Here is a 144179-nt window from a genome sequence, read left to right as displayed (position 1 = left end):
CCTCGCCTTGGCGGAGGTTCCACAAGCCCCTTCTAAAGGACAGTCTTTCACTTTTAACCTTCTAGTTGGCTAGTACCTGATTTGCACCCACAAACTCTGTGTGTCCCAAACACAGGTAGGACCATCTTTCCTTGAAGATCAAGGGTTGTGAGGCTGGAGACAAACAGAATTATGTGACTCATTGAAGAATGGAGCTTCTGACTTGGTTGTGAGTACACATGTTTGTGTACGGGTGAGAGAAGAGGATGAGAATTGACCCTTTCTCTTGTTTTTACGTTTCTGAATCACAGAAATGGCCTCTGGAATCCCCTGGCAGCTGGCGGGCTTTGATTCAGCAAGCAATGAATTATATCCTCCAGTCGCGAGTAGAGTTACAAATATCTTCAAGATGTTCGGTGCTCCGGGAAAGGGCAGCCAATTCGTGCTGGCTCTGTGGGATGCCTCCTGTCTGCACAAGAATGCTGCACCTCTCCCTCCAGAAGGGAGGGAGGAGTGGGGAGAATAAGAGAGTGGGGAGCAGGCATGCTCCACAAGAAAAGAGCATGATTTAGGGACACAGCTAACCAGGGCCAAGTGTGGGGTAGGTAGGTAGGGAGAAGGCCCAGGGAGGAAGCATGGGCCTGGGCCAACTTTTCAGGTGAAATCCTCTTGAATTAGCGTTTGAGGAGTGGCTGTTTGATCCAGAGCACTAGGTGGACCTGATGTTGTTTGATGAAGGCTGGTTCATCTCAGATGCAAATATTTATCTTGTACCCCAACCTAGGAAGAGACAGCTAAGAAGCTGTAGTCACTAGGACAAGGCAAAAACATATGCAGGGGCAATTAATTAATTCACAAAGATTTATTGGGGTGTTTAAACATAGGATGTTCTTGAACACCAGTTTCAAGTTCTGCCATGTGAGGTTTTATCGTTGAGAACAACCTTGACCTGGGCTTCACTGCAGCCTTTCACTGCCTATTTCTGAAGCTGTTGCTTTGGTGGGGCTGCACAGGGATGCTCTTCCCATTAACCTGGGAACAACAGAGGCCAGAGATTGGTTTGTGTCCATCATAAGGGCACCTCTTGCTCAGCACTTTTCCTGGCTTCTTAACAAGGAACATGGAATACTTATTGGCCGGGTGTGGAAGGGGTCACGCTGAAGCAGAGATGAAACAAAGTGGTAATTCCCTTGGCAGCTGTCTTTGACTTATCTTGTTCTAATGGATCTGCTCACTCCCTGGGATTGTCTTTGCTTCTCACCCAAGTTTGGATCCTAGACTCCTAGTATGCCCTTGAAAAAGTAGCTCTCAGCTCTTGCATTATTTACTTATTTTTTTATGTATTTATTCATTTATGTGTGTACTAGAACATGTGTGTGTGTGTGTGTGTGAGTGTGTGTATATGCATGTGTGCCTGTGCCTGCCATGCATGTGTGTGGAGGTGAGCAGATAACTTGTGGGAATCAGTCTTTCCTTTTACGCCATGACTTAAGGACTGAACTCAGCCTCAGCTTTGCCAGTAAGTGCTTTCACCTCCTGAGCCTCCTGTCAGCTCAGCTCTTGTGTTTTGAACTCTTAAGCTAGAGTTGGAATCCTTGTTAGAATCCTGGAAAACATTCGATTGGTGTTTATTTTTAAGATGTTCCTGTCTTGTTATTCCAGTTCCTCCAGTTGGGCACACAGTGTAGAGGGTTAAAGCTAGATGTGCGATTGGGAAGGCAGCCAAAGTGAGAAGGGTGGCGATGATTAGGCCATCTCTGCTCCAACATTCTCTTTTCTCTGCGGAAAGAAACCCACCTCTCCTTTATTAGCAAGACAACAGCAAGACTTGTTAGCTTATTAGTGTCAACCAGAGTTCTTCCCTCTTAGGGAAGGGCATTTATGTATAGTTATGCTAATTATTTTTGTACAGCCCAGTATTGAGAAACCCTTCTCATAGTATAGCAATATTCTTTTTCCTTACAAAAAATTGGGTTTTATTTTGAGACATGTCTCATTCTGTATCCCAGGTTGGCCTTGAATTTATGATAATCTTTCACCTCAGACTCCTCTATGCTAGGATTATAGTCATAAGCCACTGTGCTTAGCATTCTTTCTCTTTGCATTTTAAATTAATGTAATAACTGTAATATTAATGGGATGTACTATGCAGGATAGTTTAACAACACACACACATATACATTTAATACATATGCACACACACATATATTCAGTGTATACACACATGCACATATAATATATGCAGTATGGTGTGTAGACAGAGTTTTCCTGTCCCAACTTCCTGCTCCCAAATAACAGGCAGCCTCTTCCCAATAACTAACTTGGAGACTTAATATAAATTATAAATGCTGGTCAATAGCTCAGGCTTGTTATTAACTGGCTCTTACAACTTATCCATTTCTATTAATCCATGGGTTGCCCCAAGGCTTGTGACTTTTATCTCCATTCCACTTTGTGTGTTTGACTTATTATGCATCGGCTGGCAATCTTTTGACTCTGCCCTTCCTCCTCCCATCATTCTCAGTTTGGTTCTCCCAAGTAACTTTATCCTGTTCAGCTATTGGCCAATCAGATTCTTTATTAAACCAACCACAGCAACAAATCCTTACAGTGTACAAATGGATTATTCCACAGCAATGGTGGCTTTTGGTTTTAAACCTAGGCTTCACACACATGCTGAGCAAGCCCTCTATCACTGAGTTCCAGTCCCAGTTCCACTGTATTTCCTGAGAGGATGTCTAGAGTCTGGCTTTCAAAGTGTTTTCATATTTGGTGATAAATATAAGTAGTTTTCATCATTTGAAATGATCAAAGTTCAATTGTAGATGCATGCAATAGAAAATTCAAACAGGAGCAGGGAGATGGCATGGTGAGTAAATGGCAGCTGTGCACAGGGAAGACCTGAGTTCGGGTCCCCAGCACCCACATAAAAACCAATAACAACTTCTAGCTATAATGCTTGCACAGGATACAGGTAGAGACTCCCTGGTGCACAGGAGACAGGTTCCCTGGTGCGCATGTGCCTGCCAGCCTAGCCAGTAGAGGAACTCCAGGTTCAGTGAGTGACCTTGTCTTAAAAAATAAGGAGGTGGGTAATAGAAGCTGACTCCCACACAGGCCCATCCACATGCATGCATGTGCTCATCTGCATACACAACACACACACACACACACACACACAGAACTAACACGGCATGAGCGGGACTTCTCCACAGTAGAGGTCCAGGGCAGGTGGCCCAGTGATCATCAGGAATAAACACCCAGAATAGGCCTGTCTTTTTGTTCTATTATTGGTACATTTTCTTATTCAAGATTAACTCATGGCCAAATATGATCCACATTATAAACACGAAGGACAAAAGAAACCATTCAAAATGCTTTCCTAGGAGCTCCACCCAATGACTTATGTGACCTTGTCCACAGGTATGTATAAAAACGACTGGGGAATATTAGCTTTATCTGGGGCATGTTGTTACCTTGACTAGCCTTGGATTTGATTAGTGCTGAAGAAAAAGAAAAACATGGGTTAGGGAGGTAAATATCAAGTTTCTGCCTTAGTTTCTGCTGTATAACTAAGTAAAACTAAGTCTCCATGCAAGACAAATCTCCACGGTAACTCACAGCCCCCCTGGTCCTCCTGGGCTGTTTGGAACTTCTTGGTGCCTGGAAGGTAGATGAGCTATCCTGTTTACCCCAGGGGACTCTGAAAGGTATGATGTCACTCTGGGGTTATGATGGAGAACATCTGGACCTGGTGATACCTGTCTTAAACATGGTCAACAACAACTTCTTCTTCTTCTTCTTCTTCTTCTTCTTCTTCTTCTTCTTCTTCTTCTTCTTCTTCTTCTTCTTCTTCTTCTTCTTCTTCTTCTTCTTCTTTTCTTCTTCTTCTTCTTCTTCTTCTTCTTCTTCTTCTTCTTCTTCTTCTCCTTCTCCTTCTCCTTCTCCTTCTCCTTCTTCTCCTCCTCCTCCTCCTCTTCCTCCTCCTCCTCCTCCTCTTTTCCTTCTTCTCTTTCTCCCTCTCCCTCTCCTCCCTCCCCCTCTCCCTCCTCCTCCTAATAAAAAAGAAGGTGGTACTGAGAGCTTTGGCTCATATCTTCCCAGACAGCTTGGGACCTAATGGGAACAGTGCTTCTGGCCATGTCTTTGTTGCAGTAGACACTCACCCTTTGCCAAACTTGTCTATTAGCTAACTTCCCCCGGTCACTGCTACCTGGTCCTCTAGGTGCTTGCCCTGCTCATTCTGCCTCTGAAGCCTCCTGAGAACTCTGAGCAGAGGTTTCTAACACAGCCACTTTTATGCTTCAGCCAATAAGTTTCTGTTGCTTGCAACCACAGGCCTCTGGCTGGTTGAAGCAAAATTCTCTGTATCAAAAACAGACACGATACTCGTGCCTCATGCTTCTGTTCTGGCCATCCCAACCCATCCTTACCTCATTCCACCTGGCTTCTTTCTACCAAAGCTATTTCTAAGCCATGTCTCTCTATCTTGTGTGTGTTGAAAATGATTATTTTTAACTCTTAATGTATCTCTAGTACATTTAATTTTGGGGGGTGGTACATTTCTGTTGAGGTTATTTTAATCTGGACATCTTGTTTTTACAAACCTTGCTCCTTTCTAAGTCTTAATTCAAGTCACTGAAGAGCAGGAGGCAAAATTCAAGCAACATTTTAATTATGAAATATTTCAAAGGTATAGAGAAGTGCAGGAGAAGGAATACCACATCACACTCATACATCACCATCTAGAGTTCGTTGTTGCTGCTCCCGACATTGAGAACGAGGTTGCAGGGTGACAGTGCCACTTTGAAGGATTCTTCAGTAAATTCAGATAAAGCACAGGCAAAGCCTGCTGCCTTAAAATGGAAGTCCCAAGCCAGGCGTGGTGGTGTACAGCTGTTACCCCACACTTAGAAGGTCAAAACAGCAAGACCAACAGTTCGATGACTGCCTCGGCCACATAGTATATTTAAATCTGTATCTTAAGGTGTTTTGCATGACACCTCTATCAGAGTACTAGGCTATATATTGAAATAACAAGACACCAGAAAAGGCCAAAGCATCCATTCATGTAATATTTTCCTAAAACAAAAACTTTTCCAAAATAAGTTAACTAAAACTGATTATGGCTAAATGCAAATAGATACATCTGGTGTCGTACTTTGAGAATTTTAAAAACTGTGTAGTCTTGTGTGGTAAAAGATTAAAAAGGCGTAGAAGAGTGCACACGAGTTTCAGGTACTGGTCAGAGCACAGAAAGGAAGGGACAAGGAAGAGATGGTGTGATGGGCTAGTGATTTATACTGAACTAGCTTTATAATGAACAGCTTTATACGTCTTTAGGGTTATAGGGGCCCCAGCAATACTGACAACCTGTGTTTAGGGTCACTGACTTGGGTCAAATCCAGTCTCTGGGCTGTGTGCTACCACAGGCATGTGTGTAAGATGCCTATCGGCTTTGTCATCTGTTTAATGGGAACGATAATCTCATGTATTTTATAGGATTTCTGTGTGGACTGAATTATGTTAGAAAAACCCGTTCTGCATGCTACAACAAACAAACAAACATCATCATCATCAACAACAACAAAACTGCCCAGTGCACACGAACAATCAGCTCCTGTCTTTTTTCCGAGCTCAGGAAGCAGAAATGGACAAGGGGAGGAACGGTGGTGGGCTAAAGAGCGAGAGGAAGCCAAGTCAGAGTTCTGTCCCCTACCAGCGCGCCAAGCATTATGGGAGAGAGTTGTCCTGTGACTGAGAAAGTACACACCAACCACGACGGGGAGTACAGCAGCTGAACGCATTCCTGGGAAAAAAAGCCAGTGCAGCACGTGTCCCGACTCGGTGGTAGGAGTTGGGAGTGGCTGCAGCTAGAGACCAAAAGGAGATAAATGCAAAAGGAAACAACCCCCTGCTCGTAGCCAGGTCTGCCTTGCCCACCCACCCGGGTCCTGGGGCTGCTCGGCTCCTGGTCTGCCGTTCACTGATGTCTCTTAGCCCTCTTCAGTTTGCTCAGGTTCTGGATGGTGCTCACTTCGTTTGGAACAATCTTTATCCACCCACCTCGTGGTTTCAGAAGAAATGCTATGGCTTAAACAACGGCGCCTCCTCCCCAATGCAGGTGCTAAAATTTAATGGCAAACCTGGAACTTTTAACAGCTGACGCCCTTCCAAGATGATTATGGGGCTTATGAAAGGGTCGGAGGGTTTGCTGGCTTTCTCTCACCTTTGTGCGGGGTGAAGGTCCCCTGATGCCAGTGTCCCGCTCGAACTTCCCAGATTCAGCAACTATAAGTTACCATAGAGTCTTAAATACTCAGCTGTCACAGCAGACAAGAGGCACACAAGTCATGGCAACCTTATCAGCTGCTGGCAGTCCACAGACACACAGCTTGTGATGGCGTGGGTGCAGGCTCTCAGAGGTCATGCTTTGCTTCCGGGGGAAGAGCAGAGGCTGGTCCAGGCACTCATCATCCTTTGCTCTGAACTCGGTGCTCATTCTGGCCTTTCCTGGTTCTCATCCCTCCGTATCCCAGGGGCTTCATTTTAAGTTTCTTACAGAATTCGAAATTTTCTCGTTCCTCTGCTCAAAAACACTTAGCAGCTCCCCTCTGTCCTTTGAATTAAAACCTTTTAAAAAGTGATTGTAATCTTGCCCCAATCCAGTTTTCTAGTCTTTCAATCTACTTTCTCTTCTGCCCAGTCCCACCCAGCGGATCCCAGTTTTGCTGCGCTCACCCCCACAGTTATTATTTCCTATCTTTTTTTTCCCTTTCAACATGCTACCCTCTCCATCCTCCTAAGTCCCATGTGTCCAATTTCCCCCATTCCTTAGTGGTGAACCTCAAATGCCATTTACTTTCTAGAACCTTCCTGGATCTACATTCCTTTCTCCCCAAGCTGGACATGACCAATTAATTTAAGAAATGATGACTGAACTTGGTAGGCACAAGGGGCTAACACTCACTCCCTCTGCTCTGTCAGCACCTCTCCAGTCAGGAAGGCAAGACATAAACCAGACACCCTAACCATGAGACCCATGAGACACCAGCCACGGCAACGGTGCTGCAGGAGGCTCTCGAGAAGCCCCCAAATCTCTGGACCCTAGCTTGTTTCTGATTCTCTTCTCTTCCCCACCCCTAGCCCTGCTCTGCACAGCTGGCGGCTGCTGTCACTGATGAATGTGACTGTGCTTTCCTGCTCAAGTCCTTCCAGAGCCTGTGGCTAAATCCAAGCAGCATCTGTGCTGTCCTAATTCCCAGAATCCTTTGCAACTATCCCCTGCCTACCTTACCTCACTACACTGATCTTTCCACTCCTCAACAAGGTCAAACATCTCCCTTCTTAAGCCTGCGAACCCACTTCCTCCTCGATGTCGAATGTCCTTTCTTGCCATCTAGGTTTGAGTTTAGATAACGCCTGCTTGGAGGAATGTTTGCTTGGCTCACGAGCCTAATCCACTCCCTGGATTGTCCTCTTAAATCTTGTCCTTTTGTGTTTTCCTGACTGGCTGTGGATCATCTATCTTTCCCTAATGGGAGCCTCCTGGGGCAGAGGCCTTGCTTCATGGCTCACAGTTGCAGCTCCAGTGCAGCTGCAGCAGGGCGCAGGGAGGTGCTTGGGGAATGTTTGTTTATGATTGAATGAATTGATGGCATGGGGGAGCGGAGGATTCCAAACGCAGGAAAGCGCATATCCAGCAAAGTGAGTGGAACGGAATGGAAGTGGGGGCTGGCCAGCCTGTCAGTTACAATCCCAAACTGTGACAAAACTTGCTTTATTGTTTAACTGGCTGCTTCAAGTTTCCGAGGGCAGGCACCCTGCCTGTTTGGTCACCGCTGTGTTTATAATGCTTCAGTCCATCGTGGGTTGTCAATAGCCATCTAGAGAGTGGATGAGAGGTCTAAGGGAGAGGAACTGGACACAGACTGCAAAGGTTCTGTGTGGCTCTTTGTGCAATTTTGAGTGTAGAGCAAATGAATTTGTATTCTGTCTTGTGAAAAGTGGAGAGTCAACAAAGGCTTTTCTTGGTGTGTGTTTACTTTATAAAAATATATGTATCTATTTTAGGTTTTATTTTTTATCTTGAAATATAGATTTTCTGGGAAGAAATTGCAGAGAAAGGTACAGTGACTTCCCCCAAGCCCTTTGCCCAGAGTCTTCTAATGCTAGTATTTTAGATTTACAATGTTGAAAACAAGGTATTTACATCACCACAATCCATAGAACATATCAGATCTCACCAATGGACATGTTCCAATCTCTGTACATGCTGTGCAGGAGTGTAGCTCCAGGCAGCTCTATGACATGCAGATGATGTATGGGTCATCAGTATCTCAAGATTTCCTCATCCTCACCAGGAGATGAAATGATGAAATTCCGAGAACCTAAACTGTATTCAGATTTAAGAAATAACATGAAGGTGAGCAGAGGGCTCAGGACACATCTTAGGAGCATCAACGTTTTGATCACTAAGATCTTGAACCCAGTGAGAGAAAGCTATCTTACTGGCAAATCGATGGTTATTGGGCTGTCTGAAGCATGGCGAAGCAGGTCAGGTAATAGAGGGAAAACAGCAGTTTAGGCAACCAGTAGAGTATATGCTTTTAAACTGCCTGCAACAAAGAGTAAGAACTTGGGTTAGGTGGTACAGGGTTGTCCACGACTCCAGAGCCTCCAAAGGTCAATTTTAGCTGTCAGTTTGACTGGATTAAGAACCATCAGTGGCATTTGTGTGGCACATCTGGGGGTGTGTCTGAGGGTGTTTCCAGAGAGGATTGACTGGGTGGGAGGGAGAGGGGGACTTCCGGATGTGGTGGCACGCCATTCCGCAGGCTGGGTTCCAGAGCTAACTGATGATGGAAAAAGGATACAGTCCACCGAATGCTGGCGTTCCCCCTTCTCTGCCTTTTGGTCCACTGATATTCAAGCCCCAGTGGGCTAAAAGCCACTCCTGCTGGCATATCTTCTCTCCCATGGTGGGCTGTGCCCTCAAATTCTGAGTCAAAATTAACCCCACCTTTCTTATGTTGCTTCTTGTCAGGTAATTGTTACAAAGAAGTATTAACACAGGCACAAATACATGGAAACTGCATGACTTGGGATGAGGGCTTGCCTATCCAAGGCGGTTTGAGAGAGTAAAAGTCTGTGAACAGAATGGAAGCTACTGAATGACCAGAGCAAGGTAGAGAGCAGAGGGCCTTGCCTGACCGATGGAGCAAGGTCCCACAGGGCAAAGTGTGGGTGGAAGGTCAAACCGGTTGGGTCAGGATGCAGAGAGATGGTGGTGGTTGCTAGGTACAGAACTGGGCATTGAGGACAGTTTCCTGGGAGGTAGGAGATTATTGCCGTGGAAAGAAAGGGTCTGTTGGGTTTCAAAGATGACTAAAGAATTCAGAGTTATTGTCTTTGTCTGCAGTACCTGTACCCACCTGACATATATATTTTCTGTGCTTTTTGTAAGCAATTTTTAAAATTAGAATGCATTGATTGTATATAAATCAATTGTATGGAAGCTCTGTTTTGATTAGTCTTTTCTAGAGTCTAAAGCCAACCTCTGTGTGTGGTCCTGCCAATTCTAAATTTAGAAGCCAGTTTGTCATCAGAGCTGAAGTCTACGCTAACAGTGAAGTATGTCCTTGTCTAACATGACAGTGACTTAAGCAGCTAAACCACCCACCCCTTGGAGACAGGTGCTGTATTATTCCTTTTGGTGGGTGACTGGCAAGTACTTCTGGTATACCCTTGTGTGTTTTCATAGATAAAAATAATACATAAGGGGTCACCACTTTCTTCATAGCTTTTACTCCTTATGTCAGGTACTATTTACAGAGTTCATTCATTAGCTTAGATCTCAAGTTTCAATTAGAGGGGAAAATATCCTTCACTGAATAAGGCTATGACTTTCAATGAACTCAGCAGACTCTATTTTAAAATTTATTGAGATTTAATTCACATACAGTAGAATACAGAGATCTTAAAGGTTAAGTTGGAAGACTTTGTTTTGTTATGAAGGATCTTGAAGGAGGCCACAAATTCAGATCCTCTTGCCTCAGGTACAGTAGGAAGCTGGCTAAGTTAGAAGCATTTTGACACTTGAAAATATATATGTAACTACTTCCCAAATAAGGCAGAACATGTCCATCACCCTAGAAGTCCCCTTGTACCTTTGCTATACATTAGTATTTCTGCTCTTGAGCTTCACATACAGGGACTCATGGAGTATGGTGGTTTGAATGAGAACGGCCCCTATAGGACCATATATTTGAATGTTTGGTCCTCAATTACTGGAACTGTTTGGGGAAAATCAGGAGGTATGTCCTTGTTGGAGGAGGTGTGTCACTGGGGGTGGGCTTTGAGGTTTCAAAAGCCCATGCCAGACTGGCTGCTTGTTCTCCCTCCCACTTTTCTTCCCTCCTACCTTCTGTCCCCTCCCTCTCCTTCCCACTATCCCTTACCCTTGGCCTGAGGTATCAGATATAAACTCTAGCTGCTGTTTCAGCACCATGCCTAACTGCCACAACATGGACTAAATAACCCTCTGAAACTTTAAGAAAATTCCAAATTAGATGCTTTCTTCTATAAGTTGCCTTGGCTAGAGCATTTTATCACATAGTAGAACAGTAACTAAGACAGTACTAAGGACTGGGGTATTGTCATGACAGGCCTGATCATGCTACTTGGTGGTAGAATGTAGACTTTAGGACTTTGGATTAGGAAAGTAGTTAAATGTCATACCCCCCCCTCTGTCTTTCTGTCTTTATCTCTCTCCCTCCCTCTCTCCGTCCCTGCATCCCTCTGTCCGTCCCTCCCTCCATCCATCTGTCTGTCCGTCCCTCCCTCCCTTTCTCTTTCTCTCTTTCTCTTCTGCTGCTCCTGTCCCCAGAGGCCAGTTCCCCCTTCCCTCTTTTTACATTCCCCTTCCACATGAACTCTGTTGCACGGCGTCTTTCTCTCACGTGCCACTTTTTTCTAAATTACAACGTTGGTTCCCTGACCGGGAAAGGTTTTCCTTGTGCTTCCTCCTTGCCGCAGGCAGTTTGAAGCATGGCAGGATCCTGGAGCCTGGTCCACATATGACAGCCTTGCTTCTCTGGATCGCTGGGTCCCTCTGTCCAAAACCAGCATGGTTGGTGAGGCCCTCCCTTTTTCTACTTCTGCTGTTTCCTGAGTGAGGTATTTTGTCTCTCGAGCATGATTTTTTTTTTTTTTTTTTTTTTTTGTCTTTTGACTTCATTAAGTCCTGGTACCAGGCAGCCACAGCTCTCTTGGGCTCAGAGCCCTCGGCCCCCACCCTTTGTGTGATGACTCACTTGGATCCTTGGGTCCTTTGCCGGCCGCTCCTTGAGTGACGACGACTCTCTGGGGCAGCTTGTGTTTTTCTTGTTCAGTTCTTGCTTGATCAAAAGTTTGTATCTCATTCTGCCTCACTCATGGGGAATAAGCCTACCAAAAATCTGCTTCCCAGCACTCTAGATCTTGAAACTTTACGGGGCCTTTGCAACATTCTGCCAGGGATCCTGCTGGATGGAAGGAGGGGTCACCCTTTCACCCTTTTACTCTTCCGCTCCCCCCAGTAAACCTCTTACACTAACTGTTGTGTGCAGTATGTTTGCTCAGTGACAGAGCTCATTTTAGGCTGGGACCCTACGCCCCTGCCCCACTCCTTTCCACTTGCAGCAAATCTGCTTTCTTGCTCACCGGAGGCTTCACCTTCTGTTCAATATTGGCATTTGGGTCTCCCCTAACCATTCCCCTGGATGTGAGGCTTCCTTTCTGGAGCACAGTCCTCTCCTGGCCTTCTGGCTTTTCTCGAAGTACTGGTAGCAGGTGACTGTGTCTCTCTTGGGCTCAGAGTCCTTGGTCCCTGCTTTGTAAGCCCGGGGGAACACAAATCAGCCCGTGCCATCTTGAGATGGACCTATCTGAATTCCTGGGACGCTAAGAATTGGAGACCCTTGGGTCTGTCTTCTCTGCCGCACTCTAGGGAACTGTGGCCATCATTTTCCCACTCACTGTCTAGTCAGTCATCGTTGCAGGACTATCAGCTGTTGACCAGAGCGCTAGGGGCACAGGGCTACCAAACACTCTGCGTGCTGAGAGCCAGCAGCACCCCAAAGAAGTCTGCCAGGTCCAAGCAGTGCCTAATGGTCCACAGAGCCTGGACAGTGAAGTGAAACTGCCAGCTACTCCAGGTCATGGGAAGCACCCCAGCTTTCTCAGGGTCCCCAAAGATGAATGACGCCCCCAGGTCAGCAGGAAGTAGTCTCGAGAACATGACGTCCTCATCCACACCTCACCTGCTACCCCTTTCTAACTCCTCTCCCTTTTAGAATAAATGAAAGGGGAGAAATGTCAGTATTCAGGCATCTGCACTGGCCTGCCCTTAGGGTCCTGACAGGAAATGATCCTCAGCTGCAGCCACTAAGAGCACCTGCTGTGTACATTCACTATGTTCCCTTTTAAGAAGGGGCCCTGACCACCTCCCCCCCCCTCTCTTATGCTGCTCCTGTTCTCAGAGACCGGTGTCCCCTCTCCTCCCCACCTTTTCCATTTACTTTCACCAATCAAACCTCCTCCCCCTGAGGCCTGTTGCATGGCACACCACTGTTTAAATTACAGCAATGGTATTTCATCCCAGCAATACACCCATAACCAAGACATAGAATGTATACTTTGGGGCCTATTTTTGCTCAATCTAGCATGTTTCCAATTTTAGCATGTTGTATATATCAGTTCTCAGTCCATTTTTTAGTAGTAAGTAGTATTCCATTTCAATAATGGTCCATAGTTTATCTATTTTCCTCTAAGTAATATTCAAGTTGTTTTATGTTTTGGTTTCTTATGACTGAATGAATCTTTCTGTACAAGTCTTCCTGTTCATTCCTATTAAGTAAGTCTCTAGATATAGTTCCTTCGGAACATGGGATGTACTCACTCATATTTGGTTTCTAGCCATAAATAAAGGACATTGAGACTATAATTCGTGATTCTAGAGAAGCTAAATAAGAAGGTGAACCCAAAGAAAAACATATAAGCATCCTCCTGAATATTAACCTTCATCAGGCGATGAAAGAAGACAGAGACAGAGACCAACATTGGAGCACTGGAATGAAGTCTCACGATCCGAAGGAGGAGCAGAAGGAGAGAGAGCACGAGCAAGGAACTCAGGACCGTGAGGGATGCACCCACACACTGAGGCAATGGGGATGTTCTATCGGGAACTCACCAAGGCCAGCTGGCCGGGGTCTGAAAAAGCATGGGACAAAACCGGACTCGCTGAACATAGCGGACAATGAGGACTACTGAGAACTGAAGAACAATGGCAATGGGTTTTTGATCCTATTGCACGTAATGGCTTTGTGGGAGCCTAGGTAGTTTGGATGCTCACCTTAATAGACCTGGATGGAGGTGGGTGGTCCTTGGACCTCCCACAGGGCAGGGAAACCTGATTGCTCTTTGGGCTGAGGAGGGAGGAAGACTTGATTGGGGGAGGGGGGGAATGGGAGGTGGTGGTGGGGAAGAGGCAGAAATCTTTAATAATTAAATTAATTAATTAATTAATAAAAATAAAAAAAAGAAATGTCTACTTTCCCAAAGTAGGTATCTGTTTTGTGATTTCATCCAGCGATGTGAGTTCCAGTTGCTCCCTATCCATTATCAGTCTTTTTTCTTATTTTAGATGTTCCAGTAGAATGGAGTGCCCTCATTGTGGATTTTCATTTGTGTTTTCTTTTTAAAATAAGAGATTTTTAAAAACAATCTTGATAATTGCATACACACACACACACACACACACACACACTGTATCTTGATCATATCCACCCCCAGTTCCTCCATGCCTCTCCTTTTGGATTCCGCTCAACAAGTCCTCCTCCCTTCTTCATGTTCTTTTCTTTTAAAAAACGACCCTTTGGCTCCAAAGAGTGCTCCCTGAGTGCTCTTGGATATGAGGTCATCCACATAAGCATAGGAAGCCTACAAGAAACCCTCCCTGCAAATAATAACTCTTTCCCCTAGCAGCCATCATGTCAATAGCTCCCCCGCTAGAGGGAGCACCCCATGGGTCTCCTCCCCAATCTATGCTGGAATGCTGATTGGCTTGATCATATGCAGGTCTTATGCAAGTAACCAAGCAGCATTTCTGAATTCTTTCCCCTCCTTTGGCTATTAAATTCTTTACCCTCCTCCTCCAGAAGATATTTCCTGAGCCTTGAGAGGGTTCACTTAGATGTCCCATCCAGGGCTGAGCACTCAATGCTTACTTATTCTTAGCAATTCATCCTGCTGTGAGTCTCTGCATTAATTGCTGTCCACTGCAAAAAGAAGCTTCTCTGACTAAGGCTGAGAGCAGCACTGATGTGTATAAGCAAATGTTGAGAAAGCAGGTCGACAACGTGCCAGTTTAGCAAAACAGCAGGAGTAGGTCTCCATTCACCTTCCCCCAGAGGCTATGATCTATGAGCCATGGGCTTTGGACCAGGCTTAAAGTATCAGACATGGCTTCCTCCTGTGGAGTAGGCAGGCCTCAGATGCAGTCAGGAAGTGGTTGGTTACCCTGTCATGCCACTACGATTGCACCAACAGTCATGTCTTGACTGGTACTGAATATGGTAGCATGCAGGATTCACAGCTGAGTATGACCATTGGTGGTTTGCTCTCCCAGGAGCCTGCATAGCACCTTCTTTTTTAAGCTGGCCAGTGGGGAGGAAGTTTCCAGGTCAGTTCCAGCTATGGAACTTCAGAATGTCTTCAGCAATAGGGTCTCACCCTTGAGTTATCGTGGGCAAACAAAAGTGATGGTAATGGCCTGTGTCTGGGGAGTCTCTGGAGCCCTTTTGCCCAACAGCTGGTAGGTGATATCCCACATCTGGCATTGAGATTTTCATTTAATAATCCATGTCTTCTGGGAGAATCATTGTCCACCCACTTTTACATTTTCTTCAAACTAATGATGTTGGGCATCTGCCAAGTGTTCCCTGGGCATTTGCTTATCCCTTTGGGAAAGTATCTTTTCAGGTCTTTTGACAACATTATAAAGTTGTGTGTCTATGAATTCTTTACTTTTAGATTTGTTAGATATAGTCTATGAAAATGTCTCACCCCAAAGTCTGACAGTCTGTGGCAGATCTGTTCATCAGCTTTTATTTCGACCTCGTGTATAGGGTGTTATACAGTTCAGGCTGATCTCAAAATGACTAGGCAGGTCTTGAATCTCCTGCTGCAGCTTCCAGAGTGCTGGCATGACAGGATGTGCTGCCATACTCTTCATCATCATACTGTTATCATTTGGCAAAGAGACATATTTAATTTTGATGACTGACTGTTTTTCCTTGATGAATGGTCTAATTTTTACACCAGAGGCTCTTTTCAGCCCCGGGATGGAGTAGAACAAGGAGCTCGAAAAGGACCGAAGATAATGGAATGCAATGGAATGGTGAGTTCACTTTCTAATAGTACAAGAGACCAGCAGCATGGCCACGCGAAGGCACAGGCTTACTCAGTGCCCATAAAACCATAGCGATCTGTTATCTTGCTCACACTTCCTTTTCCATCCTGTACCACTCTTTCTTAAAAGCATCCTTTCCCCTCCCCCATTGCTCTGAAGGGTTGTGAAAGGGCAGGAAGGGAAGATTGCAAAACTCAGATCTGACTCTCGCTACTTATTTGCGTTTCTAGAAAAATATTCTTGAGGCATGTTAGTCCACGGAGCAGGATGCCAGTCAGAGCTCTGTGTAGTGGGCTGGTCACATGAAAGCTGGATGCTGACAACCCATGAGGACTCAGAACCAACTCCCAAGTATCTATCGAAGGCATCAAGTCTTTTCACCCTGCAACTGGCTACTTTAAATATCCCCCATCTTTTTTAAAAAATAAATCAACGAATTTATTCAATGACTTTTTTCTAATTTAACTTTTTATTGATTCTGTGGTTTCACATCATGCATCTTGATTCCACTTATTTCTCCATCCCTTCGCATCCCCGCTCTGCCCTTGCAACCACACCCCCAAGATAAAACATAATAAAAACTAAAAGACAAGAAAAAAAAAATAAAAAGATCTTGTTATGGAAGCTGTAGAGTGTCACAGTGAGTCACACAGTATACCCTTTAGCCCATACGTCCTTATTTGTAAGTGTTCATTGCAAAGTCATTGGTCTGGTTTGAGGCCTCTGGTTTCTGCTACATTATCAATACTGGGCCCTCACTGGGACTCCTCTTGGATACCCTACTCTTGTCCTGTGTCATGGAGCTCCTGCAACTTCTGCTGGTGAGGGGGCGGGGCCAGCTCGTCCCTCTTGTAAATTCCTACCCCATCATATTTTAAAACATTTACACCAGCCGGGCGGTGGTGGCGCACGCCTTCAATCCCAGCACTCGGGAGGCAGAGGCAGGCGGATCTCTGTGAGTTCGAGGATAGCCTGGTCTACAAGAGCTAGTTCCGGGATGGGCACCAAAGCTATAGAGAAACCCTGTCTCGAAAAACCAAAAAAAAAAAAATTTGGACTGCTCTTCAGTATCGAGAGGGAGGGGGAGTGGACTAGGGGGAGGAGAAGTGGAGTGGGGATAGGGGGAGGGGAGCGGGGGGAGGGGGCAATATGTGGGAGGAGGGGGAGGGAAATGGGAAACGGGGAGCAGTTGGAAATTTTAAGTAAAAAAGAATAAAAAAAACCTTTAAACCATGAAAAAAATTTACACCTAGAAAATTTCACAGAATAAAAAAGGTTACAAAACACTATAAGCATATTTTCCCACAGACAGTCTCGCTTCTGTGATTGAAGTGATTTATTTTGTCAGAATGGAACGCAGTCTAAAGTAAAGGGCATCAACATTGCAATAACCCGTACAGTTTAAGTGTTTTCTTTTTTTCTGAATAATTTATGGGGACCTCTTTTCCTACCTTTGAGGAGCCCAAACAAGCTGTGGCCAGGAAAGTTCAGCTCCCTACAGAAACACACTTGAGAACATGACCTAGAAAGGCAGAAGTCAGAAAGACAAGATCCCCCCCCCCCATATTCTCCACCTTCCTACTCAGAGAAAACGAAGGAAGCAGAACACTGCTTTCTAAATTTGGTATATTTGGTAACCATGTATACCATACCATACCACACCACACCACTGAGCTGATGGCTCTGGATGCATGAGACCCAGGATTATCAAGCCAGGACAGGCTGCCACTGTTAACACTGGGATCAAGCAGATGGCCTATCTAGTCTGTTTCCGCATGCATAGACAATGCCATTTCTTCTAGATTGGGGAGGAAGACCACAAGGTTTCCTTCTAAAACAGACTTCAAAAGTCTAAAAGCTAAGACAGTTTTAGTTTTCGGTTTTTCTGACTTGATCTAGCCACTGGGAAAATTGCCAGTGCAAATATTCACATCTGGGCTCTGTCTCACCCCCTTGGGCCTTCAGAGCCTGTGAAGCTGAGGGCCTGACTGCCTAGCCTTGCCACCTGCTGGAGGGAGGAGCTAAAGGTGTGGGCGGGACACGGGCACCTTAAAGGTCTTTCTGAATGACGAGCTCAGCAAACAATGGGCGCTAAGGGAAAAGGTCCAGACTTTAGGCTTCAGCGTAGGACTGGCTCAGTTTTCTCTGTACAGCTGCGGAGAAGGAAAGGTGGGAGGTGGACAAGAAAGAAGATAAGAAGCTACGGACTGGTGTTATGTTACAAAGCTGCCGGGCAGATGTGGAGAAAGCCATCATATGCAATATGCCCAATGTAGACAGATAGGCGGCCTAGGGCCTTCATCTTCCTTAATCTCAGACTCTGAGAGAAAGCCTTTGTTTTAGACTGACCAGTCCCTCGCAGGCTAAGACTAGGGTGAACGTCAGCGCCTCAGCTGTTCGCTCTGAAAGAGAAGGGGAGCGTGGGGAACGTGGGAAACGACCTGGACTGAGCAACAGCGGTACACTTTCTATGCTCCTTTGCCCTCAGAATAAAGCACCTTACCCCCTAAGGGACAGGGGGAAGGTGGCACTGCCCCACCCAGACTCATGGTACCTTAAGCTGCATGAAGAGTAAAAGCCCAATGCTCCAGTTTTGTTTACAGACCACCAGGCCAATAGACTGGTGCCACATGACACCGGGAGCTATTTGAATGTAGATCTGTCCATTGCACGTAACCTGCACTTGAGACCGTGCGGAGGGAAGGCAAGCATTCCGCAGAGGCTGACTTGCTTAGGACCGAGCACTGCTTTTGTGTCTGTCCTTAAAAGGACCAAGGGTTTCTGTCTACGACCACAGCTGAGTCCATGGGGATGCTGGTGGATGCCCTGGGCGAATGCCTTATAGAGGCCAGAGAAGTGCCAGGGTGCTGTGCTTATGTTTACGAGGACTGAAAGCTAACGCTGACGGGATCCGATTCTCAGTGTAGAAAGGATGTGGCATTTAAGAAAGGACAAGGGAGCCGGGCGGTGGTGGCGCACGCCTTTAATCCCAGCACTCGGAAGGCAGAGGCAGGCGGATCTCTGTGAGTTCGAGACCAGCCTGATCTACAGAGGGAGTTCCAGGACAGGCTCCAAAACCACAGAGAAACCCTGTCTCGAAAAACCAAAAAAAAAAAAAAAAAAAAAAGAAAGGACAAGGGAAGGCGCTCTCTGAGTCTCCACCTAGACACATCTCATCTATTGCTAGTCTCCAAGTGAGCACTGGATGACCGGCTTTTTGAGTCAGCAAATGTGAGGATGAATGTGGGCCGTGGAGAAACAGGAAACGCCCTGCTACTTCCTGATTGAGGAAGCACTGCCAGATGTGGCCTCTACGGGTCATTTGAGGCTGGCCTACTAGTAGGTGCCTTAGGTCACTTCTAACGGCTAATTTTCAACGAATTCTTTTAATCTTTTGACACAACCTGGAAGCAGCAGAAGGAAAAATAGACCACAAAATACCTAAGCTGTCAGATTGATTCTTCATCTGCACATGTGTCCATGGCTCTAAACTTCTGGGCAATTTCTCCTTTCTTCACATTGCCAGGAATGTGTTTGCCCTAGATGCTCTCAGAGTCCCTGCTTGCCTCAGGGAGTCCGCCTGGACACCAGGCCCAAGATTTCCTCACCATGCCATGGCTCCTGTCAGCTTCATCTTCCTTCTCCACACCCCCTTTCCCTCCAGCTCTTTCTACCATCTACCTCATTAAATAATCGCTGGCTCTCCTGACCTCCTCCGAAGCTCGTTCATTGTGTTACTGGGGGCTAATTAAAAGAAAGATGCTTTCTTCTGGCCAAAAGGATGTGAGAATTAAAAGTAACAAAGCCACCAGCCTTGACCTGTGGAGCAGGGAGATAACTCAGTGTGCTTGTCCCACGGGTGTGAGAACCTGAGTTCAGATCCTCAGCACCCATGAGCAAGCCAGGTGTGGCTCTCACCTGTAATCCTAGGTAGATGATTGCAAATTTTGTTTTTCTTCAATTAACGAACCTATCTACAGTTTTGCTGATTTTTAAAATATTTTCCTTTATTTAGTTAAATCAACAGCTGCTCTGATCTTATTTTTCTTTGAGCTTTTTTTTTGATATGAGAATGTTTATTGTCTTAAAATCTGTTAGATTTGAATTTTTAAAAATTTAGGTATATGCATATGTACCTGTGTGAATGTATTCTACAGATGTGTCTGGAGAAACCGAAAGAGGACATGGAATCCTCTGGATCGGGAGCCACAGGTATTGTGAGCCACTGGACATGGGTGCTGGGAGCTGCACCTGCTCCCGAGCATTTTAACTCTTGTATGGTGTGAGAAGGTTCTTTTCTGGTGTGTCTAGCTGGTGTTCTAAATGCCTTGGGAGCCTAGGTGGACATTTCCATGAATTTGGGAAATTTTCTGCTATGGTTTGAGAAATGTCTGTTCATACAATATGACCACGTATTAAACTGGATTGTTGTTTATTTTTTGAGTTCCTTATATATAAAGAATATCAACCCTCTTGCAGAAAACCAGCTGGCTAGGATCTTCTATTTTGTGACTGGTGTCTTCACTCTGGTGATTTTTTCTTTTGCTGTTTAAAAGTTTTTAATTTGATTCAGTTCTAGTTTATCAAGTCTAATGATTTCCTGAGAAACTGAAGATCTGTCTAGGAAGTCATTACCTCAGCATGGATGTTAGGCCATTTCTGCAGCCTTTTCTTCTAGTCATTTCCAAGGTCTTGAGAACTTTTGATTCATCTAGAGTTTATGTCTGTATTCTCTGTCCTGTCCTTTGGGAGGATGGAGGCTGTGAGCTTTTGCTGCTGTTACTTTGGATCTTTACTATAATCTGAAATCAAATATTTTAAAACCTCCAGGATTCATATCTGCTCAAGTACTTTGGATATTTAAAGTTTTGTGTTTCTATATAAATTTCATAAACATACATGTGTATATTATACATAAGATATAAAGGATTCATGTATTATAGAAAAATGGTATTTTTCTGATCCTGTCTAATTTTACTTAATGATTTGCTGTGGTACCCTTCTTCCCAAAAATGTCACAATTTCCTTCCTATTTAATGTTGAATATACAATGGTGTATATATATCACATTTCTCTCTCATTTATATGTCGATGTGTAACTAAGATGGTTTTACTTTTTAGCTATTGTGGATATTGTATCTTTAAACATGGATGTACAGGTGTTTCTGAGGGAAAAATTGAAAACACACAGGAGTGGTGTCATTGGGTCATATTATAGTTCTCATGTTAAGTTCTGGTGGGAAATAGCTGAGATCTCACAGTAGTCTTAATTGTATTTTCCTGATGGCTATGGATGTTGAACAGTTTTGCAAATATTTATTGGGTATTTCTTTTTCTTCTTTTGAGAGCTGTCTATTCAGTTCTTTAGTCCATTTATTGACTAGAAGATTTATGCTTAATTTTTGTAGTTCTTTTATATATATGGTATCTATCAAGCCCTGGAGATACAGCTGTCAAAGATTGCTTTCCATTCACTCTTTCTGTCGAGCGGTTTTTTAATTTGATGTAATCTCCTTTGTCAGTCCTTGGAGCCAATTTTTGTGCTCAAAGTCATTTTCAAGGAGTTCATGCCTCTGCTGATCTTAAACCGTCATCCCTATGCTCGTCTCTAGCAGTTTTGGCACGGATGGCTTTGTAAAGTCCTTTATTCACACCGAATTGATTTTCAAAATGCAGGATGAAAGAGAGGGATCTAATTTCAGTCTTTGTATGCTATCTAATTCTCCCAGTGTTATTTGTTGAAGATACTATATTTTTAAACAATATATGTCTTTGATAGCATAACAACCTATTTTTTAACAAAACACTGAGTTTATTTTTTGGACCTGTGTTTTAATTTATTGGGCTACACCTACACATTTATGTTTGTGCAGAAGATCATGCTGTCTTTGCCACTCTAACTCTGCAGTACAATTCGAGATCAGCTATTGTGACACTTTCAGCATCACCTTGATGTTTAAGGTGATTTTAGCATTTGTGTCTTTGTGACTCCATTTGTGTTCTTTTGTGATTTTGTATCTTCTCACAGCAATGGAAAACCCTAACTAAGACAGTCTTTCACCTTGATGGTTGGTTTAGCCCTAGGGTTTTAAGCTATTGTGTTTGGAACAGTTTCTAGCATGTTCATTATTTATATACAGGAAAACTAAGGGTTCTGGAACAGTCTTTGGGTTATTTGATTTCTCTTTCCTTATTGATATTTCCTTCCTTTCTTTCTCATCTTAGTGCTGTAGCTAAGTATCTTAGTATTTTATGGAGTGGAGAGTGGGGACCCATCTCCAGATTTTAGAGGAAGTATTTTGTTCCCCTCATAACTATGTTGACTCTAGCTTTCTAACATAATTTGTTATGTTCCTAGTTTTTTCAGGCCTTTTATCATGATGGAATTTTGAACTTTCATCAAATATCTTTTTCTGACTCTGTTAACACAGAAATCATGTAACTATAACTTAAGTCATAAAATGTCATATTAACTTTGAGTATATTGGGTGAACTTTGTATCTAGGGAGTAAATGAACTTAGTTATGATTTGTATGATATTCTTAATGTGTTCTTTAATTTGCCTACAAGTATTTTGTTGAAAAGTTTTACATCTATGTATGCTCATTGAGATTGGTCAGTGTTTTCCTTTTTTCTTTTTGTCTACATCTAGCTTTGTTATCATGGGAATGCTGTTCTGTTGAATGAATTTGGCAACATTTCTTCTGCACAGTTTGCAGTTTGAGAAGTATAGGTTTTAGCTTTTCCTTAAGTTTAATAGAATTTTAACAGCAATTTTCTTTAGTCTTGTTTCCCCCCCTCCCCCCGGGAGATAGATTACTGCCCTAATGTCATTATTTCACACACACACACACACACACACACACACACACACACACACACACACATTTTATTCAGTTTATAAACTCTGCTGAGAACATGTAATTCATGACTGTTGGAAATTTGTAAATTAGTTAAATTCAACTGATATAGTGTAGCTCTGGTTTTTTTTTTTTCTGAATTTTCTGCTTGGAAAGTCTATTTAAACAGGAAAGTAGGCCACTTAAATTACCCTCTCTGACTGTAGTATGACCTGCCTTACCTTTATGCCTTATGGTGTTGGTTCTGTGAAACAGGAGGCTGCAACACTGAGTGCAGAGATTCAGTCTTCTGAACAAATTCTTATCCATAAGGAATGCTGATTTACTGAGTGGTTTCCATCTGAAGTCTACTTTACCAGATTTGAGAATGGCTGTACAAGGTTAACACCTACTTGCTTGGTCAGCTTTCATCTTTTGACTCTCACCTTTTTTTTTTTTTTTTTTTAGTTTTTTGAGACAAGGTTTCTCTGTAGCTTTGGTGCCTGTCCTGGCACTAGCTCTTGTAGACCAGGCTGGCCTCGAACTCACAGAGATCCGCCTGCCTCTGCCTCCCGAGTGCTGGGATTAAAGGCGTGCGCCACCACCGCCCGGCTGACTCTCACCTTTTGCCCCCACTCCACCCCAGGTAAAGTCTTTAAAATTTCAGAGACAACACAGCTGTGCTGTGCTTTTAAATCCATCCTGTCTATACCCGTTATGTGCTGAGTTGACACTACTTGCATTTAGTGCCATTACTCAGCGTCTGCTATTTCCTGTTTTTTAGGGGTATGGACTAGTTATTTGCTGGTCTACTCTGTTGGACTTGGTGTGTGACTTCCCAGTTCTCCTTTGCTCACTCTTCCTTTCAGGAAATATCACTCTCTTCTTTGGCACTCTGTTGCATGAAACCTTCTTCTAGGTAGTTTTCCTCTAAGTATTTTCTTCCTGCTGGCTTAGACTGAGACGCCTTGCTTTGTACTTGTCTTGATACCTTGAGATGTTCTTCTTTCTCTAGTAATTTTAGATACCTTCTCTGGATCTACCAATGACTGGCATCATCCCATGCATTTCTTAATTTTATTGACAGCAGCAGATATTCTTATGGTAAACACTAGTAAGAGTCTTCTCCTTATTGCATTAAACATTCTTTGATTGGCAGCTTTACCAAGTTGACTGTGGCTTATTGGGTAGTGGTTCTCTGATTATGTCTACATGGTATTTAAAAAGGCCTCTGACATTTGAATGTCCATTTTCTCTCCAGGTTTGTGGAATTTTCTGCTATAATCTTGGAACAGATTATTTCACTCCATCCCAAGGCATGCCTCCAATGAGACCACTCCCCTCTCAGAACTTCCAATGCCCTTTTGCGGTCTCCCCGGCAGTGGCGCGAGTGTAACGGCCTCACGAGACTTCACGGTGCCTGCGGAGAATCTCAGTTCAGACTTCTTTGCCGCCGTTGTCTCCACCTCTGAAGCTCCTTTGGTTCCGGCTTTCTGCACACACTGCGCTTGCTCAGCCCTAGCTGCACCTCCACAGCCTAGGTAGCTCATTCCAGGTTGCACTTCTAACCTTGACTGTGTCTGGGAACGAGTGGAACACTCCCTTGGTAGCTACTGCTGACCCTGTCCTGTTGAGACCATTATTATTAATATTATTATTTTTGTGGATAAAATCCCATGAAGTCTGATTTCTTTTTCTGTAAGTTTTTTTTTTGTAATAGGAAATCTTTTTTTTTTAAAATCCCAACTCCTCTTCTACATTAGTATCATAGAGATGTTTTCTAATTGATTATCTTCCCTGAAGTCTTGCTCTTTCAGATCACTGTCATTCTGTTTCTTGAGATAACTCGTTTGATGTGCCATCCAAGAAACTTCTTAGCATTCACGTATTTTGATATCCTATGCTCACAGTTATTCCACTTTGGGGGCAAAGCTATAAAATATTTCCTTTACACGTGAAAACTGTAGGCAGCAATAATCTTGGTTCCTGGGTCTTGTGGAGAAAGAATAATTCTTCATAGCCATAGTATCCATTTTATTTTCTCTGAGTAACAGACTATCTCAGAAGGTTTTAGCCAATTTATTTAGTTCTTACACAAGACACCGCAAAGATAATTTCTAAGTTTAAGTTAATGTCATCTAAAACACAGATGAAAACAAGTAGTACTGAAATCTTAATGTCCACAAACCTGCATCTTATATTGCTATGTGAGGTAAAAAAATCTAAACACTATTTTTACCTTGACAAATGAAACCAGTGAGAAACACTTCTAAGTCATCTAGAAACGTCGGTGTGCCCTGATGTTGTCCAATAGGCACAAAGAAAATATTTTAATCCAATAATAGCAACAGTTTTTGTGTGTAAACGAGATTTCAAAACCAAAGCTTGCGAATCAAACCTCAGCCGAGAGCCTACTGCCAGTTCTACCATAACTATTCACATTGCACAAAGATGGTTTTCAAGGGGTTTTACTGGAGTGAAAAAGGAAAAAGAAATTAACGCGCCATGAAGGTAGCTCAGACGCAGGAAGAGCTCACAACTGGCAGCACAGACCATGGGGTATTTCTTCCTTTCACAGGAGAAGACCTCATAACCAAAATGAAAGAAACTGGAGCAAATGCTTTACCCAAATTTATTATTCACAGTATAAAAAAATTACTGGAGGCTTTAAAAAAAAAACAGAAAGAGCTTTGTTGGGCTGACAAATTAGAACTTTCTGATTCAGTGTTATGACATGCAAAGTAGACTATAAAGAAAGTATTTAATATTCAATTGAGTCTTCATTAAACGTAAGTTTCTATTTTTCTCTAAAATTTAGATAGAATTTAGTGTGTGCACATTGTAGAAATACAATCAATACCATTTGTGAAAGTGTTTTTGTCATTCCTACCTAGCAAATCTGTCTTTCTAGCTGCTGAATTCCTTGAAAACAGTAGTTGAACTTATACAGAGACCACATGATAAAGCTCAAGTTAGAGATATAGTAGTCATGAGAAATGTCATACTTCATAAATTACCTCCAAAGCACAGATATCCTGGTGTGTGTAGAAAGTCAACTGAATGGCCTAAAAATGAAATAATCTCATACACACAATCAAATTAATCAAATTGAGCTGATATTTCTTTTAGCATATGGACAAACTAGTCCACATTGCTCCAGAAATACAATGAAAAAACACAATTTCTGACAAAATGGGGGACTGTTATGTATAAAGCATAACTTATTTGGTAAACAAGATTTAAAAATATAAAAAGGAAAAACAATTTCACTCTTTTGTTCCCCTAGAAAAACTATGAGTAAAAACTTAAGGCCACAACTCATTGTGTATGAAATGTTCAAAGGGTGCTCAGGCTTGCTGAGCGAAAGAACTCTCCGCAGTCAGTGTTTCTCTGTGGGCCTGTTAACTGCAGGATGACATTTTATTTAACACACAGCATGGACTTGTTCATGCCCATTATCAGTGCCTTGAAAACCTAACAATTTAAAAGTTAGCAGCAGTTTCTGCAAGGTACAAAAATACACATTTTGTTACATAACACAGTAATAAAATTTGTCAAGATATATTATACAAACTCATAGCATTTGAGATAAAGAATCAGTCTAATATATTATAGATTGATGGAGTCTAATAAAATGACATGTCTGTGTTCAAATCATATAATACTTTACAGCAATATTAACAGACTATTCACATTGAGTATCGCGGGAGCATATAAGGAAACAGCGTCGGAATGGTTGATGGAGAACCTTACCAACTATTTTCTTCTATGCTTCAAACTGGGTGGACAATTTTCTACTGGCCATTATAAAAGGACAAGAAAAGCCAGAACTCTTGAATGTGTTCAGGATGCATTTCTTCCAGAGAGACATTCGAAGTCCTAGGATCTTCATTCACATCTTGCAGTTCTGACAGTAGTATGCCCTAAAGGGAAGGGTCGTCCTGCTAACTTTATCTATCAATACCACCAAAGATACATATGGATACTTAGGAGTCTTCTTATGGAAGTGGTGGGTTATAAGGTGGGATCTAGTTCACAGCTGATTGAGATTGCCAGTGTCGTGAAGAAGCTCTTTGGACACAGAGTTCTAAAAGTTAATTACGATTAGGGCAAACAGGGCCATGCCCCTGAGAGGTAGGTGGCACTTCTACAGCTAATCCTTAGGTTCTTACCCTATGACCCGCAATGCAAGGTTTGGGAGAAGGGAACAAGATCTGCCATGAGTTTCCTGGTGGCTGGCAGGGAAAATAATTTGGGATAAACTATTTTTTGAGTGAAAAGTCCTTTCTAGAGTGGATTCATGAGATCACGTAGACTCTAGGCAACTTCTCATAGGTGAGTATCTCAAATGAAGGAGGATGCACACCTATTTTAGGTTGTAGTCTCCATTTCATCCTGGCTGACTAGATCTTACCCCTAGGGAAGAAAACATGCTGGGTGTAGCCTTGAAGGTAAAAAGATAAATTTCTGGGGTCTAAACTTTTAATATTTATAATCCACAAATCATTTGGAAAAGATGGAGAACTTTGGCAAGAAAGGCAGTTGGAGACAGCCCAACAACATCTTTGTTGTGTGTTCTACTCAATAATAACCTTACATCCTGTCAATCTCTAATCGATAGCAATCTGTAGAATGAAAAGACAATCAACAATTGTTCCTTTGCTCCTCTTGGTTGACTCTAACAAGCAGTGCTGCAGAGAAACATCTCCGCAGGCAGAGGTGCCATATTGACAGATAATACCTGTGGAATCAGGAAGGCAAAGTCATTTCAGGAAACTGCCAGTAATCAAAACGTGGGTGACTGATAGAGAAAAGTTTCATGTGGTAACCTGCCATTAAGTCTAAGTCAGCGGCCTTTCTGTGACATCTTAAGTATCGAAGGATCCAACTTTCTGACTGGATACATTTCTACACACATTTTCTGAATGACCATCAGCATAACAAGAAGCTTTTCTTGATTACACAAATGTTGCTACCAACGCGGCATAAAAGATAGCATCTCTAGTTTCTCTGTAGCCTTGCCTCTGAGATTAGTCAGTCAGGGAAAGTTAAAAAATCACTTCTCTAATTCTTATATGGCTATTTTTTCTACATTACTAGAGCAAATGTTGTCAGCAGGGCCCTTTCTAAATAGGGATAAGATACATTTTTTTTTTTTAAATCACAGGCACTGTGGGAAGGACACCAAAGTGAGCAAATGTCCTTCTTTGTCTTTACATCAACATTTCTGAAAGATGTGAATAAATTCAACCCTAACAGAAAACCAAACAATTAACCAAACCACCCAGTTACAAAGCTGTGCTGTCACGGCACCCATAGCTCTTTAACCACTGGTTTTCTCTACTCTGCCTTTATCAACAAGCTGGTCCATATAGTGACCCTCGTGACGACACATGACTAGAGAAAGCCACGGGCTTGGATTCAGGGACAGGTTTTTCATGGCTTTCTTAGTGAATGTACACACTTTCCCGAATGGCTCAGGGGCCCCTTGTCTTGCCTGCTTGTTCCATGGCATAAAGATGGCTTCTCTCTACTGTTCCTCTCTGTGTCACTGTGGCTTCATTTAAAGTGCTCTGGTCCTTCAAGACAGCTAGCTCACAGACTGCTGAGACAAGGAGGCCTAAATGAAGGACACCTCTTCTATCCTTCTGTGAGGATCCTAATGTCTCAGAAAAGGACTAACTTATGCTTTAATAGGAAAGCCTTTCGAAACTTTAGATGATGAAACTTTGAAACCAGGTTTTACCACATAATCATAACAAAGAAGCTGTCGTATTTGCAATGATTGTCCTCATGCTACCTACCCCAGGTGTCTTAGAAAAGGGGGTCATACTAATTACTGTCTTTGCTTTCATTAGCCCGGCTCCTGTTCTTAAAGATATCGGATAATTTATTTTGATATAATATTCTTATTGCAGGTCACTGTCTTTGGTTGAATGTCTGTCCCCAGCATCGCAGGCTGTTGTAGGTTCTGTGTCTGGGCTGACCACATCCTGCACAGTCTCCAGATTTGCTGAGGCTCCTTCCCAGGGGCTGTCGGAAGGGTGCTGCCCTACGCTCTCTTCTCCCTCCTGCAACTTCATACCAAGCTTGAGTCTGCCTTCCAGCAGGTGGAATGGAGAGGTGGAGTGTTGCTTGGAGTCCTGGCAGGCATAGGAACCGCACCCATGGGCTGTCTGTGCAACTCCAGGTCCTTCATCTGCCCTTAGGCATACGTCATCCTGACTCTCTTGCATGGGGTCTGCCTCTGAAGTACCAGGAACATGTGGCGGGAACTCCAAAGGTTCTTTCAGGGAACAGATTTTCCTGTCTTCTGGTCTGGATGCTTTTGTTTTCTTTTTGAGGGACCAGTTTTTCAATGTGACCAAACCACTTCTCAGCCATGCGCTGGGGTGAATAGTCACAGAATGTATGTGTGACGGTTGCTCCACGGGACCCTTTCTTGAATAAGTTAGATGGCTGCTGGCCTGCCCCGTGGAGGGACCAGGTATTCCAGATACGAGGGCGGGACTGTCACAGTCAGTAGACAGCTCTCCTTCCTGTTTTCTCTGAGCCTGAAAAGTGCAATCTATTGGAGAGGAAGTTTCGGTGGGAGTAAACACAGAGTGTTCAGAGATCTGAGAGAAAGCGCTGTCCTGGGAGCTTACCGAGGAGCCTGATGGGGATGTGCCTGGGGAAGATAAGCTAGAATAGCTAGCCCGTGGGCAAAGGTTGAGTCTTGGGGGCAAGGCCTTCTCAGTGCTTTGGTGTGTGCCACTGCTCTTGCCCACCTCGATCCCCATGACCAGGCTCTGATTGATGAGCTTCTGCCCCTCGAGTTGCAAAGACTTGTGCCTTCTGAGATAGTCCTCTTCCTCATGCAAGAGGCCCGTCTCCCAGCCGCTTTTATGTTGTTTTTTTGTATAGATCCCCCTGAGATAGGACAGTTTGTAGTTTTGGTCATCTATGCTGGGTTCGGAACAGCGTCGATGTACCTGCGAGCCCTTCCTGGCATCTGCCATGTGTGGTGGGGAGAATCTGCATGTATCTGCATCAAAGGGTTGCTTCCTGGACCGGTCCCGGGAGGATGCGTGACTGTAAGAGGCCACAGAAATGGCCACTGGCTTGGACTTAGTTAACGGTATCACTTGATTTTCTTCGTGACCAGACAAGCTTTTCTTTTTAATGTGTTCATTAGTAGCATTTTTCTTGCTGATGTCAGTGCCCGTGACTGAACTCTGTCTAAAACACGTCTTACCCTCTTTCTTCAGGGGCTGGGTTTGCTTTAGGTAATCTTCATCCTTTCTAGAAAGCACAGCATCGCAGCTGGACTTGCGCAGCTTTTTCTGGTAAAACTCTCGGAGATAAGAGAGCTTTGTGTCTAGATAGTCGATACTGGGCTCTGAGCAGCGTCGGTGCCGCCGCAGGACTTTTGGGGCATCTGCTGCAGCCACAGGCAGGCACCTGGGTGTACCTGGGCCAGCTGGGGCCCTAGTGTGCTCCCCCAGTGAAACTTTCCTGTAGGGTACAAAAACATTCACGGGCTTGGACTCCAGAGGTTGTTTCATTTGAATGTGTTCATCTTTAGACTGATCTAAGTCAAAATCACTCAGGGTTAAAAGGCCTTCCACCTCAGGCTGTTCAAGATCGTAGTCGCTGAGGGTTAAGACAGAGTCCATGCTTCTGCTTCCCTGGCCAAGTTTTGTCACCAGGTCACTGCATGGAGCATCAGCATCCTCGTTGAGCTCATTTTCCAAGCTGTCGTAAGAGGAGTCGTTCATTTGGAAACAAGACGTATCTGTGGACAGAAATGAAACCATAGTTAGCATTCTTACAAATCCAGCCTGGGCTGCCATTAAACAAAACCATGCTTATTTTCATGTGTAGAGTTCAAATTTCTACCTTCAAGAAGAAAAGACTTTTTAAAAAATGTAAAATTCTGTATGTAGAGGGAGCCAGCAGCACATGAGGCGAAGGCACACGTGAGGTCAGAGGACAACTTGCTGGAGTTGGTTCTTTCAGGCCTCCATGATGGCGCCCAGGGATAGGGAATCAAACCCAGGCCGTCAGGCTTATGGGGGTGGTGGTGGGGGTAAGCACCTTTAGGCACTAAGCCATCTTAACTGCCTAAATCTTTCCATTATCCCAAATGTTAGTGCTGAAGACAAAAATCTTCCAGCGGTGTGGATGCTAGCATCATCTCAGTTTCTAATAAAGTGACTTCTTCTAAGGGAAAGTTTTCTCAAAGCAACAGTTATGTCATAAAATGAAAAAATAATAAGAAGTAAATGAGCTAGGGTCAGGCTGACCTGGGTTTTGAGTAGGAGTCTCTATTCTGACAGGGTGGTGTTGCATACAGTTATACAAAACACATGCCAATTTCTGTGAAAGCTTTCATAAAGCTGTCTCAAGTTAGCCATTGCTTTGTGTGGCTCTAGCATTGTTGAAAGGGTAAATATTGTTCATATTTTATAGATGAAATACTGATGTTTGATGGCACAGAACTATAGACTGGAGGACGCATAGTAGCAATTGGTGGCAAGGAACTTATATTTTGGAGGTTTTATGCCTATAAATTCAGACCCTCTCCTCACCCTCAACCTCAAAGATGCTAGATGTTCCAAACTGGCTCACAGCACTCTAGAATTCTGAGGTCTTAGAGACCACTAGGAATGGTGGTGAGGGTAAGAAGCACCCCAAACCAGGACTTCCCTGCTTTTCTGGACTTTTGATTCTAGTTTCAACAGCAGAAGTTCTGATATATAGTAGAGTTCTTCTGTTTATTTAAAATAAGGATTCAAATCTCCAGGGTACAACTTGTAGACCGAGGCCTCAACCCAAGTACATCTTAACCCATCACACTGATCTATTATCAGGCCTTCCGAGGAAGGAATGCAAGCCCTGGCTCCAACTGCCCCAGGTCAGAGGCTCTCAGACAACCGGTCTCCTCGTCTTCACAGACAACATCTAGCTCTTACAAAAGGTGTTCTCCACAGTACCTGAGGTGTGCTCTTTGCTGTCGCTTCTCTCAGGAAGATCCCCCAAGAGAGAAGTGATTTCCTCTCCAAATATCCTACAGCAATTTTCAATGAGAAATTGTATAAGAAGTGAAACCTGTGCGCAATGAACAGAATTCAAGCGTTATTATTCATATAGCCCCCTGCCCATTTCATACACAACCTAATCTAAGCCGCAAAATGGAATCGAATAGAGGGAAGTATTCAAAATGGTATAAAAGCCCCACTGCCAACTGATGGTGCTTTAGAGAGTAGTTTGGGCACAGAACCGAATCTGAGGCAGCAGACTACAATCATCTATGATTTTTGGCGCAGTCTTAACATTTTAATTCCATCTTTTAAATTAAGGCAATTTCAAGCATTCTCACTCCATAGGATGTTTGGGATGGGAGAAACGTACTTTGTTATTAAAATTTATCAACTATCAGTAATAGAGACACACAAGGATTTCTTGTATAAAGGGCAAGTTGCTATGATTTGGGACAAGGGCTCCTCTGTGGGTACAGAAGGAAGAGAGGGACAGGCAGACAGCATGCAAACCTGGGCTACTCATGACTAGTCTCAGCATGGCTCCCTTTTACCCTTCTTAAGTGAGGTGCCTATGGGGAGAAGAGCATTTACAGGGGCTCTGCTGCCACTGAGATGGACAGGAGCTGACCTATAGATTCTTTGCCTCAGCAGCTGAGACATGCTATGACTGAAGGAACTGGTACCCAGGCCCCTGATCAACAGCCAGGCCCTCCAGGGGTGGGAGGGGTGGGAAGGGTGGGATCTCAGTCCCTACTGCATCATTACAAAAGAAACCACAGCAAGGAACTTCTGTCAGGATTGTGTAGCTGGCCAAAGTTGGCACTGAGAACTGAACTCTGGCTTGTCTAAACTCAAAGGCCCTGGTTTGTCAAGGAGTGCTTCCTTACCACGTGTGGTTTGAGTCAGCTCTACTCTTCAGCCTCCTTAAAGGGAAAAGTGAAGTAACAATTGATCTTTTTTAAAAGTTTTTATATGTTTCACCTTGCTATAGTCTACCAGTCAGACAGGTCAATAAACCCACACAGAGTCTACTTTAGCTCTTTAAGAAATTGTGTTTCAGCATATTGTGAATTTCAAATGTTTCAGAATGAGGGACTGAGGACTCAGGACATAAAATGAAAAATGTCATTACCTTTTTTGTAAATTCATTTTCTAGTTCTGGGCTGGAGGAAGTAGGAGGCCAAAGAATGCTTGGAGCGATACACACTGCTAAGTTAAATGCAGTCATCTGATTAGATAAGGAATGTTGTTCAATGTTGTGTAATACCCCAAACAGATACCTTAGGAAAACAACATTGGCTCTGGGAAGCTGATCTAATAGCCTAAAGACAGAAAAATGCAGGACGTTTTATTAAGAAACGTGTAAAGACAGGCACCCCTCACTTCACCTGCATGGGGAACCATGCAGATCAAACAGGCACATCAAGAGCACAGTGCAGACACACAAGCGTTTCAGGTGGGTGGCAGTGTGTGAGGCAAGGGGTACTCAGACAGGAGGGACGCACTGGCAATTGTTTTTCAGGTCTTGTCTTCATAACTCAATGAAAATGTAGAAGAGTGCATAAACTATGTTGCCTGTTGTAACTCCAAGAAAAGTAGTACAATGTGTTTTAACTCAGGCAACTCCTGCAACATTTTGTAATATTCCCAAGCAAACCCACAAAAGACATCCTGATAAGATTAAAGTACTCATTTACTTCCAAGCAGGAAGGCAAGAGTGATATTTCTTGGTGAGAATCCAAGGTTTAGCTATGAAGACTTCAAGGTTTGTTCTGGGAGCCATGCTCTCCCACCCAGATTCCAAAGGCAGCTGTGCCCCAAACCTATCATTCTCAGGTTAGTCAAGCTTGAAAGGATTATGTTTCCCACTGTTCTTACTTTATGTAAGTTATAAAAAGTAGTTTTAAATGACTACTCAACAAAACTTATTTTTACAATCATCCAAAGCGGGTGTGCACGCACACACACACACACACACACACACACACACACACTCCTCTGTCTGTCTCTGTCTCTCTGTGTTGTGTGTGTGTGTGTGTGTGTATGTATGTATGTATGTATGTTACTTTTTCTATAAGAATCTACAACTTGAGGAAATAAGGTACTTTGGCACCTGTTACTCAAACAGCAGAGGTCTTTCTTCAGTATAATGGGTGTATTCAGCAGGAAATAAAGCATCTAACATACGTGTTCTGTAGGGCACTAAGAACACTGACTGTAGATAAGCGATAGCAGTGCATCCAGTGCTTGGCTCTGGAACTAAATTCTGACAGAAGGACAGCTGACTGATCGGCACCCTTGGCCCAGAAGAGAAGCCAATTTTGCAGCTATGTACTTCTGACTCAGTAACTAAAAGCTGGGGTGTTCTGTAATCCATGGTGCGGGGCCGTATGGAACATCATACTGGTACTGTTAGGAATTACTTTCAACGAAAGCGTTTGTTTGTCTCATTTGCCTAAGTGTCATACTTTCACATTAAATCTAAACAAGTGATATTTGGGATCCAAGCTTTTCATGAACTAGAATTTGCATTTTTTCGAATGTACACTTCCTTCCTACCTATTTATTCTCTTACAGGAAATATTCAGGAACATGCATGCAGTGATGAAGTCTACAAGGAATCTCAGTGGATGGCCTTAGATATCACAGGTTTTTTGGTTTTGCTTGAGTGTCTCTCACACTGCAGCCAAGGCTGACATGAAACTTGGTAGTAACGTTCCTGCTGCAGTCTTCTAAGTGCTGGATTACAGGTACGAGCCACCACACTTGTATCAGACATTACACTCTTTATTATGAGTCTGAGACGCTGCCAATCCCTTTCCTAAGACACCTCTCAAGGAGTTAACTCCCTTCCTTTTACATTCTAGCATACTCACCAAATACTGGGTAGCAATGGTTACACTGTTACAAACATCCATTTTACCTATCTATTCTACCAGACTCGGCTTCCTGGAGAGAGGGGTAGAGATCATGTTCTCTGCAGGACTCCAGTCACCATATGAATACATGAAGACTCAACTAGTGAGGGAGATACTTCCCCTACATGAAGAACCAGCATCCAATGCACTAATGAATTTCAGCTCCTATCAAATTTAGATATCTTAGGTATACAATAAGTTATTTCATGTTAATAAGATTACTGAGAAAAGGCTTGGGGTGTGGTTTAGTGGTAGAGTGCTTGCCCAGCATGCACAAGGCCCTAGGTTCAATTCCAAGGACCAAGGAAAAGGATTAATAAATCAAAACCAACTTAGAGACTATTGAAATGGCTCAGGTGGTCAAGGCTCTTGCTGGCAAGGCTGATGACTTGAGTTTGATCCCTAGGACCTACATATGGTAGAAGGAGAGAACCGACTTCTGCAATTTACACACATGCACACATACATGCACGCATGCATGCGCGCGTGCACGCGCACACACACACACACTCTGTAATTTTTAAAATCAGAGAGAAAGCAGTGACAACGGAAGCAGTAAATATATAACTGTATTCTTATACCCCATGTATCTGATAACTGCTATTATTTTAATAGAAAAGCTTTCAGGATGTAAGTATTTTAAAGTATTTTTCATATTCAAGATCATTACCTTTGAATTATGTTAATTTTTTCTTCATCATTTCCTTGATCCATTACACAGACCCAGTGATCATACAGATCTGATGAAAAAATACTTTCCGGGATATTTCTCAAAAAATCCTAAGTGTGGGAAAAATAAAAACAAGCATTCAAATCATTCTCATGCAAAATACATGTTGGAAAAAGAACCCTGTGTACCCTCCACTGAGCTGTTCGTACGGAAGCTTGTGAATTGACATTTTTCTGGGGACAGATTGGAGCAATCAATTCTGGACTACCATTGAAAAAATAGAAGGCACCCTATTCAGCAGAAGCTCCGGGCCTGTACACATTTTAGTAAACTGACGTGATGGGATATGACAATACAGCACCTCAAAACCCACCCCCTTCTTTAAAATAGCAAGTTCAAGGAAATGTACCAAGTTATCTGTGAGGCTTGTAATTTGGCATCCATCCCACACTCTATATGTACTTATTCCCAATTGCTCTATAATGCTTGATATATTTGGAATATAGAAATTAATCAAAGCAAGTGGTTATACCTTAGAACATTATATTCCAGTGATGGTGCACAATGACATCAAGGTACTTTATTCTTGTTATACCCCATGGAAAGGCACTTAGGTGTTTGAAGGGAAGAAAGCATCCAATAGCTGAGTTCCAGGAACTAGGGTCAGCACTGTGTGCCTCATGTACAGTAAATGAACATATTCATATTACATTATTTTTTCTGTTAAGACCACTGGTGGGGATGGGTGTAGAAGAACCAGACCATGGCATGAACAGGATATGACCACAGGTGTTTGCTATGGGGGGGTCTTTATTTACAAAAAGCTAAAAAACAAGCTGAATTGGTCCTTGTAGAGAGCACTGGCAATAGTTCTGGGCCACCTGTCTCTGTCTTTGGAATGGCACTGACAAGGCTAAGCTTGCAGGCTGAGACGTCAATATCAGGTAGGGAGAACTCAGTTTAGTGACACGGCTGGTTGTCTTCACAGGTACCTGATGTAGGAAGTCCTGTATATGTGTTCCTTTATTTGGTTAATGAATAAAGAAACTGCCTTGGCTTGTTGATAGGACAGAGTAGAATGAGGCAGGGAAAACTATACAGAATGCTGGGAGAAAGAAGGCGGAATCAGGAGATTCCATGTAGCCACCACCAGGAACAGACACCAGAACCTTACCTGTAAGCCACAGCCACGTGGCGATACACAGATTAATAGAAATGGGTTAAATTAAGATGTAAGAGTGAGCTAGAAATATGCATACGCTAATAGGCCAAGCAGTGTTAAAATTATTAGAGTTTCTGTGTGGTTATTTTGGAGCTGAGCATCTGGGAACAAACAAGCAGCTTCCTACAACAGCTACCTGTTTATACCAGAGACAGGTGGAAGTCTGAATGAGAGATTTTAAAGATATAACCACTGTCTCTGCAGCTTTTAAAAGTCAACATACAGCTCGATGCTTCTGTATCATGGAATCTGTGATAATGTTGGTAAGATGAATTAGCTAACTATTGGGACTCACTCACTGCTTATGGGTTCCACTGGGGCAGGAACAGACCCTTACTCACTTTGCATATATGACAATGTATATGTAAGTCAGCACGGCAAAGGCCGTTACTGAACGATTATAAATGTGTCATATAGACTATTAACAAGTGGACAAGGGAAGCCAGTCAACTCTAACCGTATGTCAAGATAATTTTGCAAACTTTGTAGCTGTGCTGACTACTTCACTTCTGTTTTTCTTTTTTTCATTTCTGGCAGTTAAGGAAGATTGGCTGTTTCTGCCTTCCTTTATTTGTATAAATGCACCCAGACACTGTGACTCAAACACACCCTCACAAAAGCTGCCTCTAGTTTTCATAATCCCAGATCAATTGCAGCTGTGGCACCACAGAGTTAGAAGGGGTAAAATCTGCTATTTCAAAAATAGGTTAGTGATTAGAAATCTCTTTTTAAATCTCACTGAAAAAGACACTTGGGATCCATCTTAAAAACATCATTAAGTCTTAAATGCATACTTGGAAGATAACTTCAACTGTGGCAGAGTGCTCTCCCCAGCTGGAACAACACACTATAAAATGCAAACATCACAGCTGAGGGGGATGGAGAGTTGACTCTGAATTACAATGATGGACTTGCAGTATTCAATGAAATTCCTTACTTCCAAACCAGAGCCTAAGCCAACAGGACTTTCTGGTTCCTGTGGGATGAATCTGTGGACGGCTGAGCTTCGTTGAGGGAGGAAGGGCCAGAGTCACACCATTCCAGGCGATTTTTGTTCAATCACGGTTTGAAGAGCTAAACTTATATTTAAGTAAAACCTGGTAAGTAAAGACTTAAATGACTTCAGACTGCTTTATTTATTTTTTTGAAGCTATATACAGAAAAAAAGAAAACAAAGGCTCAACCTTTATCTTCTTCCCTACAACCAGTTGAAATAGACGGGAATAAAAAACACAATTACACAGTGACAAGACTTCAGTTATATGGAAGCCATTTAACCAGAGTCTTCAATCATCTGCTTGCCTTTGCACAGAAGATCTTCCTACAAGCTGAAGCACACCTGGGGTAAGGCCATGCTTCTTTGGAATAGTCTCAGCTCCGCAAAGAGTCGTAACAAGTGTGGTGCTGTGGAGTAGACAGCAAGAGAATTTTCTTTCTTCTATGACACAGGCTGACCTGCCTAAGCTAAGGAGAGAGAACCCACTTCTGGAAGAAGGAAGAACTTATGCTATGTGTTTGTTTTTGACATACCTGTCTGGTTAAGGCTCAAGCATATCAAGTATCTGTATTATCCTGGGATTGAAAAGTAATAAAAACTGCACAGGAGATCAGATGGCCCAAGCTCATTCTCCAAAATGGCGTTTGTTCCTGCTAAAGCCCATGGCAGAATTTAGACACAGCCATCAAGAAATAACAGGGAGCCAGGCAGTGGTAGAGCACGCCTTTAATCCCAGCACTTGGGAGGCAGAGGCAGATGGAGCTCAGTGAGTTCAAGGCCAGCCTGGTCTATGAAGTGAGTTCCAGGATAGTCAGGACTGTTATACAGAGCAACCCTGTCTAGAAAAACAACAACAACAAAAACAACTAAAAAAGCAAACAAAAAAAGAAAACAAAACAACAACAAAAAATCCAACGTGAGTCTCACAAGCCACGGTGCTGACTTTCTCAGCAGCTGGCCACTCAGATGGGGCAGGGCAAAACAAGCCCTGTCCACCATATTTTCCTAAGCTTCAGGACCTCAGATGACACTGGGGCCTTCTCTACTCTTGGCTCAGTGCATCCAGACCTGGGAAATGGAAGTTTGAGGTAGGCCTGCAGAGATTCTTGCTGTGGCCAAAGCTCTGCTCATGGCTCAGTTCTTGTTTCTTTTCCAAAATAATAGGACATTTCTAAGACCATGAGGAAGAGACTATGTCAGAACTTTCTAACTGTGGTGAAGGCCAAAAGGCCCAACATTCCTGTTTTCCTCTTAGAATGTGTGAGGAGTTACAGGAATGGATGGGAACTTTAGGTGGCATCAGCATCTTGTTTTAGTTTAAAGCTAATGTCACTTTATTATGGCAAACTAATAAAACTCTACAAACATTTAATACAAGTTCAGTTTTTTGATAACTTTGTCTTCATTAGGAAGGCAGAGAGTGAGGGACTCAGAGAAGCAGGATGTTTGTTGTGCTAAATGTCCTCTGTGTGTTCCCGAGTATGTCACACAGTTTAACTGAAGTTTGCTTTTGTGTCTGGGGTGGTAATGAGCTGACTATCGTGAGAGAAAAACAAGAGCCTATCACGTTAGTGGTGGAGCCTGCAAACTCCAATGTTGGCTTTGTGAAAATTTTTAGCACTTTCGGACTCTAAGCAACCAGAAACGATGTCACTGTGGAATGAACTCTGAGTCTGGGTTACACCGTGGATGAGCGCTCTGCTCCTTACCTTCAGCACAGATGCTATCACGAAGATTGACTCACAGTCAAGGGGGACTTCAATTCCAGAATTCAGTTTCTCTTTCAGCTCTCTGCAGGATTTCATATTGGCCGACTGCCTGAAGATGCCTTTGGTGAGAGGGCCTTTTTGGTTAAGAAAGAAAAGCATATCCTAGGAGCAAACAAAGGACATAATCCAAGATTACTTTACACACACCAGTACAGGAGCAGGGACTGGCCTTCTGTGGCTGCCAGAAGGACTGGAGCTGGATGGATGGTTACAACAATTCAAATGATGTTTTTAGAACATAGAGGCCAGGGACACAGCACCTGGTTCAAGAAAATGTGAGTTCATGAAATTTAATGTATAACCTGGTGACTATAGTTAGAAAAATATAGTCTAAAAAGTTTCAGAGAATAGATTTTAAGTATTCTTCAATTTTGCTTTCTATCTGTATGTTTTCTGCATCCAGTATAGAAGACAGTGGAGACAAACAGCCCATGAGATCAGGAAGCAAGCTATGCCTCTGATTTCCTAGGCTAGGGTCTGAGCCTTACTTTTGAGTTTACGGAGTAAGGGTGGTGAAGGTAACTTCACTGTGGAGGATAAACAAGGTAATAAAGCATCTATCATAGTGCTTTGTTACAGGGAGATGGTCCCTTTGTTCTGGCCACCTGGCTAGCTTACACCCGAAATAATCACACAGAAACTGTATTAACCAAAAACACTGCTTGGCCATTAGCTCTAGCCTTGGCTAACTCTCACATCTTGATCTAACCCATTTCTATTCATCTGTGTTCACCACGAGGTCGTGGCTTACCGGGAAAGATTTAGCATGTCTGACCTGGCATCTCCACGGCAGCTCTCTCACTCTCTCTCTGCTTTCTTCCTCGCAGAATCCAGTTCTGTCTTCTCTGCCTACCTAAATTCTGCCCTATCAGGCCAAGCAGTTTCTTTGTTGATTAACCAATGAAAGCAACACATTAACAGAAGGACCTCCTACACCAGTGCCTGGCATTTATCGATTTAACAGGGCAGGAGATTTGGAGTGTACTGGAGTAGACTGCTTGGAGGAGAACGGACGTTGAACAGATCTTGCTGTAAGCAGACTATTTTCTTTATCACTTGGAGAGAATTCAAATTTAGCAGCTATTTTCCATTCCATCCCAGAGAATGTATCTTGATGCTTAAACATATGAGATATAAACCTTGAAAAGCAAAAAGATACTGTTTTCTGACCAACAAAGCTGGAGATTGGATCTGTGGTTTTCTGACAACATACTAATTTATCTGAGTGGGCTTCTGTTGCTCTTTTAAAACAAGTAGACTGGATTGTTTCCTAACTACATCTCCCTCAAGATTCTGCCACGATGAAATCTGATTTTATGTTCTGAAGTAAGGATAGAGATTTTTAGTTAAACCAGAGGGTGTTTATGATCTTTCCACTTTGGGGACAGACTTACCCTACAGCGCTTCCCCTTCACCAACATCCTTTCCCCTAGTTTACAGACCCAAATGACACTTACCAAGATAGGTTTTGGTAGATTGTCATTCTCACAAATATCTGGTAAAGAAACTCCAAAGAGCTGTCCTGGCATAGGGGATGTTGGTGACATGGGCAGGTTGTCCAGGTGAGTGCTGGAACCACGCCAAAAAGCCCAGTTGATGATAGAGCGCCTTCTTTTAAATGTCTTCTGGCCTGAGTCTAAGAGGTGAGATCAGGAGGGAAGCTTGTGATTCATTCAGTCTTATTTCTGCAGCTTGTTTTGTACTTTATTCCTTACACTATCTCAGAGAAGTGCTTATGGAGCCCATGCCAGCTGTGAAAGTCCATTATAAATATTTGGCAAATTAAGGAAGCAGTGGCTTCTTCTATCCCTTTATGGGACAGATCACTGGCCTGCTGACCTGAGTCTTGGTGCTAAAATTTAAAATATAGAGAAGTTACATTTCTTAGGCTGGAGATGTCATTCAGTGATAGAGTAACTGCCATGCACAAGGCCCCAAGTTCCATCTCTAACATTGTACAACAACAACAACAACAACAACAAAACCACTTCTCTCTCAGTGAACTATACAACTTAAATCAGAAAGTACTTTATATCAACACACACACACACACACACACACATACATTTTAAAGATGAGACAGGCATATAGAAAAGCAGAAGAGTGAATTAGGTTACAGTTAAAAAAGTGAGAGGAGGAGAGAATGACAAGGAGAGGAGAAATGAGGGAGAAGAAGAGGAGTCATTTTTATGTTTCTAGAAACAAAGAGTGCTTTGTGATCGGATGTCTCATCCGACTGATAACAGACAGGAAGCTAACGTCTTACATTTGCTTCCTTTCTTGGTAACTGAAAAATTTCCCATGCAGCTTTTCCAATGCACAATTTCAAAAACTGTGTGTAAGGCAGCGTGGATGCAGACTAGTGGAACCCAGCAGGCTCTAGGGTGGTGGGGTGAAAACATCTGGAGAGAGACCTGTTCGGATTGGCTGGGAGACCTAGGGATTTAAGACAGTGGCAGCCATAGCCAGTGACAGGTAAAGAGGAAAGCAGAGTGGGACCCCGAATACCCACAGGTAAAACCTGCTCACATCTCGGGATAACACCTAAAACAAGCACTCGTGATGCAGATTCAAAAAGCTTTCAATGAAAGTCACAAAACTCAGATCTGAAGAGCCTTTACACCCTTCACTGCCTGACTCCAGGGAGGGCACCGGGAACTGGTCACTAGACACTGGCTCAGAGTGTTTTCTATTCAGAAGTGATGTTCTGCTGCCAACATGGGCTAATGACAGAATTCAGACAGGAGATAATCCAAGGAGAACATGGTCTGCAGTACCAAATGCTAATTTCAAAGAACCCTTTGTATCATCTGACTGACTATAAAGTAACTCAGCATTTTCTTTCTTCACAATAATCTGCTTAAACCAACTATGACACAGATTGTGGGCTGATAAACAAATGAGCAACATTTTACTAACCAGCATCCTGACTATGGACATCACCCACACTTATCTTCCTTGTGCTCCTGCAGTAGGATGCTACTGCCAAGCAGGAAAGCAGTGGGGTGTGAAGTGCTCTTGACAATGGAGTCAGGAGCCTACTTCACACTGCTGATTCACACAACCCATTTAGAGTTTCCTATTTCCTTAGCTTTAAATAGGAAAAGATGTTATCCGTCAAAGACCTATGGAGAGGAATACTAGACTAATTTTGAAAAAGATTGCCCAAGGCATGATTGTGGGTCTCTGTTAAAGCTACCCTGATGCCAGGCTGGCTCCTCCTGGTAGAGAACATCTCTTGGTATCCATTCTCCATGGGTTTAAACAGCTGTCAGGAGTACACAGACAGAAAAGAATATCATTCCTCTGCTCAGCTCTGGTGCTCTCTTCCTGCTTTGATCGTCCTAGCTTCCATTCCAAACAAAAACAGAACAGCAAAACAGAAAAGAGAACCAATTCTTCCCTAAATCCAGGAAGGGGTTTGCCTCCCAACCTGTGCACATGTCCACAGAAGATGAACGCTAATATGCATGCTGAGTAGTTTTCTCTCTGGCTTGCACATTTCAAGCTCTTCTAAAACTGTCCCGTCTGATCGCTTTCACATACTTAAGACTGCTCTATCACCAGGTTACACACCACTGTCCTATGGATGCAGACAGAGGATCCAGGAACAGCTGGGCCATGCACTTACATGTTTGCAGTGACAGTCATCCTGTTTGTTGTGCATAACATTTAGTGTGAGACTTCAGGTTCCCCAGGACTGAGGAAAAAATTGATTGACGCTTATTGTTTTCAGCATTTTAGTGCGTGCTTCTTTCTTTACAAACGACAAAGGCCGATGACAAAAGACGCTGCTGCCACAAGGGCAACACAGTTGTGTAGTGAACTAAGTGTAAAGTTAGCTTTCCTAGGTTCTTTTCTTATTTATATTATGAAACTCAGTACTTACAAAAATTAGTTGAATTCATACAACTTTAGAGTGTATAACCAAAAGATCTTTAACTAACTGTCTTCTAGCCACACAACTAATATTTCCCCAGAGCAGCACATTCATGTAGGGGAACAGTACAAAGGGTGTCCTGTGATTTACCGTCATTTATACAGTTCAGTTCACACGCAGTGTAGCCCTGGGTCTGAGCAGATGTGGGCAGTGGCCTGTAGTGCTACAGATCTGTTTCAGCTTGAGCTGGAGTGTGGACAGCTCCCTTCAGAGCACACTCAGAACCCCACTATCCACCCAAACTGTTCACCCCAATGTCTCCATTCTAGGTGTAACTAAACCATTCAGTCTTTATTCTGCTTTGTTCCTGACACTGAACAAAAGATTTGGCATAAATGCTCTCACAGACTAAGAACACAGGTGATATTTTATGTGTTGTACATGGAACAGATAAAGAGGCAAAGTAGGGATAATGACCTTGAAGGGACAAAGGTTTGTTAAAAGTGACACTTGGGTCTTGAGTTCAGATAATTTTGATGTTTATATCTGGAACCTTTCAATACAGTGGAGCTGTTCATTGGTGTCTAGGGCAAGTTTCAGGGATCTAACATATATATATTTTTAATTTTCTAGAGGAACTTTTATTTATTCAATCTTTGAATTTTCAACTGTTTTAACTTTATTTTTTTTTTACTGCTTTGAGTCTAGATTTTTTAAAAAAGGTTCTTCCATGATATAAACTCAATATAAGCAAACTTAAAATTATCAATGTTTTCATAATTTGTCCAAGTGTCTGAAAACAGTTTAACCAACCTCCACTCCGTTTGGTGGGCATGAGCAACACAATCTCATGATATATAGACCAGGCTAGACTTGAATTCTTAACACTCCTATCTCAGTTTCCTAAGAAGAGGATATTTTCCTTAAGTTAACTAGAGGAGGCCTTTCTCAGAAATGCAGAAAGGAGGTTTATGTGTCTAATTATGGATTACTTAAGCCAGGAAGCATAAAATAGTAACAGAAAGAAATTATCTTCCATTGTTATCGCCTCATTAATCTCAGAAAAAAATATTTTATACATGAGAGACCATGGCAATATAGCTACTTCCTAGGAGTAAGCAATTCCTAAGACTAATGTGAATTCTGCAGATCTAAGAGCCACAGAGTACAGCATATGAACTTGGTAAGGATGGGCCAGTTCTGTCCACTGACAACAAAAGCTATACAAGTACAGGTCAGGCTGCCAGTCTGATGTTATCTGAAAGAGCGTGAAGACGGAGGATTGTTTTGCTTGACGTAGTGTCTGGATCTGCAGCTCTCCTGCCTTACCCTGCAGTTTCCTTTTAAATTCTGATTTACGTTATGAGTTGGGCACCACAAGGTGGGAAGGAAGGTGATGGAATCATATGTTCATATTTTCTGTATCACAGTGAAGATGCAGGTACTGAAAGTAATCTCCATGGTGGCATGTTGGTTTCACATGAAAGACAGCAACAGAAGCTGTGAGAATACTGACCATCCAGCCAACAGTTATGGTGGAGGGTGGTCTGTTCATGATGTGAAGTCACGCTAATGGGCACAGACAGTGCGGCAGCTAGGTCTGGGACGGAGGAGCTAGGCGAGGCTTCATTCCCACTGTGCTAAGCTTTGCAGTGCTGCTTGTGGTCTGAGGAAGTGTTCCATAAAACGCAAAGGTCCAGGTCGACAATCTTTGGTAACATAAATATCATCATACAGGCCAGTAATCTCGTGGATAGAATGTCTAGATGCTTTACTGTTGCATTCTTAACACGTAATTCTTCTGCCTCAGCATCTAGAGTGCTGGGATTAGAGATGGGCACAGCCACACCTGGCTCTGATCTAAAGCTGTAAGCAGACTAGTGCTTGGATAAAAAACTATCCCAGGTTTTCTGAAGATAATTACAGCAGTGACTTCCTAAGTTCACCCCGATTACAGCGGTAGTTCTTCTTCCTTCCTTGTTTTAGAAACCTTTGATGTAAGAGCAAAGAAAATTTCCACATGTAACTGTATGACTGAGCTGATTAATTTGCAATGAAATGCTGAGAAGCAACTGTCAAAAGAATAAGAATCTAATAAAATTCTACAAATGCCACTCAAGAGAGAAAGATGCACAATTAAAATTGTATACTTTCCTTTTTCCTTTTATTTTTTTTTTTACATACCAATTCCAGTTCCCCATCTCTCCTCTCCTCCCCTCCCCTTTCCCCCGCCCCACCCCTATCTACTCCTCAGAGAGGGTAAGGCTCCCCTGGGAAGTCAACTTAAGTCTGTTCCATCACCTCATTGAGGCAGAACCAACCCCTCCCCCCACCCCATGCTAAACTGAGCAAGGTATCTCTCCAAAGAGAGTGGGCTCCACACAGTCAGTTCATGCATTAGTAGATTCACACACTACCCAAGCCACACCATTGTCACCTGCATTCACGGGGCCTACTTTGGTCCTGTGCAGGTTCCCCAGTTGTCAGTCCAGAGTCAGTGTGCTTGCATTAACTTTGGCCAGTATACTTTTTTAATGGCATAACTTAGCACATAGCAAAACTTAGCTATGTGAAATGTTTTAAGATGAAACATAAAAGCTCCATTATAGATAAGAACATTTGCTTTCAACTTCTATGATTAGGTCAAGAACTGAAAATCCCAAATAAGCAAAATGATGTCTTTCCCTTAAATTTAATTCTTCTAATTGGCAGACACTATGTTTGATTAGATTTTGAATTTAGATTTTTAATTCTACCAATATGAAATTTGTGTAAATTAGTTTTTCTCACATAGCACCCAAATAATTTTCTCATCGTGCTCTATCAAATGAATTACAGGCAGATAAACAATTTCAGAACTTCACTGTCAATACTTTGTATGGCCAATACATTTTACTACCAGGCCCCTCACAGAAGAAGCCAGAGACTTCCTGAGCAGCACTCCATGAAATCCTCTACTCACACAACACCCAAACCTATACATGGAAGTGCACTTGCTGTTGGTAGCTGCAGAGGAGGCGATGTGGGTGCCTTAGGAGCATGTACTTTAGCTGCTCTCTCCCTCACCTGGGTACCCTGAGCATAGGTGGTGCAAGTACGGTCTTCCAAAAAACAAAAGAATGCAGGCCAATGGACAGAGTAGATGAAAAACCTTAGGAATTACTCTAAGGAAGAAAAACACTGGAAAACCATGAGTGTAAAGGCAGAAGTGCCAGCATATTCTCCTTCGCTTAGTTACGTTCTTATGCCAGTTTTAAATTCATCTATAAGAGAGCCATTCCCATGCCCATGCGGTCAGCAAGTATTTACTGAGGACTAAGATGCTCCAGGGGCTGGGATGGAGACCAGTACCTGGCCTTCTTGTTTTAATGAGTTAATCAATATCTCCAAAGCAGCCCCTCAGAATGACCCAAAGACGTGCCCATACAGCCTTAGGATACCAAACTTAGTTTACCGTTGCAGGAGAGAAAATGATGACCGATTAGAATTTGAGCATGTTTGCATGGCTGGCGTTGGTGAGGTTGGGAAACCCCTGCTGTCTGATGTACCAGGCCATCAGCAGACAATGGCGGGGTTGACTTGTGTGTGGAGATGTGTAAAAAACAGGTGATTCAGATGGCCCAGCCCATATGAGGGCCTGTCTGAGGTTGGTTATTAGTGATTCCAAGCTGCCCTTCTGCTGTTGGATTTCTTCAGAGTGCTCAGCAGTCATCTAGAGATGCGACTGCACTAGGTATGTGGAAAGGTGGGAAGTGTAAAGGAGCTGAGGTCTTCCTCAAGACAGATTGTGGTAAGCGTGGGGTTCGGGTCATGTACACATACAGAAGCATGCACACATACGCAGGGATATGGTGAAAGCGGTAGACTCGTAGGTGAGGGGAGGAGTTAGCTTGGTAGGCAAGCGGAGGGAGGAATATGGGCTTGGAGATAAGGAAGACAGAACGAGCAAATGCTGTTGCATCAACAGAACAGTTGCACACTTTTTAGCCCAATAAAACAGAACTTGGGTTCAAACTGAGTTTGTACCTGATGACTGCAATTATTTTAGAAACTTATAGGTGTTTTAGTATGAGAGAAATTAAAGAATTTAAACATACTAGAGGAGGTCTCAACTGAAAAGACGGTTGCAATGCATATTAACAAGGAGAACCTTTATAATGAGTGCTGATTTGTTACTTCCCTCTAAGTTTGGATAACTGAACACACATTTCTCCTTAAAGTAGGGTCACAAATGGGGAGAAGTGAAAAGGCGCATTTTCCCCAGGCTGCAGTAACTGGAACACAGATGAAGAGTTTCATCTGGCACTCAGCTGATGCCAATAATCTGTCATGAGGAGGGAGGGTGGCCTCTGATCTCTCGAGGTCCATGCCTTCTCTTTAAATCTCTTACTCCCTGAGTTTGTTCATTTGCAGAAGGCAAGTCACTATTCACTGGGCCAGCTGACAAAGGCAGACATAGAAGTACACTATCAATTTCCTATCACCCTTATACTTTTGGGTTTCAATTTTCTTTTGTTTTTCTATACAATCTTGCCTCAGACTGAGAGCGTTAGTCCAAGCTTGGGTCAGGGCAAACTATAATGCCCTTCTGTTGAACATCACAGTTACCATAATACAGCCTTTATTATGGGGTAGCAACGAGACAGCTATGTTCACAGGGAATTCAAGTCAGATTAGCAGACTAAGGGGGAGACCTCGGGAGAAATCATATTAGTCTTCACATAGTTATCGGGCTCAAGATCCCAGCCAGGGCATCACACTCTTCCGACACCCATCACGGACAGGCTCCCTTTTATAATGTGATCATTTAGGGGGAACACAGAGGGGTGTATTACAGTACAAAGAAGGCATTGACGCACCTGCAGCATCGCCTGGGCCTTTGACTGCAATGGGCATAAGGTTAAAGGGGAAAGGCTGGCAAGAGAAGAGGGGACAGATGATTTCCCCTTGTTTCTGAGTGTGAGCCAGCAGGGCCTATGCTCAGTTATAGACTCCGCTTCCAAGATCCTGTCTTTTCTTTTGAAAACCCGCACTTGTAAGTTCATCCGGGTGAAGTTGGGTCTTTGCCTTTGTACTAAATCTGTGTTCAGGAATGCAAGTTTTTGCTGAAAGAGGGTTCTATGAAGGAGGGGGGCGACTCACCGCTCAGTTGCTGGGCTGTCGCCAGGCGGCTGGGTTTCAAGATGAACTGGCACTGCATCTCCCGTGGCAGCTGCTCCATGAGGAAAGGCTCCCGGCGCTGGGATGGGGCGGCCGGGTCTTTGGATCCCTGTGTCAGGAGGGCAGAGTCTCGGAGATGGCTCATTTTAATTCCATAAGGGTACTCATGTCCTACAAAGAGGGAGACCAAATGCAGACTTCAGGCCGACTGAGTACCACCAGCAAGTGCAGCAAGCTGGAGTGAACTGTCATTTACACCTGGGACATCCGGAATAAAGAGTCCTTTTGTTCAATGAAAGATCCATGTGCCTGCTCTACGACGGGGCCTCTGCATAGCGCAGGTGGCTCTGCCGAATCAGAGTGGCTGTCTCACAGCAGATGAATGGTGAGAGGAGGAAAAAAAATCTTCAAAGAATCCTTAGAAGGACTGCAGACATCAGTTTATGAATTGCATAGTTGACCTTCTCTGGGTTTGCATCTAAGATTATGTAAGAGTGTCTTATTTTCTCCCTTGACACCAAAGGATCTATAAATCTTTAGTGATCTGTATTCTAAGTTCATGATGGACAATATTTGCCTTGGCTGTCATACAAACACTGTACAGATCAAACAAGGAAACACTAGTTGGTAATATTATGTTTGAAAATAGTGACAAAGACGCCTGTCTGGTAAGGGTCACTACAACCTGGCAATGGAACTGTGAGTTGCCTCCGTTCATTGTTTGTATTCCTGAACACAAAAATAAAGGTATGGTGGCTCATGACTGAAATTCAACACTTGGGAAGCCAAACAGGAGAATCACTGCATTTGAGACCAGTCTGGGTGCTCTAGTGAGTGCAAGACAGGACCTGAGCTACGAAGGCCATGTCTCAAAACAAAACAAAACAACAAGACCACCCCCCCCCAATCTCCCAAAGATCCAAAGATTCATCTGATTATTATCTAGCACATCTGTGTGGGAGCCATTTTTTCTTTCTTTCCTCCCTCCCTCCTTCCTTCTCTCCCTCCCTTCCTCCCTCTCTTTCTCTTTGGGTTTTTGAGACAGGGTTTCTCTGTAGCTTTGGAGCCAGTCCCGGAACTTGCTCTGCAGACCAGGCTGGCCTCGAACTCACAGAGATCCACCTGTCTCTGCATCCTGAGTGCTGGGATTAAGGGAGTGCATCACCACTGCCTGGCAGGGGCCGTTTGCTTATTCTGTTAGCTACATGATTAGTTGTTTCCAGTCCTGGAACTAGTGCCTCTGAATTGTTTCTCTTTGAGGTTAGTATTCATAGGCAACTGTCAAAAAGAACTGTAGTAGATTCAGAGTACAGATACAACAATAAACTTACAAACTAAGGAAAAATAAACCTTGCACATCTGACCATGACCTGAGTTTTGTTGGTTAGACTCCCAGTAAACTCACTGCTGTGGTATAATCCTTCAATCCTGTCATGATATAGATCCTTTAAGCAAAGATAGTACATTGTCACCTATAATCACTGAATGGAATTCATCAATCCCTTCCTTGGCACCTGACACGGGTATACAAGGCAAGTATGATACTGACATTTAGACATTACAGCAACCTCCAGAGACTAAGGCAGGATGGCCCCTATAACAGCAATACTACAAAACCAGTCTACAGAAGTGATCACCAACTAATGCACATGGCTTTGTAAATGATATTAGCAAAAGTTTGCAATGACATCGTGTAGAGTCGTAGCACTCACGGAAGTTTCAAGCGGCTCTATGCCTAAAATACCACCTATTTAGTTCTAACTTAATAAAATTATTTTAAATATTTATTGTGTTTTTAAAATAACATTTTATTGTTGCTTATTCATTCTTGCATGTATGATAGCATTTAAAAGCAAACCTGTCTGAGGGAGTCAGTTTTGTCCTCAGCATGCATGGTGGCTTCCTATTACCTGCATGTCAGAGTTCACAAACATTTCATAGAAAAGTTTGGTTTTAATTACTCACACCACTTGAAGTGGTCACCCATTCAGGAGTGACCTCGCTGACAAAGGACTGCACAAAATGATGTGCACAACACACATTGCACAGGATCCCACAGGCAGAGAGTGGTTTCTTGTTAGAGGACTCAAAATGGATACCAGACCTTATTTTAATTGCACTATTTGTTAGAGAGAATTTACTAACCAATAAATATTTTTAAATAAATAGCTGAAATAAGGTAAGTTATAATCTACTTATTAATGGTTCCTCAGAACAGTGGGGCTTTGAATTTCAGGCTAGCCTGGACTACATAGTGAGGCATTGTTTCATCTCATAGGCAAAAAAAAAAAAAAAAAAGAATCCTAAAAACAAATGGAAATTTGGCTAAAGAGCTAGTAAAGGGGATTGCTAGTTAGCTGGTAACCAGCCAATGAAGACTTTAGGAGTTAAAGTGGGTTAGTGTCAGTTTGTTTGTGGCGCTAAGAGAATTCTGGGACAGAGCAGATGTCACATGCTCAGGGATGGGTGACAATGCCCGACTATACCACACACAGTACTCTGTATAGAGGCAGCCTTGTCATCAGAGCAGGGATAGGAACGACAACACGCAACCCAAGACTCTGAAAAACAAATCATCAAGAGGAATTCCAGTGGACACTGTTCTCTCACGGGGAAGAAACCCCCAATAAAAGGCTTGCCAAGATCTGCTCATAAAGTGAAAAAGCCAAGAGGAAAATATATGTTTCCCAACTATAGTCCTTAGCAGCCCGAGAGAAAAGATCTCATTGTCTAGCTCATAGTAAACCCTTGATAGAGTAACATTTAGGCTTAAGATTATAGAGCAAAGGAACCACGCTGCCGCCTTAGACTGTGACCGGCACTCACCAATAAGTGGGTACGGAGCTGCTTCTTTTCCTGAATTCACCCATAGCTGGTAATCTCTCTCGGAGCCCTTGAGAACAAGAAACACCGAAACAAATCTTACATGAGGTACTTGAATGGGGGGAGAGTTTGGGCATTTTATGTTATTTAGATTCATGGGGTACACATGGTTTGGGGGATAGTAGTGCTTATTCCTACAGTCAAATCCTAGTCTATTCAAAAATAGGATCCATCACTAGTGGTCCTCCCGTGCCCACAACCCCTGTGTTGACCTAGGACCCCACAAATTGCAATGGAATTAGACCCTTCCTATCAGTGGTCCACAGAGTATGACAGCCTAAGCAAGCCCTTCTACAAAGGGTAATATAATACATTTCCTAGTACTACAAAGCTGATCCTGACTTCTGAGATTCTCAGATGGTCTCAGAGAATAGCATCCAATGTGTCCCTGCAAGACAACCTTCTTACCCAGAAAACCATAAACAGGGCTGTCTGTGAGACTAAAGTCAGGTCACAGAGGCCAGTGTTTAACCCAGTGGCTTCTGAGCAGGAGAATAACCAAGAGGCTTTCTGGAGGTGGATAGCTAGTTGCATTGACTTCAGTTTGAACAACTCCATCCAGTCCTGGGGACAGAAAGGATAAGAATTCTCTCTAGAGAACAGGCCCAGTCATGGAACACAGTAAAATCATTCACTAGTGATTTATAATCCAACAATACTACAAATTCCTCTTGAAAGAAAGATACTAACTATGTGTGCTTTGTTGAATCCTTCAGGAGGAACAAGGCAAAATTCTCATGTACAACTAGAATAGAGGTACCCAAGTCTGTTGGAAGCATTTCATTGCAACTTTAACTTGTAACTAAGTTAAGGACCTGGCCTTAGGGTTCTTAAGGTCTTGGCTATTGTATATACCATACATTGCTCCTGGCCACAAGTACATGCACACACAGAAGAGGAGCAATCTAAAACAAAAAAAAAAATCAAATTTTAGGCAATGTCAGAAACATTGCATACTATCTCTTAGAATGGGTGTAATAAAATAATCTCAGTTCCTAATTACATTTTTTTGGCATGAACAGATCAGACTTTAAAGAAGAAAATTGAGAAAATGCACCATCAAGTAGTTAATCTTCCTTCTTAACTTAAAATTGTGCACTATCTTCCAAGGTATGCTTATGTAGGTTAGAAATCAATGTTGAAATACCAACTTTACCAAGTGCATATAAAATTTAATTACATTTTAACTATATTACTAAATTTTACTGTTCATATTTTTTAATCCTAAATTTTGGTTGCCTTGAATCATTATGTGATGTGGGATTCCCCTCTGTATGCTTTGAATATGTTTTATTACCATTGGCTATTAAAAAATATGCTTTGGTCTATGGCAGGGCAGAATATAGCAAGGCTGGAAATTCAAGCAGAGATAGAAGGAGAAAGAAGGTGGAGTCAGGCAGGCACCATGTACCCACCAGAGAAGCAAGAGGCAATAAACCATGAGCCTCATGGTATAAAATATAAAATAATAGAAATGGGTTAATTTAAGATGTAAGAGCTAGCTAGAAATATGCCTGAGCCATCAGCCAAACAGTGTTGCAATTAATATAGTATCCATGTGATTATGCAGGTCTGGGTGGCTGGAAAATGAAAAACAGTCTCCTTTTACAATTATGAGCTTAGTAGTCTGGGTAAGAGCAAATCTAAAATAAGCAGTAATATGATGTCTTAAGTGTAGCATGTCATAATAAAGTTTTAAAAATGTATTACATTTATTGTGTGCACACACATGTGCAAGGGCACTCACACTAGAGCAGTGTGCCAACAAACGTAGAGGCCAGAGGATAACTTCCAGGGGTGAATGCTCTCTTCCTCCCAAGTGGGTCTTGGGGATGGAACTCCGGTCATCAGGCTCAGCAGCGAGCACCTTTGCAGCTGACCCTCCTGACGGCGAGTACGTTACAAATAAAGCCCCACAGTTAACAGAGGAACTTTCCATGGGGTGCTGGCAGGGCTGGGGGCAAAGGGAGGAGCACTCCAGTTCTCCCTGATCTCATTCTCAGTACTCTGACTGTTCCCACTAACAACGTTCACAACTCACTCCAAAAACCTAAGGGTCAGGTTCAAAGTGAGACAGACCAACATGGTCAGCTCAGTAATGCTCTTCAAATCTATGACAGAATTCAAAGCTGTGCTTTTATTTACTAATTCTTAAGAGGAACCAGCTGTCATCCTCAGGACTTGAAGCCAGTTAGCACAAAAACTATGGCAGAGCAAAATCTTGGGAACTGGTAATCATCTGGGGATTGAGTCTTAGGATAAAAGCAGCATCACACGATCAAGGAAGTGACGGACAGTCAAACAGTGGTGAAGGAGTAAAGGAAGTTACAACTTTTCTATGAACCTTTCACCAAACTTTCTGTGTATGTATGCAGGACCTGTGATAAAAATGTATATTATTACTCTAAGATTCTAGTTTAACCATGATGGTCTTCAGGTCTCAGAGGTGTTAAGATAGAAGAGTGCCCATATTCATGATAACATACAAGCTTTCCTGCTTTTTACATTGGGGGGCAAAGGTAACTTTTTTATTGGTTGTATCATGATGGAAGGGATCCTACTTATATCTAATTTACTAAACATTATTTTGAATATAAAATACCAAAGTTTAAAAGAATATCTAGGTGGTGGATGCAAAGGAATCAAATGCTCTAGGCCAACCTGGGCTACACAATAAGACCATGTTATATAAAGAAAAAAATCTGGCAGGAGTAACTTACAGTTATCCCCAACATTTGTAGTGACATGTTGATAACTTCATTCGCTGTGTCTGAGTTCATTACTGTTATGGTTTTAAACTGTGGAGGGAAAATACAGACACAAATGAAGAGTTTACAGCTGGTGAACAAATCACTGTCAGGTGATTATCCAAAGGTGGACGCTGATCTTACGTGTGGATAGAGTGGAGCACAAAGCCTCCTAAGAACCACTTTCATTCTCTGGTACATTATGGCCATGAATAACTTATTCCTTTCTCTTAAAGGATGTGGCCCACAAAATAAAAGTGCTTCAGAAAGCTCCATCAGAGAATGTGAACCCCACTCCCAGCCTTATACACACACATACACACCACCAAGGATATTCCTTTGTTCTGTCGCTACAAGGGGATTTCTACAGCCCAGTGGGAATAGTGGCAGGGACAGAGCTGAGCCTCCTCCTGTTGGGTGCTGCTTTCATAGTATGGGTTTCATTTATTTGATTTTTGGTATGAAATCAGTTAAGGAGAGGCCAGAATGGGAACTACTTACTAAAAGGACTTAAGGTGTGCGAATAAGAACTTCCTAAGTGTTTGGCACTGGAGCTACTGTGGTTTGCAGTGCTACAGTCCTCTGACGGCTTAAAACAGATGAGCCCACAAAAAAGCCAAGGTGCTAGGAAACCCATTCTGTCAACCATTCTGTCAACCATATACTATATATATATAGGGCCATATGCTGTAGTTCTCCACTAACAGAAAGACATCTGAGATGAAGAAGAGAGCAACCAACTATAGCATCAACATCCAGAAAGTACACTGGACTCCAAAAGGCTCACATACAATGCAAACTATTGAAAATTAGCTTGGCCACACACTTAAGAACATATAAAAATTATTAGAAAAAACTAGCAACTAGTGCTCTGGCCCTTGACACAGGGCTTACTTACACGGTGCAAATAAAACAACATAAAAGAGAAAAGGTGAGGCCCACTGGTATTTATCACTTGTCTGTCTGCAACAGATTTTTCAGCTATCAATTACCTGATAGAACAGACTATAATTCAACCAGGTTTTTGAAAAACATGTACACAAATTTCATGAGTTTCTTTTACTTCCAAAGATTATACCAAAAGGCTTCAGAGTCCAAAAGGGAGGATTGGGAAGACCCAATGGCTGGCATCTACCAGAGTGGCAGAAAAATGGCACAAGCCAGGCTTCAATCTAAAACAGCATTTAGAAAAGTCTCTGCTGCCCCTCCCCAAGTTTCAAAATCCAACCACCCAATTTAAGAAACTCTGCCATAAATTCTTTTACATAGCAAAGTGCTCATGTTCCTGTGTAGCTAGTGTCTAAGGCGATTGCTTTCACGTTGGGCATATGTATACTCAGCACTGTAGTCACGGGAGTGCATCTCCCTGCAGCCTTTCGGGGGCACAGAAAACACAGCATACAGTGATTGTTGCCTAGCGAAGTATGAAACAGACAAAACTAAAAATGTGTTGAGTTTAGCAGAATTCATCAATGAATTATATACAACTTAAGTCTAAGAATAAAAGCATTACTTTCATGAATGCATTCCTACTGGGGGTTCAGTCTTGATGTGTGAGTCCCCAACAGAGACTCTACCCTGACACCCACGCAGGGAAGAACCTGAGAATGTCATTGTGCCTTGACTTACCCATGACTGCATCTCGAATCTTTTATTCAAAAATGAGTGGGACATCAGTTGTTTAAACATGTTTTTTTCCATACTTAAATGTGATAAATAATGTAATCAATCATATCAATGCAAGCAGAAACACACGAGGGATTTTGCTTGTTTTGTTTTTGATTTCTCTATTTTCCTGGAGGAGATCTGGGGTTTCTAAGTCCTAAGGTTTGAGTATATCCTTTAAGCAGTGAGAACTGGCCCTTAAGATTGGGCAGAATGTTTGTCTAACTTTTGTTTCTTTAACTAAAACAGAACCCTCACAAACTACATCGCATGTGCACAGTGACCCTGACCAAGAGCTGCCATGTAGTATTACAGTCCACAACATCAAGAAAAGACAAGTTCCCATCTTGTTCATGATTGATAATGGCTTGGCTCTTATGTTATAATTTCAGCCAGCAATGAATACATAACTGAGGCTAACAACTTGATGCTATGTATCATAAAAACATGGCGATCCCGAGATAATGTCACCTCTATCTGATCCATTTGTAATCTCAGGGATTTAATTCATAAGAATTCAAAGAACGAGTTTTCAAAACCACCCAACTGAAGTGACAACTTGGAAGAACTACTTAATAACAAATGCCTCCTGTGGGGTCACCACAAGCTCCAGCAGATGTTCCTGAGGGGACCCAGACAAATACTCATGGCATGAGAAGAGATGTCTGACAAGTAATGTTCTAGCCAAGGGAGAATGTTAAATACTGCAGTTAATATGAACTTTCCTTTCTTCATTCTCTCTAGCATTTTCTTTTCATGCATATAAAGACACACCTAGATGTACAAAAACCCTACCATGGTCCTTCCAATGCCTGCCTTCTGTAGCACACACAGTTTGTCAACCCGCCTCCTCTTTTCTTCATCCACAATGTTTACTGCCTGATTCAGGGACCTGGAATTGAATTTTCCGGCTCAGAAACACTTACATAGGCACAGTTCCCAATGTCCTTGGCGAAGATTTTGAGGGGAATGCTCTTCGGATAGTCCTTTTCTTTTTCTAGAGTGATGTATCTAATGAAATGCAACAATCCAAAACACTGAGTCAGATGGGATTCACTAATGATTTATAAAAAAATCAACCTATTTTGATTGTCAATATACTTTAATGCTCTTTTGTGGAGTGAGCAGAAGGACATATGAAAGACTCAGCGCAATCAGATTATATGATAGGCTGAAAGAGAATTTTCACCCAGGTCATTAGGCATGAGCCCCAAAACAATGGGACATCCATGACAAGGTGTTAGAGGTACACCAGGGAAAGGTACCTCTGAGTGATGGTTTGTCCTTCCAGCCTTCCTTCCTCCTCTGAGCAGGTCTGCACCTTGCTGGGGAGTTCCTGACTACATACTACTACAGTACAATGAATTCCCTTCTCATTTAACTGCCTGGTGTGGTGTAAATCTTGAGTATCCTATGGCGTGGAATGAGGGGAGGGAAAAGGAAGAAGGGAAGAACTTTGCCTCTAACTGATAAACCCACGTTGGCCATTTTATTTGGTATAGTCAAAGGTAGGGATAATAACCAATTTTTGAGATTCTTTGAATAAAACTTGCAAATATGAGGCATTAAAATGCACTCTGAAGGAATGACTACCTCCAATCGGCAGCCTGGAGACTACACAGAGAGAAGACATCAGAGATACATTTCTTTCTAATGTGCTCTAATCTGTGACCCTTGTGTTCCCTTCCTAGAAAGAGGTCCTTGGAATGAGAGAATGCTATTTACAGTATGTTCTAGCTGGTGCACAACCTGAACAATAGATTATTTTGCAGATAAATGTCAATTTCCATTAAAGAGAAGAAGGGGTATCATCAGGGTCCATCTCCGTAGTAACATGCTTGGTTTCACCACAGGTTAATAACATTCAAAATATGTGTGCTGAAAAAATACCTCTGGAGGAGAGAGAGCCATTTGTCCTTTTGTTCTGGAGAGCTGCAATCAAAGAAAATGGGAAGGAAATAAACCATAGAAAATACTGCTGCCAACATTTTAAAGCCTGACAATTCAGGTAACTGTATCAGCAGCCCGGCATCATGAACACAGCTGTACATGTATGCTGCCAGCTTCACATAACCACTGAGGTTCAGGTAACTGCATCAATAGCCCTATGTCATGATCGCAGCTGTACATGCATGCTGCGAGCTTCGTGTAACCACTGAGGAGATGCTATAGGTGTTTCAGCCCCCTGGGGAAGATCACACAGTTCAGGATAGGTGGTTTATTGAATCCACTAAGGTGGATCCAAGGCAGACGTATCTTAATATGCCACTGTTCTTTCACCTATGGTATCAGGTTGGGGGCAAGGAGGCTTATTTGTTGGAAAGAATATCTAAGTTGAAAACAAAATATTTGGTTTTAAAATTTTATGTAAGCTAGATGATCATGGGCAGCCACTTACCCAGAGCCTCAATTTTCATACCTGTAAAATTGGGTTAATTATTCTCTGCAAGTGATTTTTTTTTTCAGTTTAAGTTGTCATTCATAAAAATATAAAGTATGCTTAATATTGAGACCAAAGCAAGATTCGGTAGATGGAAGGAAGTGCCTTGTCCCAGAAGCCAATCTACTGTCAGAAAACATGTTTTTCATTTCATATGTACAAGGCAAAATGTAATTTAGTAGATTTTTCAAAGGAAATTTATTTTTAATTACTAAAACCTTTTGCTTAATATGAATGTATATACAATTAATATGTTCTATTGCCACTGCTGAATTTGATTTTTAATTTTAAAAATGCAGCCAGTTATATTCTTATGTGAGCCTGTCAGTCACAAACTTTAAAAGTAATATTTCCAGTCTCTGTAACAGAAAACATTTTCTTGTTCCAGAAATAATATTTAATACATATTTGTAATTTGTTTTAACTTTATTGCTTAACTATCTTCATATAAGCAGTCTTTCAGGGTTGGCAGTCAGATGGCATATTATGTACTCTTTTGTCATGGAACATAACAATTGCATAGTTGTGTATGCTTGTGTGAGTATATGCCACATGTATATGGGTGTTCACAGAGGCTAGACAAGGCTGTGGGATCCCCTGGATAGTGTGAGTCTTGGGAAACTAATTTACACTTTTTAACATGGTAAATATGCTAATGATTACCACATCACAAATCAGAACTGAGCATACGAAAGTACTTTGACACATTATCTGTGTCACATAAAAACTATTTATTTAAAGAGATGAGAGTAAACAAATCATTAAAAACTACCCTTTATTCAAACTTAACTGTCAAGTTTGTAAACAGTGCTTCAGTGAAGATGTTTTCAAAAAAAATTCCTAGACACTAACAATGGGAGGGTTCCTTACAAAACCTAGACACCAACAATGGGAGGGTTCCTAGACAAACCTTAGACACTAACAATGGGAAGGTTCCTAGACAAACCCTAGACACACTGCAGATGGGAGGGTTCCTAGATGGATCACTGGATTCTACTTCCACAACCCCATACATTCTTTTTCTTCCAAATGTTTTCACAGAACAAAAACAACCCACCAGCTAAGCCAAGATGAACTACTCTTTTAGTCTCCAGTATTTATCACTAATTTTTACATATTTTAATCAAATAGCCTTCAGATGGAAAGTCAGCCATTTGAGTACTTTACTGGCAAAGGAAGAATTACTCTATACACAATCAGAGCAGAGTACTTTCCTTAAAAAATGAGGCATGAAATTGGTAAAACCATTTCTCTCTGTCCTAGACAGTGTTCCAGTATCTGAGGGAAGCCTAAGGACAAGCCACGGTTCTTACCTGAAAGTGGCCACAAAGTTCACTGTGGGCCAGCCCAGGACAAAGGACCTCAGAGCGTTCGTGTTGCCTTCTCCCACTTCGTCCACACAGCTTGCTGTCCACATGTCACTCAACTTGATTTTATTTTTTATCTTAAAATTGTTGTTATATCTAGTGAGATAGAAACAAAAACGGATGCTCTTGTTATTTTGTTTCTTGAGTTTTACAGGAGGTTCTGTATTTGTTATGAGAGGGCAAAGAATGTCTTATTTTCCCTATCTCCTGTCCCTGGAACACCAGGTTATAACGTGAATGATTATTTAGATCTTTGAAACACTGGACAAACTTAGTTCTCATGCCTGCATTAATGGCAGCAAATATCTAAAAAGTGACTATTTATGATGAGTACTACATTTGGATCAAAACCCAACTTAAGTTTATTTCTGTCATAAAAGTTAATTACCTATAACTTGCCTACTTTCAAAATTATTTCAATGAATAGACATAAAAATACGACTTATAAAATGTTAAGCACTTCCAACTTAGATACTGAAAATGAGCCTGGGAACAGAAAAAAAAAATACCATATACTTTCAAATAGAATGGTTGTTAAGACTGTGGCTTTAGAAGTACAGATTACCTTAAATTTTACTTCTTAAGTGTTTTTTCCCCCAATAATCTTTCTAGTATATTCTTGCAAACACTAAAAATTTATAACCAAAAAAGAACCTAAATTAGAAAAGAAAAGAAAACCCCAACAACAACAAAACAGAGTAGAGCTAACACAATTAGCATTAAGCTCTGGGGACCTAGAATGTAAGCTACCTTAAGAAGGCTGTGCTTGCTTTTTGACAATTCCTTCCTAGTCTTCCTTGGACTATTTATACTAAAATACAATATATTTTGACGTAATTGACAAATCTAATACTTGTGATGGGTCTGAGGCTTAAGTAGTTAGAAGGCATTGAGAACTATGAGGAGAAGGTCCGGGGAAATGGATTTCCTACCATTCAGACCATCTGAGAAATAAACGCTGCAATGAAATCAAAGACACAGCACATGGACAGCCACCCCCAGTTCCTCTACCACAGAGAATAAAAAGCTCAGTGAGAGTAAGGTCTTTGAGGAGTGATGTGTAAAGGAGACTAAGTTTCTTTGTTTCTATTCTTGCCTTTACTCCAAACAATTGTTTATAATGAGTAAATATTTAAAAACATGAATCATATTATGGCATTCCCCAATTGAAACTGAAAATTCCAAACTCCCTATGATTCTAAACTTCTGAAGTGTCCCCTAGTAGTCTCTGCTTCTCGATGTTATCTTGTAAAGCCCCCTTCCATCTGTCCCCCAGGTTGGTCTGTGTGGCCAATGCACAGGTCGGGAAGGACAGTGTCATCACTTTTGAAAGTGTTCGCGGAAGGAAGCGGGGTGCCATGTTATGAGGAGAACTGTGGAGGAGACCAAATGAAAGGAAACCAACAGCCAGCAAGGAAATGATGCGCTGGCTTCCAGATGGATCCTCCAGTCAACCCTCAGGGTCAGGAGGCTTGAGCCAGAGCCACCCACTTAAATAATCCTGAGTCCTGACTTGAACTCCATGAAACACTGGTAGTTTTAAACCGGTATGTTTCGGAGGAATTTGTTATTTAGCTCACCCTCTCAGTCTGTAATGGCTGGTTGCTTTTTGTCCTCTAATAATTCTTCGTCCTTTTCTTTTACTTCCTACTTCAGCATCTAAGTTTTGTTCCTAGTATTGGTCACTATCTACAGCTCTTCATACACACACTAAGAGGCAACCTGTTACATCACTTACCATAGAATGTCGGCTTTGGAGGCTATTCCCATCATATTCTTCATCGCCCCTACTATGTTACTCGAGTTATGGCACAAACAGGACCTAAACTAACACTTAATAAACAACTTAAAAATACAAGCACCTCATTAAAGATCCTAGCTAGAGAGGCTGGAGAACTGTCTGAGTGGTTAGGAGCACTGGCTGCTCTTCCGGAAGCCCCAGCTTCAACTCCCAGCACCCACATGTTCGCTCACAACTGTCTGTAACTCCAGTTCCAGGGGGTCTGATGCCCTCTTCTGACTTTCATGGGCACTGCATGCATGTGGCAAAACACCCACGTACAAACATGAACACAGTTTTTAAAAAAGATATTAGGCATTTAATACATGCCAGACGTTCTTATAGTAAGCACCGAGTGGAGAATGTGGTCTTTGTCAGAGGAAATTAAACTTTATAATGATTGCTCGCAGTATATACAAGTTACTTACTTGATTTTGGCTGAAATAAACAGGTCATTGAATAGGAAAAGATGCCGCTCCTGCCTCTGCAGGCCTCTCTGAAGTTCCACTGGCCCGTCAATCAGCAGAGTCCTACTGGAGCTCATGAATGATGACAGAAACGCACACGTGTCGATGCTAGCAGAGGGACTGTCTCTGAAACAGACCACATGCAACGAATCAGTCAGCCAGACACTCAACCACAAGACAAAGCTTTCTGTAGTCATGACTGACAGTTGTTTATGAAACATGGAACCCATTAAAGTAATGACTTCGTGTCTTCGCTGGTCTCACCACTGCTTCTGTACACAGAAGTTTCTTACTGCCTCATTATGAAAATATCTTAAGATTGAAATACCTTTATAATAAGTAGATGTACAATCCAACCTATATGTTAGCATTAACATTTATCACAGCGGCTCATCAAATCCTAGTTCATTTTCTTACTGTGCGGGCATTAATTAATTTCCTTCTCAGCATTTCAGCCTTAGCCACTTTGGAGCATGTGTGTCATTAACTAGAGCCCAATATTTACTTAGAATTTGTCTCAATTAAAACTTAAGATTTATGCAAGAATAAAATACATGAGACCAAATCTTCAGTGAATATCCACCAAGCTTTGGCAAATGCATTCACTTGTGAAATCTGAACTAAACCCAGGCACAGAAAATCATCACCCCAGAAGGTAACCTTCTCTCGTCAGTATGTAGTTGCTATATGCTGGTCCTTGGGTGATCTTATTCTTCACTGCGGGTTGAGACTAATGCCAAGGCTAACTTTTTTACACAATAATGTAAAAATTATCCCACACAAGTCATTATTAGTCTGCCTGCTTTGCACACCCAGGATCTGCTGGCCACTAAAGAGTCTTTGCTTATGAGAGCCCAAGCTGAGACAGAGCTCGCTACCTCTGCCATGTTCCCAGCAACACCAACTGCACCTGCAGCCCTCAGACACGACTGTCCCCACCCTTTTCCCTAGGAGATCCCTCACCCTCTTCTGGGTGGCAGCTCCTTGCCATAAGGTAGCTCATGCTGTGAAGACTTCTTCACAACCCTCACACTGCAAAATCAAGCACAGATAATGCAAAAACGGATAGGGGAGGCTGGGGCCCTGTAATATTGTACACAAACAAAGCACCCTGTCTGGGCTACAGTTTGCCCTAAACCTTGCTTCAAATGGTTACTTCTAAAGCTGAGACTTTAGGAACAACAGCCACTGACCTGAAACAACTCAGGAGTTATTATTATTTCCTTGAGGTTAGCCTATGCCAAGGGTTAATGTAGGCGACTTTTAAAATGGCTTTTCTTTTAAAACAAAGGATTTCCACAGAGAATAAAAAAAGTTTAACTCATAGTTAATATACATTCAAATATGATTTAGTGTTTCTGTTGGGAAGAACCCACAAAAAATCTTTTCTGTGTGACTTTAGCAACATGCAAGTTGACAGTCTATAATTTTAAAGATTTCTGTGTGACAAAAGGCTTCAAGACCTAGCAAAGAGAGCCTTGATTTAACATACATGTTGTAGTACATCTGAAAAAAAACCCAATCACTTAGCATTCAAATAATTAGAAACAACTTTCATCTAAAAGGATAAACACATAACTTTTGTGTCTTTAAAAAATACAATTTCAGTGTTTTCTACCGAAAGTATATTTATTATTAAACAGTTATGAAATATTTATTTTATTCTGAGTGCAAAAGAGATGTGATTATTTTAGTTTCTTGTAGTATAGAAATGGGAAGGGGTAATATCAATGCCTAGAAATGGGAACAGTAAGCCTTCTATTTAACTCTTAATATAGCCTGAATAGGATCTACCAGTTATAATTAACAGACCTCTAAACTGATCTAAGTTAAGTACTGCAAATGGTCTAAAGATTAACCTGCTGAGACCTGTGCACTAACACATAACACACCATTGTAAAGCATTTATGAAGCTCTTTCTGAGTGGCAAAGAGATTTTTAAGACCTAATTGCTGCTAAAACCATGTAACTTCCCCGAAACCTGGCCATAGTAACATTTCCTAATATTTGCTATTATGCTAAAAAACTCTGACTTTTAGATAAAGTTTTACAGACATAGTTGTTTCATATAAATCACATCACAAAGGAGGGGCTGGGGAGCTCTCTTAGGAAGTAAAAAGCTTGGGGTGTAAGTGTAAGCTCCTGAGTTTGAATCTCTAGAACAGCACTAAGTCTGGGTGTGGTAGAACACACCTGTGATAGCAGTGCTCCCACAGAGAGATGGGGGGAGAGACAGGAGACTCCCAAATGCTGGTTGGTCCATTAGCCTCCTGCATGCACTGCAGAGGCAAGCAGCAAAGAGCCTGGCCCAGGGAAGAAGGGACTGACCCCTGGGGTTGTCCTCTGACCTCCACACAGTGCTGTCTCACCTGTCCACAGCCCACCCACACCCCCAACACAAAGTGCCACAAAACAGACAAAACTGCGGAACACTTCTGGGAAATACATGTGTTCATAAGTGATAATCAATATACAACATAGGCCCCATACAGCCTCAAGTCCTGGCACACTAGGACAAAATCACTTTCAGTAGCTATTGAATACAATCTGCCTCCTCAAGCCATTGCCCTACTTCACAGCCCATTCCAAATGTCATGTCTTCCACGAAAACTTTCTCTTAAATCAGTCTTTGCTTGTCAGCTCTTGGCTTAGATTCAGTTCTCTATGTCTTCAATAGTCTCACTCAGCATTTATTATGAATACCGTGTAAGGCATGTAACAGTGTTAAAGTTGCTTTGTTGGGTACTTGTGTGTTTAGTCATGGAAGACAGATACTGTCCCTGGTATCAGGAGGTCAGTAATCCAACAGAGCAATCAAGTAAACAATGAGAAGCCAGAGCTGTGAGAGACACATAGGGTACCGAGGCCCAGCAAACCTATGGCTTTTATCTGAGACTGGATGGGTTAGGAAAGTTTCTTGAAGGACCCAGTCTTAAAGGATGGATGGGCAGACAGATCACCAAACACTGAAGGGTACTCCAAGAAAAGGAAGTGTGCCAATCAAGACCATGTGTTATATATCAGGGAAGTTCAGGAGGGATTCAATTATAAGACTGGGAAAGGACATTTTCCCATTTTCTAAGAATCTTATTTAGCCTTTACCCCAAACACCGCAGGTTTTTAGGCTGTGTTTTTAATATAGGGAAGAAAACAGAGGAGGGAAACTCAGGTAGAGGGAAACGGTTAGGAAGCTGTCACAGTAAATGTAGGTAAGAAATGTTGCAATTCAACAATGAGGAAAAAAAGATGAAAAAACACATTTACAATTATTAAAATATAGACAATTTAAACTGTAATTAGCTATGGAGATAAAATGAAAATAAAACGGACAAGAATATAAGCCTTATTGTCCAGTTCTTATTCATCTTTTCTTTCTTTGATGTCTTCTGGACATTGGACCATTCTTGTGCATGCTAGGCTAACACTCTATCACTGAACCACATCCCTGCCATCTGTTTATTCTTATTTTGATGCAGTATCTCAGGAAATTCCTCACAATGGCCTTGAACTTGTCCTGATTTACAATCGCTTTGTTTGGACCACAGAGAGGTATCAAAAACAGTAAATTTTGCACACACAGTTTGCACTTCCTTCTCTACTACCTATACAGTTCACTATATTTCTGAGGCCCTATGCAGTATACAATACTTCTGGGCCTCCCAAAGTACGTAAATCAGTGATTTTCCCTTAAGTATTGCTGTTTTTAAATGCTGACCTAATTTTGAGTTCTGTTAAAATTATAACAAAATGCAAATAAAAATTTTCATATCAATTTGTGTGTACGTGTGCATATCCAAGCTGTGTAGAGTATGTGTGTGGGAGCTAGACATCTCCCAATGTAGGTAGGGTCTCTCACTGGGACCTGGGCTCACCATACCTGGGAATCCACCTATCAGTCTGTGTGTAGCAAGCTCTAGGAACCCTATACCTATACCTCCACAGTGTTGGGGTTATAAACATGCAGTATCAGGCCTGGCCTTTAACCTTGGTGTTGAGGGTCACACTCAGGTCCTCGTGCCTGTGTGGGAAGCATTTTCCTGACGGAGCTCTTTCTGCAGCCCTTGCACTTTAATAATTTTAAAATGTAAGATTCATTAGTATTTACAATAAGCACAATGTACAACCATTATCACTATCTAGTTCTTAAACATTTATATCAGCCCTATAGGAAGCCTGTAGGTCCTAACCCTCGACTCATCCATCAGCCCTGCCCCTCCATGAGTCTGCCTTACTTGCATATATCACACCATACTGTATGTGATCTTTTCTGTCTCCCTTCTTTAGGCCAGCATAAGAGTTTCAAGGTTCATCCTGTAGCTTGTCAAGTTTATTACTACATGTTACACTGTATGAATATACTATAAAAATCATTTGCCGAGGGACACTTCAGTGGTTTGAACATTCTGGCTAGTATGACTGATGGTGCCATAAAAATGTCCATTTTCTATGTTGAGTGTACGGATACACATATAATGCTTCTAGTCAGAAGTACCGAATCATATGGTAATTCTACCATATATTTAACCTACCGAAGAACGACCAGACTTCACCACAGCAGCGGTTCCACTTTACACCCCACCAGTGATGGATGAGTGCCCTTCCTTTACTTCCTCTTAATGTTTTAAGAGCATGCTAATAAAAAAATACATTGTATAGACCAGGGCCTCATAACCGCTTCTGCAGTTTGCAACAGACCCTTAACTGGACTACACTTCTTGCCGACTCCTTTATTCACTCTGCATTTAATTTCGATCAGACCGTACCTTCTAAATGTAGAGTGCACATGAGCTTAGAATGTGAACTGTCTTCTAATTGGGCTCCACCTGGTTAAAACATGCCAGGATACAACTCTCTATATCGTCTTCCAGGGGCATCTCTGCTGAGCCATTCAGAATAAATTGGGCTAGATATAATTTAAAACAAAAGAACATAGCCATTGAAATGAGGCTACAAAATCACTAGTGATAGCCATCTATATTATTCAGGATTAAAACCTGTTTATGGGATATTTGTGACCATACTGAACATTTCAGCAATAAACAAAATCTGAAAATATAGCCTAAAGCAATTATGTCTTGCTAATGGGTAAACAAGCAGGTGACGGTGTGTCTCAATACTCATCATTGTAACAAAAGTCACACTCAAATTACTAAAAAATTCCATAAAGTGGTAGTGTGCAGTATGCTAAATATATCTCCAAATTAACTAGACAACATAATGAACAGAGCATGAATTTAGCCACCGATTATGGCAAAAAAGCCTAGTGATAATGTTAGTATCACAATCAAAATGGATTCAGTCAGGATAAGGACATGGAAGGACAGATGGAACGATGGATAAACAGAATGAGCAGAGCCTTTAAGAGCAAGAAACATATGAAGGAATACTTTAGTCAGCAAAAATACTGATTAGTCAGTAGTATCTATGATATATCACAATCAGCAGTATATTATATACTAAGTACAGTAATATGAATATTCAAAAATGAAGGCACACAGGTAAAACAGAATAGCAGGATGGAAGAAGAAAATGAAGGAAAATGGACACCAATAAACAGTTATACTAATAAGAATCAGAACCCCCCCAGAAAAAGTATTTCCAAAGAATAAAACATACAACTTCTCCACAGCCTTGACACAGAAGTGATTCAACAACAATGACTAGGAAGCTGCCATGTTCAAGGCACTGGCATGACATTAGTGAGAAAGAAGTATTTGTGATTGTTGCCTTTAAAGACTTAATAAACCATTAATTATACACAATGACACAGCCCGCTTAACAGAAAGAAACATGATTTACAGAACTTCAATGAGATGATAACTTTGCAGGAATAGTTCTATTGCAAGAAGAAAGGGTGACGAGAAGCAAGTCAGCCTCAATGGAGGACTGGATAAAAATGCCAAACTGATTCTTGTCCCTTTAATGCGGCCTGTTGACTTAAAAATACTACCTATCTCCATTATGAATTAAGTAACATTAATCTGGATCATCTTGAATCAGAAATGCAAACACATTTAAGTGACTTAAGCAACTTATGTATACACTGACTGCACTATGATGGAACCACATGTTAGAACATTTACCGATTCAACAATGAGCCAGATCACCAATACAGTGACTCAATTCTCTAATGTTTGAGTGGATTGGTTCAGATAACAGTTAAATAATGGCACGTAGGAAGGAACAAGTAAGCACATTTCATTCTAAGTCATTCTGCTGTAACTTATGGATTTACTAAAGTTAAAAACACTACCCGAATTTCTTTCGTTTTTCTTTTGAGGCAGGTTTGCTATGTTATGTTGCCCAGGCTGAGTTTGAACTCCTGATCTCAAGTGATCTTCTTTCCTCAGTCTGCCAAACTGTGAGAATTATAAGCATACTCCTTTGTGTACAGATAACAATTTCTTTCTGCCTATTTGTCTTATTTATTTATTTAGTCATTTATTTATTTATTTATTTATTTTGGTTTTTTGAGACAAGGTTTCTCTGTTCTCTGTAGCTTTGGAACCTCTCCTGGAACTCGCTCTGTAGATCAGGCTGGCTTTGACCTCATTTTCAGACCATTTTCAGAGGCAGAAAAATTTCAAAACCATCTTATCCTGTGTTGGCAGGATTTGACAGTCTTTTTTTTTTTTCTTGTGTCCTGATTGTTCTGTCTGGACATCATGCATTTTGTCAGTGGTCAATGCACGGGAAGTTCCTCTGAGTATTTGGTAGGATTTTTCTGAGGTTCCTATTTGGAGTTCTGGCCAGAACGCTGTAAAAAGGTGCACCATTTCAGCTAACCAAGTTGGAACCATCTTGAGCACCTGGTACCCCAAACAGGAGTGGTTGTTGTGGGGCCCCATCTTCTTCCTGGAAACTTCAAAAATTACTGCAGGAAAATTTATTGTTCACTGTGGAAAACTTAAACATTATTTATACAAACATATTTTCAATGAAAGGTACAATAGAGACAAAAATAGGTGTGAAAAAAAAGTATTTTTTTTTCTAAATTCTTTCTTCTTTCTGACCCATACCAGATGGCTCCTGACATGAGACAGAAACTCTGAATTTTTCTTTTAACAACATGCTTGGATTTAGAGAAGGACAGAGCCGTTGTCCAACTCCAAAGCCTGCTTTGATTTTTAAATGAATCATGACTATTATTCTAGTTTATGTTCAGAGATTCTTACCCTCAGATGACCTGTGCTCATAAGCCATAATTCTCTTTGCTTAGCGATCCTATCTGGATAATTATCTTTTCTTCTTTAGGTGTCTAGATGTCCAGGGTCTCTTGACCTTTTGAAAATGATGTGGGATTCCCCTCTGTATGCTGTGAATACCATTGGTTAATAAAGAAACTGTCTTGGGCCTGCACAGGGTAGAATATAGGTAGGCAGGAAAAACTATACTGAATGCTGGGAGAAAAGAAGGTGGGGTCAGGGAGAAGCCCATGTAGCCCCACTGGAGACAGACGCCAGAACTTTACCTGGTAAGCCACAACTTCATGGCAATACACAGATTAATGGAAATGGGTTAGTTTAGGATATAAGAGTTAGCCAGAAATATGCTTAAGCTATTGGCCAAGCAGTATTGCAAATAATATAGTTTTTGTGTGATTATTTCAGGAGTCTGGGCAGCTGGGAAATGAACAAGTGGCCTCCAACAACAGGAAGGGGCTAGAGAGATCACTCAGAGGTTGAGAGCATGAATTCCTCTTGCTGGAGACCAAAGATTGGTTCCCAGTAACCATGATGGGAGGCTCATAATTGCTTATAATTCCAGCTCCAGTGGATCTGACACCTCTGACCGCAGTAGGCATTTTACTCCTATGCACATCCCACACATAGACATACACACATATGCGTAAATAAAGAAATAGACATGAAGTTGGGAAGGGGGTGTGGGTGGGGTGATCTGGTAGCAGTTGGAGGATTTCAGGATAAATGTAATCTAAAGACACTGGATTCACTTTTGACATTATCCTGGAATAATGAAAAATGAAAAATATCATATAACAGAGCCAAATTGCTTTCATCCTATGAAGTACATAGTTGGTTCAACATCTTCAAAAAATGTAATATACAGTACTAGTAAAGACATAAATCACATGGTTATCTCTATATATTCATAAAACATATTAGAAAAAATTTAACAGTCCTTTGTGATAAGTTATGAAGAAATTAGTAATAAATATAATATATCTTAACATAATGAAAGCTAAATATGAAAAAAAAAACCCAGTGGTCAATATTTTACTAAATGAGAGAAAACTGAAAACATTTTCCCTTAAATGTAAAAGTTAAGGGCACCTCCTCATTTGATTCTTATTCAGTATATGTAGTATTTTATGTCTTACATAGGACAATGAGAAAACAAAGAGAGAAAGAACAAAAGCTGCAGATGACAGGGTTCTACTCTTCAAAGATCCATGGTCTTTACTATAGAAGTTTTGGATGTGACAAATATTTTCAGTAAGGATGTAGGATACCAAAATTCATGTACAATAATAAACCTGTTAAGAACAAAATTAGTAAAAATAGCACATTCATAATAAACCTAACCAAGGAGATGAAAGACCTCTACAAGGAAAACTTCAATGTGCTGAAAAATGAAAGATAGAAAAACCTTCCATATTCCAGGGTTACTACTGTGAATATTGTTGATTCAAAAAAGTAATATATAGAAATCTACAACATACATCAAAATTCCAATGACATTTTTAGCAGGAATAGGAAAAAAAATTAAAATTTGTATGGAAACACAAAAGACCATAGAAATATGCAAAAAGAACACAGATGCAGGTGCTGCGAACCAATCTCAAGTCTTCTTCAACAGCCGTAGTGCTCTTAACCACCCAACCAGAACTATCACATTATCTAACTTCAAAATATAGTATACATCCACAGTGACAAGGTCAGCATGGCACTGGCACAAGGGCAGCCCAGTCAAACAAAACCTAAAGACATGATATCATACCTTGCTGTTTTAAATGACTCCTTTACCTTCCATAAACCTAACCTATTTCATTACATCATTACTACTTCACTGTCACCAACACAGTAAATAAAACAATAATACTCTAAAGTGGCCAGGCAAATGTTGGCTATCATCAATCTGTATTGAAAGTATAGGGTAAAGGGGGCAGCCAAAGAAACCCACTCTTCCAGAGCCAGGGAAAGAAACACACAGGATCTGAAACCAGAGCCAACTCTGCCCCTGATCAACAGAAATAAAACAAACCAATTTCTAAGCAGGAAACCAACCAATCTCTGAGCATCCTGACTGTGAACCCAGAGCCAGTAAAAGAAACACACCCTGGATCTAAGACCTGAGTTAGGAAAAGAAACACTTTATACCTGAACCCAAACCAAAGAAACACGTCCTGACTCTGAAACTAGTGTCAAAGGAATATTTGTCCCTAGAATCAGAGTCAGTTAAAGAAATATGCCCTGGCTCTGGAATTAGAGCCAAAAGGTTAAAAAGGACCAGTGAATGAAACACAGTTTGGCCCTTAAATTAGAGCTATCTCTGACCCTGACCAACTAACTAATCCCTGAGCAGGGAAAACTAACCAATTCCTGAACAGAGAAACTTCTCCCTGGGAAAATGCTGCCCTAAGAAGCTCTATATAAGTCCCTCTGTCTGTTCAGTTGCTGGCTGTCCTTTACCACCCTGGGAGAGACATCCACTTTCCTGGACTCTTCCTTCCCAAATAAATCTCTTTCTCAAAAGAGTCCTGGGTGAAGATCTTCATTTACCAGTGCAGAATAGAACCTGGTTGGGATATCTTTTGGGGGACTGAGCTGAAAAACCTTGTTGGGACGTTCCCTTGGGGGCCGGCTGAGCAAGGCTGAATAAAACAAAACAGAAGAACCTTGCTGGGACGCTCCCTTAGGGAGGCTGAGAAAGACTGAGCAGAAAAAAGTATCAACTTTTTGCCAGAGCAGTGGAGATTGCTACATTTCTGCAGGGGCTTCACCTTTAGCAGAAGTAACATCTTGGGCCAAAGAAGAAGCATATAACTCCGCTAGGACATTCCCTTAAGGGGACAGAGCAGACCTCAGCTGTAGTGGCTTTCCAGGAGAAGAGTGGTACTGCTATATCCTACAGGGAGACCATTCTCCACCTCATCCCAACTTCAGGTAGCCTGGCTTCCTGACAAGCCAGGACACCTCTCCCTCTAGGGCTGAGCTGTCCTATTGCGGCTCCAACCTCTAGAGCTATCCTATTGCAGCTCTAGGTAGCCTGGCTTCCCGACAAGTTAGGACACCTTTTCTTCCAGGGCTGAGCTGTCCTATTCCGGCTCCAGCCTCCAGAGCTGTCACTGCTGCTCTACCCCTCCGGAACTGTCCTGTTGCAGCTCTAAGCATAGCCTGTCTTCCTGATAAGTCAGGATATTGTTGCCGTTCAAGAGCTGTAACACCCACACTCGCTTACAGAAAGTCCTGTAATTATATATAAAACAATAATATAACAGTAAAGCATATAATCCATATGTCAAGGAGGTGAAGAGTCAGAAAGTCATTGCGGACAACTATGTGGGAAGATAAAGGGTGAACAGAGGAAAACACAAGGTCACAGGCTTCACAGAGGAATCAGCAATGATTTCAGACCTTAAATAATGATTTGTTTCTTATTTTCAATTATGATTATGTGTGTGTGTGTGTATGGGTGACAGTGCCCTAGGAAGGGAGGCATCACGTGGTTACCTTGGAGCTACAGTTACAGAATGTTGTGAGCTACCTAATGGGTGCTGGAGACCAAACCCAGGTCCTCTGAACAGCCAGAAGCACTCCTAACCACTAAGCCACTTCTCCAGCCTCCAGATTTCACACTTCTTGAGAAGGATGTTTGGCAATCAGTCAATGAGGAACCATCATATTAAAATCGTCGTTCTCAAAACGCTCTTCCTTATGTTTAAATTATCAGGAGTTTAATCACAGTGACCACACAATGTTAAGTAATAGGTGATTTAGTTTCTATTTTACCCAACTTTTTTTTGTCTTTAGATATTTTTTATTTCTTCAATTTTTATTATCAGGAGTGACTGAAATAAAAAATATAATCGAGTCCCATCATTATTGTCATTATGGAAATGGCTTTAAGAGAAAACTGGTCAGATGAATATTATTGCTTCCCACTCTTCAACTGGTAAATAGTTGCCATTGATAAAACAGACAAGCCCAGAGAATCTGTCCAGAATGTTCAAGATATGGTGTATTATACAACATGCCTGTTCTCGGGGAGAACACCTACGACATAATTATGTGTACTTCTTGATCTCATCATACAAGACAAGCACAAAGGCACAACCCATGCCCCTGAGAACGTTGGACCATGCACCCTTGAAAAAGGCCTTGCTTCCTTCGTGCCTGTATACATGATGTCAGTTCCTTTGTGTCCTGACTGCATCATCATACGACGGCGAACTGTGTCAAAGGGATAGGAAGTCAAGCCAGCAACAGCGGTGACAGACTGTGCAATCATCCAGCTGATGAAGATGTGAGTGTTCTTGGGATCTGGAAGCATTCCCTTTGCAGTGTCATAGATGCCAAAGTAGGCAGCTCGGTAGATGATAATGCCCTGGACTGACACATTAAAGCCTTGGTACAGGCCCTTAATCCCATCAGATTTGTAGATCTTAATCAGGCCGGTCACCAAAGCCTTTGAATTCCCTTTCAGCTCCAGCTTTGCCCACATCAGCTGCTAGACGGGTACGGGCAAAATCAAGGGGGTACACAAAGCACAATGATGTGGCCCCAGCGGCACCACCTGATGCCAGGTTCCCTGCAAAGTAGCGCCAAAACTGGGTCCTCTTGTCCACACCACCCAAAAAGATCTGCTTTGCCTTATCTTTGAAGGCAAAGTTGAGAGCCTGGGTGGGGAAGTATCTGATGACAATGGCCAGGTTACCACGCCAGAAGGACAGGACTCCCTGTTCCTTGGGGATATGAACCACGCAGTCTATAATGCCCTTGTATTGCTTATCTGCCATGATTTGCTTGCTGGCATGCTGCACCTGCAGCAGCAGCTTGACCCGCTCGATGGGCACTACCGCCATCTTGGAGATGGCCGCGGCCACTCCACCTGCCAAGAAGTCCTTGGCGAAGGACACAGCGGCATCTGTCATGTTGAAAGAGAAAGAAAAGGCAGGGGAGCGCGGAATGGGACTGGCTTGACAACCAGCTTCGACTCCCGGACTCTGGGGCTATTTTACCCAACTTTTAAAAAATGTTAGTAATAAGAGAATAATCCTGTAATGATTGCTGATGCTTATTAAAGTGCGAAAAGTTAGGTTAAAAAACCTGTGAAAAGCACAGATTAAAAGCTAGACAAAACAACAATTGACAGTTCAGCTGGTAATTTTTCAAAGTTATTCATTACAAAGACGACAGCATTACCTTAACAAAGCAAAGAGCACACACTGCACCTGTGGTGGCAGAACTGAGCAAACACACTTGTGGGCCTTATTTATTTCCAGGCTCTGAAACTGTTAATGCAATGCCGTCAGATACTTTCTCTGAACGTATAGCTCACAATGCTAAAGCAGTGCCCCCTCCATACACAGAAAGGAGGATGGATATTAAAAATACAGGATCACATATAAAAGAAAACATGTGGTCTTTGACTTAGGCGTATTTTGTTTAATTAATGAGTTCCAGCTGCATTCATTTTCTGCCGTTGTCATGTGTTGTGGAAACTCCTTCAGCCGATCGATAGTCTTTAAGACACCATTCTGCTTTGGGTGTGGTCTCATGTACTAGAAGTGCAGATGAAAAACGTGTATGACCCCCTTTCTACTGGATGCGGTTCCAGTTCCCAGCTCACACACAGAGGACTGCGGATCGCCACCCTCACTGTGAGTTTATCTCCCAATAAATAAACCTCTGTTAGAGTCCATTCTGGGCTGTTGTGGAGCTCTTTGGTACTGCTAAGCTATGATTTCACATTTCTTTACAGGTGAATAAAACCCCACTGTGTATGTGTAGCACATTTTCCTAATCCATGTCTCCACTGAGTGGACATCTCGCCTGGTTCCATTCTGAGCTAGTCCCAAAAGTATAGCAACAAACACGGATGTACAAGTATCATTTCAGTAGGACTGTGGGGATCTATGCAAGAGTGGTAGAGATGGGTTACATCGTGTGGTGGTTTGAATGAGAATTTAATGGTAGTCTATCAGTCAATGATTAGTTGTGAAGTCTGGACTGGGTAGGATTGGGAGAACTATATATATATGCAGTATAATTGGTTTAGTTATTTTTTGGATTGGAATATTAATGTATGCTCCATGAAGCCACTGGGGTATTTTTTGGTTTTTGTTTTTGTCTATATTCACAATATTCCTAGAAATATCAGATCATAGGAAACACACACAGTAAATGTCAGCTAAATAAATTATAATGATGAGTTTTACATTTATATAGTCTCATAAAACTACTCTGTCTCTGTCTCTGTGTGTGTGATCCTTGTCTCCTTGGGAGAAGGCAGATATCATCGAGGATCGTGGCTACAGAAAATTCAAGTCTGAGAATGGGTGAGAGTGCTCATCTCTGACATCTGTTCTCTCTGGTGTCTTGTACCAGGAGAGTTCTTTGGGACTGGCAACCATATGGCTGATAAAAGAGATCTTCCCCAGTTTTTCTAACTTATTTACTCTCAGACTGACCCGTTTTAACTTCTCCTATCAGATAACACTTTCTAATATCCAAGTCTACTTTTACTATTTGTTCTTCATCTTCCCCTACTGGAATTTAAAATCCATGAAAGCAGAAATCTTACATTTATATACCCAAACACCTGGAAAAGTGCCTGATACATAATTGTCACTAAAATCTCTGTTAAATAAATGAACAACTGCTAGGTATTGTTTTAGAGGATGAATGAGTCAAATAAAAATGCTATTTCCAGGAGCATAATCTTTCAGGACAAATATCCTGACATCTCCCCGGTTCTTGGAATTGTAAGAGTTTACCCACATTTTCAATGACCTAGAAAACAAAACAGAAACTACTGCTATATACCCTATGAATGCCTTGTGCTTGATCACACTGGTCTCTGTGCCATCTACTCTTTCATGTCTATATGATGTGGGATGCCCCTCTGTATGCTGTGAATATGTTTTATTACCATTGGTTAATAAAGAAGCAATTTGGCCAATAATAAGGCAGAATAGAGTCAGGCATGAAATTCAAGTAAAGATAAAGGGAAAAAGAAAGTGGAGTCAACCAGCTGCCAGAGAAGCAAGTTGTGCGGTAACACGCCATGAGTCACGTGGTAAAACATAAACTAATATAAATAGGTTGATTTAAGTTATAAGAGCTAGTTAATAATGAGCCTGAGCTAATATGTCAAACAGTGTGTAATTAATATTAAACTTCTGAGTGTTTATTTTAAGAAGCTGTTGGACCAGGTGGTCTATCATGAGATAAATAAGCAGTCAGACTCTCACCCTCAAATTCCCCCTTCATAAAATCAAAGGGCAGTGAAGACATCTTAAACAAATACCTTAGAGAATCTTTCCAGTTACAAAAGATAAAAATCATACCTTTGTTTTCCTGGACTCATCTCTGTATTTTCAAGAGGCACCTTTGAACAATGGGCAGAATGTCTGAAGTTCTTTTTTTGTGACCACAACTGTCTTAGGGTTACTATTGCTGTGATGAAAAACCATGACCAAAAGCAGGCTGGGGAGGAAAAGGTTATTTGCTTATACTTCTACATTATAGTTCATCACTGAAGGAAGTCAGGGCAGGAACTCAAACAGGGCAGGAACATGGAGGCAGGAGGCCATAGAGGGGTACTGCTTACTGGCTTTCTTAGCCTGCTTTCTTATAGAACCCAGGAGCACCAGCCCAGAGGTGAAACTGCCCACAGTGGGCTGGATCCTCCCACACCAATTACTAAGAAAATGCTCTACAGGCATGCCCACAGTCTGATATTTTGGAGGCATTTTCTCAGTTGAGGCTTCTTCCTCTCAGATGCTTCTAGCTTGTGTCAAGTTGACATAAAACTATCCAGCACAGCAAGTCAATAGTATGAGATTTGAGTCAGAATTTAAATCCTGGCTCTAGCATTTACTAACTTGTGCACTTTAATCTTTAAATTGAGTATAATGCTTTCTTTTCTAAAGATTAGGATAATCAATGAGTATTTATTGTCTACTGAGGTTAAAATAAAGAGATATACTTACAGAACTTGGCAACACAATGGCATAATTAAGTTACTGACATTGATTTTTTTTTTTTTTTGGTTTTTTGAGACAGGGTTTCTCTGTGGCTTTGGAGCCTGTCCTGGAACTAGCTCTGTAGACCAGGCTGGTCTCGAACTCACAGAGATCCGCCTGCCTCTGCCTCCCGAGTGCTGGGATTAAAGGCGTGCGCCACCATCGCCCGGCAAGTTACTGACATTGAAAAATCATGTGAAAATTTAAAATTTCTTTTGCCATAATTAACATGAAACATAGTACATGTTGTAATATCAACTTGGAAACTGAAAATTACAAAGGGGGAAAAACACCTTAATAAAGAATATGAGGTCCTCTTGGCCAGGTGAGATAGCCTGAAATTAATATGAACCCTGAAGTGATACAATGTAAAATTATAATATATCATCCATAGAACAGTTTTTATACTGGAGATTCTCTACTCCAGGCTTTTGATGTTCAGTTCAGAAGTGTGCACAGTTTCAACACAGATATGTCAGGGCACACTGTGATGACTCACACAGATACAGCAGGGTATTCCACTACAAAGTCACCCCATTCTCTCAGTGTTTGCTGGACCTTAAGAGTTGACTTTCATCTTATTTTCCTGTCTTCATCTATTTATCTTTTAATAAAAAACATATAATTCCTAAGTCCAAAAAGAATTAGTCCATTTCAGTGACCAGGTGCACAAACATAACCCTAAACTCATTTTTATATAATAAATGAAAAACATGTGTCTATCTAAGACATAAGGGGGAAATACTGGGACAAAATCAGCAGTACAAGAAATTCATACTCAGAATTCAACTGAAAAATGCCCTTTAAAGACAGTGAATGGAGTTTGCAATTTAGTGAATTTGACTTCTTAAAGTCATTATGATATGCAAATGTTAGCTGAAGACAGAGCACAGTTTAAGAAAATTTCAGTAACTCTCATAATTAATGCATATGAAATATACCTTATTAATGTGTATAAAATATACATTATAATATATATTACACATAATTCAGCATTAATTTTTATAAATGTGACTACCTATTTTAATATTACATGAATAAGAGTATTATGAGGAAAAACATGGCTATGTAACTGATAACTTAGATAAAATGGAAAAAACTCCTTAACTATATAACACACTATAGCTTACTGAAAAAGAAATGGTTCAGATATTATTGATACAGAAATTTAATGTAATCACAGACTTCCATAACACACGTACATACAAACCAGACTTCTAGGCCCACAACAGCTTCAAAGGTGAATTCTATCAAACATTTAAGAAAGATACTACCGGGGGCTGGAGAGATGGCTCAGAGGTTAAGAGCACTGCCTGCTCTTCCAAAGGTCCTGAGTTCAATTCCCAGCAACCACATGGTGGCTCACAACCATCTGAAATGAGATCTGATGCCCTCTTCTGGCTGCAGACACACAGACAGAATATTGTATACATAATAAATAAATAAATATTAAAAAAAGAAAGATACTACCTTCTTTCTATATAAATGCTCCCAGAAAATTGAAAGGAAAAGAATATTTCCCAAGTTATTCACAAATCTATCATTATTTTGATATTAAAGCCAAAGATAGTACCAGCAAAGAAAACAACAGATCAGTATCTTTTAGAGATATATACCTAAAACACTAAAAGTACTCGTCAGATTGAATTCAACAGTAGGTCACATAAATGGTATTATATCATGATATAGCAAGGTTTTGTTCATGTAGGGCTGCTTTCACATAAAACCAATATAATCTATGAGGTAATAAAGGAGATTATAAGACTTTTCAGATGGTGAAGCTTACAGTGCATCTGACAGAGCTGGACATTCATCACAAGCATTCTAGGAATGGCAGGGATGCCTTCTGTCTCCTCTCACTTCCAGGGAGGAAAGGAAGATGTCTCCTGACACCAGTGTCTCCACTGCACTGTGGATTCTGACTAGAGACAGAAGACGTTCAGATCAGAGGGAAGCAGCATGGGTTCTGTTCATGGGTGGCACAGTTAGTCTATGTAGAGTTCCATGGAAGTCACAAAAAACTAACTCAAGCTAATAAATGAATTTAGAAATATATTAGGATAAGAGCAATATGAAAAGTCAAGTATATTTCTGTATATAGACAATAAACATTCAAAAATAAAGTAAAAAATGTTAATTTTGCCCACACCACTATCAGTGAAAAGCTACCACTATCATCTCAGCAACAATCTTAGCAAAACCGACAAGTGAATTAACACATTTACATGGATGAGCAGTGTGGAGGTTCTTCTGTTTATGTATTGCTTTCATTGGATGAATAAAGAAACTGCCTTGGCCTTTTGATAGGGCAGCACTCAGGTAGGCCGGAAGACAGAACAGAATTTTGGGAAGAAGGGCAGTGTATGGAAGACACCATGAATCTCCATCCTGAGACGGATGTAGGTTAGAATCTTGATACACAGATTTAATAGAAATGGGTTAATCAAGATGTGAGAGTTAGCCAATAAGAGGCTAGAGCTAATGGGCCAGGTAGTAACTTAATCAATACAATTTCTGTCTGGTCATTTCGAGGGATAAGATAGCTGGGTGGGGGGATGCGGCCCGTGCCCTCCTACTACAGATGAGCAGTGGCTCTAAAATAATTAACAAGAAACAGAGAAAAACAGAGTAAAACACAGCTTAAAAACACAACAGTGAAGTTGAGGGACTTGTAACTGACTCACGAAATATTTCAAGGCTCTTACTACTGGATGGGTGTGATGTTAGCAAGAGTAGTATGGTGTAAAAGAGTTATGCCCTAATAAAGTAAAATGACTGTGTGACCAAGGAGGAAAGGGAACTGAGCAAGGAAAAGGAACTTTCTTAAAAAGAGTGGTGAAAGTCACTGGATAACCATATCAATAAACTAAAATATGACCCTCGTTTCATATGATATATAAAAATGATCTAAAGTGGATCATAGTCATAAATGTAAACTTTTCTAAAATAATGCACAAGAAATGCAAAAAGACATGACAGAACATAGCACAAAGGTGTAAAAGAAACAAGCAGTAAGCAGGACTTCATTAAAATTTAAAATCTGGCTCTTTGAAGTATGTTGTTATGAGGGAAAAAATAATTATCTCTACATTTGGATAAAAAATTCAGAAAGCATATGCCAAGCAAAAACCTGGTATATAGGAAATTGCACGGAGATTATGAAAATAGTTTATCAGAATTGTATAACTGTTCGCATTCCAATGAGGTCTTAAGATGTAGCTGGCATGAATGGGGAGGTTAATCTATGGTATTTCAGTTGATTATATTGTCAGTGGTGGCCATTACACTGGATAGTATTTGGAACATATAAATAACACTTAAAACACAAAAATAATCCAAACAATTCAACAGAAATCAAAATCAAGGTATGTAACCTAGAATTCTACCAAATTCAATACAGATATTAAATAAACTGATGAGAAGATGTTCAATACTATAAATAACGAGAGAAATAAAAATCTATAAGAGATAAAATGACATAACACAGAAGAATGCTCAATATTAAAAAGCCTGACCATATCTAATGCTGCCAGTGCTGACAAAGATAGGTACATATGTGGCTACTGGGAAAATCAAATGGTACAGTCATTATGTTTGCTTTTTTGAGTGTGTGTGTGTATGTCTGTGTAACACACACATATACCCATAGGAATATGTTCATGCCATGGAAAGCAAGTGGAGGTCAGAGTACAACTTTCTGGGGTTAGTTCTTTCCTTCTACCATATGGATTGCAGGGATCAAACCCAGATCGTTAGACTTGGTGGCAAGTGCCTTTACTGACCATCCCATTTTTCAGGCCCAAGCACAACCATTTTGGAACATAATTTGACAGTTTCTTAATGTATACACCTAACTTACAATACAGATATTAAACTTATTGATACTTACTTAAAAATAAAAACAAAATGGAATGCACATACATGGAAATACTGGCACATGAATATGCAAAGCAACTTTAACTGGTACATGCTAGAAATACCTCTACTGTTTACCAGCATATTAAAAGGCATAAGCAATGGTGAACTCAGACTCCAATATTACTCAGCAGTAAAAAGTAATATAGTATTTTTAAAATTATAAACTGTTTGGCCAATTAGCTTAGGCTTATTATTAACTAGCTCTTACAACATAAATTAACCCATAATTCTTGTCTATGTTTAGCCATGTGGCTTGGTACCTTTTCTCAGTGAGGCATTCTCATCTTGTTTTCTATGTGTCTGACCTGACTGGTGAGTACATTTCTGTTTTTCTTCTTCCTAGAATGCTCTTAGCCTGGTTGCCCAACCTATACTTTCTGCCTGGCTACTGGCCAATCAGTATTTTATTAAACTAATATGAGTGACAAATATTTACAGTGTACAAAAGCATTATCCCACAGCAGTTTTCCAGTTTTTCTTTTTAAAAACAAGTATTTTATTAAAGTCTCAAAAACAGAAATGAAACTCTATGACATTACACCAATCACTGACTGCCCAAGTGTTGGTGGAGGAATCATGAGAGGATGAGTACAAGGTACATGTCCAACCTTTGGAGGCCATGTAATTAATTGTTCATTATCTGACTGTGGTGTTGGCTTCATGTTTGTATAGCTAATTAAAATTCATCACATTGCAGGCTGTATGTGCTTCATTACATAAGTTACTTAAATCTTAAGAAACAATAAACCAATGAAACCCAAAGAACACAGCAGAGAAGAGCAGCAAAGCTAAAACCTGGTTCTTAGAAAATAAAAATAAAACAATGCCTTTAGTTTAATAAAAAGCACAAGAGATTATCAATATCAGAAATGAAAATGGTATAATTGCTGTTTTTGCACACCTTATAAACATCAAGGTGAAAATGCTCAACATCCTTAGCCATCAGAGAAATGCAAATCAAAACAACTCTGAGATTCCATCTTACACCTGTAAGAATGACCAAGATCAAAAACACTGATGACAGCTTATGTTGGATAGAATATAGGGTAAAGGCAACACTCCTCCAGTGCTGGTGGGAGTGCAAACTTGTACAGTCACTTTGGAAATAAGTATGGCGATTTGTCAGAAAATTAGGAAACAACCTACCTCAAGACCCAGAAATACCACTTTTTGGTATTGATCAATCATATCACAATGACATGCATTCAACTATGTTCGTAGCAGCATTATTTGTCATAGCCAGAACCTGAAAACAAACTAAGTGCCCTCCGGCCAAAAACATAGATGAAGAAGATGTGGTACATTTACAAATTGGAGTACTACAGAGCAGAAGAAAATAATGTCATCTTGAAATCTGCAGGAAAATAAATGGATCTAGAAAATATCCTATGATCATATGAGTGAGGTAACCCAGATCCAGAAATACATATATAATATGTACTCACTCAGAAGTGGCTTTTAGACATAAAGCAAAGAAAAAAATGAGCCTACAATTCATAATCCCAGAGAACCTAGACAATAAAGAGACATACGTGAATCTAATCTACATGGGAAGTAGAAAAAAATAAGATCTCCTGAGTAAATTGGGAGTGTGGGGATCATGTGAGAGGGTAGAAGGGGAGGGAGAGGAAGGGAATGGTGAAAAATATATAGCACAATAAAACCAATAAAAAAAATCAAGGCATTTTTTTATTCAAAAACAAAATATTGTGATTAAATTGGTGACAAGATTAAAATGGACATATCCCTTGAAAGGCATAAATTACCACAACCAACTCAGAAAAAGCAATGAATGCTTAAATAACTCTGCATATTAGCTATTAAGTAAATTAACATAATAATTCATGATGTTTCCAGACAAGAAAATACAACCCTTCCATAATATCACTGATAAATGCTACTAAACATTTTCCGACGAAATAGTAGTGTTTCCCTTTATTCTCAGTTAGAAAAGGGAGGTGGCTTCTTTCCTTGGGGGTCTCCCCACAGGGGTGATATTGCATGACTTTCCTCACATGCCCCCAAATCAAATCAGGGACGAGTCTGAGAGCATTCGAGATTGGAGGTCAGTCTTCATAACCTCATTTTAGTGGCAACAGCACTTTCTGCTAAAACCTACTGGTTACACAGTGCAATTCTGATGCAGTGATGGAATCAGAAAAGCCTGTGACCAAGGGGCAGAAGTCACTGGGTAGGGGCACTATAGAAGCTGGCTGACAAGAACAGACCAGAGACCCCACAGAAACAAATGTTCAGCCTTTTCCTTGAGAGAGATTACTACTTGTTTCTCACTAGTGCAACACACACGCAGAGATTTTAAGAAGTGCCCAAATGTATTAAAGGAAATAGGTTAAGTAAAAACGAATTTATACATGTGGATGAAACGTTTTTTTAAAGTTATTTAAAAGTTAAGTTTAAAAAGTTTTATATATAAATGGGAGAGATGCAAGACCCGCACATACCATTTCTATTCTGTATGTTACTGAGTTACTGGAGGGAAGGGGGATACACACGTGTATGCACATGCCCACATGTATGTATGTGGAGGTCAGAGGTTAGGGTTAGCTATCTTCCTCAGTTGTTCTTTACCTACCTTCTTTATGAGACAACATCTCTCACTGAGCCCAGGGCTCACCAACTCAGCTATACTAGTTGGCCAGCAAGCACCAGGGGTCCCTTTGTCTTCACCTCCCCAGAGCTGGGATTACAAGTGTGTGGTGATGAATATGGCTTACAAAGTCGGCCCTTTACCAACTGAGCTACCTCCCTAGACAATCATTTGGACTTTTAAAACTTTAAGGAGGTAAGGTCACCTCCATGTGCCTGTTACCACAGCACTGCAGGGAGTAGGGGAGTAGGGCAGAGACAGGTAGATCACTGGGGCTTGCTGGCTATCAGCCTAGTTCCAGTTCCAGTGAGAGACCCTGCCTGTCTCAAGGGAATAAGATTGAGAGCAACAGAGCTGGATACTCTTGTGTCCTCTTCTGATCTTTCATGCATAGGTGTGTGCACCCATATACACGTGCATACATGACACACAGACGAGAGAGAGAGGAGAGAGAGAGAGAGAGAGAGAGAGAGAGAGAGAGAGAGAGAGAGAGGAAGGAGAGGGGGAGGGAGAGGGAAAGAGGGAGAGAGAGAGGGAGGGAGAGGGAAAGAGAGAGAGAGTTCCTTTGGGACAGAGTCTCACTCTACTGTTCTAGAGTGCTCTATGCAGACCAAGCTGGCCACACCTCACAGGGATGTTCCTGCCTTTGCTCCTGGGTGCTGAAATCAAAGGTGTGCATCACTACATTTGGAAACACAGGGAAATTTTAAAACCAGAAGTTGTAGAATTGGAGGCTGGTTAGAAAGAACATGACTCAGCCAACTAACTTCCTCTGACCTTTAATCCTTTTATATAATTGATGATAAGGAGAAGCCCCAAGACATAGAAAGAACAGGTAGCTCTACCAAGGTTAAGTTGGGCAGGGCATTAGAATCCATTAGTTGTGTTTTCTTATAGTAGGAATGATGAACAGAACCAATGCATTGGCCCCTGACAGCAGACTGCTAGGAGCCAGGCCAACCCAAGACTTTCTCAAAGGCTCTGATGAGAGGACAAAGGGAATGTTCGTTCTGTGTGCCCTTGCCCAGGAGCAGACTTGGCAAGGGCTGGTCTGGAGGTGGGGCCAAGGCCTTGAAGGAGTTAAGATCTCAAGTCCCAGGAACCCCTGCTTTCTGCCCTGAAGGGCTATGGCTATCGGCAACTGTGTCTGAGGTATCCTGTGTTCTCTTTGCCAGCATTGTTTGATTTAGCTTTCTGCTGACCTTGGCCCACTTTCCCATTAGAAATGGTATCTAAGATGCTGTACTTCCTAATAAACTTGCATGGCATAAGCTGGTGTTTATGGAAGACCTCCTGGTCCCAGCTCTCTGACCTCTTTATTTCTCATCCCTGGTCCTCTTCCTTGACATATTCCTGTTTGGGACCATTATTCATGTGGGTTCGAGTCAGAGGACATAATAAATAGGCAAGCATTGAATAAACATATATTTAATTACTCAAGAATTGCCATTCCTATCAGGATTTTTCCCAGTACTGACCATTCTAGACTTTCTCAGGCAGTCATGGGCTCTTACTCAGCTAGACAAGAAAGGAATTATGTATTGAATTCAACTAATGTTTATGCACCGAACATACAGATTTTGAAGAGTATAAAATATGGTCTCATCACTCAGTCAAATTGGAAAGACAAGCTCTATAGCTATATCAGCTACTAAGACATGTGGCTGGGGACTAAAAGGGTTTATAAATGTCGATAAATGTATTTAACAAAAGCTTATGTTGCAACTATAATATGTAAAATGTATTATAATAGCTATGTTAATAGGTTTTACAGATAAAGAAAGTAAAGTTCAAAGAGGAGGAAGAGCTTGCCAAAGAAGAGTCAGAGCTCAAGCTCGTAAAAATAGCTAAGATTTCACTTATTTTAAATCTGTAATGTAATGTAAAGTCTCTCAATTACAGCAACTATTTTCCTTTATTTCTTGGCTTCCTTTTTTTTTTTTTGTTCATTGTTCTAAAGGAAAATCAATCATCCACTGCCAAAAGTATTCTAGAGAACTTTAGCTCTCAGCTGTACAAGGTAGAGAAGTATGCAGTCCAATACAGCAATGACACCCTAGCACAGCCTGCTATCCTTGTGGACAGGGACAAAAACTATAACTCAGCATCCACTAGGTAGGCTGTGCTCTGCTGGTGCCAAAAGGAAAGCTAAAACCAAGTCATAACTGAAATGAGCAAATTAAGTCAAGCTGGAATGAAGAAAACATGTGCATCTGCCATTCTTTGAGAACAAAATAAACCAGTTCCACCCTGTCAAAACCTACTAGAACATGAAGGGATTATCAAACAAAACCTTCTAATAATTCCCCCAGATTATGCCACAAGAAACAGCACACTGCGCCAGGAACAGATACATCTGATCATTTCTGAGGAACAGAAAGTGTTAACCTGGGAGACTCATTCCAACAGCAAGACTGAATAAAGAGGAAGTGAGTTCACAGCTCTCCATTTTCCAGCTGTGAATGCAATCTGACCAGCCAGTTTCTTTTAAAATACCTATCTCTGCCTTAGCCTTTATTATTTCTCTCCATCTGCTGGTGTGGGAAACACTCTGTATATGTGTTGCTTTTATTGACTAATGAATAAAGAAACTGCTTTTGCCTGTGATAGGGCAGAGTAGAGCTAGGCTGGAAAACTAAACTAAATGCTGGGAGAAGAAGGTGGAGTCAGTGGGAAGCCATAAGCTGCTGCTTCTTCCCCTCCTCCTCTTCTCCTTCTCCATCTCTACCTCTTCCTCCTCTTCTCTACCTCTGCCTCCTCCTCCTCTTCTTCTCCACCTCTGCCTCCTCCTCCTCTTCTTCCTCTTCTTTTTTAAGGTGAACACTTGTGGCTATACACATTCCTTCAGGAACTTTCATGGCTATACACCAGTTCTGATAGTTGTGCTATCGTTTTCATTTGCTTTCAGAAGTTTTAAAATTTCTTTCTAGATTTCTCAATGACCTCATTCTTTGTTCAAAAGTATACTCTTCAGACTCCAAAGATTTGCATAATTTTTGTGACTTTTGCTTACTGCATATTTGTAGTTTTACTCTATGATGGTCTGATAAGATACAAGGAATTATTTTAACATTTTTGTATTTGCTAAAGATTGCTTTTGTGGTTTTTAATGTAACTATTTTAGAGAAGGTTCCATGGGCCACTGGCAAGAATGTGTATCCCCTAATTGTTAAGGGAATATTCTCTAGACATGTGTGCAATCCAGTCCATCTATGGTATGTTAGCTCTGGAGTGTCTGTGCTCAGTCTTAATTTGGAAGACTGATGTAAAGATGAGCATTGGGTACTGGAGTTCTCACTATTACCATACTGGGACCTATCTGACCTCTCATGCCTTTCAGTGTTCCTTTTATAAAATTGGGTATGCTGACACGTGATCTAAAAATTGTTAAAAGTTGCTTATATGCACTCTTGGTGAATTGTTTCCTTTTATTAAATAAAATGCAGTGGCCTTTCACTACCTGATTCACAGTGGTTAGGAGCCTACTTTACCCAAAATGACAGTTGCCACACCAGCTTGTTAATGGCTACAATGCACTTGCTAGACTGCCTACCACCCTTTGACTCCCAGTTTTTCTATGACTTTATTAGTGAGGTGTCTTTTATTGGAGACAAGAGACAGTTGGATCTTGTTTTTACAATTTAATCTGTGTTTGTCTTTTAACTGATGAGTGATGGCTATTTGTCCTCAAGGTGATTCTTGAGCAGGCCCTGCTATTTCCTACAGTCTCTGTGTTTGATCTTCTGGTTGGATTGGCAGTAGCTCTCGTCTTCCTGACCTCTTAAAACCACGAGCTTTCTGTCTCACTGTGTTGAGCAGGATGACTCCTTCCTGGCTCTCCTTTGTTATCCCTTTCACAAAATTATGTTTTCCTATGCTCTTGTGGCGAAAACTGCCTTTTTTCTTCTGTGTGTAGTATTGCTTTAAGTAGATTCTGCAGTGTTGGTTTGGCTGTGATGAAGCGCCTTAACTTGTGTTACATTCCCATTTCTTCTCAGTTTTAAGTAGTGACCTTGTTGGATATAGAGATCTTAGTTGGCAGTCACTTACATTCAGGGCCAGAAATAATGCTTTCCTGATGGATGAGAGCTTTAAGGAGAGATGTCTGCTAGCTGCCATTTCTGACTCTGTATGTGACTTGGTGTTTTTCCTTTACAGATTTTATTGTTGTTTCTTGCTTGGTTTTCTTTCTTTTTCTTTTCTTTCTTTTTTTTTTTTTTTTGAGATTTTGATCATGATACATGGTAGAAAGATTCTCCTCTCCTTGTGCCTAATGCGGGTCCAAAATGCCTCTTGTGTTTGTATATCTACTTTTTCCCTTGTAGGTTTGCGAAATTTCCTGCTAAAATTTTATGGAATAAACTAATTGATGTCTCTAGGTGTTATCTCAATTTTTTCTTCTCAGGAGTTATTAGGTTTGTTCTCTTGAACCTGTTCCAAAGTTATTGGAAATCTGGTCATGTTCATCAGGTTTTGTCTTCACACACCTTAGAGTGGATTGTTGTCTTGACCTCATCCTCCACCACCCTGAAATCTATTTTTCTTGTTTTTTTTTTAAACAATTTCTTTACTGATTCTTTGGGAATTTCACATCATGTACTCCAATTCTGCTCGCCTTCCAGTCCCCTTAATCCTCCCCTTACCCGTGCAGAACATCCCAAAAGAAAATTAAAAAAAAAAATCAAACCAAAATAAAAAAAAACAAGCAAGCAAGCAAGTAAACAAACAAACAAACAAAAACAAGATCAAAACAACACCCTCTTTGATTCTCCTTTCCTGACTCTTGAACACCTCTTCATGTCCTGGTGGTACTGACAGAGGTTATGTCACATGGTATATACACTTTTGTCCAATCAGCTTTACTAACAAATGTTCATTGCGATGAGTCATTGGTCTGTCTCAGAGCCTCTGGTTTCTGGTACATCCTCATCACTGGATCCTAACTGAAACTCCTCTGGGACACCCCACAATTGTCCCAAGTCATGGAGCTCCTAAGGGTGCCCTTCCACAGGACCAGTCTCTTCATGAGCTCCCGCAGATCCTATATGGGTTAGAATTTAGTGTGGGCCAACCCAAGGCTGGCAGCTGAGCTGGTCATTTCAGGCTACTGGATTCACCTGCTTCAGGTGAGGAGGCAGAGTCAGCTCCTCTACACCCATGCCATCAGGGTCAGTTCTCCCTTGCCTGTGATGAGGAATAGGGACATCTCTCCATAGTGCAGGGGCCACCTCCCTTGCTGCAGTGTCCAGCCAGAGGCAGAGCCAGCTTTTCCAGGGCCGGCAAGGCCCTCTGATTTCATCACAGGCCACAGACATCAACAAAGACGCCAGCTGCAGCTGGACCATGGACATGGCCCTCAGCAGGAGCTCAGCTGGACAACAGATTGGGATGGCTCGGGTGGCAGCATGGCTCCCGGATACTAACAAAGGCCACAGGTTGCGGCCCCAACCCTGGGCTTCCCTGTGACCTTTGGTTGCAACAAGGGCTTTGGACTTCAACACAGACCCCAGCCATGTAGAACCACAGACACAGACAGGGTCCTTGGCAGCAGCCGGCTCTGGATGTCACCACTGCCCCAGGTGGCTGTGCAGGCCACTGAGTTCAGCAAGGGCCCAGCAGCAGTGTGGTCCTTAGACGCCAACATGGCACCAGGCCTCAGGCATCCACATGGCCTTTGATGGTAACCGGAACCTCAGACATCATCACAGCCCCTGGCTGCGGCAGGGCCATGCTTCTTGCTTTCTGAATGATGCTTTCCAGTTTTTCTGTTTGTTTGTTTTCTTCTTTTTTTAATCTGATGATTTTTTCATTTCCAGAACTTGTTTACACAGGTTCTTTTCTGAGTCTCAATTTCCTTTCTGAATTTTCATCCATGCGTTTGAATTTCTCCTCTCGGAGCAGTTCATCCTCTGTGGTAGCTTCTTTCCTAGGTCCTGATTTGATTTCACGTCTCTACCCGGGCCCTTTCTACACAGTTATCTAATTAGCCTCAGGCTTTGGTGTTTAGAGGTGGTGAGTTTGTGGAGCTGCCATCGCAGATTACTGTCTTGCTTGTTGCGAGGATGTGTCCTGAGATTTCTTAGCCTTCTCCATTTGTTTGGTTTATCCTGGGTCCTCCTGATGAGCTGTCTTCACTTGGAGTTGTTACTGCTTTTTAGGAGGACGACCTTGGCAATAACAAAGGATCTGACAGCAGTTACCGTGTTAACGTGCAGTAGGAGACACGTGCACTTCTCTTGTGTCTCCAACAAGGTTCAGAGACAGTGAAAGTGGGATATTGGTACTGATTAGGGAAAATGCAATTTATAGTGTTTATTTTAGAGCTAAGACTATTAACAGTGAACTGGTAAAGTGAATTGGCAATGAGAAAAATGGGGAAGAGTGAGAATGAGATGGAAAGTATATAATATAGGTATAATGTATAATGTACCAGAAAATAGATAAGGTAATATTTTTAAGTATAGAGAAAGGATGCTCATAAGCACTTTCTGGTGAATACAAGTTTTAAACATAACAATTAAAATAAGAAAGTAATAACAATTAAATGATAAAAGTAAGCAATTAAATCAAATATAAGGTCCTGTAACTACAGTTGGAAAGAGAAGGTTCCTGTCTACCCTTGGCTCGTCTTTCCTGTCAGAATCCATGGGCTGGAGGCGGGAAGAGAGCCCTAGTAATTCAGACACATTGTGTCCATGTGTCCTTCCTGATGAGAAGGGCTTCTGTGGTCAAGTCTGCTTCTGCCAGAATCCCCTGTGGAGTTCCCTCATTGTTTCTGAGGTTTTGGGGATTGTTCTTTCCATGCACAGAGCTTCCTCCGAGGCTCTGAGAAGGAGGAGAAGGCCTGTCTGACTGTGCTTACTTTTGTCAAGCCAGTCAGCTGCATTGTGGTCCACAGCACTCTCCAGTGATCCTAGACCAATGGTCAGGGAGGTGCACTTCCCTCTCTGGTGAGGATCTCCTTCCCGGGAGTTAGGCCACATTCTGGTTGTGTCTCCAGAGCCCTCTCTCTCTGCAGGCTGTAGTCGATACCTGGTAGCATTTTCCCCTCTCTTGCCTCTGGCGCTGTCTGCCTGTGAGAGCACTTCCTCTGTAGCTACAGCTGACTCCAGCTAAGCTAAGTAGTGTGGTGCAACTGGGCACTGGAGCTGGCCTCCTGCTTGTGAAGAAAAGTCCAAGTGGACTTTATCTGTTTTCTTAAACAAGCAATCATCAACTACACCATAATTTATTTTCCTCTGCACTGATGTGGCTTCTGATCTGCCATTTACCTGTTTATTTCTATTTGTGGTTTTTAATCTACTAAATTGGATGCCCCTTTATTATATGGATCACCTACTTTATATAAACTCACACATCTATTTTAATGTCTTTTGTAATGTAAAATGACATGTAAATGTAATTATAAAATAGTAATCAGAACCTTGATCACAATAAAAAGGAAGACCAGAGTGCAATTAATAAATCATGCTCTTCGGTAGGGACAGGTTCAGGCATGACTATACTAAAGCACAACTAGGGTTCAAATGTTTACATCTACTTATAATGTATGTATTTACATTTAAGAACAATAGGCTAAGCAACCCTCTAATGAAACGAATACCCCCAAATGTGGTACTACCAAGTGATTTTTTTAAAAAATGGTTCAAAAGAGTACAAAGTGTAATTATCCCCTGCTGTACAACACAGCTGCATTTCTGGAAAATGTAGTATCGGTTAAAGTGAATAAAATACTGTGCTTCGGCCGGGCAGTGGTGGTGCACGCCTTTAATCCCAGCACTCGGGAGGCAGAGGCAGGCGGATCTCTGTGAGTTCGAGGCCAACCTGGTCTACAAGAGCTGGTTCCGGGACAGGCACCAAAGCTACAGAGAAACCCTGCCTCGAAAAACCAAAAAAAAAAAAAAAAAAAAAAAAATACTGTGCTTCTATATGAAACATTCAGATCTTAGGTAGGGACAATATATGCAATTTTTCTCTCCATAAATACACTGTATGTGGGACATTCACAAGGGACATGAGCACTAGACTCCACTTGGCTGGATGCCTTCTGTCTTTCACCCTCTGTGCTTCAGCCCTCTGCATTTTTTCAGAAAAGCCAACCTCCACACAATTCCAAGTGCCCCCTAGAGGTTAGTTCCATCAGGGAGCTGATTATGTTTGTAAGTTTCAGTACAATGTTATATAAATGCCTGCCTGGCTTGAAGACAATGTCTATCTACTGACACTGAACTCAAGGACTCTTTCAGCTGAGATCGCTAGAACACTTCGAACCTACAAGTGTCAAGTAATAGATTTCATTTAAAGCCCTGTGAAAAGTTATCTTTGTATGCAGAGAACCAGAGAGAGCTATACTGAGAATTGCATTTCTCTCTGTTTCCACTTCCCCTAAAAGACCCGCTCCTGTGTTTTCTAGGTACCAGGACCAAACCGTGAGGATGGGGCCATTTTCTTTTATCCACACTAACACAGAAGCATATTAAAGGAAATATATAAATATCTAAAGTCACGAGTGACAATGAAGTACTCTACTGCATTTTTATTTTGAAGAGCGTCTTCCTAATTAAATTGTGATTAGGCACTCATTGAATAAAGTAATTTATCTTTCTTTACTAACCCATTGACTGCAGTGTATGCATTTAGGGCACAAGTCAAAAAGGACTTAGTTTGAGAATTGAGAAAAAAAGTGACCTAAGTGTTTTGAATATTTCACTAATTAGGATTGGAAATTTATCTTTTTCACAAAAACCTGTTATGATGAAATAGATGCTTTATTAAATTAGCATACCACTTGTAAAATGGTTACAGTTATACCCTCACTTTAAATACAGCCTAAGGAGACTTTCTTTACACGGATTTATGGTTTAGTAGAAAGTCATCATAGTTGTATTTCAAAGAAAAAAAAATGTCTCTGAGTTAAAATGCCATTTTAAAAAATGAATGAATTAGGGATCCAAGAATAGATAACTGGATAAAATGATTCTCAGGTAAGCACCAGGACCTGAATTCAGATCCCCAGCACTCACATAAAAAGCTGGTGGCAGTGGCAGCCTGCATGCAATCCCAGGGATGGGAGGCAGAGACAGGACAACTGTGAGGCAGGGCACAATGGCTAGTGAGACCAGCTTCCTTGGCAAATTCTGTGCTCAGAGACTCTGCCACAGTAAACAGAGTGACTGAGGCAGATACCCAGTGAAAACCTCTGGCCTCCACACTCATGCACACAAATATACCTATACCCACATGTGGGCCACCCACACGCACACATGCATGTGCATACACACACACACACACAAACAAAAACCAAAAAATAAAACAAAACCCAAAACCTCAAATTAGTGATTAAATAGCAATTAAATTTGAACACTTTATAAAAGACTTTCTTAAAATCCTCCTTGAAAAGTAGATTTAATAAGCAAAATGGCCATTTTTAATATTTAGCCTAGCTTTCCAGTTCAAATTTTACTAACTTACAGTACTGTCTATAAGAACTTCTTAAAGAAAATAACCTTAGTATGGTTTATTTATTTGCAAATGTAATTGGTAAAAAAATTACCTCATTCATGGATAGGTCCTACCTTGTGATAAACAGTAAGCAAATTTGGGGGTACAATGTAAACATTCCATTGTCAATTTTTCCAAATAGACTCTGACCCTCCATACTTGTGAGCTGTGTGGTGTGAAAGTCACTCTGTTCGGTTTCCAAGCAACCAGGTAGACGCTTTACTTCTAAATCTATCTATATCTTATTAGGTAACTTCCCAGGTCATAGTTTATCATCAAGCAGAAATTGCGGGTGCTGATAAACAATCCTCAGACCTACAGAAAAATGACCTGACAACCTCGTCAATGACACAAAGCCCCCAGCACAGTGGAGCTGTAAATGTGAAGCCTTGTACTCACCTTGTGCTCGGCCGCTTCTGCAAGGCCTTGTCCAGGATAAGGGACGGGGCACTCCTCCTCCTTTCGGCTAGTGTTTTCATTTTCTGTTCAGAAAAAAAAAAGAGACCAGATGGCTTGTGAAGGAAGTAAATGTTGGTTTTCAATCTAATTTAGCAAGCTTTGTCTTGACTATCAAAGAGTCTACAACCTCCATTAAGGATCTAAAGTTGCCACATCTAAAATAGGACCACAAGTATCAACATGAGGTACAGGCAGTTTTTATGGTCAGGGAATAAGGAAAAACAACATCACAGCCTTTTGTATACATGCTAAATGCTAGAGCAATGGTTCTGAACCTTCTTAATGCTGCGACCCTTTAACATAGTTCCCCACATTGTGGTGACCCCAACCATAAAATTATTTTTGTTGCTACATCATGACTGTAATTTTTGCTATTGTTATGAATTTTTATGTAAATATATGAGATGTAGGATATCTGATATTTGACCTCTGGGAAAGGGCCATTTGACCTTCAAAGGGACATGACCCACAGGTTGGCAACAACTATGCTAGATAGACATGGAGCATTTTATTCATATTCTAAGCTAACATTGGGGGATATAATTTTGACGCAATTTTATGGTGATGATGTGTTCTCAATCAAGCTTCAGTGGAAGAAAAGATTTTGAGAGGTCAAATAAAAGGAAGGAAAATCAGTTAAAGCCAAAATCATAGTGACTAGGACCGTTTTTAAAAGCAGGATTTATTGATTTTTATGTGTATGAATATTTGCTGGCATGCACCTATGTAGACCATACACATGTAGTGGCCATGGAGGCCAGAGGTGGGCATCAGATTCCTTGGACTGGTTACAAGTGGTTTTGAGTCCTGGTTCTCTGCAAGGGCAGCCAGTGCCTTTAACTATCAAGCCATTTCTCCAGTCTAGCAATCAGACTCTTAAACTGACATGCAATCAACTCTTGATATTATTTTACGTTTAAATATTTACACAAATGGGTATTCATCCTTCTAAGTGCACTCGTTCTCTTTAACTTTCAAGAAAAATTCATCTTTCATTTAGAAAATTTACAAGTAGTCAGTTACTTGATACTTCAACTTCTCTATTTTTACTAACCAAAAATTTGTGGTGAAGGAGGATATATTCAGTATGGGATATCCAGATAAATATTCTCTAATTGAAGATTATGAGTGTTAACAGACATGGATACAGCCAGAGCCTGCTTCTAGAGACTGACCGGTGAGATTAACATGAGTCACAGCAGCCATGACGAAACTTCAAACCGTACTGCAAAAGCCATTCTTCCTGCCATAGCCTCTCCCCAACATGGCCAGAGGTCTCTCCTCTGCCTGAGACCATGGAACAGCCATGTTTGGAAACTGGACACTGCTCTAGTAGGAACCATACAAAGCTAAGTGGGTGGTCAGGGTCAGCATCTCATTATGTCTCGCAAAAGCATCAGCCACTTCTTAGGTGGTAAATAAAACGTAAGATGCTAACACGGGGGCAGAAGAATCATCATCTAGTTGGATAAGAAACTTATTTACTATGACTCTTACTCCAAAACTGTATGATGTTCCTACGGAATCTCTCAAATTACTGATGCTGCTGGCACTCTGGCCTCATTATTGGGGTGCACATCACTGTTGTCTCCTATCTGCATACTATACCCTCAACCCCCCCCCCCCCCACACACACATCTGACACTGCCGCTGAGTGAGGCTGCTACGACTGTCTTCTTATGTGAACAGACTCAATACTGGAAGACTGGGTTCATTTTACTAACGAAGGTGGAGGTTAATATTATTCATCAAAGATGTTTCTGATTTTTTTTTTTTTTTTTTTTGAGGATTCCACTCTGGCTTTGTCTTGATCCTTCTTCCTCATCTTGATTCTCATGATTAATTTCTGTCATTGTGATATTTAAAATGTGAACAATCCTGCAGGCCCTCCTGGAGTCCCCGCTACCTGTTTGACCTTGAGGGCTTGCTGACCTTCTCTGTGGGGTCACCCCTGAGGCCTGCTGCTGCGGCAACTTCTTACTGGTGTTCTCTAACATCACCGTCAGCAGACAAAGTCAGTACATGACTTCTAATTCTGAACTCTGCATTTGGGTTGATCAAGAAATTTGGAAAGAATTCAGAGAAGAGCCATAAAATGAATTAAAATGTGAAGAAACGAGCTTACCACACACACACACACACACACACACACACACACACACTAACAAGGAGATTCTTCATTCAGAAGTGGCTCCCATGTTAGTGTAGCGCCGATACACATAGGAAAGGGCATCCATGTGAAAGACAGGGCAGCGGGGAATGGGAAAGAGCAGTGGAACGAGATTCAAGGGTGACCCTTGGCTAACGGGTATTAAATTCACAAAAGCTGTGAACTAACTTTTTCACAAAATTACAAGGATTCTGAAGTGGATTCCTTAAGAATCTAATGATTAAGAGAAACTATCTGATTTAAGGACATTTTTTTTTTTCTGAGAGAGTTGTAAAACATGCAAATAAGTAATTTAAAAAAATAGTTACAAATGTTCCTTTGTAAAGGTATCTTTAGATACAGTTTTTTTTTTTTTTTTAACAACATGAAAGAATGCCTGTATACGCAGTGATTAGATGGTGTTCTAGGTAACACCAACTGTTAGATACATGAAGGGTCAAACACTGACTGAACTCACCTCATCCAGCTTGAGCCATACTGAAGGAGATGAAATCAAATTACACACACATATCACTATTGATAAACGTCTCAGAATTTACTCCTGATGGAGTCAATCCAAGACAATCCAATCCCTTCTATGGGTTTCTATTGTCTAGGAAACAAGAACGTTTGAACTGCAGTTTTCTAGGGCATTAAATATTTTTATTTCTGATATTCTCCATGGATTTGCAAAAAAAAAATGAAAAAAGAAAAAAAGGAAAAGACAGAAATGAAATGAAAGAAAAATTGCAATAAATGAACTGTTTAGGATTCACAGGATTTCATTTGTCCAGAAGTAATTAAAGTCTCAGGAACAGCTGATATAACAGAAAATACAATGACTTAGGTGTTATTTCATTCAAAATCCATATTTCTCCCTTGCTTGTATATGAAAACCAAAGGTCTATGGGGTCTTTGATACTACAAAATCACTGCTCTTTTCTTAGGTAACAAGGACTCGGATTTTCTATTTGTTTATAACAACACAAAATTTAACGTATTAGAAGAAGATGAGACTTCATTTCTTTATAAATATAAAAAGTCATGCAAGCTTGTCAGGTCAGGCCATATTAGACCAACAAAAGGTACAGCTGTTTCAGGGTCAATCATGACTTGGTTTTATGAGAAACCAACAGTAAACTGCAGACGCTGCATATTTTGTTGGCTTACAAATTACTATTCCACTTATCACTATTTTCTATTTTTTCTGAAGTGTTTTAGTTTCAGAGTGAGGTGACATCATAGTAGTGAATGCAATTTGGGAAGGAAATATTTTTGAAAAGTAATCTTTTATCTTAAAAAATAAAATGTTCAAAGAGAAAAATGCATAAACCATACATTAAATTAAATGGCAACTGTATATATCTTTTGGAAATTGTGCTTCATATTTTCCATCTATCTAGTGTGAAGCAGCTCCAAAATTAACAAGAATTTTATGTGTGCTAAAAATCAAACAAACATGAACTAGCATCTCTGTCTACACTGTCCCCAAATAGGATACGATCTTACAACAAAGTGTAAAAGAAAATAGTGACCGCATTTTAAAACCTGGTTCGCTTTGCGAGCCGCCATTTATTTGATAAGCCGAGCATGGACATTAGGGAGAAATGAAATCTTTGATTTTTATGCTGTCTCCTCTGAGGCTATATTTAGTTTGGCAGGTCAAAAAAACTATTTTGCCCAAGAGCAAACGGACAGAGGTCACAACTGCAGATGGGAATGAAAAGCATGTAATTCATGTTTTGGTTTGTCTTTCACAAATAACTCAAAGTTTAAGTGATGTTGCCAACTAATCTGCAAGATGTTTCCCACCCTAAGTCAGTTCAATCAGCTGAATTCATCATACTTTCAACTTTCTGTGTTCCCATCTCACTTAATGTGCTATTCAAAAGCTATACAATTTCTGTTGTTGTTTGACACGATCTCTCTGCGGCTTTCTAGAGAACAGGCACTACCTTCCCTTCCAAACTTGCCCTCTTTCTTCAGCAATTATCTCTCGAAACTTGACTTTACATTCTCAAAGATCAGTGTAATGTGTGGCATAGACTATGGAGTCAATAAATAGGGGAGGGGAGGGATGTGAATTTTAAAGTCCAGGCATTCACCACATCAACACCACCATCCCCAAACACGTAGACGAGAAAACAAACACCCAGGAATCGTGCGCTCACCTATAATCCTTTCACTTTAGAGGTTACAGTAGGAAGATGGCTGTGAGTTAGAGGCTACACTGTGAGGTCCCATCGAAATAAGGAAAGAAGAAGGAACGGAGGGAGGGGAGGGAGGATCTTCAATAGATCCTCTGCAAAGCAACTAGAGAGTGAGCAGCATTGCTGTCCACTGGAAGCTATCCTTTAAGCACCACATTACCATCACGTTGTGCTACTTGGTCAACTATCTGAGGATTTAGCAAAGACTCATTACCCATCAACAGACTGTACCAGGATAACTGGATAAATCCATGTGAAGGAAGGAAGTTAGGGTTGGATCTCATACCACATACAACAATTAACTCACAAGCGATGAAAGATGTGTGTTACTATAAAAATCCTACAGAACACAAGCTACTTCGGTTACTGCGATCAATTGTTCCTTCATGCAACACCACAAGCACAAGCAGCAAAAGAACAAAACCAGTAAATTGGATACTGTTAATATTGAATACTTGCAGAGAATGGAGATCATTTGTAAATTATAGTTATGTTAAGTGGCTTGTATTTAGAATATATAAATAGCTATATATAAATATATTACAACTCAGAAAGAGAGGCAAATTACCCAAGTAGAAATCAGGTGAAAGACATGATTTCTACAAAGACATATGAACACACATGAAAACTTGTTCAACATTATTAGCCACCAGGGAAATAAAAGCCACAATGAGCTACTAATTTTATCCACACTAGGATGGCAACAATAAGAAAATTTTCTCTTTACAGAGACACAGGACTCTTACCCACCGCTGTCTCATTCCAACTTGGGGAAGCTACTCTTGAAAATAGGTAAAATTCCTACAAACAGTGACCTTTTCCTGCAATTCATGCCAAGTTTATGCCCCCAAGAGAAATGCAAATGTGTGCCCACACAAAGGCTTGCACAGCAATGCCCATAGCAGCATTACAGAAACAACTCTATGTCTCCCGAGCTCATGAATAAATAAACACAACATCACAGGTTTACACATGGAATATTACTTGGAAGGAGTGACAGGTGCTATGACATGACATGCCGGAACCTTGAAAACATTATGCTAATGTAGGTAAAACAGTCACAAAAGCCCATATATTATGGACTCTATTTATAGAAGCTGTTCAGGACAAGAGACTCTGCAGAAACAGAATGTACATTAGTGTTTGTCCTGAGCTTGGGAAGACAAGGTAGTGGGAGACAATAGAGCTGTACTGATCCTTTATGAGTTAATCAAAGCTTCCTAAGACCAATGCATAATTAAAGAACCAATCTAGAAACCAGTGACTCATACACTAAAGCTGGTGAACTGTGTAGTATTTTAATTGTGTGTTCAATCAAAATTAAAATAAAAAAATCTAACTAGTTGTCTACTAAACCATTAGGCTCTGTCCCAGTAAACTGACTGATGACCAGAAGTTAGAATATTCCTACCACCACCACCTGCAGTATACACCATCGAAAGGGAAAACTGACTGCTCTGTGTGGAATGGCTCGGCAGCTCTCCCGTGAACTCCAGAACTGGCCTGCCCGCTTGTTAGCGTTTGCTGCCATCCACCCCTTAGGAGTTCTAGTGGCAAGTCATCAAAAGTTGTTGGGTCGGAGAGTGGTTACCATTACTTGCACATGAGCCCCTCGGGTGGCTAACATGGGTGGACACATGCAGGAGAGTAAACTTACAAACAGTCAGCTTAAGGAAAGAGCTGTCGTTTTCGACAACTCAAAAACATTTTTTGGTCCAGAAATTTTTTTTTCATATTTTATTGCTTAAAAAGATATTCAGTAAAGGAAAGAGCAAAATACACTTTCCCCTATGGTATAGCCTTTCTCAACCCGTGGGTCACTACCCTTTTGGCAAACTTCTATCTCCAAAAATATTTGCATTATGGTTCATAACAATAGCAAAATTACAGTTATGGGATAACAACAACGATAATTTTATGGTTGAGGGATCATCACAACATGAGGAACTGTATTAAAGGGTCATAGCATTAGAAAGGTTGAGAACCACTACTGTTCTAATAGTTTCTAGCGAAGAATACTGGGTCGTTAAAAGTGTTTGTCTCTTTAAAAATATTGAATTTTAATATTAAAATTATTATCAAATTTGCCTCCAATTCCTTTCCTATAACTCTTCCCTCTCCCAACCACTATTCCTTCCAACTTTCATGTGCTCTAAAGAAACAAAACAAAACAAAACAAAACAAAAAACCAATCCACTGAGTCCACTTAGTCCAGCATGTGGGTGAATGCAGGCCATCTGCTGGAGCATGGGCAGTAACTCAAGGGCTGCTCCCCGAAGTAAACCGACCCAACTTCTCCTAGCAGCCTCCATTGCCAATAGCTCCTCAGCTCGGAGTGGGACTACGGACCCCACCCATGCTTGCATTTTGTCTGGCAGTCACAGCTGCTGAGTTCATGAGGATATCAGCCTTGTCATGTCTGGAAAACACTGTTCTAACGCAGTCATTCGCCAGCTCTGGCTCCTCCAATCTTTCTTCTCCCTCTTACAAGAAGACCCTCAAGGCTTGGGGGGAAGAGGTATTAGACAGATGTCTCATTCTGAGTTGGCCACACCACAGTCTTTCCTTCTCTGAATGTTGGCCATCTGGAGGTTTCTGTACTAACTGTTGTAACTGCACAAAGAAGGTTCTCTGATGAGGGCTGAGACATGCACTAATTTCTGGGTATAAAGAAGACAGCTGAATACTATGTCCATTTAGAAGAATAATAGTAGTAGAGTTTCTACTACGAATTATGACTTACAGATCCTCGGGGACAATTAAAGGAAGCAGACATGAGTTTCACTTTGTGGCCTTACATTCAATCAGAAAATGGTTACTTACTCCCATAACGTTTATGTCCCAATTTTACTAGTAGGCACGTGTTGTTGGGCCAGTCATCATTGTAGCTCACAGGTTCACAGCTGGCTACAACTGTCAATTACCTTTCTCCTCTGGTAATGTACATAGTGTCTGTCAGCCAATTGAAAGCTAGCCAGTAGGGATGAAACTTCCAGGTTGGCAGCAGCTTTACTCCTCCATGGTCTCTGACTCAAGTATTGTAGTGTGTTTGGCAATTGGATCTCTCCACCAAGTCCGGGAGGGCAACCCAAAGCCACGACAATGTCATGTTGTTGTTTTTTGGGGGGGGCAATGTGTCTATAGAACCTTACCAAACCAAAGCTCATAAAAGGGAAACCACATATCTGGCATTGGGCTTTTTATCTGACAGTCTATACTCTTGGAAGAGACATTGTTGTCCTTTCCCCATTATAGGGTAACGCCATCTAAACTCTTTGAAACTATGTTTATGTTTCTATTGAAAGAAGCTTCAATAGGAACATGTTTCCACAGGGATCCCCCCCTCCCAGGTCTTTAGAAAGAATCCCTTCTTTGTAAACGCCACAGATAGGTTCTTGTTAGAGGTTTGTATTAGAATTTTAATTTCTTGTCAACCAAGTGCAATGACAATGTCTTAGTCACCTCCACATGTGAATCCAGACCTGGCCATTCTTAGTTTTCCCAGTGAGTAAATGGAAATAAACATTATCAAGAGTAAGGAATCAGATGAAGAATTTAAGTCAGAGGTGGACTGCAATTTTTCATGATTTGTTTAGAGATAAAAATGCAAGCATTTCAATCAAACTTCACAGAAATGGTGCTAACATTACCTTTGAGCATTTAAAGTAAACAAGAGTAACACTAAAATGAGAGATTTGAGGGAATATTTTAAAGCACAGATTTTCACAGCTAGAAAAACACTGGATCAAATTTACAAACTAGTGTACTCCAATTTGACTCGTAATCCTTTTGTGGATGGTTTGTGTATTCTCTCTCACTCCCTGCATGCCTGCAGTATTTATTTGTGGAGACGTATTCAAGCCACTACACAATTAGAGTGGGAAAACACTGGCTCTGCAGTGGGAAAAGAACTTTTTTTTAACCTTGTACCTTGCTTTTGGATCTTACTATCACAACAAGCTTTTGACCACGGTGGCAAGCTGATGGTCCCAGCTATTGTCAATTCAGCTTGTGCTAAATATAATATTCTATCTGCTCACAAACCGTTCCATCCAGAACCAGTCTCACCACTTAGCTCAAATAAACATCACAGTAAAGACTACTGTGAACAGATTAACATTCCAGCTGACATTAGGATGGAAACAGTTTTACTTTTGGCTCTTTGTTCTTTCCACAAGACAATCATTACTTTCAAGCACAAAAACAAACACAAGAATCTATACACTATAGGAGTAAGCACTAGGCTAGCAGACATCCCAGCCTTAAATCTGAGCCCAAATTTCACGACATAATTTTTCAAATTTTCTCTAAAACTGACCCAATATCTGTCCCCACCCCCCATTTCTCTCTCCCTCTGTATGAAATTCCTGGACTGGAAGGGACTGTGATACTGGGGCACGGACTTCCAGGAGTGTTTATAGCAAGTGCGATCATCACGATGTCCCTTACACATTCGTTGTTCTCTACCTCCATCCCTCTCCACAATGGATTCTGCCCTATCATCACTACCAGCGTTTGAACCGCATGGACTGTTGTTTCTGTGAAAGCCACTGGTTCCAACCCTTGGCCACAATTCCCTTCCAGCAGCACTCACGTACACAGGTCAACCACCAGTGCTCTTTGCCTTACAGAGCAGGGTTCTGCTGCAGAGTTTCACATCATGGCCACCACAAGATAGTTACCTCTACAGCCATGACAGCAGCAGTCAGACCATCTCAATACCCACCTGTCTGAGGGCTAAGGGCCTAAAGGTATGATAAACACTGCAGTGATCAGAGAGCCTTATAGTATAGCCTTTCATTTTCCACATGCAGAGACAAAAGACAGCATGATCAAATCCAAAAGATACAATGATCAAAAAAGAAAAAAACATCCGGAGTGCACTAGTGAGAAGAGAAACAGATCAGAGTCTGTGCAGATTTCTCTGTGGTATCATCTGGGAGTGGTTACTATTCAAGGTCAGATGTAAAATGGTGACTGGGGAGGCAAAAGAGAGACTCTCAGGCGTTCCTTGCTGCAAGCAAAGTCCCAGGTAAAGCGGGCAAACACAGGCTGCGGAGAAGTTGAGTTTTCTAGATCTTGATACATGAGCTTCTGGGGTGACACATACCTTCCATTCTCAGAGTCCTCTTGAGTGACCAGATGTCTAAAAACAACTTCTACATCCAGTTATGCCGTGTGACAGGTGTCTGTCAAAATTAGGTCAGGGCTGCTCAGTGCACACAGACATGCAGTGCTGATGGGGTTGCTTCTGCTGTCGGCTGGATGTTTCTAATCTAAACTTGTCCTGAAGAAAACACAGCCGAGACGAAACTTAAAATAAACTGGGCTGTGCTGCCTGCAAGCACCATCCGGTTGAATGGCAGAAGTTAGTGACCTCTTCTGCTGCTCCTGTCCCCAAATGGTGCCAGAGTCTCCCATACAAGAGCGAAGACTAAATATTACCCTGTCCTAGTTTCAGACAACTATTAGAGTTGTGACTGTCATGGACGGTCTGCTCTCTGTGTCTTAAACATAATGCGACTCGTAGAATTCTAGAATCTTGAATATGAGAAAACCAACAGAAACAGCAGGGAAGTCAAGTTTATTTTAGATGTATTTTATCATATCTCTGGAGACATGAGGGGTGTATTTCAAGGCAGTTCAACTGAGTTACAAAATTATATATAATGTGTGTATTATGTATATGTGTATATATATATGCGTGTGTGTGTCTTCAAAAACTAGATATATGACATAAGTGTATGTTCATATATATATTGATACACTGTCTTTATACATTTTTGGTAGCACTGTTAGTGACCACAAAGGTTGAAAAAAATATAAGCTGTATAATTACATGTCCCCAGTAAATTGTGTGTGGTGCAGACTTATGATGCATTTACAATCAAAAAAAAAAAATCCAACATATTCTGACAAGGTCACAAGCCATGAAAGAATCGAGACATCTCAGTCATTAACAGGAAACAATTCATTTTCAGCATTCTTGCTCCTCTTAGGTCACCAAAGGTGTTGCTGTTTGTCTTGCAGACCCTGATAATCCATAACCCGAGAGAATGCTGAAGTCCCTGGAAGCAAGCATTGCCTCACTGCAATCTGCATTTCAAAACTAGCAACAGAAATTGCACCCACTCTTTAGGTAGCTATGGTTTGTGAATTTTTGGTCTATGAGTTGTAACTACCCATTTTAATCTATGAGACTCGATCTTCAAATTGAACTAAATGGAGCTGGGGAGATGACTCAGTGGGTGACTGTGCTGCGAGAATGAGGATCCCCCATTGTTTGAATCCCCAATAGCCACCTATAAAGATGAGCACGGCTGTGTGTATAGCTCTAAGCACTGGAACAAGCAGATCGTGGGAGCTCCCTTGTCTGGCCAGTCTGTTTACCCAGCAGGAAGGCAAGCTTTGGGGTCAGTGAGACTGGTTCAAGGTAACAAGGCATTATTAAGTCATAAAGGAAGACCCTTAATAGCTTGTTCTAGCCTCTGCATGTGAACACCTGCACACACACACATGCACAGCACACACACATACACATGCATAGACATATACACGCATATAATTTAACTCAGACTCAAGACTTCTAAGTTTACTGATGTAACTTTCAGTGACATTTCTCACACATCCTCCTGCACAGCAGAGTCATCAGAGACACAGGAGGCGGGGCATCCACACAGATCTTTGAAACATAGTCTTGAGACTATGTTCAGAATGGGCCAGGCTTTCCAACAGTAGGCAAGGCTGAGCTATCAACATAGACATCAGGCCTGGTTGAAGAGCTCCTGAAATACGTCTGCCTTCCTTCTATGAAGCATTGGAAAGTGGCAGACATCAAGGCACAAACCCAGAGAGGTTCACAAATAATAAGGCTTGTGAATGTGGCAGCAGTGGTCACTACTAGTCAATGTTTACCTAACATTACCCAGAGGATGCAGTGGCTGGAACAAAAGGATCCTTCTTCCTTGACTTCAGGCAATTCACTTTGTGAGTAGCACCGGGAAGGGCTCAGTAGGAGACGCTTTAAACAGGGGCTTGTCTTACTCGGTACTAGAGTAAGACTGAAGCTTACTATTAAGGCATTTCATTCAAGGCCCAGTACCAGACACACACTTGGCTAAAGCAGTCAGCTCTTGGTGGGGGTGGGGGTTGAGGAGTGGGGGGTGTTCTCCCACCAAATGCTATAAACAGATTTGGACCCAGGAAATGCACAGAGAGGGAACAATAGAGTGTGTGACAGCAGTTGCTGCTTTTGGAGATGCTAGAACTATTTTTTCAAGCTATTTTCCTTTGACTGGTTTTCTGTGCCTACAAATCTCCTTCCTACTCCAATACCTCTTGACCCATTAAACAGGTTTTAATTATTAAGCAAAGCCAAAGGGTCAGTGAGCTTGAGTACGACACAAATCATTCTTAACACCGAAGTGACTCTAATATGGGCTTCCAGGGCTCCAGGACAGTCCAGGACAAATATGGACATGCCCCAAGAACATACTATTCCAGGAGAATTTAAATTGTCATGTGTATACTGTACCTACATTTGAGAGCCCCAGTCTAAAAACTGCTACATAAATTTATTGTAGGTTCTTCTGAAGAGCCCCCAACAACAGAAATTGTCTTCTAACTTAGATGGGATTTTCTCTAAAAACCAGCAAATCTTGTGAGTAGCAAATAAAGGCAAGTTATCCAGTTAGGTAATTCTTATGGTGAAAATAATAAATGAGGCCATAAAATAAAAGTCTGACTTCTTATAAAACACCTACAGGCTAGTTGCTCAAACAGACACACCTTAATACCTCTGGACTTGATGCTGCCCCCACGTTCTGAAACCCGTTTTATGTAAGTCTTTTTCTTTTACAGAATTAAAGGGCACTTTAAACAGGCCTTCCTTCCCTTCAACAGTCCAGTGTAGAGCGTCCATCTAAATACCTACATCTGTTCAAATCAGGATCGTAGTTGGTTTTGTTGTTTTTTATTTGTTTTATTATTATTATTTTATTATTATTATTATTATTATTATTATTATTAGAGACATAGTTTATCTGTGTAGCTCTGGCTATCCCGGAACTCGCTCTGTTGACCAGGCTGGCCTCAAACTCACAGAGATCCACCTGCCTCTGTCTCCTGAGTGCTGGGATTAAAGCTGTGGGCCTGCTACTAGGATAGTGTTTTAATAAGGCATTTAATAATAGTTTTGTTACTGTTTTAAGCCCTCCCTCTTAACCTGCTGCCCAATACTGTAACCACTGAATATAACCATTATATAAATTTAAATTAAATTCAAGTTGATTACAATGAAGACAATTAAAGGGAAAAAAGGAGAACAAGTTAGATTTCACCAAATGAAAAACTTTTGTTCTTGAAAAAACAAGGCTACAGAAATAAAAAAATATAGGTCACAGAGAAAAAATATTTTGAAAAGCACATACCCAACAAAGGATTTGAATTCAGAATGTATAAAGTACTCTCAAACCTCAGTAATAAAAAACGCTAGCAACCCAACAAAAGCTGGCAAGATAAAGAGCAGTTTCTCCAAAGGGAATGTGTGGATGACAGGCATTGAGAAGATACTCAGAATCATCGAGGAGTACAGGTCTAGATCACAAGGCACTACTTCACACCCCTGAGGAAGGACGATGAACCAGAGAGAGGTGATCGGTGTTGGTGAGTGGAAATTGGATTACCAGACACTGCTACTGGAAATATAAAATCACTTCACAACAAAGCAACCAGTTTTTTGAAGAGTCAAGTATATGACTAACTATGATCCAGTCATCCCTTGCCTACGTATTTGCCCAAAGAAAGCATGGGTCCATGCAGAGCGGGGTGTGGGGGCTCGCAGCAGCGAAGAAATGGAAGCAATCCAGATACCAGATGAGTGGGTAAACATCCATAGTTCCCAACCTGGCATCCAAAACTGCTTCCACCCTGAAACTTCCTGATTATTGATATAAGATATGAGAAGAACATTCTACTCCTGAGTAAATTGGGAGTGTGGGGATCATGGGAGAGGGGTAGAAGGAGAGGGGGTAGGAAAGGAGAGGAGAAAAAACATATAGCTCAATAAAAATACCAGAGAGAGAGAGAGAGAGAGAGAGAAAGAGAGAGAGAGAGAGAGAGAGAGAGAGAGAGAGAGAGGAACATTCTATGCCACATCTCCTGTGATGGGTGAAGATCAAAATACACTAAAAACAATGAACAAAATTACTTTCAGATTATGCATATAAGGTGCTTATGAGACACGAATGAATTTTATATTGAGACCTGAATGTCATCCACAATGATTTACTTATACATAAGGAAATAATTCAAAATCTAAAACATATGAAATATGAAACCCCCAAGTTAAAATATTTTATCTTACTCGGGAGGCAGAGGCAGGCGGATCTCTGTGAGTTCGAGACCAGCCTGGTCTACAAGAGCTAGTTCCAGGACAGGCTCCAAAACCACAGAGAAACCCTGTCTCGAAAAATCAAAAATCAAAAAAAAAAATTTTATCTTTATCATTCTGCAATGAAAGGCAATCAACACATACAAATAAAAAAGGATAGAGATAAAAATTATAGTGAAAGAAAGGCAAAAACAAACATAAAATCATATTTCATGTAAGCTGAAAATGCACATTTAATCTATAGTGACATAAAGCAGTTGGATGATTTCTTAGGGATATAAGTTTTCTAAGTGAATATGTGCATCATACCCTAGACTGATAAATTCTAAATATGTTAGGTTATTGTTTGTCAGATAAACTCAAGGGAGCCTTAAACTCTGTAGCTGTACCATCCACACTTCCGGAGTTGCACAGACATGAGCGACTACTCAACTAGACACTGAAGATAAAAGTTCATCACCTGACCAGGTCCCACCCAAAAGCACTGCTCCCTGCCAGGGCCTGAGGAACTACAGAGTATGTATGAATGTATGTATGTATGTATGTATGTATGTATGTATGTATTATTATTATTATTATTATTATTATTATTATTATTATTATTGTGTGTGAATGATGTATGTGCTGTGTGTGTGGAGGTCACAGGACAATTTTGTAGAATCAGTTCTTTCTTCCCACCTTACTGTGGGCTCTGGGGTATCAAACCCACGTTTCCAGGCTTGCTCAGCAAGTGCTGATGAGCCGTATCACTGGCCTCTGCTACATGTTTTTATAAATAAAGTTTTACTGGAACACAATCAAGTCCACTCATTTATATACTGTCCATGCTGCTTTGGAGCTGTAATGGAAGAATTAAGCAGGGACCATGAGACCTGCAAACCTAAAGTATTTTCTACCTGTTTCTTTAAGGCTTGGTGGTCCTTCTCTAAATGACAGATTCTAAGGACAAGAGCCACACGGCTCCTGCTCTTGGCTTTACAGAACCCAAGGAATGCTTAGGAAACACCTACGGTGAAGCAGGCCCTAGCTTTGAGGACACAGTTGGGAGGGTGCCGGTAATGGGAAAGAAACAAGTAGACGAGAAAATGCCAGGTACAGTGCTGAGACAACCAAAAAAGCAGAAGGCACAGAGCCTGTCTAGAGGTGGCTTCCATTTAATCAGGAAGGAGACAGACAGACCTCTAGGAAGCCAACTCTCGGGGCAGACGCAAAGGGAATATAACACCAACAACCTCAAAATAGCCATGAATTTGACTTGGTGTATGAAAATGAAGGCCCACGTGGCTGAAGAACATACCAAAGGGGGCAGTGTGAAGGGATGGGAGTAGTCAGGACCCAGGGAAAGGACCTGCATTTTACTACTCATTCAAAATGAATCTCTTTCAGAACTGTAAGCAAATGAACACCCCAATCAATTCAAATTAAAAAAAAAAAATCCTGGTGCTGCTAAATGCAGACGGATCACAGAAAGACAGGAAAGCTGTCAGGGGGCAGTTTCTGCAAAGACACAAGTTCGAGGTGGCTACGGGGTAGCCTGGATTGCAGTGGCAGCAGTGGGGATGGAGGGCAGACATTCTAGACACGTTGGGAGGACAGTAGCTGCTCTGATGGATTGGCTGTTGCAGAGCAAGGAAAGGTGTTGAAAGCCCAGTCTAGTTTACCGGCTTGAGCAACCCAGGACAGAAATGTCAACTGTAAGCATGGGGAAATATATACTAAGTGCTAACACCATCGTGCCTATGTGCCACCATTCATTCATTCATTCATTCAAATTTTCTCAGCGTCTTGGGCAAGTACAGATTGATGAGGCAATGTACTAGTCCTTTCTGTTTTCTAATGAAGGACACCATGGTGTGTGCTATGATAGTGGCTGTGCTAAGAGAAAAGAACATAGGAAAAAGGGCACAGTCACCCTTCAGTTATGGGACAACTGAGGCTTGAAAATGATAAAGCTACTCTTTGAGGCTCCTCCCCACCACCACTCCTATGCTAGCATGCTTAATCAGCCTCGGGGGAGGGGCCGCACTTCAGGAAAACAAATGCTTGATTCTTCCTAATTCCTTAGGTTTACAAAAACAGAAAATGCTTTAAATCTATGCCAATTGCTTAATGTTCATTTGCCATTCTAAATTAGGACATCCTGGCATTTTCACGTTTTATTTGGAAAAACCGAATTACACACACACACACACACACACACACACACACTCCATCTCTGAAGGGAGGGTGATAAAAAGACAAGGACAAACATCAGTCTCCAGACATCAAAGACTGAGCCTCCACTCCTGCCCATACATCAAGTTCACAGACACCCATAGATGGCTCTGCGACAGGGCCAAGGTCCTTGGGAGCTCACATACATTTCTACACAGATGTCACCTCTCTGCGTTGACCTCCAGCCAACCCACCATCCTAGTGGGAAGATTAATGACAGGCCATAAAATCCGTACATGCAGGGAGCCGATGTATCCCCTTGAGTCTCTAATTATAGCAATGCAACGTCTTCACATATTTGTTAGAGAAGATCTAGAATGATCTCTCATCCCAACTTGTTTCCAGAGAAGCTGGGAAAGGCAGCACCACCGTAAGGAACAAATATGGCCAAATATCGGAAGGTTTTGTGCTGGAGGAAGGGGGGACAGACATGGCTACAGGAATACCCAAATCAATTCCCAGGAGCCCAGAAGCTCGAGGCCCACAGTGCACTTGCTCGGGAACCTACTGCAGACACCTGACCTCCATCGAAATCCTCCCTCTGCACCCTGGACCAGTCAATCACAAGCAAATGCTACAAGTAGTTGTCCACACCGGTCCACGGCGTGACAGGGAACAAGGGCGCCGCCCCCATAGGCTCCTGCAGGGTCCCCTCGCAGGAGGTGGCTCCGGGCCAAGTCCCCCACGCCCCGCTGAGACCTCCGGAAGCTGCCCACCCGCCACTATCTAGCCTAGGTCAAGGCCAGCTGAACGAATCTCCGGGTCCCACAGTGTGGCCCACGACACCCATCTCTGACACCCCTGGAGGCCTGGGCTGGGCGTGTACCCTCCCGGACCCCCTACCTTCCCCAGGCTGCCCGGTCAAGGCCACCTCAGGGGTCAGAGGTGGAGAGGGACCTGTGGGAGGCAAGGGGCTTTCCGAGACCGGTTTCCACCAGAGGGAGCAGGGGATTCCGGGAGGTGACACCGCCCCCCCCCCTCCCGCCTCGCCTCGCAGGGACCGTTAACCCTTCTCAGCGCCAGGCACGCGTGGAAGGCGCGCGCCCGTGCCCCCCTCCCCGGCTCACCTTCTTGGTGCCGGGGCCTCCCGCGATGCGAGACATCCCTGTCAGCGAGGAGGAGCGCCCCGGCTGCCCCCCTAGACCATCCTGCTGTGGAGACATCGCTTCCATGAAGAAGATCTGCAAGCCAATCCCAAGCCCAGGACAGGGTGGCTGCGCCGCGCGGTCCGCTCAGGCCGGACGCCGGGATACGGGTGCGGGTGCGGGTGGCGCGCCTCCCGTCGGGGCCATGGACCGCGGCCCGAGCCGCGCTCGCCGCGCTCGCCGCACTCAGCTCGGGCTGGCGCTCCCCGCGGCCGCCCACCCGTCCGTCAGCGCCAGCCCCGCCCCGCCCCTCCGCGCCCGCCCCGCCCCCGCCGCCCTCCCAGAGCCGCCCGTGCGCGCCGCCGCGAGTTCTCGGCATTTGGCTTTCGCCGAAGGAGCCACCAACCTCGTTGGGCGCCTTGGGTCCAGCCTGGTCCGAAGTCCTCGCTGCCGGGTGCCACGTACAGCGGCCTCTGGTCGCAGCCCCGCGCGCCCGTCCGCTCGGTCGCTCCCACCCGCGTCCTTTCCCGCGCAGCTGCAGCGCGGGAGCCGAAGCGACCGTGGCTCGCTCCGAGGAGTTGCAGGGTCCACCTGCCTAGCCTCGCTTTCGCGGGGGACTGCGGAAGGGACCCCCCACCCCCTCCCCGCTCGAGGCCTCGTGACAGAGTCGGAAAAAATTGGAAGCCCCCGTGGCATCGCCCGACCTCGGGTGCAATCTCAAAGGCTTGCTAGCTAAGCCTGTTTGAGTTAAACCCTCGGCCGGTCGTGGCTTTTGCAGTCTCAGGGCAGCAAGCAGTCAAGTCCCCTTCCCTTGCAGGTTTGCACCACCGGCTTCTGCAGGCTGCAGAGAGCCTGCATTCTGTAGGAGAGAGCCCAATTAAAAGGAAAATGCAGGCAGAGAAGAGGTTGAAATTTGGTATAGCTATTGAGAAGGCGACAATATGTGGAAGCGTTTATCAGATAACCGCACTCAGAGCCCAACTTCCTGATAGCCCATATAGTGACTCTTTTTTGTTTTTTTGACTAAATAATAATCAGTAGTGATTTGGAACACACCAGGATTAAGTAGTGCTCGCGCTTTGCAGGGCTGGCTGCTGGTGGGAATGATTCGGTAGGTGGCATTCTTTCCTTGGAATTAGAACTAGTGAAAAAAAATCACTAAGGACACAGCTAGGATGCTAGGTTGTTATGGGTTTGGCCTGTTTTTATGACAAGGAAAAAAGATAGAGGTTCCAGTCGGTTTGGGCTGTTATTTGGGCAGATTCTAAGAAATCGAACTCTGGCAGGCAGTGTCTCAAGCTAGAGGATGCTGTGAAACCGCCCCCCTCCCACACTCCCCAACACACACCACCACCACCAAACCCCCAAATTGTTGCGGAAATACAGGCTAATTTTAGGCGCTGTCCATACCGCATTGTTAAAGGGAAGCTTAATAAATCTCATAAATGTTATACATTCACACGTCTGTGCATAAGGGGCTAGTGCAGCTGTGGCCCTTGTGCAGAGAAGGGACTCCTCCCCCCACTAGCTTGTGTCACATTTAAAGAGGGCTTTGTGGTTCTGTTCATTGACTTGAAATCATCCTCAGGGCTCCTTAATCTCTTAATTCTTTGGTGAATGGACACGCCCAGCTTCTCTTAATCTGCCTCATTTTTTGTTTCAATTATTTTATCTCCAAATAGTTCACTTAGCTCCGAGAATTGCAAGCATGTAGACTTTTTGTTCTTTGTTGACTCCCAACACTTAAAGCAGTGTCTAACACAATAAATGTTCGTTAGATTAAATAAACTAAGAAAACACACAAATGATATGAGAAAGATCCAGAAGGGTGATCAGAGTGTGGGCTGTCACTCAGACCCTATCTCTGTGGTAAAAGACCCAGTGCCCCAAATCAAGGTGCTCTTTTCTTTACTGGGAACGTGGAAAATTTTCACTGCTCAATTTGTGTTTTTATTCCCGAGATTAAATAGTACAAGTTGGCACAGAAAATTACACCCCCACCCACAACCTAAGTTTTGAGGCAAGGCTACTCAAGAAATTGGGGTTGGAACAGGTGACAGGAGATCTCATCTCTGATCCCATCACTCCCCTGCGGAAGCATTATTTGATGCCGACTACAAATCTAAAATGCCATAGTACAGTATGAAACGCTGATACTCCACCCCCACTTCAATTTCTTGCTGTCTCTTGTGTCTTTTTAACCCTCACCCTATTCTCTGCCGCCTTGAATTCTTCATATTTCCAGAAGCCCACCCTGACTTGTCACACCGCTGTGACTTTGAACCTGTTCTTACAGCCTGGGAAATCTTCAATCTACATGTCTACCCTGTGACCTGACCCTGAAATGTCTAGTATCCAGGGCATAGGCATCACCTGTGGAATATTTGTTCTGGAAATCCTCAGGATTTCTATCAGTATCTACCTGAGAAAAGTCTCCCCAACTTCTTATCTATCTCCAGACTGCTTCCCTTCCCACACCCAGGGTGAGTGTAACTTCTGCGTCTGCAACAGGAAACCTTTATTGAGTGTTTACTTTATGCTAGACTATAAGCATTTTACAGATATAATTAACCTCCCTCCATAATAATCTGATGGATTGGTTCTGTTTATCCCCCCATTTCACGTGTGAGACTACAGCAGGCCGCGAGGACATTAAACAGTGTTCCTAAGATTAGTTGGTGACTTGGAAACTGATGATTCAGCTCCAGAACCCTTGTTCTTCTTAACCACTTGGCCCACTTTCTGTCCTGTAAAAAGGTTATCTTCTCTGAATAACTCACGCCACACTATACTATGTCATATCTTCGCTTGCCTTAAGGGAAAAGGTTGTATTTTTTCTTCTGTATTCCAGGCACCCAAGTATATATGCTGTCAGCAATTTTCAAAAACTTCTCTATATGAATGAATAATGCAGTATTATACAAACCATCTTCAACACCATCATTACTCTGTCTAGTATGGAAGAGATGTTATAACGAGGAAGAGACACCCTGAACTAGTACTTCTATAGTATAGATGGTCAAACCACTTTTTTATGCCCCAGAAACACGATGCTGTAGAAAGCAGTGACACCAGAGCATGACACTGATGATCAAACCATTGAACAGCGTGATGAACAGTGCCTGAGAGAAGCAGGATGCACCTAGAATATTGTAAAACAAGCTTTAAAGCAAAAATATTCAGAATAGCCAACACCTAGCAACAGGGAAACACCAGGAGCAGGCCTACAATAGATGCTAAGAAGGAAACCAAAGTGTTTTGCCAATCATCAGAATGAATAGTATTGAAGAAACTTAACTATCAAAGAAACTTCATGCAATGCTTCTTCATATGCAGGACAATGACATCGGGCACTTGATGAGCTGATAGTCATTGTTCTTATAAATACCAAGATGCACACAGCAGTCACTTTCGCTGCTCTCCAAATACCCTAGACACACAGTGCAAACTGATGGCCTGCAGGGCGAGTCCAGATACACCTACTTAAAACATAGTGCTGCCAAGTATAAAAATCAGAATATTTTAGTATAATTCTGGGTTCTCTAAAAAATAATAACTTGCCCACATTAGGTTCAAACTCTCTGAGAAATCAACTAGATATATGATTTTTTTCTAATATAACAACCTATAGTCGCCACTGAGAATAACTGGTAAATTAATGGAGGTGAAAAACTAGGAAGGGGAGGAAGATAATGAGTTCAGAGAAAAATGAACAGCACCAAGTGGGTTCATTTTTAAAGTCAATATAACAGTTTTTGGAGAAGGGAAATAGTGGGCGGGGTCTTAGACTGCAAGAAGTCAAGCTGCCAGAGACTAAGTTGTATCCGGAAGAGGAAAGGAGGAGGATTGAAGGCGTCTCTTTCTAGGTTAGCAGAGGATAGAAAGAAAAACAAAACAGCCCCTGTCAGAGGGAGATGGAAGCAGGAGGCGAGATCTGCTAAGGGTGAGGAAAGAGAGATGCTAATATTCAGTTAGCGAACAAGGTCAGAGGAAAATGTTTCTAAAAAAGAAAAAGTGATCAAGAAGGGTAAGACTGGAAATTTCTATTGTATTTACCAACAGGAGCTGTGTGTTGTGCGCATGTGTGCGTGTACTGATGACCTTCTACGATCAGCTGGAGGGACATGAATGGGCTAGAGTTTACAAATGAGAAGGAAGATATACAATGAATGTGCATTACTCTGTCTAGAGGTACGGCTGAGTTGAAAGTGAAGGCAGAAACTAGAGAAGAAATCTAGGTGGGCCAAGTCAGTTCATATAAATACTGAAGGGAAGGCATTGGAGGGGGTGATAAAAAAGCTGAAGATGCTGGGGCCAATAATACAGAACAACATCACTGATTTCTATTTTAAAGCTGAGCAGGAAAGAATTGTGGGTAAGGCAGAAAGCTTGCCTGACATTGTAAGTAAGGGCTCTAAATACGGATTGAGGTTAGGGACTCAGGAAACATCTCTCTGGTTAGTTTGGGGATCAGTAAATTCTGCAGAGAATTTAAGGAAGCATCTGAGTACTGGAGGATAGATGGAAAGTAAAATGCTTTAAATATGTTTTGAAGAATAATCAAAGCCAAGACTGTGTTGAAGTCATGTTCAGGGTACATAGTCATGGATAGTCAAGGTACATAGTCAAGGTAGGGTTTCTCTTTGGGGATTCTGGAAAGTGGACTGAATTCATTCTGAGAAAGGGTTTGTCAAATGAGTGTGAACAACAATAGAGGAAAAGAACTGAGAATACTAGTAAGAGTCAGTGTGGCAGACCTTGGCCAGGGCTTTCTCCTTGACAGTCACTAGCTCTTCTTCTTCCTGATGTCCACATCAATGATCTTTATAGATTTATTTCTTTTTTCTTCCATACCCTAGAAACACTCAAGGATTTACCGTCATCCAAGTATTCTTGGAACTGTGTGTGGTCATAGTCATATCATATTCTTGCATATAGTACTAGTTGGGTAACTGTTAATGAGTTCCTTATCTCTAACCCAGCTCACTGTTGAGTACCTAATAGACTCACCGATTTGTGAACACCCAGACCTCACTGGGTCTAGAGCTGAATTCATTAACTTCTCAGCTGCTCCACCCCTCACCAATTCTTGGTCATTCCTGCAATCATGTGCCTTTATAGTTCCAGCTCACTATCCTATTTCTGCTCTCTTCAAATCCAGTCAATGGCCTGCAATTTTATTCCAAACCAGTCACTTACAAACAGTGCCACACAGTTGACCACAAAATCCTCTGTTACATTGCATATTTGAGAATCTGAGACATTTCCTTTGTCTTCTCTCTTAGCCATACATATAGAAAATTTATGAACTACCCTGTAAAACTTTTCTGTCATCATTCATGAATGGTGGGGTTGGAAAACAGTATATTTGGTGTTTTCTCAAAAACTTAAACCTAAATTACATTTGACTCAGCAATTCCATTCTGAAGTATATACTTCCCACAAGCTGAAACAATGATTGTAACAGGTAACCCTATGCCAGTATTCTTAGCAGCATTTTTCACAAATAAATGTAGTTTACACACATAATGGAGTATTACTTGGTCACCCCCAAGGAATGGAATTTTGATGTCTGCTATACAACATGGATCATATTAGGTACCAAACCCAACCTACAAAGCTTCCCCTAGACCTTCCTGCCTGCATCTCAGGAATGTATTCTTGTTTCTTTCTGAACTACACTCAAGCTTTTCCCATGCCCTCAGTTCTGTAGAGCAAAGGAATAATTGTGTTTCACAGAGGCTGCTCTAAGCTGTCTAAGTGACAACATTGTGTCTTGGGATTGAGATGTTTATAAGCTTTGATGTAAGACAGATCAAGACCAGACATGGGGCTTTATTCCTATTCTTTTGGCTGTAATCTCACAAGAGGATATTTGCACAATGAATATATTCCCAGTATAAGAGATTTTAGGGTGCAGAGGAAGAAGGATCTAGAGACAGGAGAAAGAAAGGATTCCAAGAGGAGATATGCTAGGAACTCAAGCTAGAGAAATAATTCAGGACAAGATTGTAGACTCTAGAGTAAAAATGTAGACACTGACTTTCTAGGAAATGTGAACGGGGGACTGAAATCTGCTGGGTGCCTACCATATGTCAGGTAAGCTTTATATGCATCTCACTCAATCTCCTGTGATGCAACAGGTATTATTGTGATCCTTAAAAAAAACTTAACTGTGTATATATGTGTGTGTCTCTGTGGTTATGTGCACATGAATGCCCGTGTTCACGGAAGCCAGTGGCATTGGATTGCCCTGGAGCTGGAGTTATCAATGGTTGTGAGCTGCCCAGTGTGAGTGCTGGGAACTGAGTTTGAATCTTCTGCAAGAACAGCAAGTGCTCTTTACAGTCCCCATTATGCTCATTTTAGACACAAAGGCAAACTCAAAACTAATCATGTGGGTTGATGAGTGTTAGGTTTCAAACCTGGGCCAAAGGCTGAGTTATCTATTTACCACATTAAAGTGGACCTTGCCACCAGGTTCTCCCAGCATCCCTCAGTCCCTACCTGTTACAGGGTTCCTCCTGGCTGGTATATCCTGCCCTTTACCCTAAATTTTCCATCCCAGGGGCTGGGCTGCCCTTCCCTATATAATCCAGCCATTTTTCATCTACTCTCTTTTGGGCCTTCTGCCTGAATCACCTAATTATCCTCTCTCCCCTCTCCCTTCCTGTTCTCTTCTCCTCACATGACTTAAGATCATGTAGTCTGGACTCCCCCAGATATCTATGTCTCTTGCTCTGTATGCTCCCCCACATATAAACCATCTCCTCCACCACACCTACAAGCAGTCATGTCCTTTTCTTTTCTTTTTTTTTTAATTCATTGAGATAGGAAAATTAGGATTTGAACCAAATATGGATTGTTTCCCAAGTCAAATCAGATTATATTTATCATTGGAATATCAAAATAACATGGTAATACTCATATCTAATCACCAAATAGGAGATAACTTTGCAGGATGGAGCTAAAGATTTGGGCATTAAAGACTATAATAAACATTTGTTATAATATCACAAACTTCAAGAAACCATTATCCCCCCATAGTGACTTGCATTTTTATGCTTGCTACATAAACGGACAACTTGGTACTCAGGGGTATTAAAGTACTTATTAGAATACATATAGCTTGGAAATGCAAGAGCCAGCATCAAGTCGAGGAGCTGAAGCCCATGTTTTTAGTCGCTGAATCCAATGGCACTATCTTTTTTTTTTTTTTAAATTTTGGTGACCATAAACGGTGTTGTATCCATTTTCATGGGACATATGACGTATCCTACTTATCTTTCTTGCTGGTCAAAGGCTTAATCCTACAAAAACAACTTGATTGCTCAACAAGGAACAGAAAAAGGCAGAAGAAATGTGTTTTCCATCACAATTTAGATTGCTTCATGAGCCAGAAAGAAAATTAATTAACTAATCATTCATTCTCCACTGCATGAGTCATTTTCTTGCCCACTCTTCAGGGGTAATCCCAATCTGTGACACTTCTCTTTCCCACAAATCACTTGGGGTTCCTGCCCCTTTTCCTAGGTGTTTCGACTGACTGCAGGTTTGCTAGTTCAGGCTACAAGCTTGTGTTACAGTTCTCCACAGAGGTGCATGGGAATGTGTCCTTCCAACATGATTCTTCTATTTCAGGGCTGTGCGAACCCTTCTTTTCCTTGAATTACAAGTGAAGGGATGGGGGATGTTCACAGGGTGAAAACACTTTCTTGGCAAGCATGAAGACCTGATTCTCAGCCCTCAGAACTCACTTGAAAAGCCAAGCTTGACTGTCCCTGACAGTAACCACAGCATCAAGGACATGGAAAGAAGGGTTCACTGGCCATACAGCCTTGTCAAAAATTTAAGTTTCTTGTTCAACAAGAGAGATGCTGTCTCAAAGCAATGTGTCAGGGACAAGTGTAGGCAGAGGCTGCTCATTTGTTTCCCAGCCACCCAGACCTGAAATAATCACACAGAAACTCTATTAATCGCAACACTGCTTGGCCTATTAGCTCAGGATTCTTATTAACCAACTCTTATATCTTAAATCAACCCATTTTTATTATTTTATATTTTACTACAAGACACATGGTTTACCAGTAAGGGTCCGGGGTGTCTGTCTCCTTCAGCAGCTACATGGTGTCTCTCTGACACTGCCTTCTTTTCGCCTCTATCTCTACTTGAAATTCCCACCTTGCCCTATTCTGTGCTGCCATAGACCCAAAGCAGCTTCTTTATTAACCAATGGTAATAAAACATGCAGAGGGAATCCCATGTCAGAGAAGTAAACCATTGATGCCTTGTTGGGGTGTCTGCATGTGTGGGAACACCCACACATTCGTGTGTATGTATGTATGTGTCTAAAACACACATAACTACACACACACACCTTACATGCATACACTATGTAGGCAAAATACAGCTAAAAATCAACCTTTTGCATATATGCTATAGGAATGATACTGGTAATTTGCAAAAGCGCTTATTATTTTAAAAAACAGTGCACAAAATAAAAGGAAGTTGAGAAGTTAGATGAAGACATTCCAAAAGCAATGTTTCACTTTGCAGCATATTTTAGAAAGCATGTCATATGCAACACCAGTCCCTTAAGATCCTCTAGGAGAATATAGAGTTTCATAGCCAAGTGTGTTTTGGAAAGTCTGCTCAAGTGACAGTGTACATTATTAAGCATGTATATGAGAAGCTTTGATAAATTCTGCAGCTTAAAGAAAACCTACTTAATCTCTACTTAATCTTTTTCTGTCTTGCCACAATTAATGTGTTAAGTCCACCCTATCAGGAACACTGTTGGTTGGTTACACACTCAATTTTAGTGGGGTGGGGATGGGGTGCTGGGGATTATTCTCCCTTAATTGCTTCCTTCCCATTGTTTTCTCTATCTTGGCTTAGAATATATTAAATCTTTTACAGTGTTCTGATGTAAAGCTTTTTCAAAGTATATGTTTTTTAAAGAGAAACTTTGGTTCACAGTAAACAAAAAAAGCAAGAGCATAGAAATGTCCCTACTCCCACGTTAATAGCCTCCCCCCATTATCGGCCTCCTTCACCCAGGGTGCATTGGCTGTTATTGAGGAGCCAGATCACAGACTGTAGTTTATATTAGGGTTCGTTCTTGATGCTGACTATTGATTTTTTTCTCTATTGAGTTTCTGTTTTCAATTTCATTGATTTTTGTATCAATTCTCATTATTTCTTGTCTTCTGATTGACTTGTTCGAACTGCAGTTTCATTAGGTAGAAACATATTCCTGACTTTAGATCCTTGCTCTTTAAATATCTGCATGGCATGCAGTGACTTCAGTTAACTTCCTGAGCTTTGTTTTTACTGCACTCCACAAATTTTCATATTGCTTTCCGTTTTTAATTAATTAAAGACAACTTGGAATTTCTATTGAGACTTATTCCTTGACTCATGCACATTTCTTTCGTTGTTTAAAAATAAATGTATTTGTTTACCCATCTATTTATTTATTTATGGTTTCCCTTCCCTCCTCTCCTCCCAGTTCCCCCTCCCCCCGACTCCCACCCCTCCATTCCCATCCCTTACTCCTCAATTTCTGTTCTGGAAAGGGCAGGCCATCCATGTATATCAAGTAAGAATGGCATGTCAAGTTGCAACACGACCAAACACCTCCCCATGTGTTAAGGCTGGACAAGACAACCCAGTATCAGGAGTAGGGTCCCAAAAGTCAGTAAAATAGTTGGAGTCCACTCCTGTTCCCACTGTTAGGAGTCTCACAAGAGGACCAAGCTACACAACTGTTACATCATGCAGAGTGCCTAGGTCAGTCCCATACAGGCACCCTGGTTCTTGGTTAAGTCTCTGTGAGCCGCAGTGAGCCCAGGTTGGTTGATTCTGTGAGTTTTCTTGTGCTTGTGGTGCCCTTGACTTTCTGTCTCTTACAATACTTCCTCCCTTTCTTCTGCAGGATTCCCAGACATCTGCCTAATGTTTGGCTGTGGGTCTCTGCATCTGTTTCTATCAGTTTCTGGGTGAAGCCTCTCTGGTGACAATTGGGGTAGATCCCAGTCTTGTCTTTGGAGACGGTCAGTTAAGACTACTATTTCTAGGAGTCTTAGCTGGGGTCATCCCTGTAGATTCCTTGGAAATTCTCTTGTACCAGGTTTTACCTGATCCCCAAATGCACCCTATTTCTAGTACTCTTTCCCCAAAACCCCCAACCTGATTACTCATGTTCCCATCCTAACCTGCCCTCAGTCCACTCACAAATCCTCCCTATTTATCCTTCCCAGGGAGATGCAGGAATCCATCCACGACCCTCTTTGTTACCTAGTCTCTCTGGATCTGTGGATGGTAGCACAGTTGTTCTTTATTTTACAGTTAATGTCCACTTATAAGTGAGTACATGTCATGTTTGTATTTCTTGGTCTGGGTTACTTCACTCAGGATGACTTTTTTTTCTAGTTCTGTCCATTTGCCTTCAAATTTCCTTGTGTCCTTGTTTTTTAACAGCTGTCCTTGTTTTTAAACAGTAATAACCTACTGTTTAAATGTACTACGTTTTTTTTTTTTTTAACCATTCTTTGGTTGAAGGACATCTAGGTTGTTTCCAGGTTCTGGCTATAACGAATAAAGCTGCTATGAACATAGTTGAGCAAGTCCAAAATGCATAAAGAATTCAAGAAGCTGGATATCAAAAAACTAAAAAATCCAACTAAAAATTTGATACAGATCTAAATAGAGAATTCAACAGAAGACTCTCAAATGGCCAAGAAAGACTTAAGAAGATGTTCAACATCCTTAGCCTTCAAGGAAATGCAAATCAAAATAACTCTGAGATTCCATCTTACACCTGTCAGGATGGCTAAGATAAAAAAGACAAGCAAGAGCTCATGCTGGAGAGGATGTGGAGCAAGGGGAAATTCTTCCTTTTCTGGTGGGAGTGCAAGCTTGTACAGCCACTTTGGAAATCAGCTTCCACAGTGGAAATCTCAGAAAACTGGGAATCAACCTACTACAAGAAAGAACCAATGATACTGCTCTTGGGTATAAACCCAAAGAATGCTCAACCACACTGCAAGGACACTTGCTCATACACATTGATAAATGTGTTATTCAACCAGACTTTGATATTTTTCTATCTTTGTTAGTTTAATTCCATTGCAGGTCTGAGGATACTTGGACTTCTAGACTTAGATATGTGTTAAGGTGTGTTTTATGGCTCCAAATGTGGCCTTTCTTGGTTAATGTTCTATGTGAGTAGGAGATGGATGTGCTTTCTGTTGCTGGATGGTACAGTCTATGGATGCTCATTATTTCCTGTGGACTGAGGGTGCTGGTGGATGCAACCAGGCACTTACTGATCTGACTGTGACCACTTCAGATAGGGAAGTGTTGAAGTCTCTAGCTATAATATTTTGGTTTGATTTTTTTCCTAGCAGCCATATGTAACTCTACAGTCATTACTACTACTGCTACTATATTGTCACACATAGTTTGGTGTCCTGCTTTGATGCATATACCTATTAAGTATTGTTTCATCTTCTGGAAAAAATGGCCCTTTCACTATAACACGAGATCCTCTGATAACCTTTTAATATCTCTGACAACTTTCTCTGCTTTAAAAGTTTTTTTTTAATCTAAAATCAGTGTAGCCACTGCTGCTTTCTTTGATTGGTGTTAACTTGATCTATTCTTCATCTATTAATTTTTAATCTGTCTTAGTTTTTTGCTACACAACCTAAGCTGATCCATAACTCTCAGTCCTCCTGCCTCAGTCTTCTACAGGCCCATGTCTTACTTACAGATTTTTAAATATTTTAAGTGCTTTTTACATTTATAACTAACCCAAATCAACTTACAAATAACAACATATTTATTGCTAACCCAAATCAACTTACAAATAACACCATATTTATTACTTTATGGTAGCAAAAGTACCATGTACAAAATAACCGTAAAGCCTCCTCCTGTCTCTGTTATTATTGCTCTCTGTAGTGATGTTGGGTGTCATTTGTAGTGAGGAGCAATGGGCTGCATTCCTGCCACCCGGCTCCTGGTCTCCTGGCTAGCTTATGCCCCGAAATAACAACACACAAATTATATTCATTTAAACACTGCCTGGACCATTAGTTTCAGCCTCTTATTGGCTAATTCTCACATCTTGATTAACCCATTTCTATTAATGTGTGTAACACCAAGAGGTGGTGGCTTACCGGGAAAGATTCTAGCCTATGTCCATCTCAGTTTGGAGAATCATAACAACTGATTCACTTCCCTTCTTCCCAGCATTCTGTTCTGTTTACTCCACCTACCTAATTTTCTGTCCTATCAAAGGGCCAAGCAGTCTCTTTATTAACCAATGAAAATAACGCATAGACATATGACCGACCCTCCTACATCAGCTATCATTTATTTTATATACACATGTATGTATATATACACATATCTGTTAAGAGCATGAGTGTAGAAAATCATTATTTTGAATAAACTTATTTTCATAAATAATACAAAACATGTTTATATTTACTTATTTTTTGATGATTGAATAGAAAATAGTTATTTATAGAAAACTGATTAAATTTTTTTTCAGCTGTCTGAATTGATTTATCTTACAATATTAACATATACAATCAGTTTTACAAGATTCTTTTTCTTTGAAATGAAGAAAAATAGAACTTAGCTTGTTAAATCTTCATAGTAACTAATTCTATAAATAAAAATCTTATTTCTGAGGTGCACTGGAGACTTGCTGGTAAGATACAGCCACATGGTGATACACAGATTAATAGAAATGGCTTACTTTAAGATATAAGAGTCAGTGAGCCAGAGACCTGGGCTGGAGCAGGCCTTGGATGGTGAACTCCACAGAAGAGGGAGTAGATCCAGACCAGGGATATTTGTGGAGGCAGGAGTGAGTCAGTGACCTGAGCCAGAACAGACCTGAGCCAGTGAGCCAGAGCCAAAGATCATTGTGGGTCCAGGCATGAATCTAGGACCTTCAAGAAAATAGACCTAAGCCAGGACCCTGATGGGTCTGGGCATGAGTCTGGGACCTCTGAAAGCATAGGCCTGACCAGATCCTTTGTATTTCCAGGTGTACCTAAGTCTGGGACCTCTGAGGGAGAAGATCAGAGCCAGAGACCTTTGCAGGACCAGTCCCAAACCAGGGACCTCCGCAGGAGCAGATCCAGACCAGGGACATTCACAGAAACAGGTCTGAGCCAGCAACCTAGACCAGAGCAGACCTGAGACAGCAAACTCTACCAGAGCAAAGCAAACCCCGGGGAACACTGAGAGAACTCCAGGAACACAGAGTAACTAATGGGGTAACTAGAACCATGGCACTGACTGTACCACTAGGAACAACCCTCTGAGCCTTGGATCCATTGGCACATATAAAATTAATCACCAGAATCACAGACAGCCCCAACCACACCAATTAGAGGAAAAGATGAGTAGACAAGGTAAGAACACATGCAACACTACAAAGAGCAATGTGACACCAGTAAAAAAAATCTAGAGACCCTACAACAGCAAGACTTGAATGACCAAATATAGATGAAACAGAATAAAATGACTTAAAAATAACTTCAGGAGAATGTTTGAGACTCTTAAAGGAAGAAATGAGAAATTCCCTCAAAGAAATGGAGGAAAAGACAAAGAAAAAATTGGAAAACATGAGCAAATGCCCTAAAGAAAAGTAAGAAAAAGCAATCAAACATATGAAAGCAACTATTCAAGATTTAAAAACTGAAATAGAGATAACAAAGAAAATAAAAGCTGAGGGAATTATAGAAACAGAATTCATGAGAAAACGATCAAGAACCACAAATGCAAACATAAACAACAAAATACAAGAGATAGAAAAGAGAATCTCAAGTGCTGAACATACAATAGGGGAAATAGACTCCTCAGTCAAAGAAAACATTAAATCTAATGAAAGCTTAACACAAAATATCCAGAAAATATGGGACACCATGAAAAAAACCAAACCTAAGAATAATAGGTATGGAAGAAGGAGAAGAAGGTCAACTCAAAAACACAGAAAATATATTTAACAAAATCATAGAAGAAAACTTTCCCAATCTAAAGAAAGATATGCCTATGAAGATACAAGAAGCTTACAGAACACCAAATAGATTAGATCCAAAAAAAGTCCCCTCGCCACATAATAATCAAAACACTAAGCATACAGAATAAAGAAAGAATATTAAGAGCTGCAAAAGAAAGAGGCCAAGTAACATATAAAGGCAGACCTAATAGAATTACACCTGACTTCTCATTGGAAACAATGAAAGCCAGAAGGTCATGGTCAAGTGTTATGCAGACATTAAGAGACCACAGATGCCAGCCCAGACTACAATACCCAACAAAACTTTTAATCACCATAGAAGGAAAATACAAGATATTCATGGCACAACCAGATTTAACCAATACCTAGTCGCAAACCCAGCCCTACACAAAGTACTAGCAGGAAAACTCCAACCCAAGGAAGTGGCTACATCAGCAAAAACACAGACAATTGATCTCACAGCAGCAAATCTGAAAGAAGGGAAAAAAACACAAATTAAACGGAAGTCAGGACCACGAGGGGTGCACCCACCCACTGTGACATTGGAACTGATTTATTGGGAGCCCACCAAGGCCAGCTGAACTGGGACTGAATAAGCATGGGTTGAAACTGGACTCTCTGAACATGGCGGACAATGAAGGCTGATGAGAAGCCAAGGTCAATGGCACTAGGTTTCGATCCTAATACATGAACTGGCTTTGTGGGAGCTTAACCTGTTTGGACGATCACCTTCCTGGACCTAGACAAGAAGTGGGAGAACCTTGGTCTTCCCACAGGGCAGGGAATTTGTACTGCTCTTCAGTATTGAGAGGGAGGGGGAATGGAGTGGGGGGAGGAGAAGAGGAGTGGGGATAGGGAAAGGGGAGTGGGGGGAGGGGCAATATTTGGGGGGAGGGGGAGGGAAATGGGGAACGGGGACAGGTGGAAATTTTAATTAAAAAAGAATAAAAATAATTAAAAAAAACATCACCAATAATGAAAACTAAATTAACAGGAGATAGCAATCACTGGTCATTAATACCCTTTAATATAAATGGGCTCAACTCACCTACAAAAAGACACAGGCTAACAGATTGGTTATGAAAACAGAATCCATCCTTCTGCTGCATAAAAGAAACACAATTCAACCTCAAAGACAGACATCGCCTCAGAGTAAAGTGCTGGGAAAAAATCAAAAGTCTCCCAACCACAAAAAGCCCAGGACTAGATGTCAGCTTAGAATTCTACAAGATTTTCAAAGAAGAACTAATATCAATACTCCTCAAATTATTCCATACAATAGAAACAGAAGGAACATTGCCAAACTCTTTTTATGAGGCTACAATTACCCTGGTACCCAAACCACAGAAAGACTTTACTAGGAAAGAGAATTACAGACTAATCTCACTCCTAAATATTGATGCAAAAATACTAAATAAAATACTGGCATATAGAATCCAAGAACACATCAGAACCATCATCCACCATGATCAAGTTGGCTTCATCCCAGAGATGCAGGAATGATTCAACATATGAAAATCTGTCAACGTAATCTACCATATAAACAAACTGAAAAATAAAACTCATGATCATCTCATTAGATGCCGAAAAAGCTTTTGACAAAATACAACATCCCTTACTGATAAAGGTCTTGGAGAGAGCTGGGATACAAGTAACATACCTGCACATAATAAAGGCAATATACAGCAAGCCAAAACCAACATCAAATTAAAAGGAGAGAAACTCCAAGCAATCCCACTGAAATCAGGAACAAGACAAGGTTGTCCACTCTCTCCATATATATTCAATATAGTTCCTAGCTAGAGCAATAAGACACCAAAAGGAGATCAAGGGGATACAAATCGGAAAAGAAGAATTTAAACTCTCACTGTTTGCTGATGATATGATAGTTTACATAAGCGATCTCAAAAATTCTACCAAGGAACTTCTACAACTCATAAACACTTTCAGTGCATCTGGGGCCCAGAGGGAAAGCAAAACCAGTGTGTACTCAGAAATGCTTACCATGCACTAATACGGGACCTAGCTTTTATCTATCATTTCGTGTAGCCTTCCAAAAACATTTGTTCAAGAGGGGTAGTAGAGGCATTCCTGTTTTTAGAAGTTAGGATGCTAAGATTTTGTGGCATTAAGCCTCTTGCCAGGATTCTAACTTAGGCTGCATGACGTTGAAGCTCTTTGAATGTAGTCTCACAATAGTTTCGTGGTGGAGTCCTCCTTTGGAGATCTGAAAACAAATGAAGTAATAAAGACAGAATTATTTTTCCAAATTACAAGATAGGAACGGATTCAAGCCCGACCCATGTGATTCTACTGCCCAAGGTTTTCCAGCTTGCCTGTCTCTGGTGTGCGAGTGTACAATCACACACGCCACCCCAGGGACAGCCTTCTATTGTGATTTAATAATTGAGTTGGTTTTGGCCTATTCTTTTTATATAGTCACGTTTTTCTTGGAAAACATGCTGTATGGGGCAGAGAGTGTGTGTGGGGGCCGTGGGGGCGGGCAGAGAGAGTGTGTGGGGGCCGTGGGGGCGGGAACCACTGATTCCTGAGACTTTCAGGACCCAATTTAATTTTATGATCTAGTAAAACACACCTGGGGCAATTTTCAGCTCAGATCAGAATTTGAACTTTGTAGCTACAGAGTTGATGGCGCTGCATGCTTTCCAGAAATAAAAGAAACTGGAGAAGGGCAGGGGGTGTGAGGTTCCCACAATACCACCGAACATTATTTTCTACTCAACTCTGCCGTAGGAGTCAGGCTTTCCTGAGGAAAGCAAAAGGAAGCAAATGTAATAAATTCTAGTTTGTGTACATCTTCACCATCTTCTGCTTGCTCCCCTTTCTCTCCACATTGTCCCCCTCCCCCTAAACTTGTTTTAAAGTCTGCAGAGAAGCAGGTCTGGAAATGTCTTACCTTACAAGGCTATGTACCATGGTCAAGGGCTTACGCTTCTCAATTAAAGAACAGAGAGCGCAGTGACAGTACCAGGTGACACGCCATTGTGGATGGGGGAGGGGTCACAGAGCCCCCCCCACCCTAGAAGAGGAGCTATAGGCAATTAATGGCTGTAAGAGAAGGAGACTCTGGCTTCTCTATGGGTCATGCCTGGTTTAGCTAATCCAAGGGATTGCTGTAAACACATATTCATCTGAGTAATGCTAAATGGATTCATCAGACTATTTATGTCTACATGTGCACATATAATGTATATGTATGTGACACTAGAGAAGTCATGAATATGGGAGATAGTGGGGGGCACAGAAACTCATGAATGAGAGAACAGGAAGAGAGTGGGATGGAGATGATATAAACACAGTACTCACATATGAAATATTCAAAAATGTTAAAAAAAAGATAGAGAATAGCCTTGGAAAGGCGACAGACTGCTTTTGGATAGAGTTTGGGAAGCTGAAAGTTTTTTCTGTGTTTACAAAATTATGTAAGACACACCGTCGGGATGCTTCTGGGATGATCAAATCTGTGAATATAGATTTCATGTTTATGAAAGAGACCAACATAGCACTTGGGAATTTACACTTTGCCTGGGTCCCTCTTGCTATTAACTACTACCCTTTAGTAATGGCCCAGGGAAGAAAGCTCAGCTATCATTGAGATTCATTCTGGTGTTTTCTAGAGTAAGTAGTGCAATCGCTAAAACTTATACAACTTTAGATAACAAAAAACGGGAGTATATTCAGAAATTTTAAAATTGCAAGATTTTTTTTATTGTTTCAGAAAAAATGGTGAAATTTGTATAACCCAGTGGTAGAGTTAGTGTACAACTAATACCAAAATGCCAATGATTCTAAAAGTAATTTATCATTTGATTTAATGATTTGTCAATTTTGTTTAACTATACCATTAGAGTTTCTTTGCTAATTTATTACTTTGTGGTGAATCTAAAAACTGATTCAATATCTTAGTGAACACTTATGACCGGCTCCAGGAGGGCACCTGCTCTGGGTTTATGACTTTGAAAACAGACCCTTTCTTGGGCAGCAATTAACCTTGAATCCATCTACTTCATTACTTTCATACTTACAAGGAGGCTGGGCTAACAAAAACATTTCAGGAAATGGCCTCTGAATGGAGACATTTAATAGCTGACTTAAAATATGAACCCCCAAAACTGTTTCATTCAAACTGACCAAAGGCCTGCAAGATGGCTCCGTGGGTCAAATTTTTTGCTGCAAACATTCATGGCCTGAGTTTTATTCCTGGGATCTAAAATGATTGAAAGAGAAGACCAACTTCTAAAGGTTGCCCTCTCTTCAACATGTATATCATGGGAAACATGTTTTACACACACACACACACACACACACACACACGGAAAAAAGCAAACAAGAAGAAAAAAATCACAGTGTTTATATAAGACAAAGAACATTTTTTGTAGTCACTGTATGTTCTGGTGTTTTATCTACTATATTGGTATCTAATAGATTTGAGTGCCTAGAATTTAAAATTAATAACTTGCTAATCTTTGAGTATAAAAATATTTTTTTAAATGTCTTTAAAACATCTAGATTTATGACTACATAAAGAAATAGTATTTCTAAGAGTCATTAGCACAAAGTAGGGAAATGTCATTTGGGGGTCAAAGAATGAACTTACCTGCTTCCTGGAGCCTCATTTTATGTGTGTAAATACTGACGGATTGCTTAACTGCTATGAACTTCCATTCAAATACATCCAGTACTTAACCCTAAGGGTTTATTGAGCTGCTATCTATGATATGAATGAAGGTAAAATAAATACTATATAATGAACAACATTTATACAAGTGGCATTTACGATTATTATCTAAAGTTTAATATAGACAGGGTGTCCCTGCAACTTGAGACCTGTGCTGGAGCCACAAGTTAATTCTGGAGTGCCAGCTCCTGTATGCCTTGTATCAGGCCCGTCTCTGCTCCTAAAAGGAGAAGAGGAGGGGAAGAGAGAAAGGAGGGATCCTTCTAGTCATTCCCAAGCCATGCAAAAATCCTTATGAGAACCAGAGACCATGAAAATAAGGGTGAAATGACAGGAATTCATTCCCCTGTAAATTAAACCCAAGGATACTTTGCTTTCTTAGGTGAGCTGATCGTTAAAGCACTAGAGGCTGTCTCCAGTGACAAAATGTGGGGATGTTAAATTACTGGCAGGTGTTATACCTCAGGAAGAGGAGACCGATGAGAGAGAGAGAAAAAAATGTCTGTGTTGACACACAGCAATGTTTGAGTAATCAGCAAGGAATAGAAAGAAATAAAATATACATGAATGTTTAAAGGGGTTTTTAGCATATTAAATTTCACAGAAATATGCTTAAGCATGTGGCATTGCTTAAGGGCTACGTTCACCAGGTCAGGCAGAGCTTTTTGTTTGCATACTGTGTGTGGCAAATAAGGAGAGACATACACATTCATTTCTGGAGGAAGATATCATAGCTCTACTTAAGCAGTGATACATATTCTTTGAAGTTTGGGGTGGAAAGAAATATTACGGACAATCTACATTGAATCCAAGGACAAGGTGAGAAAAGGTTTTATAGAAAGGACATAAGAAGTGAAGATGAATCCAATATATCACAGGCTATTGCTATAAGCACCCTGTTGCACTGCGGGGGGACATTATGAAGAGACAAGATAAAATTACAGCTGACATTGCATTTTTTATGTTATCTTGACAAGAGCATCAGCAGGACTTAGCTTAACCAAACACTGGCACTCTTCCCACGTGCTAATGAAATACAAGTAGAGAAACTGGAGAATTCTGGATTTAAGTATTTCCCTGGCTGATGCTTCCCACATGTAGCTTGCTCTTTACTGGAGCACACACAGGCACAGAACTGTCCCCCTGTGCCATCACATTCCAGGGACTGTCAGAGCTAAGCTGTGGCTCTTTCAGCCTTTAGATGAGTGTTTAGGAGTGGAGAGATGAGAGAGGGAAAGGGGAAAGGGATACAGAATGAAAGAAAAGATAGAGGGGCAAAGAGAGCGAATAGAAGGAGGGAAAGGAGAGAGGAAAGGAAGGCAATGGAATTATGCAGTCAAGTCTGGTTTGATAAGATCATCAAGTAGTGCATGAGGAATGGATGTAAAAAGGCAAAACAGTAAAGACCGGCCCTTTAATCAAGTTTATTAATAAATAACATATAGTGGAAAATAAACATGTCCAAATGCATTAAATCTTCTTCTGCAATGCATCGTGCAAACTGATTGTAATACCCTTATATAACTATTGAAGATGAACAGCCTAATGACTAGGGGACTATATAAGTGAAGGACTCCGCATAATTCAATTCCAAATCAGAATTTCAATTAAGTGCCCATTAATGAAGACAATACACGCTTTGATCACATGACACAGAGAGGTCAAGGGGGAGCTGATCTCTACTGACTAGCCTTCATTGAAGTGCCAGAAGGTGCTATGTAGCCTCCTTGAGGAAAAATGTCATCAGCAGCTTTATCTAGCTTTGAATCCTGCAAACTACAATAATGTCCTGCCAGGAGAGATATGCCTTCTAGTGAAACAGTGGCCTGACTATTATGTAACAATAACAAGCCGCTTTCTGATAGGATTTGAGGCCTGCTGGGCAGGAACGAGCTCATTCCTGGTTCTAGTAAACCTGGTCAAGAGCCTATGACTGGGGAAGTCATAGACCGTAAGCAGAAATCTACTTTCGCTTTACTGAATGATCATGTTGTCCAATTGCCTTCCAAATATTCTCGCTTATACTTTAGATTAGTGCTGCCCAGCCTTTATCAGAGAAACTCCTTACTTCAGCAGGCAGTGGTTAATGTAGAAACCCCTAGCTGACTAAAGTGCTGAGAATTAACAATTTTACAGTGAAGGCCCTGAAGACATCTAGGAAAGGGAGGTGGAAAGAACGTAAGCTCTAAAATACGGGGATATAGGCAGTAAAACGATGTCTTCTGCATGTAACATTGGCGTCACACTCACCAACCCACCGCGGCTGTGCTTATCTGCATAAACCCCACACGAGATTGGACACATCAACATTTCATCATGTATGGGGGAGTGTCCATGAAGAGCCACCCTTCCTGATGGACTACTAGCAGTTAATGGTTGTTGGGGAAGGGGTAACAGTTTCAGTGGTGTAGCAACTGAGAAGTTGCTCTCATCCCAGGAAATTACCTCCTGCCCATGCACAGGCAAGAAATGTTAACTAAGCTCAGTGAATCACTTAAGAGAAGATGGGAGAGTGGGAAGGGAACTGTTGAGAAGGACACCAAAGGGAGAGGGAAGGAGATAGGGATGGATTAGTGTGGCAATGACTAAAATTCCTTGTGTAAGCATCCGGATCTGTCAAACAGCAACAGAAGGTTCCTGCGTAGCAGGTGGAATACATAACAAAAGAGACCATCTTGGCCATATTGTATTATTTTATATACAATGTTTTCATATAGACTGACATAGCTTGAATGCCTCTGATAGTTGCCTGTCATTAATATTCTTTTCTGTAACATAAAGATACTCTGTCTTTAGTGAAATATCTTAGGTAATATCTAATAAAATTGTACTCTGGTTTGTAAAGCTTTTCCTAGGTATATGTCTACCTGGCACAGTTATGTTACTAGTTCATTTTTACTTCTTGAAAAATGTTCTAAAGATAGATTATCTCTTGGAGTATTCCTGACAAAAGACCTCAGGTTTGGAAGTATGGAAAATGAAAAGAAACCTGATGATTACATTCCCCTTTGAGCTGTGGTCCTTAATGACCCTTTGTATGTAGCAAAAGGTCTCTTCACAAGGATGACTGAGGAGCTGACGCTGATCTGTCAACTTGGGCATGTTCCATGAGCTATATTAAAGCATATAACGTAGTCTGATCATATTTACCTCTCCTTCATTTCTCCCTTTTATCCCTTTCCCAGGCTTTTCAGCTTGGAGTCCTAAGGTTTGTAGTGGTTCTCACACTCCTTCTCATCATGTTCTGAACATCTGAGAACCTATTTGCAATGGCACCATCTCTCTCTAGATCTCTCAAAGGCCTAACTGTGTGGGGCTCATCAGCTCTCTCTTTATCTAAACATTGAAACAGAATGGTATGCTGCTGCTTCTTTTGAAGTGGCTCTTCAACATGCATTCTCTCTTTCCATGTGCCCCACTCTTAAACCCCTCACCATCCTAGGTCAGCTTTTCTTATTATTTTAATGCTTTATTTATTCTCTGACAATTTCATAATGAATATAATGTAATTTGATCATATTTAACCTTGCCCCCCATTTCTCTCTCTTATCTCCCTCCCTAAGCTTTTGGCCTCTATGGTGTGTTCTCCTAAAATTTCTGGCTGGTTCTCATACTCATTCTTTGTATGTTATAACTACCCAAGAAGCTACTTGAAATAGCCTTATATCCCTGGGAATAAAATAGGAGGTGTTATATTTGTGTACATCAGGTTAAGCAGAAAGTGCTCCCAGAAGCAAATTTTTGGAGTAAAGAAGTAAATAAAATTATAGACCTGTGATACAGCTGCAACAGAAAACTCTAGACTCAATCAGAAATTCTGAAGTGTTGGTCTTCAGTTATGTCCACAGTTGAGACACTAGAACTGCACCCATGTAGTTACGCTCAGACTAAAACTGTATGTGGACTTCCATGGGACCTTAGAGCTATAGGATTTTGGTTAACCTCATTCTTTCTGGGAAAACACTAGAGGAAGGCATGAAGTATGCTGTGTAGTCTTTGCTCCTACATCTTATATGAAAGTCTTGTATGAAAAATTTTCTTGGGGAGATGCAGCGCTACACACCACTGCTTACTCCAGATGAAGGAGCAAAGTATGGCTACTACCAAAGTTCAACTTGGTGAACCAATGAGTTAGGTTGAGGTTACTTAGATGTGCAGAAATGACTCAGAGATAGCTGCATCCAAAGCCCACCCCAACTGGAAATCTGGAGCACATTGCACAAGGTGTGGGCTTCTCAGCAGGTTGGAGACTGCCTTTTCTGGGTGACTCAGTTGGTCCAGACCTCTTCCAGGCAGCTCAGCTAGTTTCTGCTTCTTCCCAGCAGCAGGCAACTGGCTTGATCTCCGTCTTCTTTGCAGCTTGGCTTGTCTGAAAGTGATAATCTGCTTGGCTTGTTTACTCTTGAGGAGAAGGGGCCTAGAGAATCTAGTCAGTTTTAGGGACTTCCTGAAGCTATTTTGAGTTGTTTACCTGTCTACTTAAGGAGTTTCCCAGCAGGATGGAATATTTTAATCTTGGGGGAAACTACTGCACACCAGAAGGTCATTAAGTATTCTAGAACACCTTCAACCTCTTTCTTGTGTCCTTCTTTAGGTCTCAGTGGTTTAACTGATACAATAAATAAATCATTTCCTCATTCCTGAGGGATTTCTATCTTCGTCATCACACCTTTGTGGGGTTGTGGCTGATGATCCTGTCTATTTAATAGTATAATTTGGCAGAGGAGTATGAAAAACAATGTCACAGAAGGTTATTCAGGACGGTTAACAGAATTTATACACTCCGGGGAACACTTTACCCTTGAAGGTGTCATCTTTGTAAATCCTCAGAGGGCGATGCTGTCTGAGACTTGGAGACACAAAGGGAACCCTTATCTCTTACATGAGTCAATTCCAGTCAAAATGAACTGTTGGCATATCCAGTTTCAAGAGAATGCACTGCAGTATGCTTGCTGAGTAGCTGGCTGGTCTCTGGAAGAGGAGGTGATTGATACATCAACATCAGTGTCATTATTGGCAGGTAGGAAATTTGGCTGCAAGCAATACTTATCAGTAGGTGGATCCATGACTTCTCATCATTATGAAGCAACTGTGCTGGGACTTGTTTGTCAAAGATAGGGGTCCCTGACAACAAATGACCAGGCAATTCTGCCTCCTTAATTGTTAAATGCTTCTCCTGTGAAAGAATGTTCCCTGGTGGATATTAACATGTGATAAAAGGTCTTCAAACTTTCTCATTTAACTCCTGTCTTGGTTAGGGTTCCTATTGCTGTGAGGAGACACCATGACCACTGCAGTTCTTTTTTTTTTTCTTTTTTTTTTTTTGGTTTTTCGAGACAGGGTTTCTCTGTGGTTTTGGAGCCTGTCCTGGAACTAGCTCTTGTAGACCAGGCTGGTCTCGAACTCACAGAGATCCGCCTGCCTCTGCCTCCCAAGTGCTGGGATTAAAGGCGTGCACCACCACCGCCCGGCTACTGCAGTTCTTATAAAGAAAACATTTCATTGGGGCTGCTTACACTTTCAGAGGTTTCGTCCATTATCATCATGGTGGACATGGTGGTATGCAGGCAGACATGGTGCTGCAGAAGGAGCTGAGAGTTCTAAATCCTGATTCGCAGGCAGCAGGAGAAGACTGTGTGCCACACTGGGTTTAGCTTGATCATATAAGATCTCGAACCCCACCTCCAAGGTAACACACTTTTTCCGAAAAGGCCACACCTACTCCAACAAGGCCATACCTCCTAATAGTGCCATTCTCTAAAGCCAAGCACTCAAATACACGAGTCTTTGGGGGCCATTTCTATTCAAACCACCACAACTACACACATGTTTCTTCCCTAGAACTGTGTATAGTTTTCTCATTTGTCTCCTAGATTCTGGTCAAATAGTTAAGTCTATCATCACTGTTCATGATGTTTATAGTCCAACCCCGGTTCAATTTTTTTTTTTAATATATACAAGGTAGGCAACCCATGAGCTTCCCAAAGATTCCAGTACTAACTTATCTATGTTCTCTGGACTGTCTTGAACTCAATATAAAATGTATGACTGACATATTAAGATGGGTTGTGTGAGAAGTCAATGTTATGGCATGGTAGAACTGACGGAATGATGAGGAAAGTTTGGCCACTGGAAAACACTATTAGGGTACATTGAAAAGTAAAGAGGAGGTAGACAGGTAGAGATGGGTTCATAGCTAGCTTTGACAAGCAACAGAGAGTCCTTGTTGTAGTGGTATATTATTTGTATTTCGAGAAATAAATCTTACCTGAAGAACAGAGGCAAAACTAAAGCCACTAGAGGTCAAACAATGGTGACACACACCTTTAATCCCAGGATTTGGGAGACAGAGTTAGATGAATCTCTGCATTAAGACCACTTTGGGCTTCAGCTTCACAAGATCAATGCAGAGATAAATCTATGTGGTGGCCTACACCTTTAATCCCAGTACTAGGGAGTCATACACTCTTAATTCAAGTGCTAGAGGGAATATAAAATGAGAGGAGAGAGAGGCTTGGGCTGCTTAGTTTGCCATTGCCCAGCCATGGTAGAGGTAAGACTTCTTTAGTGATTGGTTGCTTTATTTTTCTGGTTTTCAGGTTGAACCTCAATTTCTGTCTCTGGGTTTTTATTATTCATGCTACATTCTGTCTCAAAAAAAAAAAAAGGTGGAAGGTGAAGACTGATTCCCAAGGTTGTTCTCTGATTCCTAATGGTGCATCAAGGCATGCGTATGCCTATACTTATACACATGAAAGTGTGGTTTCATACACACTTGCATGCATACTTCACACACTTTAAATACAACATATGCATACAACAAATAAAGTTAAAAAATAATAAAAAGTTCTCTAGGACTTAGCAATAGTTTCTCCAGATTTCTTTGAAGCACACTCCAACTCTGAATTATCCACCTTCTCATGGTTCTTGCCTTCTTGATAATTCAGCAGACCTTTCCATTCGTACCTACCTACTTGTCATCAGCCAGGGCAGTGCGTGGAATATCACTGAAATATATAAACACTGGCCTTTGACATCATGGTGTTAATAAGAAGATTACTGAGTCAATTAGGTGGTCTTATATAATGCATCTTGCTTGTAGTAATAACGGGAAAGAAAATAGTGGAAAAGCATATAATAGCTTAGTGGAATTTTGTAAGGATGAACCAGTCTGAGGCACCATTTCTTCCACAGAATAGCTGGATTGGCTTTACTCCACCAAGATGTTATTTTTAGAAAACAAAATTAGCCTAGCAGCTGTGACCTACTCTGCTGGGGCATCCCCTTTCCCAGTGTGCCTGCTATCTCAAGGTCTCATATGCTTCCATGGCTAGTGTCTCCTTCCAACACATAATCTCTTGGTGTCAAGGGGCTTAGTTTTAATACTTTGAGGGAAAGGAGAGCTTATGAAAGAAAAGGATAGGAATCAGAGTGAAATTAGGCAAAGCAGAATATGAGATGGAAGCGAGTGTTGATTATAGTTAAGGTATATGATATGTACCCATGTATATATGCAAAGGGCCTATAAAGTAAAAGAAATGTCTATATGAAAATTTCACCCAAATCCATTCTTTGTGCAATTAATACATAGTAAGAAGGGGGATGAACATTAAAACAAGCTGAACAAACAGCCCTAAATATTCACGCACTATTATCATCTTTTCATTTTTCCAAAGGGATAATTTATCACAGAACAACATAATAACAGACTCAGAATAGTCTCTCAAGGAAGAATGCTTGACAAACCTGCTTTCTTCCTAGTCCCCCTCCCATGAGACATGTAGCTGTAATCCCATCATGCAGATAATTCTGTAAAATCCCATCCAATGTGAAGAATGTATGTGCCAAAGCATTTAAAGAGAAAGAGCACCATTTCTTCAAGATTATGTAAGATCTTTCAGTGACCAAATCGCATTGATAAAGATTATATTTCAAACATCACTAAATCTGAAGACATAAAGACACAAGAAAGGGACTCAGGTCTAGGCTTCTTTATAAAGACCACGAGAGGCGGAGGCACCAGCAGGCACGCCTAGGCGGTGGAAGCACCAGCGCGCAGGCAGGCCCGGGCGGCGGAGGCATCGGCAGGCAGGCCTAGGCGGCGGAAGCACCGGCGCGCAGGCAGGCCCGGGCGGCGGAGGCACTGGCACGCAGGCAAGTCCGGGCGGCAGAGGCACCGGCGCGCAGGCAGGCCCGGGTGGCGGAGGCACCGGCAGGCAGGCCTAGGCGGCGGAAGCACCGGCGCGCAGGCAGGCCCGGGTGGCGGAGGCACCGGCAGGCAGTCCCTGGTGGCGAAGACACCAGCAGGCACGCCTAGGCGGCGGAAGCACCGGCGCGCAGGCAGGCCTGGGCGGCGGAGGCATCAGCAGGCAGGCCTAGGTGGCGGAAGCACCGGCGCGCAAACAGCTCCGGGCGGTGGAGGCACCGGCAGGCAGGCCCGGGTGGCGGAGGCACCGGCAGGCAGGCCTAGGCGGCAGAAGCACCGGCGCGCAGGCAGGCCCGGGCGGCGGAGGCACCGGCACGCAGGCAAGTCCGGGCGGCGGAGGCACCGGCATGCAGGCAGGCCCGGGTGGCGAAGGCACCGGCAGTCAGGCCCGGTAGGCAGGCCTAGGCGGCGGAAGCAGCGGTGCGCAGGCAGGCCCAGGTGGCGGAGGCACTGGATGCAGGATAGTGCGGGCAAGAAACAGTGAAGCCTGCACTGAGAGCAGATTGCCCCTCTACAATTAAATCAAACCCAATAGATAGCATCAGTAAGAGGAGATGGGCAGACGCCAAGGCAAGAATTCACCCAACAATCTGAAAAACAACATGAAAACACCAGAACCCAATGATCTTACAACACAAGGACTTGAACACCCTAACACGGGAGAAGAGGAAAAAACTGACTTTTTGAAAGCAATAGAGTCCCTTAAACAACATGTAAAAAACGCCCTCATAGAAATGGATGAGAAGTATAACAAAAAGTTTGAAGAAATGAGTAAATACGTAAATGATACCCTGGGAAGCCAAGAAAAAAACGATCAAACAGGTAATGAAAACAGTCCAAGAATTGAAAACTGAAATGGAAGCAAGGAAGAAAACACAAACTGAGGACCAGCTGGATATGGCAAATATAGGTCAACGAGCAGAGACTACAGAAACAAGCATAATCAATAGAATACAAGAGATAGAAGAAAGAATCTCAGATTCTGAAGACAACATAGAGAAAATAAACGGACTGATCAAAGAAAACACAAAAACCAACAAATTCTCATCACAAAACATTCAGGAAATATGGGACACAATAAAAAGACCAAACCTAAGAATAATAGGGATAGAAGAAGGAGAAGAGGCACAGCTCAAAGGTCCAGAAAACATTTTTAACAAAATTATAGAGGAAAACTTCCCCAACATAAAGAAAGATATTCGGCAGGGTGGTGGTGGCGCACGCCTTTAATCCCAGCACTTGGGAGGCAGAGGTAGGCGGATCTCTGTGAGTTCGAGACCAGCCTGGTCTACAAGAGCTAGTTCTAGGACAGGCTCCAAAGCCACAGAGAAACCCTGTCTCGAAAAAAAAAAAATAAAGAAAGATATTCCTCTGAATATTCAAGAAGCATACAGAACACCAAACAGACTGGATCAAAAAAAACGTCCCCTCGCCATATAATAATCAAAACACAAAATATACAGATTAAAGAAAGAATATTAAGAGCTGCAAAGGAAAAAGGCCAAGTAACTTATAAAGGTAAACCGATCAGACTTACACCTGACTTCTCTATGGAAACCATGAAAGCCAGAAGGTCCTGGATAGAGGTACTACAGAAACTAAGAGACCATGGATGCAAACCCAAACTACTATACCCAGCCAAGCTATCGTTCACTATCAATGGAGAAAACAAGACATTCCAGGATAAGAACAAATTTAAACAATACGTTGCCACAAATCCAGCCCTACAGAAAGTAATAGAAGGAAAATCACAACCCAAGGAATCCAACATTGCCAACACTGCCTACAATAACCCAGGCATCTAGCGACCCTTCAACAGCACAACTCAAAGAAGGGAGACACACAAACTCTTCTACCAAAAGCAGTAAGAATAACCGGAGTTAACAACCACTGGTCATTAATATCACTTAATATTAATGGTCTCAATTCACCAATAAAAAGGCACAGGCTAAGAGATTGGATACGAAAACAGGATCCAACAGTCTGCTGTTTGCAAGAAACTCATCTCAACAACAAAGACAGGCATCTACTCAGAGTAAAGGGTTGGGAAAAGGTTTTTCAAGCAAATGGTCCTAAGAAAAAAGCAGGTGTGGCCATACTAATTTCTAACAAAACTGACTTCAAACTAAAATCAATCAGAAGAGATCGACAGGGACACTTTATACTCATAACAGGAACGATTCAGCAGGATGAAGTCTCAATCCTGAATATCTATGCCCCTAATATAAAAGCACCCACTTATGTAAAAGAAATATTGCTAAAACTCAAGGCAGACATCAAATCACACACACTAGTAGTAGGAGACTTCAACACACCTCTCTCACCAATGGACAGGTCAATCAGACAGAAAACTAATAGAGAATTAAGAGAATTGTTGGAGGTAATGAATCAAATGGACTTAACAGACATCTATAGAACACTCCACCCAAATAGGAAAGAATACACCTTCTTCTCTGCAGCTCATGGAACCTTCTCGAAAATTGACCACATACTTGGAAACAAAGGAAACCTCCACAGATACAAAAAAAATATCAGTGTCCACCTGTGTCTTATCAGATCACCACGGATTAAAGTTAGAAGCCACCAACAATGCTACCCCCAGAAAGCTGACAAACTCATGGAAACTGAACAGTCAACTACTGAACCAGACCTGGGTCAAGGAAGAAATTAAGAAAGAAATTAAAGTCTTCCTTGAATTTAATGAAAACAAAGAGACAACATACTCAAACCTATGGGACACGATGAAAACAGTGCTAAGAGGAAAGTTCATAGCACTAAGTGCCCGTTTTTTTTAAAGAAAACGGAAAAAGCATACATTGGAGACTTAACAGCACACCTGAAAGCTCTAGAAAAAAAAGAAACAGACGCGCCCAGGAGGAGTAGAAGACTGGAAATAATCAAACTGAGGGCAGAAATCAACAAAATAGAAACACAGAAAACAGTCCAAAGAATCAATGAAACAAAAAGTTGGTTCTTGGAGAAAATCAACAAGATTGACAAACCCCTATCCAAACTAATTAAACGACAGAGAGAGAACACGCAAATAAATAAGATCAGAAATGAAAAGGGGGACATAACCACAGACACAGAGGAAATTCAGAGAATCATTAGATCTTACTACAAAAGCCTGTATGCCACAAAACTGGAAAATGCAAAAGAAATGGACACTTTTTTAGATAAGTACCACATACCAAACCTAAACCAAGACCAGGTGAACGATCTAAATAGACCTGTTAGTCGCGAAGAATTAGAAACAGTTATCAAAAATCTCCCTTCCAAAAAAAGCCCAGGACCAGATGGTTTCAATGCAGAATTCTACCAGAACTTCCAAGAAGAGCTAATACCTATACTTCTTAATGTATTACACAATATAGAAACAGAAGAGTCATTGCCAAATTCCTTTTATGAAGCTACAGTTACCCTGATACCAAAACCACACAAAGACCCAACCAAGAAAGAGAATTACAGGCCTATCTCACTCATGAACATCGACGCAAAATTCTCAATAAAATACTGGCAAACCGAATCCAAGAACACATTAGAAAAGTTATCCATTATGATCAAGTAGGCTTCATTCCAGAGATGCAGGGCTGGTTCAACATACGCAAATCTATCAATGTAATCAACCATATAAATAAACTGAAAGAAAAAAACCATATGATCATTTCATTAGATGCTGAAAAAGCATTCGACAAAATTCAACACTCCTTTATGATAAAGGTCTTGGAGAGATTAGGGATACAAGGGTCATACCTAAATATAATAAAAGCTATTTACAGCAAGCCGACAGCTAACATTAAATTAAATGGAGAAAAACTCAAAGCCATCCCACTAAAATCAGGAACACGACAAGGATGTCCACTCTCTCCATACCTCTTCAATATAGTGCTTGAAGTTCTAGCAATAGCAATAAGACAACATAAGGGGATCAAGGGGATCCATATTGGAAAGGAAGAAGTTAAGCTTTCATTATTTGCAGATGATATGATAGTATACATAAGCGACCCCAAAAACTCTACCAAAGAACTCCTACAGCTGATAAACACCTTTGGTAATGTGGCAGGATACAATATCAACTCCAAAAAATCAGTTGCCTTCCTATACACTAAGGATAAGGAAGCAGAGAGGGAAATCAGAGAAGCATCACCTTTCACGATAGCCACAAATAGCATAAAATACCTTGGGGTAACTCTGACCAAGGAAGTGAAAGATCTATTTGGCAAGAACTTTAAGTCTTTGAAGAAAGAAATTGAAGAGGACACCAGAAAATTGAAGGACCTCCCTTGCTCTTGGATTGGGAGGATCAACATAGTAAAAATGGCAATTCTACCAAAAGCAATCTATAGATTCAACGCAATCCCCATCAAAACGCCATCAAAATTCTTCACAGATCTGGAGAAGACAATAATCAACTTTATATGGAAAAACAAAAAACCCAGGATAGCCAAAACAATCTTATACAATAAAGGATCGTCTGGAGGCATTACCATCCCTGACTTCAAACTCTATTACAGAGCTACAGTACTGAAAACGGCTTGGTACTGGCATAAAAACAGAGAAGTCGACCAATGGAATAGAATAGAAGACCCCGACTTTAGCCCACAAACCTATGAACACCTGATTTTCGATAAAGGAGCTAAAAGTATACAATGGAAAAAAGAGAGCATCTTCAACAAATTGTGCTGGCAAAACTGGAAGTCAATCTGTAGAAGAATGAAAATAGATCCATATCTATCACCATGCACAAAACTCAAGTCCAAATGGATTAAAGACCTCAATATCAGTCCAAACACACTGAACCTGATAGAAGAGAAAGTGGGAAGTACTCTGCAACACTTGGGCACAGGAGAACACTTCCTACGTACAACCCTAGCAGCACAAACACTAAGGACATCATTGAATAAATGGGACCTCCTGAGACTGAGAAGCTTCTGTAAAGCAAAGGACACTGTCACTAAGACAGAAAGGTAACCCACTGACTGGGAGAAGATCTTCACCAATCCCGCAACTGACAAAGGTCTGATATCCAAAATATACAAAGAACTCAAGAAATTAGACCGTAAAAGGTTAATCAATCCAATTATAAAATGGGGCACTGAGCTGAACAGAGACTTTTCAGCAGAAGAAGTTCAAATGGCCAAAAGACACTTAAGATCGTGCTCAACTTCCTTAGCAATCAGGGAAATGCAAATCAAGACAACATTAAGATACCATCTTACACCTGTCAGAATGGCTAAAATCAAAAACACCAATGATAGCCTCTGCTGGAGAGGTTGTGGAGAAAGGGGCACTCTCATCCATTGCTGGTGGGAATGCAAACTTGTGCAACCACTTTGGAAAGCAGTGTGGCGGTTTCTCAGGAAAGTCGGGTTCAACCTACCTCTCGACCCAGCAATACCACTATTGGGAATATACCCAAGAGATGCCCAAACATACAACAAAAGTATATGCTCAACTATGTTCATAGCAGCATTGTTTGTAATAGCCAGAACCTGGAAACAACCTAGATGTCCTTCAATGGAAGAATGGATGAAGAAAGTATGGAATATATACATATTAGAGTACTACTCAGCAGTAAAAAACAATGACTTCTTGAATTTTGCATAGAAATGGATGGAAATAGAAAACACTATCCTGAGTGAGGTAAGCCAGACCCAAAAAGAGGAACATGGGATGTACTCACTCATATTTGGTTTCTAGCCATAAATAAAGGACATTGAGACTATAATTCGTGATTCTAGAGAAGCTAAATAAGAAGGTGAACCCAAAGAAAAACATATAAGCATCCCCCTGAATATTAACCTTCATCAGGCGATGAAAGAAGACAGAGACAGAGACCAACATTGGAGCACTGGACTGAAGGCTCACGATCCAAAGGAGGAGCAGAAGGAGAGTGAGCACGAGCAAGGAAATCAGGACCGCGAGGGGTGCACCCACACACTGAGGCAATGGGGATGTTCTATCGGGAACTCACCAAGGCCAGCTGGCCGGGGTCTGAAAAAGCATGGGACAAAACCGGTCTCGCTGAACATAATGGACAATGAGGACTACTGAGAACTGAAGAACAATGGCAATGAGTTTTTGATCCTATTGCACGTAATGGCTTTGTGGGAGCCCAGGTAGTTTGGATGCTCACCTTAATAGACCTGGATGGAGGTGGGTGGTCCTTGGACCTCCCACAGGGCAGAGAAACCTGCTTGCTCTTTGGGCTGAGGAGGAAGGAAGACTTGATTGGGGGAGGGGGAGGGAATGGGAGGTGGTGGCGGGGAAGAGGCAGAAATCTTTAATAATTAAATAAATTAATTAATAATAATAAAAAAAGACACAAGAAAGTTCTTCATTCATAAACTAGTGAAAGAGGAACATGTGAAAGCAATTAAAATGCGTGTGATAAAAAGAAATTACAGAATCCGATACACTTCAGTGTCCTCGGGATTGAAATGAATGTGTTTAGGTCATTAAGACTTTCTGGAGGTAGCTCTTTCACTTGGCTAAGTGTGGGATGACAGGAGAAGCACAGACAACAGGAACACTACGCACAGATAAAGATTACACTACTCAGGGAACATACTATGGGCCAGTGACTTCATATACATTACCTCAACCTGTCCTTATATCAAGTTCATAAAGTATATATTAATACCATAATTTACTGACCATCATATGTCTTTAATACCTGTTCTAAAAGTTACTCAGCTAGGAAAGATAGGGAGTCTGCACTGGAACCCAAACCAACTCGTCATCCTAAACTCTTATACTTGTCGCTGCACTGTATTTTCAAAGCAGATTGCGTTAAGGCTATATACAGATCAGGAACATTCCCAACACCAACAAATTTAACTTTCATTTCTGTCTGCACTTGGTCCTCACTCTGGAAATCAGGATCTATATTAACTATTGTTAACATATTTTGTTAATGGATGTCTATCTATGTAGCGAGTATGACAGATGACTGTGGCAGAAAAAAAAATGAAATTTCAACAAAATGAGCTATTTATCTTGCCTTAGAAATTTTGAATATTTTCTCAATTTTTTGACTGTGATAAATTACACAGAGCTTAATTTATCTTATTCATTAACCATTTTCAAGTGTGCAGCTCAGGAGAGTATATATTCAGGAATCATATAACCATGGTATCATTTTACCCTTGAACAACAAAGCACCACCCTTTTCTCCCCCACCTTCTGTAGAAGCCACCTGGTATAGCTTTTGTTAAGGGAGGG

General features: G+C 41.5%; 1 protein-coding gene and 1 pseudogene across 1 annotated transcript; both read right to left on the bottom strand.

Moving 5' to 3' along the window:
* Nucleotides 1-24332: 24332 nt before the first annotated feature.
* Arhgap20 (Rho GTPase activating protein 20) lies at nt 24333-110251 on the bottom strand. The gene is made up of 15 exons (XM_057767214.1): nt 109989-110251; nt 92898-92980; nt 61222-61386; nt 58960-59109; nt 57097-57138; nt 56133-56217; nt 53515-53592; nt 50738-50804; nt 47894-48082; nt 40329-40507; nt 38812-38973; nt 34884-34993; nt 32428-32617; nt 31248-31362; nt 24333-30046 (listed from the first exon to the last, which is right to left on the bottom strand). The coding sequence occupies exons 1-15, from the start codon at nt 110091-110093 to the stop codon at nt 28179-28181; spliced, it is 3588 nt and encodes a 1195-aa protein (XP_057623197.1). The 5' UTR covers nt 110094-110251; the 3' UTR covers nt 24333-28178.
* On the bottom strand, nt 72370-73375 carry LOC130872872 (ADP/ATP translocase 2-like; annotated as a pseudogene).
* Nucleotides 110252-144179: the final 33928 nt, after the last annotated feature.

The sequence above is a fragment of the Chionomys nivalis genome, chromosome 4 (assembly GCF_950005125.1).
Source record: "Chionomys nivalis chromosome 4, mChiNiv1.1, whole genome shotgun sequence".
NCBI lineage: Eukaryota > Metazoa > Chordata > Mammalia > Rodentia > Cricetidae > Chionomys > Chionomys nivalis.
This window is presented reverse-complemented; position numbering and strand designations above follow the sequence as displayed.

Bases quoted from the DNA above. Each gene is read 5' to 3' on its own strand.
- Arhgap20 (XM_057767214.1), bottom strand. From the start codon at position 110,093: ATGGAAGCGATGTCTCCACAGCAGGATGGTCTAGGGGGGCAGCCGGGG. The intron at 53,593-56,132 runs GTAAGTGTTTCT...TTCCCTCCACAG, and splicing joins ACATTGGGAACTGTGCCTAT to TTTAAAACCATAACAGTAAT. The intron at 50,805-53,514 runs GTAAGTTACTCC...CTTGTTCTCAAG, and splicing joins TACAAATGTTGGGGATAACT to GGCTCCGAGAGAGATTACCA.